Raw genomic sequence first — 121896 nt, 5'->3', positions numbered from 1 at the left:
ATTTTACAGAAAAGCACCATTCAGTTCTATTCAGTATTATACTATGTTACCTCAATGTTCCATAGATTCATTATAGCTCGTTACATGAGTCAAAAGTTTAACATTTTTTTATCTTGATAATAGGTCTAAAAGACAAGTCCTCGGACTCCCCAAAAAGTACTTTCCACCCAAACCTGTGCTAAATAAATTTTAATTTTTTAAAGGTCATTGGTTATAACAGGATTCAAATATAAGCAAATATGTGAGCAAATATGAAAAGTCAGCAAATATGAAAGATTTAATTTTTTTTAGAGTCTGGAATTTGTTAATAAAGAAATTAATCAACAGTTATAGATGTTGTCTCTTCAACGTATCATTGGCATTTGGTACAATGATGTTTTGCTTCGATTGTTTTCCAGGAATGCACGCTAGACATGCACTGATCCAAATACGCTTTGAAGGATCAAGGATCATAGGTATAAAGGACTGTCCGCTTAGCTCATATCGCCAATGAAAGCACTCCACACATAATAGCAATAATTAATTGCATAATTGCGAAATTGCACTTGTTCAAAAATGACAGACTTTGAGTAGCGTGGCGTGATTATAGATATAGTCATTCCTATTCAATTAGTAATTCTGTAATTCAAGCCACTACCGCACTTGTTAAATTTTGTTCTTTGCACCCTTGCATGTTCTTCCGTATCTCATTGAAAATATAATGAACTTATGGAACTATCGTTTATGGATTGTTAACAAGAACATCTTTTGTTCAACGAATGTTGCGATGCACTTCCTCCACCAAGCAAGATTTTCTCTTTCCAGGTTTTCTCGATCGTGTGATACGGTCGCAAGTAAGGTTGTTCTGGAAATAATATCATTTGGAGCAATTCGTTAATGTTTGCGCCAGTCTTTGCGCTTGTTTCGATAAAACTAATGTTCATCATTTCAGCTTTGGTAAGAGCTTCTTCATATTCAACCTATAAAATAGTTAAAACCATTCGGCTAGCAATAAAAATTTACTTCAATTTTCTTTCGAAGTGACATTCACTCAGTATATTGTAAAATCCTTCATCGGATTTGCATAACGATATATAACGAAATATATTGATAAGATATTCCACTTCTTTTAAGGAAAATCATTGCTGCGTCTTATACATATCAATCACAGAATATAAAGATATTGACCACTTTCAGGATCTTTTAGGACCTATAATGAAGCCAAATTCGACTTCAAATGATTTTCAATTGCAACAATGCATATATATATATATAGGCTATGGAAAATGATATTAATGATTAATATTTTCCGAAGTTTTAAAAATGTTCCCGGTTATGATGTAATTTAATTAGAATAACGAGCTATAAGATAAAATGGCGTCTCACTAATTCCAGTCAAGATATTTTAAGAAATTTACCTAAGCAGGATATGCAAAATCGGAAATAAAGATTATATATAGTTTTAGAAGTTTTTTTTAGAGACAAACTAATTCTTAATGCCAATCCTGTCAGTATATAATGGTGTAATAATTGTATAGGTAATTCAAATCGCTATTCCATCATTTCCATGCTTCACCGTACGTTATCGTAGCTCAACTTTCTTTGACCACCATTTCAAAAGAGAAATCAATCTCTTTTACACGTGAAACGTATACTGTACATGCACCATAATAGCACCTAACTGCTATTATCTATTCCCGAAAAATGAAATGCGGAGAGCTGGTTTTCATTTGTCATTTGTCGTATTTTATCGTAAGTCGTAATCTGTCATAATAATTCTGTTTTGAAATGTCAGTTTGCATATTGTAACGAATTATGCCAAGTTATTACACGTGAATGACGACTTATACGATATGAACCCATGCAGTGTTAAAATTCGAATATTCGAATATAGTTCATTGAGTGAGCTCATGCTCAAGAGCAGAACTGAGTCGCCGCCCTTTTAAACAATTACCTGTCTATTCGCATGTGCGTCACTTTTATTGCCTATCAATATAATGACAACGTTATTCCCCCTTTCTGATCGGATCTTCAACATCCAGTTGCTCACATCTGTAAAGCCGAGGAGAATATATGGTTGTTACAAGTCCAAATGTCGGGTGGCTAGCATTTTCCATAAGGTCAGGATTGTCTGAACACTGAATGTACGTAAATTAAATGTTTGCATGGAGCGAGGAACTACCTAACAGTGAATTGGGACGGTAAACAAATCTAAGCGAGGGTTTACGAAATGCATAGACCAAGTCGAGACTGGAAAGTGGAAAACGCTAAAATCACTGCAGTGTTCAAAAAAGGGATTATTAAAAAACCGGAATTCTCCTGGTAATCCACTTTGTTCTCAAAGCACAAGATTCTAAATCCCTGGGAATTTGAAATAGCTTCTAATGGTATTAAAGGGGTATAACTGTCGAATTTACTATAAACACTCAAGTGCATCAAGCAGAAACAACTGCTTTTAGAATACAATTAAAATTCCCAAGAAACTGAACACAATTAAAAATGAATACGATTCCGAGGGTTGCACTCCGTACAAAGTTGGAGCTAATGGTTGAATTATCTATTTGTGGTGAAAACTCTTCACCCAAAATGCATATTTGTATAACGTGTTTCCAAAGAATGTGCTGGCAATATTTGGAAGTAAAATATCTTGAGCTATTTTAACGTTCTCCAGAGTTTGCCACTAATCTGTAATGTTTTTAAGGCCAGTCTTATAGCGTGAGAAAGGCTCATGATCGCTAAGCATTCATGGCCGAGGCTATTATTAAATTAAACCTGCGCTATAGTAACTAATATAACTCACCATCGAAACTTGCTTTTTTAGTGATGTCATAAACAATCAATGCGATGGTAGAGTCCCGGAGGTAGGCAGGTAAAAGACAATGAAATCGTTCTTGTCCTGCGGTATCCCACATTTTAAATCTTATAGGACGATCTTCTGTGAATTTTAATCACAACACGTTATATTAAACAAGGTTCCGGTCAGCGGATAAAAGGGTGGCAATAAACCCACAGGCGTACGGGCCTAATAATTTGGGGTTCAAAATTTAAATTCAGTGCCAGTCATACAGTGCGATAAGGAATGTACGTACTAATGTAATTTTTTTCATAGGTAATGTGATTTCGGAATTCGAACACAAAAAAATTAGCAAAATGCAAATAGTGAGGCTTCTGGCAGGGACATGTCCCAGCTCTCGGAAGCTTTCGTCCAATTGAATAATGCTTTTCTATGCTTAGAGAACGAAGCTATGCTATTGGTTGAAACGGAAATGTATTGTAAAGTTCGGCAAATGAAAATCATTCTTGCCAGGAGCTGCGACACTACCCTTCTGGTTTATAGGGACCAGGGAAATGAAGACAGTAGTAACTTCCGCGTCGTAGATTTGGTGAATCTTGAACTCACTAATGTTTATTCTGTGGCGCCACAGTGCTTGCGTGTGTTCGTAGTCGTTGGGCTTTTGAGTACGAAATTTAGCACGCATTTTCTACCATTATCCCATTCATTATCCGCAAGAATTTACCCGCGTTTTCTACCATTATCCGCAAGAATTTACCCGCGTTTTCTACCATTACCCGCACGAATCTGTCCGCATCCGCCTTATCCGCACCCGCGTTTTCTACCATACTAAAAACTCGTACTCAAAAGCTTGGCGACTACGAGTTTTGGCTGATGGCGTAAGCAAACAACACGCGAGAATGACGAATTCAATGTCGTACTCGTAGTCACTGCTAATAAGGTTTACATTTGACTAAGGCTCCCGCCACCGCTACGAGATTCGTCACATTGACATGATTCGTTATACTTCGTATACTGACGCAATAGACTCTACGCTCTCTTGTCTGTAAATCTAAAGCTCTCTATTCTCGAATCCATTCTGTGACGGTTTCAATTCTTACTCACGCCATCCTGGTGTTTGCAGGAACTTTTTGATAGGAGTAGAGTTCCTGCATACACCAGGATGGCGTAGAAATGACATATGCTCTTCTGAAAAATTTCGGACACAAAAACATTAGCCAAGTACAAAGAGTGAGACTTCTGCTATGTCTATTCTGTGGCCAGTATTGCGTGATTGCTTTCGTGGGCTTGCGTAAGGTGGCGTAACACAAAAATTTGGTTAGCAATCGCGAACGTTTCTAATAGTCTCTTCAATAAATTAAGTTGAAAGTGAAAGATTTACAATGGTCCAAAATGGAAAAAACGTCTATTGTCTTATCAAGCATGCGTGCGGGGGATAAGAAAGTGGTTTTAGTCATAAATAAACCTAAAATGCTGTGAAAAAGTTACATCAACAAAATCTTTTTGGACGAATTAACCCTATTGCAGAAATGATATAATTGAAATTTTCTGTTCAACAGCTTTTATACCTAAGAAAATAGTTTTGGTGAAGAAATCCATCCCAATGGTTGAAGTATTAATATCTTCAAAAACATCATAAACTAATCTTGTTACCAGTGCCGTTTTACCAACTCCTTGATTTCCAAGGACTATTAATTTGTGTTCTACATTTTCAGCTTCCATTGAACTTCTCATGCTAGAGTCGTGTGGAGTTGCGCGTAATAGGGGTTTGTGACGTCACCTTCTATCAAAGTTGAATGACGTAATACAGTAGCCTGAAAGTGGCGCAAGCTCAGCGATCTTGGTTGAACGGTGAACGCTTTTCGTAATTTCCGATTGTTAATATACAAATTATTAAGTTCTGATTTTAAAGTTTAAACATACTAATTAATCAACTTAGGTTTTTAGATTCTGTATCCCAAAACAAAAAAATAAAAAACAAACAACTCCAATAAAAGCATATGAAAACCTTTGAAAACCACGACGCGTGTAATTTGTTGTATTGGTGCAATTTGACAGCACCTTGTCGTGACGATGTCGTTCTCCCAGGTCTTGCCATTAATGCGGCCGCGCGCCATTGTCGCATTAAGCTGTTATTCACGGCTAACAGCGAATGGAAATTTACGCCTCCAGGTGACTCACAGTGGGTGACTTAACCACGAAAAATTCATACAGGCTTTAGAAAATCGTGCACATCTGAAAATTTGTCTCCCCGCAAACAAAAATTGTGTTAGATTCAAATTGTTTTAAACGCGTACTCAATGTTTAATGAATCACATTGACATGGTTTTCGATTTCCAGAGACCGCTAACAAGCTTTTCAAAGAAAAAAACAAAAACACCTTTACTGATGTTTACTTTTAGTATATTAAGATTTACTTAATGTTTTATATATCGGTTATATAATAACCTAAATACTACATATGCGGTCAATAAATTATACACAATTGTTATTTTACAGTTCAAGCAATAACTTAAACATTACATTAATAATTGCTAAGCAAAAATCAAAGCTTCTCTATTCGAATAGGCATACGCGAAACTCGAAAATAGTTGAAAGGGTTGGTACATTTTTTCGTAAAGGTATACTATATATCTTAAAAAATCTTTTGCTTCTATTCAGAAATCTCAAAAATTGAGTTTAAATTTTAATCAGGCAAGTAATGTATCTATTTTCGAATTGCGCAATATAAAGTATTTACATATCGTCAATGTGAACGAACGAAAGTGCTTGCGGTACATAAGAAATTGTACGTACTTAGCTCGCGCTTATCGAAATGGTCGTCAAACCAGCGACATACTGACAAAACACGGGAAGAAACTCAGAGTCTGACACTGATTGTTTGGTTGAACGGAACGCCTCCAGCAGAATGGTGTCGTGTTGTGATACCAGAAATCTCAGCTCCTACGAACAAAAACGCTGTCTGTCAATCTACAGTGTCAGTGGTCAATTACAATACGATTTAAGGATTTCTCACCTTATTTTGGGAGTCACTGATACGCCCATCAATGTGCAGTTGCGCAATGGCTTCCGAAATTTCCTTCCACTCTGTCGAAAAGCAAAAAAAAAGTTCACAGCCGTTGATTTTGCTCAGCATACCGTATGGTTACAAGACCTGGTTTTTTATTAGACTAAACAATAATATCAGTCGACATATCAGCAACCACAAGAAATTCTCGTTTATTGTACACACCTTTGCTCAAGGCATCAATACCCATATCAAGAACATGCGTAGATTCGGGAGACATTTGAGCAATCTCACGAAGTATTTCCGAAAGTTCGAGTGTCTCTTCGAAGACATCGAGTGACATTGTGCCATCCTTCGCTTCTGATGGCTTACCAAGAGGTACGTATGTGAACGATGCCGAATCGCTACTGGTGTAATTGTTTGAGAGGTCCCCACTAATTTCAACGTTGACAGTTAGAGGACTGGTTATGGGGTCTTTGAGAGGGGGTGACTTCACCACACAAGCACCCTAGAAAATGTACAGAAAACACCACACAGGTTGCAATTAAATGCTCACTCTTAAGCTTGAATTATTATATAAATAATAAATTATGTTTGTAAATAATATATATTCTTTATTACGAAGCCTTTTTAAAAATATTTTCTATATGTTGTTTCTAACCGTGTTTGTTTTGCTCCTATCAATCTCCCCATAAGCTTGCCACATCTCACCTAAAACGCAAAAAGACAATGTTCGGTTTGATTCCCGCTAAAGTAAACACACAACAAGGGAGCACCCTTTGGTTGACATATGGGCCTATACGAAAGCGCCGGTCGCTTAGCGACAAAAATTGAAAATAAATGTATTAAATACGTAAATAAAAATAAATACGGAAGCAATTCTCAAGCGATATTTCCGAAAATGTATCCCTGCAATTATCCATCCCCTCCAAGTATTTTAGCGTATACTTGAGAATTACTAGAAACACAAACCATACAACAGATAACGAACACATACATACGTACAAATCAATTACTTAAAACATTAAAACATCTGTCATTCAATCGGGACATGGCCCTAAATGGGTGTTTAACGTGTCAAAATAAACACAAAATTAGGGAAATATCATTGTGCGATTTTCTGTCACATGCAAGCGTGAAACAAGTTTTGTAACATTTAAAAAATAAATTGTACAACAGATGTTCAAAGTTTACGTAATTGAACACCAAGGAACAAACACTTTCAACAACTAACAATAAAACGTTTGCAACTGTTTTTCCCCTGTCCCGCCCTAATCGAAACAAACACAGAGTGGAAAACAGTTGAAAACGCTTGGATGTTTCACCACAACGAAAGAGTGGGAAACAAAAAACGGCATACCCATTCCCCCCGGTGCGCGCGCGAGATTCCTCAAACATCCCCCACGTTTAAATCCTTCCTGGGACACCACCCCCACACACGTTTTTCCACGACAACTAACGTTAAATTTTTTTTGGATTTAGTTCTTACTGTTCCTCTCTTTGAGAATATTTTGTCTTAAAGATCACAATGACTAGCACGAATGCCGCCCAAACTATCACTGTAATCAAAGAGAAAATTTCTCAGGGGACACATTCTACGAATCCAGGCGCCATAATCTGGAACCAAATAGAAGTAAAACACAATAAGCGAAAACAAACAGAAACTGTCGAAATGGTAGAAGTACGTTGGTCAACCAATGTGCGATAGAATTACACACATACATTTGTGAAGACAGCTTTATGTAGCAATATACATGGCTACCATTTTCTGACAAATATTTCCATCAAAATATTGAAACGGATATTTGTTAATGCAACCAGTTCTAGGGGGATTGACCAACGTTTTGTTGTAACACACTTTTTTGTTATCAAACACGTTAACACGCCGCAGTCTTCCAAAAATCGAATGAACCATTTTCTGAAGACAATCATGTATAATTATTTGAAATTTCTCAGGGGATCTCAGGGTAATTATAGTAAATCATGTTAAAGGTCAAGAAAAGGGTTAGTCAACTCGATAAGCAACGTGCACCATAATTGCATGTATCTTGTCACAAACCAAACTTTTGATTAGTAAAAATTCACTTTAACAATCGACTCAATAGTTCTGTAAGCATGCAGCGCATGCGCATAAAGGTTTTTTGGATGCGTCAAAAAAAGTAGCAACAGAAAACGCAACGTGTTAACGTGCTTTAGCTTCTCAAACTCGTTCTGCGTATCAAGGAAAAAGTCGCAGTTCATTGGGAAAATAAGACGGGGGATTTTTACGTAAGACCGCACCAAAATCTGCCACTATTCAAAAAATGGGGACGTTTTTATGAAGTATAGTATTTCATGGTGTATCTAACAACAAACTCGCACAAACGACCTCATTTTTTTATAGCCTCTGATAATGATGCGCTCCTGCGAATTTGGACAAACTCTAAAAAACGCTAGAGGTCTATCGGCGTAATCAAGCATTTAGTTTCGATTTTGCTCAGAGAATGAGAAGCAAACTCTAAACATAGCTGTTCGTGTCGCAACGATTTAAATCTTTCCGCTGCCTCGCAGTGAACAATTTTTTAACAATAGTGTGTCACAACAATATCAGAGATAAAATTTCCTTCACCATTTCTGTAAGTTTCTGTTTTACAACAATACCATTATTTACAATAATATGCTGTTTCTGGGATTTTTAGTTCCCAATATTCGAACAATTTTCCTATGTACACGTGTCTTCTTAGGGGCTGTTTACATGAGCCCGGTTACCCGAGATTCAACGAAGCGTGAGAGGACTTTGAGGTATTGAAATGAGCAGATAACATGATCCTGGCAGTCGTATAATCACCACAACAATAGAATGCGCTTGTTTGGTGTCATAAAGACTTATTTCAATACCTCAAAGTCCTCTCACGCTTCGTTGAATCTCGGGTAACCGGGCTCATGTAAACAGCCCCTTAAAGTGCTATTCCTGTTGAAGGAGACTCGCCTCGTCGAGACTGTTGGAGAACAGTTAGAACTCTTATAAGTTGTATTTAAATAATCGCTTTCGTGAAATAAATTAAGAAAATATTATGGTTGTGTATTTTACAATTAGAGGCTAACAGGTGAAACGTTTTTTACCTCTTTGGTAAGTCTATACCCCATTTTATGGTATATATATTGGTTTATTTGTCAATTATATTAGGGTATTATATAATTTATTCTTTCAAGAATAGTTTAGACTTGTTGATATTAAATATTTTTTATAGATACTCCAATTATTCTTTAGTTCAGTGATTGCATAGCGCGTAATATGCACCGAAGGCTCCGCAAATTTATAAAATTAGCCCAAGCATTGCCATGTCTTAATTTAAATATTATATATTCATTTGTTATTTAATTCGACTATTTACATATGTAATCTTATGTCTTACTTTCTTTTAATTGTGCCTACAAGAAAATTTTAGAGCATTTCATTGGTTTATACGCGGGCATAATTTACAGATTTGGGTGTAAATTTTAATTCGCCTATACTTCTCCCTTGCAAATAGCTTAAAACAACATAGGAATTGTTGCTCGAAACAAAAAAGTAACGTCAGGCTGATCGGTTTGAAAATGAGTATCTTGCTCATTAATTATAGTCGAAATGAAACAGTCGAACTCGCTACCACGTCAATCGAAATTTATTCTTGAAATAGCACTTTTATCATGCTATATCTCAAAAATCGGAAGTTGGATTAGGTGAACCAATTACACAATAGAATGTTATTACAAGGAATTTGAACAAAACCTTGACTTTTTAATCCAGTTTGTCTTCAGCGCTGGCAGGCACTGCACATAGTAAAAGATATAGCCAAGATAAAGGCTTAAGGCAATAAAATTAACAGCTAAAAATATACAAGTACTACACAAGACAATTACGATTACAATAAACATAGAGCAGACAAAATTACCCAACCAAACCGCTGGCATGTGAATAGAAAAGACTTGTTGGTTTTTGCAAAAGATATTCTTAATCACACTTCCATCCTGCCAGTTTATTTTTAAACTTAGTAAAGAAAAATACAGCCATTTTTTATATTATCATTTTTCATTTTTTACAGAAACTAGTATTGTTTTAGAATTTGGAAGGTTTCATAAAAATATCACATGCAAACGTAAGTGTTTTTGTTGAGTGTTTGTGTAATTTCTGAAAAATGAGCTGAGGTGCAAAAATGCTGCAAATGAATCGTGCAATATTCGAGATGTTTTTGAGAAAACCAATGAGTAATGAAGTCATGAATGTGCATAAGCAAGTGCATTGTGAACACATACAGAAAGACAAGCAGAAATTAGAATGAGATGAACGGAAATAATAAATACAACAAGCATGTAACACAAATAACATTTCAAAAAACCTTTTGCTGACATAAAGCAAACAAAGTTGCTCTGTACATTTTAAACAGAGCCAAAACCAAAATATTAGTTTTAATCCTGAAGTCTGAAGCACATGAAATAGTAGCACTTTAACACTATTCTTTAATAGAACATATAACCCTTAAAATGAACTCCCAATTACTTCCTTAGTTGTTACATCTGTTTTCAAAAAATGCTAAAAGCCAGAGAATCCTACATTTCAAATTCAAGTTTTGTCAAGTCACATATACCTATTTCCTATCAAGATGCATTTCCAAACCACAATTTCAATTTTTCACCACTTGTATTTTATATAGATATATAAAACATATGGTGTTTAAAATGAAGATTTAAATTTTTTAAGTTTAAATTTAAATATTGCAATTTTGAAAACAGGTGTTAGGCTATTGAGCAGATTTGTCACTCGATTGTTATTAAAAAACGACAGGAAACAAATAATCTTTGACTTTGGATCACTTTAGTTTCAGCAAAAAGTTTCAAAAAGAAATAAAGACAAAATTTACATACCATTTGGTAATTCTCCATAAAATCTCACTTGGAACCCTGCAAGAAAGAGAAAACTATTGTTGAGAAAAACAATAAGGAAGTTATGCAAAAACCCAACTTAAACACAGCAAATGCACAATAAGAAACGTTTAACAACAAACCTTTTAGGAATTTCTTCCCAATAATGCCAATTTCCTCACCACCTGTCACATAACCTTGAACTGGTCTCATCCACCAGATTTCAGGATTTCCTGGGGGAGCAGCTGTATCAATAGGTTCAATATTAGTTATACACAGACTGATTTAAAAGCATATTTTTACATCAATTTTTGATACAACCTTAGGCTAAGTCAGGGACAATTCTGATTGATAGCGTATAGGGCTATTAATACTTACTACACTGAAAAACTTTTGACTTGCAAGTAATAGTCTGACTGGGATAACCAGGTATTTCTGCAGTCATAACAAAACAGGCTTCTTTCCTTTCTGATTTCCAGTCAACAGGATTTAAACCTCTTCTTCGTAATTCTTTGTCCGCCTCAAAATTCCGCCGTCTCTTCAAACTGATGCAATCTAAGCTGAAAAATAAATATGCACTGCAAATGTGAGTATTTTCAAAGGAAGATCACCTAGAATGTGTCATATCTATCAAGTTCTATTACTATGAATTTTAACAAGACTTTAAATTTTTACTTACACAGCAGTCATTTCAGTTTCTGGTCCTACCAGCACTTGAATAGCACCAACACCATCTAGTAGGGTTGTATTTTGGCAAGGCAATTTAGTGGACCCAGGACCACACAACAGATGGAAATGGGGTGTTCCATTACTTGTTGCAAGATATACAGTGACCCACAATGGTTCATTGTATCCTTTTACCTGATATAAAATACAATTCAAGGGGAATTTAATTATGAAACAAATAAGTGTGTCCATTTCCAAAATGTGCATTTAATGGCACAAGTGAAACAAACTGCAATAGGTTACACAATAATGGAACAAGTGAGTATAAAGAATATTACCTGAAATGTAGGGAATGTCAGCTCAGATGAACCATGAACAGGCCCACGACATCCTTCACTCTCGTACCTGGCTCTGTAGTTCTAAAATATTTAAACAACATTAATATTTTGAGGAATCAAGTGAACATTCACACAAACATTACTATTTTTAACATTACTTTTCTCATTCAACATTGTTTTCACTATTCAGAACATAGATTAAATTCAGTGCATAGAGAATCGGACATGTTTTTTACCTTTACAACTCCATTTGCCCTACAGCATATTGTAATTGTTTTTCTACTGTTTCTATATTTTTAAACCATGTACAGTTTCGGTTACTACAGTCTTCAGCCATTCATTTTTAGAGACAACAAGAATCAATCAGCCTTGTAACATTTGTTGTTGATAATCTACACTTTATATACCATAAATATTACAGTGTATATCAATGAACTACTACAATAGGTAGGTCAACCTACCCAAAAAATAGTCATACAGAGTACACTTAAATGGTTCCAAACTTCAAACAACTCAATGAAGCAAGTGAAATGTTTATTCTTTATTACAGTATTGTAATATTAAATATGGTTAGATTTTTTGTATTGCATAAGATAAAATTTACAGGTATGCATAAAAATTTAAATACACAACACATGGACAAATACTTATGAAATAGAAATGTAAACTTTTATTTAGTATGTACAAACATCTAAATGATACTGTGGATTATAAGCTATTGTTACTTAACACAAACCTGCTCAGGCTGTTCAACCATGACTATAGAAGGCTTAACAGGATCAACCGTTTTCATTACTTTGCAAGGAACTTCATTACTATATGGACTGGATGGTCTTTTTTTCCCCAGAGTAAGCAAAGAAAGTTCATGTTTATTCTTCTTAACATTACCAGGTAAAGTTGAAGGAGTTTCATCTTTCTTTAGCGAATTTGTGACAAGAGTGGTCAAAAGATTGGATAGCAAAGAACGCTCATCTGTCGTCTTGGCAGCAACCAGTAGCTCCAGTAATTTCTTAACAGTCTTCTCAGTAAATCGAGGGGTTTGTGGCTTATCCTGGAGTAATTTGCCATTTTTGACATTACTAGGATGTCTATCATCTTCACTTTCTGTCAAAGGTGCAATGTTTTGGAACTCCTCTTCAGGTATATTTGGTAAATTAGGTGAAGATGGAGAGCTAGGACTTGATGAATCACAAGAAAAAGGTGACCTAGCCATACCAGAATCAACACTAGATGGGCTATCAATGTATGGTAAACCAAACAAGTTTTCACACATGTCAACTAAAACAGAAATAGAAACCTATCAGCATAGGAAGCCCCACTTTACCACCATCAGCAATAATGACATTATGTAGTATAATACATTTTGTAGGATTTAGTGTATGCACTGTTTTGCTGCAGCCCTTGAAATTCCACAACATAGAAACAGGAAACAAATTTCTTCAGGTCTGCCATCAGGACATTGGGACAAAAAATGACAAATCTTCTATTCAACAGGTTTTAACACTTGCTTGGAAGTGGTATAATAGTAAATAAATTGAAATTTAATGTATATATTTTATTTCTCTATGACTTATTTGCATGAAGTGACTAAAGATATGGAACCTCATATCTGTTGTTTATAGATTGTTTATACATTTCAAGTCTGTTGCTTATACATTGACAAAGAATATGGAAATAACCAACAACAATATATTGCAATATAGCAATAACTATGTAAATTAGTAAAACACAGTGTTTCAAAGTAACATTTGAATAGTTTGTTACATTTTTACAATCAGCATTTGCAATGTATTTAAACTTTCCATCTGGGTCCAGTTGTATAAAAGACTAGTTAACTTTAACTGTAGTTAAGGACAGAATTTAACTATGCAAGATGTAGTTTTATACAACCAGCCCCTAAAGGCAAACAAATCCTCCAAAAAAATAATTAGATTTAAAAAAGTCAAAATAGGCAACTTTAACATAGTAAAACACTGTATTGTAATAATTTGAATAACTATACTTAAAAGGTATTAGTTATAAAATATGTACAACCCATGTTAAACTATGGTATTGTTATCATGAATCCAAAGCAATCCCAAAAATAGCTGAATTCATAAAAATTTCTAAAAACATTTCAGTTATCCCAAGTTAAAATTCACGATGACAACCATATAGGCTTAGACTTCACATCCGCCATAACAATTCTCAAAGCAGCATTTTCACGATAAAAAAGCAAAAGTTGACTGGACATGTAGTCTTACTTGCTACTCAATGCAAATTACAAACATGTTGCAGTTGCAACAAATCCATAACAAATAGGTGAAAATCCTTACATTAATCTTTCTGCTGAATGTAAAAGAAGTCAAGACACACACAATGCTTATAATTAGATAAATATATTCAGAGCGAAACCTTACCAATTGTAGTCTACATAACTTCAAAAATAAATTGCTCACGAATAAATTGTATGCCGGGATGACTTTAAAACATAGGATGAAGCGTCGAATTAAATAACTCTACTTAAAAATTAACACATGAATGTTGGAAATTTTATAAAACATGTATTTACTATTCCACTAGGGCAGACTACTATATCCTATATAATTTGTTGTTAACCAGATCATTCCCCAAGAATGTTGCAATTTTAAATATGATTTCCTAACATGATTTTATTTAGGCAACATGTTTTAATCCCTGGTTACTGTTTTTTATACTGAACCAAAGGTGAATTTTCATCTCTATGGTATGCAAGGTATGGAAACATCAATTTTGAGGCAAGCTGGACTAGTAAAGCTCTGAAGAAATATTATGATAGGATTATTAAATACTAATAATGATTTTTAATATATATGGTTAAAATAAATTTTAAATTGTTATAAAATTATACAGTTCCTATGTTATTAATTATCAATAAAACTTATAGCTAAGGATGTATTGTAATTTAAAAAATAGCATCTGAATCCAAATTCTAGGTATTCACATTTTACACATTACATACAGTAAAGTTTTAGCACAAGAGCAAGACAGGATGGAAGACAGATGCATCATGTAAACACAGAGTAGCACATCACATACATATGATGAGCAAACCAATTAATACTTTGAATAATACCACCACAACCTTATATGGCCGGCAACAAAGCCTGGAAATAAATTTCAAGGATTGTCCCTTAAAATTAAATGAAACTCACATGGTTTTGTATCAACATAAAAACCAAAAAATGCAGGTCTGATCGACGCCAGACGTATATCTATGACACTTCTAACAATCAAATGCACCTCAAACATAAACCATATTTTGTCAAAATATAGATACGCTTTTTTGAACAAATTTGCGAGTTTTCCCGCAATTTTGTCCGCGAGGTGTTATTTCCATGCCATTGAGTAGCATTTTAGCAATCGTTTCCATTTGATTGTTTTTAAAATACCATATATAAACGAGCACCAAGTGTTAACTATGACCGGGCCTTGTTTCGACAAATATTTCAGGAATTTCTATTTTTCAGCATAAACAACAATTTTAGACGGGGACATATGAAATGCTACTGCCTTTCTAGAGGGTTTTCACAGGTAAATAATTTAAAAATATCACAAAAGGACACGAGATTCTAAAGCGAAATCTGCCATGCATTTAAACATGCACTACACATACCTTCGTTTTGTGTGCTAAAAGACTCACCAAAACCGGCTTGTTCACTCATATTATGCAGAAACGTTTCTTAAATAGCTTAGATGCAACTTTCTTAATACGCTTTCGAAAAATTATGACAAATAAATTTTCAAAATTGTACAAACACGAACATACAAAACCAAACTCCAACTAAAAATGATGTCAATCCACCTACTAGTGCCAGTTTTTTTGCTCGGTTAGAGCCTAAATTCGCGCCAAAAACTGGGGCCGATTGTCCAAATATGGAAATTTTCCCATCGTTCATAGTACGCTTGCACTGACCTATGAGACTATGAGACTATGACAATTTACAAATGAATCATGTTACAAAAAACTTTGAGAAATTAAATAGCGTAGGCACTAGGCAGTAGCAACAGAACTAAGCGGAACGTTTATATTTCAAAATAGGAGGCGTTATTTTTCTACCTCATAAATAAAAAGAGGAGACCATACAAAGGTGCAACCCGAGATGGACTGAGTAGTAACATTAGTCAACAATCATTCATTATCGAATATTAAATCTGTTCTCATATATTTGTCGTTTACTGTTGGATTTATTTGAAAAAGTGCCATGCATCCTCGAAATTTTTAGAAAAAAACTCCTTTTGTGTTCTTATGATTCTCTTCACAAAGGCATCTAAGCTGTTAAATTTTATCACAAGGCGGAAATAACGTCCAAGCCATTTAGCTTCCTTTTGTCAGTTTTGCGTCATCTACAAAGGGGTTCTTTCCTCGTTCTTTTCAGTGTCACGTTTCTGGTATGCGTAGGCGCACGTACGCGTACAAAGACGAAATTTAGGCCAAAACTTTTTTTTAAATGTAATAGTATGGGTTCGAGTGCATGGCTTCGAGTTTTAAGACTGCAAAAAATACATTATATATAGATGCAAAAAATATAGGCGAGAGGGTATTTCCGCAACTTTAAAACAGGATGTTAAGTGTTTATAATCCAAAAGGCAAATCAAGTCTTAATCAAATTTAGGTTTAAAAGAGAAAGAACACTGGATTGTTTTTAGCTTAAGATACCCTTTTATAATAAGACGAACGGTTAATCTTATTTCCAACAATCACTTGGCAGCTCTTAACTTTTTTTCCCGGAAATTTCCGGGGAAATTACATGAGTCATGATGACCAGTAAACTGTAATAAAACCTGGAACGCTAACTTGGCCGCCATCTTTGTGGAAACGTAGAGAGTAATTATCTGGGAATATCTAGAACTACGTAAAATACAAGGCATTTGCTAAATTTTAAAAAATTGAACGATTTTTGGCTTCAACCTGGTCATGACTTACATGGGGCGAGTTATCCCAGCTAAACGAGGAGAAAGCTTAAGTCTCTGATGTAATAGACTTTTTACCTCGCCTGGCCGGGATAACTCGCTCCATGTAAACAGACCCTTACTGGCTGCTTCGATGTCATTGACTCGCTGTTTTCAACCGTTCTTATAATGACGTTGAAAGCGGAATGTCTGATGCTAAAGTTTGATTGGCTCCACAAAACTATCGAGCCAATCAAACTCCGTGATACATCGGACTTTCCGCGTTTGACTTATGAAAAAGGTTTATTGGACACTGTTGTTCAGTGCATGGCGTAACGGACGAGGTGGGACCCTTGCGTATATTCGGTATTGTTGGAATCCTGCATGCTTGTCAGCAATTATTTTTTACTCATCCCATATTGTTGCTTTATCTATCCTGGTGTAGATTACATTAATGGGGACACTAGTCTCTAGGGCTCCCAGCGGCCGGGAACGCTTCGATTCTCGGCCTAAGCTAATTATATAACCATATGGCCAACCTAACTGGCAAATTTTGCATTACTGCACTCGGAAGTAAACCAACATAGCCTGCACGCAGAGTTAAGCCCTTCGAGTTAAACCCCTCGAGTAAAAGCCTTTTTCGAGTTCAGCCCCGATCATGCCCTTTTCGTGGAAGCCTTAACTCGAAGTACGAAACACGATTTTATCATTCGAATTAAGCCGCGGGTCTTAATTCGTAGTACGAAACATGGCGTTTGTTTACTAAGATTAGTGTTTCTCGAGTTATGCCTGGCCGACTTTTAAAATATGTGAACAAATTAATACGCCTGGAAATACCAGATAATTGGATCATTATGTACGGGGAAAAGTTGTTACGTTATACCAAAATGTAGTAAATGTTTTTGCACAAGCGTTAATTAAGGTATTGCGAATCTGCGATTCATTTATATTACACTTTTTGAATTATTATACAATGTGCCCAAATTTTAATTTTTTCCGGATTTGTAACAATAAACTTCATTTTATTTTCCGGTTTAACAAAGATTACCAGAAAGAATGTGTTGACCTTTGGCAAGAAAACTGGTTTCAAAAACTCTGGCTATGTATCTCTTTTTCAGTAAGCCTGAATTTTCCGGCTGAACGTTGCCCAAATTTCTTGATTCTCGAGATTTCGAATCTGGTCAGTGAATTCCCGAAGGCGGCGGAGAAATGTATATGGATCGTTTTGAATTGGATAAACTTAGACCAAGGAGTTCAAACTCAAACTAGATGTAGCTCGTGAAAGACAAAAATATCTATATTTATTGACATGTGCTCGTGCAAAAATATCACGCCGGGAAGAAATTGAGACGTTTGGTATTTTACTCAAACGTAACAACTTTTCCACGAATAATGATCCAATTATCCCGCATTTTCAGGTGTATTTATAATTTGTTCATATATTTCAAAAGGCGGGGCATAACTCGAGAAACACCATTAATTCTTAGTCCAATAAGTCCTATTTCGTACAACGAGTTATCATTTTTGGTGTACTCTTTATAGGGGATACCGTTTTTGGCCACCCTCATATTAATCAACATTTTGAAAATCGGAGATTGTTCACAGAATGACGTCATTACCGTTCTTATGGTAACAACAATTTTACTGATATCTCGTGAAATTAGTCTTGGGTATCCCTGACTCAAACTTGGTGGGTATGGATGTATCCCCACATGCAGCGGTCATGAATTGTTAACAAGCTACATAGGGCCACTTCTCTGTGTAACGCAATCGCCTAGATGTTCTAATTGGCTGGAAAATGCAATTGACTGGCTGTGAATAGGGTATTTATGGTAATGTACTAATGCTTTGCGTAGTAAGATTGCGATTATTCCCAATTCTGTGCGGTATGCCTCGATTTTCATGCAAACAATGTACACAGGGTCGCTACAAAATTAAACGGTTTAATGAAAAGTTTCGTTTTACATTCACTTCTAACATGAATAACATCACATGCATGATGGACATCGTGCACTATTGTGGTCTATCGCATCCAATATCGCATCTACCCGCAAATATTGTGCCTAATCCTATCGCATATAACCATATATATATTTGATATCCGACATATTGATGCTGTTGCATTTATCCGCCAGTAACGCTAGAAGTAGTGGAATATTGTCTCGGCTTTTAAACATTACTAGGATATTTTCATTTTGGCAATATACGAATATCGACAGTGCACATGCATGCATGTACATGATCACGCATCATGCTACTTACAGCAATTACAAAAACATGGAAGGTTTGGCAATCTCTCTGCTTTTACCATGACTCCTGGGCCAGGCCTTTGCAACGTCATGTGAAACTCTTCCAGTCCTGACACATTAGGAAGTTGAGTCATGATGATTATGTTATTATTAAAATATTTTGGTGCGTTTTATATCCAAAATCACCAGCCAAAAATAATTATATGATATAATTCAAAGTATGCAGTATGATTTCATTTCAGGGAAACTACCAGATGTTTGAGGGTCGTGGGAGTACAACGTCATATCACCATCGATGAAAATTGTTTTAGAGCAATCAGTTTTTGAGTGACTAGAGAATCAGCATGGAAAATATTCAAAATATTTCAATTTCGTTTAGGGAATGTCACTAAGCGATGTGATTTTAAACCAGAGACAGACACATTTCCAATGCCACGTGAGTTACAAAATCCAAAAAAAGACTGAAATTTTAGCGTCGACTTTATATGAATAGGGATCTTTACAATGCCACAAGATTTGACCGCAATTTCGTGTCAAAGAGAATGTGGGAAGTCCCTACAATCCATCATCAGACACTTACTGCCGGAATTACTGCCATTATTGCAATTGGCATGGTGACAATTAATTCCTGCATCGGAAAATTCCGAACTTTGATACAAAGTTACTGATATACGACTACGAGACAGTAAGAGACGAGCATTAACATTGTCATGTATGAAAGACACTTTCAGTTTTTATAGAAAAATATATTACAAGATCCTTAGTTAGATTGCATGTTGTTGTTAAGCCAATTATACAGGAATTTCGAGACAGCAGGTAAGTTAGTAAAAAATTCATATACTTTTGTTGAAAAATTTGGTCGCCATCTCAATTCTACCATTGGAATTTTAAGCTTTGCTCAAAAAAGGAAGAGGCAAGTGTATAGTCATGTACAGTAAACACGCGGTATTATCTCGACAACTCATAAAAATATTACAACCTAGTCATTTTCTATCGACGATGACTCAGCGATATAGGCTATAGATGATTACTCAGCAATACAGGTTGAGAAAAAAACCCCTGACACATTTGAAATTCATATTAGCTGCGAATTTATGGCTGGAATATGACAATTCCCATGTACAATCAACAAAAACGATTTGATAAAACTGTTCTTTTGTATTTACAGAGCTTAGAATGCATTTTAACTCCCAATGGGAACAAACTTTATGCTTCAGGTTAATTGATATGATATGCTTCGTATACCTATGAAATATTCAACTTCTGCCACATTACAGCCGCTATGCGACTAATTTGAATTTCAAAGGTGTCAGTTTTTTTACTCACCCTGTATATCATCGTGATCAGCCCGCTCTCAGCCGTGATCTAAGAATATACTTGTATATATCAGGATTATCAGGAGCGTAATCGCTCCCATAGAAATGATCTTTCACAAAATCCCCTCCACATTCCACTGGTATACCCACAAAAGAAGTATGGGAATTCCCTACTGAAAACTGAGTTATTCTATATTTTTAGATCACGAAATCATACACTATATTGTCTGGACTGAATCATGCATGATGATATGTCATATATTGATTATCTTCTGAATGAATAACTGAAGCCATCAAGTCAGAACCCCAGGCCCAGCTTGTGTATTTGTTATATATCGGAAGGGCTTTCTTCGGTCCGGACCTTCATCAGTGAATTATGGGAAATTCATACATTTTTGTACAAAAATATTTTGAAATATCAATTTGTAAAAAAATCCGATCTATTTAATATAGCACGAAGGAATTTTTTGTGTAGTTTTAGAATGAATTTCAAATTTCAAGTTTAGAATGAATTTCAAACGATTGAGGTAAGTCAAAACTAATCATCACATGCCTATGGCTATGCCGTTTTCGCGATTTAGGCCATTTAGAATATATTATACATACATTTCATTTTTCGAGAGACGAGAGTACATCTAAAAATGACTTGTAACGTTTTACGAACGTCATTTACATCCGAATTTTACATAGGCGAAAATAAATCATTTACAACAAAATGGAAACTAGTTAACCAGGCATCACATGTAGCCTACGCCGTTTTCGAACGCCGTGCTTCTCATATGACAAACGCATTAACACAAGAGAGTCTAAACTCGTACCCAGGGGTTCATAATAAATATCTAACATGCCAGGCCGATAGATGGTACAGATTGTGCTATACTTCTGGTGCCAGTTGTTCAAAAGCCGGTTAGCAGCTAGCTTAACCCTGGGTTAACTCAAATTTTTACGTCAGTAATTTTAATCGCTCGGTTATGCGGTTGAACCTGTTTTCCCATAGATATTTTGTGGATAAATAGAAGTCTTATTTTGCAAGGTCTTGAAACAAACAGCAGTGCAGAACCATATAAACCAAAACAGCTGGGTAAAATTTAACCCAGGGTTGGCGCTAAACTAGCTTTGAACAACCGGCCCCTGGTGTCATGTTGTTTAGTTGTCAGTATATAACAGGGCTGTTATTATTAGTTTATTAGTAATTAGAATATATGATTTGAAATTTGTCACAATAAGGTATTTTTGTGCTCTTTTTGCGGTCATAGGAATTAACGATACCCATCATCATCATGACATCATCATCCGTCGGTTCCGAATGTCAAATAACGTCAAAGCCTTTATTAACAGGAGGAACCGAGGTAGGAGAAATTTAAAGAAATATGCCAATACAGAGATTACTTTTTATCGTGTAAAATATTGATGTCAAATGTCTTGGCCAATGGCCAGTCGTCTTGGCTAGCATTAGTAGCATATTTTTCATCTTTATAAACAATCCCAGAATGTAACGTGGTTCTTGAGAGTTGAGATGGCAATCAAAATTCAATAGTTCTTACATGACGTTTTGCAAATAGATCGACTTACGTGGCATTAGAGAGTGTACAGGAAAAAACACAAATTGATTTAAATTTTTAAATAAATTTTAGACTTATGTGCCACAAAACGTTTGAATATACCATGGATCCTATATAGAATAAAAAATACACACATCACGTTGTCATCACTCGTCACTCGATTAAACTTCTGTTCAGTCATACATGTGTTCAATGGTGGCAATTAGGAATAGCGACCCTAAAATTACTGTTGTTTAACCTATCTAGAGGTTTCTCACGTAACAATAAATTCAAGGAACGGTAGATAAAATCAAATTTGTGAACAGTTACGGCTACGCCTGGCTGTATCTATATTTTTATTTATTTAATTATTTTTATGTGTAAAAATGTCAGCGAGGCAAACCGCGGGCTCAATATATTGCACTGTCATCAATAGTCACATTTGTAAAAATCTCGGCAAGGAAAAATTAGGAAAAATGATGTGTTATTAGAGTTAAAGGTCGTGTCTTCTGAAAGCCTGAAAGAACTGAAGGACTTCGTATTTACAGAAAAGATAATGTTATCGTCCAGTAGCGTCAGTTTTCTCATTTACGCAATCATGCTATGCAATGTAAACACAGTGCTTTGCGAAGATCATAGCTTAACTAGTACAGACTACTCCAAGACGGTACAGGTAAGAAAAAAGACTTGAATGCCCCACTTCAGTGAAAAGTACCATGAATTTTAGCAAACAATGACTAGACTGCCAACCAATTGAGATGATTTATGTTTGTTGTCAAAAATACTACAAAGGTCATAATGATAACACTTGGTCAAAACACATGTCACTGATCTCAAATGCCTCCTCCCTGATCAAATATATACCCAGCCAATTTACTTGTGTAGCATTTGTAACAATTTAAATCCTCGTCCTCATTCAAATGCCCTATGCTACAATTTTAAAAACACAAGTGACTAGGTAGCAAGATGCTAGTGATATTGTCACCCGGAGCTTTCGACATAATAGCACATCACTATCAGTTTTCCAGCCTATGAACAGACCAAATAAATTTAACAAACCAAAAAAGGGTTATGAGTCTAGGCTATGGTTTGTGTGCTGGAAGGTTGCTCGTCATATTTTGTTGAATGTTTTTGGTGGATGTTAATGAAAGGCATTTATTACAATTACAAAGAAATAATACCAAGAAAATAATAATTATTTAAATAATACAGATAAGTGTAATAATATGGCATACTACCGTATATTAACATTGGTAGGTGAGAAGAACATTGTGTTTGTTTGAGAATACAAGTGAAATACACTATGAGGTAAATTGTAAAAAACATAAATATTTTAGAATATGATTTTATAAACTGACAAATTCTCTATAAAGTTAAAGAATAAATGGATAATGCTAACTTTAAAATCAACATAATTTAATATGATTAAACATTAACACATTTAACAGACAACTTTATCTAACCACATGAGGCACAAGAGATGTCGACCATTTTGTAAATTTAGAAACAAAAGAGAATAAACCAAATGCATCTTGGCCACATGTATATTGGCTAGATTCTGTACAGGCACCTCCCTTTTTCTGGATTGACACTCTGAATCATGTCCCTAATTGGAAGTGCCTGCCCCACCACTTTTGGCATACTTGATCCACAGCCTCATGTTCACCTCTTACAACTATTGGTTTCAGCAGTATTCTTCTCTTGCAGACAAGTGATGAGGTGAAATCTAAAGGCAGCCATCCTTTGGGAAAATTTTATGGCTTTGTGCACGGATTTGTTGCGTCGGTGTCCGTTATTATAGTCTCAGAACTCGGTGATAAAACCTTCTTCATTGCAGCCATTATGGCGATGAAGTATCCGCGAATGACGGTGTTTACTGGTGCTCTGGGGGCACTAGGATTTATGACTGTCCTCTCGGCAGCATTAGGCTATGCGACTACCATCATTCCGAGGAAATTCACGTTCTATGTGTCCACCGCACTTTTTGTATATTTTGGTTTGAAAATGTTACACGAGGGTTACAAAATGGATCCAAATGAAGGACAAGAAGAATACGAAGAAGTTCAAGCCGAACTTAAGAAAAAAGAAGAGGAGGTATTCAGAATGATTCATGAAATTGATAGTGCGGTAGCACCCGGAGTTTGAGACTACATATGTCATATACTCGTCTCCAGAGCCTCCTCTTAAGGTCTAAAATCTTTTGTGGAGACTTTAACTTGGAGTATAGACAATCTAGATGACAATATCTTTTAGATAGTCTATGCCAGAAAGTAAATGGTTAAATGCTGTAGTGGCACTATGTTTTTTACAGCTACAAGAAACGTCAAGAACGTCTGTGGTCGAAGATCCTGAATCTGGTATCATCAAAGTGACCAAACAACCGGGCCATTGTTTCGGTTTAGTCTCACCCGTATTTCTGCAATCTTTCACTTTAACGTTCTTAGCGGAATGGGGTGATCGATCTCAGTTAGCAACAATTATTTTGGCCACAAGAGAGGTAATAATTTTAGCGCTCACGAAATATTCTTCTAGATTCAATGAACTCAAATATGGGGGATTGAAGCCGATGTCTTTTAGTGGAAATACTTCACACTAAGATTCAGGCAAAAAGGGATATATAAAAACTATAAGTCTATATGATTAAATATACCACCAGGCAACAATAAGTTGCGCCATCCAATCTGTGCTGATCATACATGCATCGAGATACATACACAAAATTATTATACCACTGAAATAGGAGTAGAGATTCATGATCCTCGTTCTCGCATACCCTCCAGAAACTATATTTGTATATTCTAGGATGTTCTGGGCGTTACTTTGGGTGGCACGTTGGGTCACGCTTTGTGTACGGGATTAGCAGTCATTGGTGGTAGGCTTATTGCACAGAAGATATCTGTAAAAACAGGTACGCAAATTTTTTAAAGCTGCTTCACACGGCTTCGTTTTTCGCTGTACGAAAGTTGAAATCCGTAAACATTTTGAACCTGTACCAATGCCAAATGTCTACCAGGATAAATGGCAGTTTTCTGCTTGTCAATTGTATTTGTACGTTTGCTTATATTGTTTTATATTTCCACGGCCCTTGATATTACGTTAAAAATATGGAGAATATACCATGCGTTTTGCTGTACTTTCACTTCCATTTAATAACAATTTTACTTTTTTTCTTTTCAGTTACCCTCATTGGTGGCGTTGTATTTTTACTGTTCGCAGTTTCATCATTGATAATAGGACCATGATATCGAATTTTAGTCCTGACTATATTTGATTGCCGAACCACATGCATGGATGCTCAGTATATACCACAATATTGGTGTATAAATGATATGTTAATAATTGGAGATTAATAAATGCCAGCATGTTTAAAACTTTTAGCCCCTCGTACACTTTTCAGAACATCACAAATCAGGCCCTCTTAAATTCTCAATGTTCCATGTTTCCTTAAGTTTCCAATTAAGGTACGACTTTTGAATACTTTACCTTTTGTCCCTTTGTCTGATCGATCAATCGGAAAATCTCAATGTTGGCATTCAAATCTTAATAAAAATTATTGAATAAAGGCTATAGCAGCCAATGTAATGGAATTATATTTTAGAAAAGGAATAAAATATAACAGAATAATTCGATGGTCCATGTATTTTAGCTGTATTTAGGCCAAGAACTTAGCTATAGTCGCGCATTTGCCTACTAAATTCAGAGAGGTGGTATTATGGCATTTATGTCTATGATTAAAAGAAAGATAAGTTGGCCCTTAGACTTTCGTATTACTTTTTTGGGCTTGCCCCCTCTTGTGTGTCCGTTGGTAAGACAAGGGCCATCTGGACACCCTGGAGGCCAGTCTCAATTAATAAGGTCAATCCGAGTCAGCATGAAAGATTCTGAGCAGTATGGACAAGAAATGTAGCTGGCGACGAAGACTTGGTAACACTGTTTTTCCTGCATCGATCGCCAGTGTTGTTCAGCTTAAGTGATTCTGTTGACTTCATGGGACTTTGCACCAACGCGAACAGCTGCACGCCATTCAGGCTCGACCAAGGGGTACACGAATACGTGGTGACTTTGGGTCAGATATATATCCAAACATAGCTGGAAATATATACCCAATGATTTATCATACCATAGTGTATGCGACACCTAGCATCCAGAATTGTAGCATAAACATACAGTATATATGAATATCAGAAAGTCGACGTCGAGAACAATTATGTTATGATAGATAATCATAGCTCTTATTCCAAAGGGTAAAACAGCCGGACCACACTTCCTTTTTGCAGTGTTCTGCACTAATGTACTTTTTTCTTAGTCCAACGTTAAATCCTCACAAAATTTCTGTATTGCTGCGACTTCATTTAATTGCTTGTCCTTTTCTTCCTCGTCATTTTCATTCGTCAAAAAATTAATGACTTCGTACTTGTTAGAAGATGTATCTGACAAACCAGCCCTTTTCTTTTCGCTACTACTCCCAACCCTGTTTTTAGCTCGCCACTTTGGCATTCCTGTATCAAGTTGTCTTTTTTCTTTGAAAGAATTGTCAACTCTTTTTCTCCCCATTTTTAATATTGCTTCAGTCATAGCGTCATCGACCTCTTGCCGTTTCTTGTCTTTCTTTTTCACTTTGATTTCTTGTATCTTTTGTGCCTTCCATGTTTCGAAAGTGATCGACTTTTTATAAGGCTTTTTCACGCATTCAGAGTCACCGTGCGACGCCGGTGCAGTTATGGGTCTTTTCCATTTCCGTTCTTTTCGCTTTTGCATGACCCACGCTTCTTGGGTTGCCTCTTTTATCTCTGCATTGCTTGTTGGTCTTCCAGCCGAAGTAGTGGGTCTTTTGAAGCTTTCTTTTTCAAGCCATTTCTCTGGCGTACCCTTTTTTGATAACTTACTACCCATACCGCTTATTGAAAGCAATCTACTGTTAGCTGTTGCAGGTCTTTTATCATAGATCTCACTACTGCCTCTATCCAGGTAGGCCTGATCCACTGAAAGATTTCCCACCACATTACCAATAGAAGGCGGCCCTTGATCATCGGTTTTCGATTGTGCTTCCAGTGATGTACTTGGCTCGGTAATATTGTCATGATATTTATCGGCACCGGTTAAGGTCAGTTTATTATTATTTGTGTTGTTCTTACTCGTATTGGCACTTCTTTTTCCACAACTAAGCGAAACCTCCTCTCCTACAACCCAAGCCTGACTACCTTTAAAAGTGGGTACAACTGTATAGTCTGGAGGTGGATCATTATCCTTTCCAACTGCACAATTTTGTACAATGTCCTCAATTTTCCTAATGCGTTTTTCTCTGCGTGCACGTCTCGCTTCTTTCTTTTTAGCAGTCAACCACTGTGCGAATCGCTTTTCGCTTTCTTCGATACGCTTCTGTTTTTTTTCAGCTTCATCATACGCATTCCGCCTCTTCTCCTTTCTTTCTTTCTTCTTATTCCTTTGCTTTTCGCGTTCTTCAAAATTCTTCAATCTCAACCAAGCTAGCACACTAGGATTTGACGAATGTACGAGGTGATGGTCGCTGTTCGTGTTTCGATTGGTATTCTCGAAACTCACGGGTGAAGCTGTGTTTTTACCTTTCCTGGAGTTTTCGCCCTGTTTGAACGTGCTTCTGTATCTTTTATTTTTTTCATTATTCTCATACCGGGATTTCAAGGTTTCCTCTCCTTCCTTCGACTTATTAGACGTAACGGAAAAACGCAATGACTGGCCATTTTCCCCCAGGTGTTCTTCGTCAAAAGATAATCGCATACTCGTGTCTTGAAACGCACCATCCTCTGGATAATCGGGTACAATGAATATTCTGAATGACGATTTCTTACTTTTACTGCTAGGCCTATTGGAGATATGCTCGCCTATCGCTGGACTGGAGGGCGAAGAATTGTCAGTGCTTCTATTAGTTTGAGTGCTAACATCGCAGTTAACGCCCTCAATAATTGCCTGCAACACAGACATATCCTTCTTTCCTGGTGGACAATTTTCCAACTTTGCATCTCCTTTCAGTTTAGTGTCATCCATGGTTCTTACATCAAAACTATTTCAGAATAGAAATGAAAGAATATATAAGTAGAGTTAATTGTAGAAATATACAAGTCATGATCGATGCATGCCATTTGTAAGTAGATTTCACATTGTTGATAAATACATGTAGCTGCTGTAGCTAAAAATACATTTTCTAGCCCTTCAAATTTGCTAATAAAAAGTGCTAAAATATTTAGGTGTTAAGCAATACTAATCTGACTGACTCACTGCTTTTGATTACTCAGATATCATGGCTTGAAAACTTGCATGAAATAAATGTTATAGCAGTATAAATACTACTTAGCATTAAATGTGGTATAGCAACGGCCTAAAATAGACAAAATACTTCTTGATGTTTCGACCTGAAGGTCTTCATCAGGAGAGTTAGTTAGTAGTATAAACTATATATATAATATACTATATGGAATTAACACATGTAATCCTTGCATGGTTACAAGGCTTTAGAAGCAAGCATTTTCTGTTAAATACTGAGAAAGGGGTGTGAAACTATTTTAGTTGCAATAGAATTCTCATATTTTCATACCAAAATGAAGAATTTAAAACATTACATCAACATTTCGACAATACCAAGTCTAGGGCTGACTCAACCAGATGACATGTCAAAAGTATTAAAGGACAGAATCTCTTCAAGCATAGTTATCAGTATTGACTAACTCAAGGTATCACCAGCACTATTAATATTGTCAGGGCCAGATTAACCATATGGCAGAAGCGGCATTTGCCACTGGCCCCACGGTTTTAGGGGCCCCACGCTTTACTCATTTAAATTTTTTTTTGGTGCGTGGAAGACGGAAAAAGGGCCACAAAGCCGCATAGCCACAAAATAGAATAAAGTGAAAAACCTACAAGAATAAAATTAAACTGCATGTTGTTGGAAATATATAGTCCTCTTTCAGAAAACGTCTTAGGCTATTTCTAGTTTAGGCAATGCAATATTATACCCAATTTTGCAGAAATCTCACCCCCAAAACGCAGGAAATCGCATTTGCTGCGCTCTAAAACACAAAATTTTCTTGGGGGAGGATGCCTCCCCAAGCCCTCCCGACACTGCTATAGCCCCCTTACACCTCTCAATGTTCTGGTCATGCATTATCGCGCTACAGTAGAACAATTTTACCCCGAGCCCCAAAAATTCTGTGGCCGGTGAGTAAAGGCTTTGATGCTTTACGGGATTGAAGGGCCCCGCGCTGAAAAAAAAATCCGGCCCTGAATAATGTATTCATCTCTTGACCCAGATGAGATTCCAATATTGAATATTCCACCCCACTCAAGAAACATGTTACAAAAATAGAAAAACTGTAAACTCACTTCAGTCATGTACAATATATGAGATGAAAAAAGTAAATTCTGGATCAATATGGGAAAAGCAAATGCATTTATCTCTATCCCACATTGTAACACATAAACCCCAAATGTAAAGACCACTATTGCTTTAATATTGCCTCAAATTTATTCATACGACCGTGCTGAGCTGGAGCGTAATTAAAGAATAATATAAAAAATTACCGATCATTTATATTGTGACCATTCCATATCCCGTCGAGTTCTATTGCAGTTTGTTTCGCTAGTTTACTCCACTTGTTTTTAAAGTTTAAATTTAAACAAAATCAACAAGACTAGTAACCATGGCGACTATTAGTCATGCGCGCGGCGGGAACACGGGGACATTGGACGGGAACACTGAGCTATATATATACTAAGCTCAGTGGGCGGGAATTTCTGCCACTGATTTCTGCCCATTGCCTGCGAACAGGATAGGAATCACAGGAATATTATTATTATAGTTCACTGGGATAGAGTCTAGACTACGTTTCTTTGGGTTCGACCCTTACGGTATGTTCAGAGACTGTCAGCAGCGACTTTGACTTAGTATAAAAACTATTTCACACGTTGGTGATGTATTGGCCTGAAGTAGCAACCACAGACAATTTTCACAGCTAGGCCTAGGGCGCAGGAACCCGGACACTTTTCAAAACGCTAGTTCTCCTTTGCACAAGACTTTTAGTGCAAGACTGCAAGATGCACTCTCGGAAAACATCAATTGTACAACTTTGTATCCCTAACTACATAAACTAATCAAGCCAAATCACATACAATCATTTCCGCATTGTCCTACTGAGGACATTCCAATTTCATCCTTCTTTTTTAAACCTTCCTTTTCTAAAACTTCCTTAGTTAAACTGTCAAGCTGCTCTCTCAATGAAGCGTTTTCCACTTCCAGCTCCTTTATTCTGCTTTCAATCCACTCAAAGCGCGCTTTTCTTCCATTACGCGATTTTTTAGCTGCTTCATTATTGCTATTTCGTCGTTTCCGGTATCTCTCATCTTTTCCCTCTTTACTCTTATTTCTAGATTCGCCTCGAGATTCGGAACTCACGTTTCCGACCTCAGCACTGGACTCACTACTACGATGGGCGCAGTCTTTGCCTAGAATGCTATTTGTATTATTCTCAAAGTTTAGAGGTATCATACTGGATTTCTCTGGATCTAGCGTGCTTTTAAGCTTTTTAACAACTTCGCTCTCGTCAAGCGATGTTGCAATAAGAACTAAGTTTACATTTTTATTACACAATTTCTCTAATAGAGGATCCAAGTTTGGATCCACGTTATGCTTGCGAATTTGCTCCATGCCATTGATTGTACCAGAAATACACGCCTCCATGCCTAATTGAGATGAATCCACTTGCTGGTGAGACTGGTGAGAACTTTGGGCGTCGTTACAGTCAGTATGTTGCCTCAAAATACTGTCAAAGTATTCCAGTTCTTCGCCCATATTGCAATCGTTTCCTTTGCCAAATATATCCTGGTTCATAGCTACTGTCGAGGTGGACGATAGAACTTTTCAAACAGTTTTCTAAATTTAAATTGATTAAAGAAATTGCATGATTGTATAGTCCTTCTATCGTAGCATGCATGCATGTTCACTAGCTGACTTATTCATCATTGTAACTATTAAGACAAATTGTTTTCTTGCAATATCAACGTACTATATCACAGGGAAGCATTGTCCGCGTGTAACTTGGTCAAACTGTTTTGCTATTGGTGGAAAAAACAATAAAGTATCAAATTTAAGTAAATTCACCAAATATGCAGCAAGTATACTGGACTATTTTAGAATTTATGGGGAAGCCATACCAAAAATAGGCTGTTTCCAAAGATCTAGAGACTTCTAGTCAAATGTCAACCAACCTATGTTGTTTATGTCACTGGGACCTAATAAGGCTATATGAAAATAAATAGAAATCGGTCAATATCACACTACATCCCCCCTTATTTAGATTGCTGACTCATACGTTGCCGTGATGTGAACGCTTCGACTATGTGGACAAAATGCTTTAAACAAAAAAAATCTATGCAATAAGCGGGGTAGCTTCCGCTGGTTGAAGTAGTATCTATATCAAATACTAATACCATAAACACTGTTGTGTAAATAGTCTAGTAGTACTGTATGACTACGGGATACTTCAAGGCTCAATTCTAGGCCCATTACTATTCCTTACTTACACTGAGCAATTATAACGATTTAACCAAATCCATTTACCCACTCTGATTTACAAATATTCACTACAAAAGATTACATTCACGACCGACACTCTAGTCATCAGGGGTGATCGTTGCCAAGTGTCAGTGATCTTATATATGAAGGCAATGAAGCCATTCACAAGAGTGCAGAAACGTGGGTCGTGAATGCATATAATTTTTTGTATGGTGATTATTTTCCTTATTTTTTTTTATTCGCCCATTTATTGATTACGAATTTTACTTATTATAAATACATGTTTATACCTAGGGCTAGGGGCCTACTAGAAACCATCAAAAGGCTTTTGACTAAAGTTTTTTGGTATAATATTGAGAGTAAGTAGTATGATTCTAATATTTATTAATATACATGTATAGATTATAGATGGTAAAGATAGTATTTTTGATTGATAAAAAAATTTTCCAGATATTTGTGTAATAATTTTTCAATTTTTTTTTGAAAGTATAGTAGATACAATATTTTTTTTAATTTGGGTCAAGATTATTCCAGATATCAACTTCCTTGCTAGCGAGTGAGTGTTTAACATAGTTTGTTCTTTGATAAGACTTATGAAGTTTCACATAATTTCTCGTGTTATGTTTATATATGAATTTCCCTATTTGAGGTATAGTAGTTTGCAAAAAGTAAGTTCTTTAAGTGATGATACCTGAACGTAAACAAACTGGTAAGATAATCATTAAGTTTGTTTAAGTTCAATATATTCAGGTGCTGAAATATGTTTTCAGTGTGATCCAAGTGAGTGCTAAATATCATTAAACGTACAATCTTCTTTTGAATATTTATAAGTTTTTGAATTTGTTTTTTGTATGTATTTCCCCAAAGCAAGTTACCATATATTAGATATGGATAGACCAATGCATAGTAGATTAATTTTAAGGTATTTTGGTTTGTATAATTGCGCAGTTTTGATATTATTCCGCATGACTTCATATTTTTTCAGTTTGGTTATTATATCTATATGATCCTTCCAGGTTAAACACTCATCAATGACTACACCTAAAAATGCAGTGCTTCTGACTTGAAAAATAGTTCGATCATTAATGGAGGTACTTAGAATTCGTGTTTTTTTTATTTGAAGATTTAAATACAATTAATTTTGTTTTTGTTGTATTGATAGACAATTTCTTTAAACTCAGCCATTCAGCAATTTTATTCATTTCGATTTAAAGTGTTTCTTGGAGTGTTTTAATGTTGGAATGACTATGAAGTACACTTGTATCATCCGCAAATAAAAGAATTGAAACAACTTTGCTGCAATTTTTAATATCATTTACATATAAAATGAAAAGTAGTGGTCCAAGTATTGAACCCTGTGTACACCTGTCAGTAAACATTTTTCTGAAGATTGAATTGAATTTAACTACTTGATTCCTCTTTTGCTACACCTCGGATCCCATAATATTCAAGTTTTTCAATCAAAATCCTGTGATCGATAGATCAAGGACCAAAGATGCAATAAGAGCGATCAGCGATGGGTTTATGAGCTTACAATATTCAATTTGACTTATCAAAATGTTTAAAAGTGGGGTAAAACCTGATGATAATTGGTTCAAAGAAAAGGCTTAGTTAAATCATTAGTGATCCATGCATATACCATCAACTTTAATAACCAGGAATCTGTATTAGGAAAGTTCGGGCCACAAAATCACTAGGCTTAATGATAGACAAAGTCTCGGGTATGCACAAATTGCACTTTATTGACAGAAAGTTACCTCATGCACGCCTAGCTATTCAGAGACAACATAGAGATAGATTGGATATACGATTATCGTGCTCAAGTGTTTTGTTGTCTTGAAAAAAGATTGCCAGCAAAAGACATAACAAACGAGCTTTCGGTAATAGTCAATATCAGGTAAAATTTTTAGTTTAAAACAAAATGGATTAAAAATTAAAAACACATATAGTATGATAATGAATGGATTATAGTTCTAGTTTTGAAATATGCTTTGTGAATAATACATTCCTTATTGCTATTCTGTGTTTTTATATTCAGTGCAGATCAGGGGCCTGTTTTATCAAGCCCGCGTTTAGCTCAAAATTCAAAGTTCAAATTTGAAAGTAGGTCTATCGTTTTACTCAACAAACAAACTAAATGTTTTTAACCTTAATACAACGATACTGTTTACAACTACATATCAGTCAGTGCATAATATTCAGGTTCACTCAAACAAGAGAGATGCAAGAATGTTATTTAATTTTGAGTTATCCATCGTTTAACCCAACGACCTTCATACAGATGAGCATTTTGGGGTTAATTAAATACATTGAGCTGAAACTCATTATCAGAGGAGAAGGTAGCATTTCAAGATGTTGGGACAAACAAACTTAAGCCTCCAGGGGCACCTTTTGATAATAAAAAAGGCAGCAAAAATGTGTCATAAGGGTGGTTTGATTGTCAAAGCTGCAGGTTGCCAGTGCAGTTTGTGCTTGTTCTCCAGAAATGTGGGGACAAACAAACTTAAGCCTCCAGGGGAACCTTTTGATAATAAAAAAGGCAGCAAAAATGTGTCATGAGGGTGGTTTGATTGTCAAAGCTGCAGGTTGCCAGTGCAGTTTGTGCTTGTTCTCCAAAAATGTGGGGGCAAACAAACTTAAGCCTCCAGGGGCACCTTCGGATAATAAAAAAAGTAGCAAAAATGTGCCATAAGGGTGGTTTGATTGTCAAAGCTGCAGGTTGCCAGTGCAGTTTGGCCAGTGCATGCGCAGTTTGTGCATGTTCTCCAGAAGACCTCATTCAGAAATTATTCAGAAATTCAGAGTACAGAAATGCAATCTCTTACGCCTTTGATTTTCTAACTCCAGTGAAGACGGACACTTTTTATCCCACGAAAGGCACTTTTGATCCCCTAGTTACCTACGCCCCTGCATATTTATGATCTTTTAGGGAGATCGTTTTTATTTTTGCAACACTTTAAGCGCATGCACTGGCAATGACATTTGAATGATGAGATATTCCAGAGGCTTTCTGATATATTGCCACTTGTACGCGAAAAATTGCATGCTGGTCCAGGGGTGGCGTCAGAAATTCCCCGACACAAGGGGGCTGGGAGGCTGAACTTTTAGTTGTTGTTTAACGTGTAATTGTAGGACTCACACTCGGTTTATTGCTACAGTCTCATGCCTTAGATTTGGAGCCTATGCCGAGAAAATTTTTAAAAAATGATTGCTCTAAATCTTTGGAAATTAATATTTTAGAGTCTTATCACGAACTTTTTATTAAAATCTTTATGCACACAAACCATGTACAATGTAAAATACTATAATGTGAAGTTAAATTTTGAAGAAGTTTATCTGTTTTACTTGGGATAACTAAAAACAATAGAGGGCGACTATATCTCCCGTTCATTCCCCGACGAATTGTAAAATTTTCCCCGACAGGGGGGCTAGAGTTCCCTGACGCCACCCCTTGTTTTAGTCGAAATAGTTTCGAAATTATCAGTACAATCTTAAAAAATTATGAACGGGCTCTTGTGCATTCCGGCCTATTTTCAGCATTTATTAATCGTAATTCATATTTCATAACATTTGTTGCGGTGCGTATTAGAAAGCGGGAATGTTTTTTTTTCTTGGATGAATCGGTAATATAGACTTTCTATATCTGGAATTTGTCAAGCCGTAATCTAGTTTGCTTTGCCCAATGTAGTCTGTTTGGTGACTATTGGTCGCATTAGCCTTTTGCCCTTTTCCTAAGACCAGGGTTAATAATCACAATGCGGTTCCGTAGAATAGTTTAGAGAAGCGGAAAATACGATGCCAGGCGTAAAATACTGTGTGAATAGTTTGGAAAATGAAAAAGTTACTAGTAATGGGGAGGAAATTTAGTAAAGCCAAAGGTAGTAAATCGCACAATCCCGAATCAAGTTCGTGCTTACGAAAATCATTTGAAAACTACCAGTCCAATAACCGGGTAATGCATTGATCGGGTGATATAAATTAGGGATAGTCGTATATTTTGGGCTAATAATGGCGCCTTAAAGGAATACCCCAACACTCTTCAAACATTTTTATTCTGGTTTCAGGAATGGAAGATGTGTTTTGATTTTTGGATGTTTTTTGCTTTGCTTTTGAATATCTAAATGGCCGTCTTTTAGCTTTGAAAAAAATTGTCGAACTTAAGTATTCTTCCTATAATTCTATATAGACATAAATAGGAATGCCGATAAAGCTATAATTTTTTTTGCAATCGAAAACCTTGGGCCATACCTATAGCTTAAAGAAGCTTGGTCACATTATATAATTCACAATTTGTTTTTTGTTAACTTGGTGGTGTAACAGCCTGCATAGCCGCATAAGATATACCACAACTGTCACGTAATGTGAGAAGTAAACGGAGCATATCAGAGGAATAAATAGTGATCAGCTACTCGTGCGTTACTTCAGGTACAGTTCTAATAAACTTAATCAGTAAGTATGTAAAAATTATTAAAAACGTAATTTGTCTTTATCATATTTCTATACCCTTGGTCTTGGAGTTTCATAATCAATATCACTGAACAGTCCATACGGTAGGCATCAACCTGATTCAAACTCTGCGTACCCGTAGACACTATGGTATCCAGTAGACCGGCAGACCTTCCAAGTCCAATGGTATCCAAGAAGTAAAATACGAGACCGAGTAACGGCTAGCCGGCTACAGCGTAAATGATACAAGGATTTAGACAAGAGCTGAATTCAGCTGTTTCAATACATCCTGACAATTCCTTGTTTTCGTCTTGCACGTGGTTTGTACCCATGACTTGTAATAATTCAGGCAAACTCACGTGGCACGGACACGTGTAAAAGTCCCGTTGCAATATAAACTATAAAGAAGGCGATAAAAGCGACCTCATAGGATGCAGTTGCAATATCACGCAATTCTTTTACAAAAAATCTAAAATGGCAGAGTGGATAATAGATGAATGTCCTGTTGAACAATAATAAATTATCACTACGTCAAAAAAACGAAATATTTACAGGACAATGCACGGAATTCGTTGTCTCGAGATTTGTTAAAAACGTTTCTTTACCAATTTAGCTATAGTTTAGCTACATTTCAGTGTTGTTAACAAGGAAGTCGTCTTTGTTTAAGGTGGCTATTACTTGCGGGATTCCTTGGAGGAGTTGGAGGCAATTTTTATCGTGTGATAAGAAAATAGGAGTCGATATTTCTGCTAACTGCTTGGTAATGGTACCCATGCGACTAGAAATTAAAAAATCCTAATTTTTATTACAGCATCGGTCACAATATTTTTATGATAGTTTGGTAAGTTTGTGATGGAATAGTATGGCGATGTTTTAACGGGGATTGAAGAGCAAAACGATTTGTTATAATATGTGTTGTATATATACCAGATCAACATTGCTAACACTAATACTGAGTAAACATATTAGAACAACAAATTTATGAAACGAGATGCGTGCAAAATGTGGAATTTCGTACCTTCTTACATAAGCAGGTACTTTAATATTCTCACGCTTGAATGGGCCAATAATAGCAACGGACGAATTTACGTAAGATGCTCACCAGACCGTGGCGCCTGATCACACTGGCGATTTTTAACTCAAGTTATTCCGCACCGTACATATAGAGATTTTATTCCAAATTTGTTTCTTCAATATATCTTAATCACGAGCACTGAAGACATCTGTGAAATTAGTCAAATTACACATGAAGATCTGGAGTGAAAATGTCACAGCAAGCGTGCTACAGGGGTCAAATATCCTCTCGTTTTATTTACTTCTTGCAAATTGTTTACCCAATTTTCTTATTTATCTGGATCAAGATTTGCGAAAGCTGATAGAGATTTGCGAAATGCGGGCAGAAAGCGCAGTTTTTTTTAATGACAAACCAAGCCCAAATTTTAAGCCTGACGAAACGTGGAGCTTCTGGTTACGAGACTGAACATGGGCCTGTTTTCATCTTCTTCGGCTTCCCAGAGGCGTAGCTAGGATTTTAGGGAGGGAGGCCAGCAAAAACCTAGGTGGGGCCAGGCCGCCATTGCGACTCGAGACATTCTGGGCAGGATTTTGTGACATTAATGATGGGCAAGTTAACATACAAACGTTTTGTGGCATTGACAGCATAAAAAGGATTCACTTCATTTTCTCAGGAGGGGCCCAAAATTTCACCAGGGGGGGCGACACTCTAACCCCTGCCCTAGCTACGCCTCTTCAAGAATTTTCTTCAGTGTAAACACAGTGTATAATATCAAATCATCAATCATACGAGTTTTTGTCGAATAGCTAGATAATATAAAATTTAAAACACCTAAAATATCATCAAACGTAAATAAAATTGCCGAAAAGTAGAATCCTCTGTGTTCGCCAGGGGGGGATTGACTCATGTCTGTGCTCATGTAGTCATTAAGATTTACAAATTACAAACACGAATTAATAAAACTCTGATTAAAATTGAAACACGTAGTTCATGTAGTCTGACAACATTTACAGGCGAATTCAAGGTAAGATCATGTTATAGTTTTATTTAAGAACGTGACATACAAAATAGCACATCCCTTTATTTTAACGTACGGTTCGTGTGCAATCATTGCAAATATATTACACATAAAAGAAGCCTCAATCAGTATATACCTCAATCAGGATTTTGCGTTGTGCCTTTGCGCTTTGTGGAGGTTTTCCCTGGATTTTATGGTACAATTTAATATATTCTAAGATTTACTTTTTACTGTTGTTGATAATAGACCAATCAATATGGTAATATATACTTAAAATTCCCACACAGGCTTCATTTTTATACAAACACCCCACTCAAGCAATGATAGCCTGGATCCACCTTTATATGCTACAAAATAATAAATATACCACATCTTGTATGCAAATTCAATCAAATATATAATTTTTTTTGTGTTACTCAAGTTGTGTTACAACAGTCATTGCTCTGATTTCAAAGTCATGAGAACCATTCTATCCTACCTGAGGCCATAGTTTACTTATTATTATTATTGTTTTGTCTGGTGATGGAATTCTTTCCAATTTTAAAAGCAGAACCTTATGTACCTATATGAGTAAATCATTATTCCGACGATTCCTAGCTGTTTCTAGGCATTTGAATGGCCATGGATATCTGTATATTTTATCAATAATTTCTTAGCTGGGGAACAATCAGACAAACCACTGTTCTTAGAAGATCAATTTTGTTCAGTTGTTTTTTTTCTTATATAGAAAGTATTCAAATAACTATGTTTGCAGAAGTAGTAATATCACTACTCCTAGTTTGGCTTGTTTGGTTCTGTATAACCACCTATCTGGAAAGAAGAACACTCCCACCTGGACCATTCCCATTTCCATGGATTGGGAACCTACCAGTCTTACTAACAAACCCAGTCAATCCAATGAGAATACTGAGGCAGAAGTATGGGGATATTTTTACATTAACATTTGTCACAGGAAATACTGTTTTTTTGAACAACGCCACTCTCATGCAAGAAGCTAGGCTTACAAGAAAAGACGACATATTAGGCATTTTGAGTGAATACTTTTATCCAATAAATATCATTGTGGGTTCAAATGACTTAGTGTATGCTGACTATGGTACAGTATATTTGTTTCGTAGGAAAGTATTCATGTCAGCTATGCATGTGTTCGGAACAGGAATTGAGAAAGCAGAAGAGAAAGTAGGGTTTGCTGTAAGATCTGCTCTTGAAAGAATTGAATCACTGAACGGCCAACCGTTCTCAGCAAAGGACCTTGCAGCATCCGCAATTCTCATTCAGCTTTGGGAATGGATCACGTCCAAAAAAGTATCCTTTGATGATCCAACTATTACATCCTTATTCGAGTTTCGTGATATACTTGTAAAACAAAGCTGGCAAAGTGCCCTGTACGAACTATTGCCATTTCAGTCTTACCTTCCCACAGAGTTTAATCGAAACATAAAACGAGCTCAAAGGATTAAGGACATGATATTTCCTCCGGAGTTTAAAACCCACATGGAGTCATACGTCCCAGGTGTTATACGTGACATGACGGATAGTTTTATTAGTGCGTATGAAAAAGAGATCGCGAAGGAGAATGCCAAGGATATTGGATCTATAAATGATATCCCCGGTTTAATGTTGGACGTTGCTTTGGGTGGTTCGGATACAACATCTGCAACTATTGCATGGTTCATTTTGTACATGGTCTTATATCCAGACATTCAGGCAAAACTCCATGCCGAACTTGATCAAGTGGTGGGTAATGAGCGCTTGCCGTGCTGGGAGGATGCTAAGGACATGCATTATCTCCAGGCGACTTTATGCGAAGTTCTTCGAAGGTCGACCCCGATCCCAGCAGCACGTGCAAATGCTATCCGTGATGTAACACTTGGCGGTTACCGAATTCCCAAGGGAACGTTGGTGGTGTTTAATTTAAGTGAAATTCATCTGGACAAGCGTGAATGGCCTCAGCCTGACGAATTTATTCCAGAACGATTTCTCAATGGTGATGGTAATTTTGTTGGTTGGACCTCATTTCATGCTTTTATGCCATTCAGTCTTGGCCGCAGAAAATGTGCCGGCATGAGATTTGCGAAGATCATGATGTTTACATTTACAGCTGCAATGTTACACCATTTCAAGTTCGAGCTACCCTACGGTGTAGAGAAACCAAGCAGCGAGCCTCCAGGGTTGCAAATAATTACATCCCCAAATGACTTTGAAGTTGTTGCAAAGAAACGGTGTTAATTAGTTACATATAAGTATAAGAGGAATTTTTCAAATATGTATGCTTACATGAGAAATTAAAATTGAATTCTTGCAAAATAATTATAGTGAGTTTGGTGACTATGTTGAGGGGAGTCAAGTGGATATTCAGAATTATTACCCAAGATTATTATAGGCAACCACCAATCTCATAAATGATGTCAAATGCAGAATGCAAATGTCTCATGACATTTGATTGGCTGTGCAAAAATGCAAGTGTACAGTCTATATAGCGTTTTGATGAAGCACATAGTATACAATACAAACACAGGAACTTGCTGGGAAAAATGCAGTGGAAGTTGGTATTATCATGTATACCACTGACTCTGCCAAGCAAGAACAGGTCATATGTCTGTATTTATTAAATTTGCACCATTTCAATTAAGCTGCAAAATATCCAAATTTGCAGTGAGGTTTTGTGAACTTGAAACATGGATATTTCAAATAGGTCCCCAATAGGCCACTATGGATTTGCATCTGAGTAATACAGTATGTTTGCAATCTATTTTTTTCCATCTATTATTAATTTTCTAGAATTGAGCCCTACCATTGTACAATGATGCTATCTTCAACGAGTTCAAACAGTGCCTCCTTTCCCGATCTCTTTGCAAGATCCAAAGCAGTCTCATTCTGACAGTTAACAATTTTAGGATCAAGCTTTTTGTCCGTTAAAAGGACTTGCAATAGCGAGTTATCTCTTGTGTATGTTGCAGCAAGGTGTAGTGGTGTTTGACCTCCTGATGTTTGAGCATTAATATCTGCATGATTTTGTAAAAGGACAGATGCAACTTCAGTTTGATCTAAACAATTTCCAAATTTTTTTATCAGTCTGTTTCTGAATTTGGAAACAAAAATAGAAAATCTTATCAAAATTCAGTCAATATCTCAAATGCTGAAATGTTTTGTGCTAAATGTATGAGAAGGTAAAGAATCTGCATGTAAGACCTGCCTATTCAGTTTGTATGTAATACTCTCATTTTTCAGACTGTTCCAGGATACAGTCCACTGCTATATTCAGATCTAGCTGAGACTAGCTCGAGCACAAAGTCCCTGTCTGGGTGGGGAAAAAGGGAGAGTCATTGAAAATATGGAACAAATCTCATACCAATAGTGCTCCCTAAATTCACTTACCCCAACGACAAGCACAGTGTAATGGTTGCCACATATTTTCAGTCAAACTACAAATATCTGCACCATGGTTTAACAAAACTTTTACCATATCAACATGTCCATTATATGACGCTCTATGCAGTGCAGAATACCCATCAAAATCTTTACAGTTAATCAAACTTTCGTTTTTTTCTAACATCTTTAAAACAGAATCAACTCTGCCTTTTTCTGCTGCTTTCAAGAACACTTTTGAAGTGCATTGATCTTCAGTCAATTCCTCAGTGTCTGAGTTTGTGTCGTTTTCTAAATCCTCCCGTATATATTGATATAAAGATTCACTCCCTTCAGGAAGAAAGCAAGCTGGATCATTGATCTGATCATTATATAAGGCATTGATGTTACCTGCGCTTGCCATGACAGGCGTTTGTTGCAGGTTCAACAAAAATGAGACTATATTTCATTTATTTTGACCGCCATCTTGGAGCCAAATTTTCCGCGAATTATTTCCCGCCAATTTTTTTTGTTTAAATTTTTCGCGGCAAATGTTTCAGACGATGACTTCAAGGGTAAAAAACTGCTATGGTCAGTCTGGGATTAGATTAATTTGGAGCTTTATAAGCGTTTTTCGCTCACTTTTATCGCCACTTTTAACTGCTTTAACTCAAAACTGACTTAATTTGCTTTACACGCTTATTTTTGTAGGGTCTTCTTTTTCCGTGGCAATGTTTAGGACAAGTAAACTCAACTGTTTTATGGTAAGTTGTCAAAGTTGACCATAGCGGTCAACATGGTAACGCAGCCCAAACCAAAATGCAGGGCGAAACATCCGAAACTGATCACACCAAAAAACGGCACTTTTTCTATAGTGCTATCTGCCAAGTAGAAAATACCTGGCACTCATACTTCACAAAAAAATGAGTTAAATCACTATGCAATACTCATGGACAAGTGTCAATCTGTGGCTTACAAATAAACAGCTGAGCAGTGGGCTCAATGCGTCAATTTGCAGGAAGTACATTTCAAATAAATCTTTCAGTTTCGGATGTTTCGCTCTGTTTCCAGCCTCAAGGTCTGTAAAGACTGTATAGCAGGCCGAACACGACAAGCACACGTTTAGAACATGCGAGAGATTCACCTTGCAGACAAGTTTTTCTCGCGTGCCAATTGGTAGCTCATTCCTGCTCACAGGAATTTTATTTACATAGTCTTAGCAGGTGTAAAATATCACAGGGTCAGCGAAATAAAAATGCAATTAATTAAACAATTCACTTCCGCCTACTGAAGTCTTGAACAGCAATGAGTTTTAAACAGTTGGGTGGCTTTCTTTTGCTCGTTGTTCTTTCGCAATCTGAAGCTGTGTGTAATAACTCACTAGATTGCTCTTTGAACGGGGACTGTGTGAAGGGAGTATGCGCATGTGACTATGCATGGACTGGGGAAGAGTGCAATAAAATGGACATTCTTCCGATGAATAAAAATGCTGGTTATCACAATCACACTGCTGGTGCATCTTGGGGTGGACTACCTATTCACGTTGATGGTAAATGGCACTTGTTCGTGTCTCAAATGGTCAATAACTGTTCTTTGGAATATTATGGTACAAACAGCGAAATAATACGCGCAGAGTCCAAATTTCCAGGAGGTCCTTTTGTTTACGCAGAGACCGCGGTGCCCGTGTTTGCTCATAACCCAACAATACGTACCACAAGTGATGCAACATTTCTGCTTTATATGATAGGAAATGGCTTAAGCATAGACGAGCCAGTTAATTGTAGCATGAGAGAGAAAGCTAACACGAGGAAACTTTTTACAAAATACAAGAGAAACTCAGGTGCTGGATCAAGTGACATTCACATTGCATACTCCAGCAGCGTTTACGGACCGTGGAGTATAATCCCTGTGACTTTCACAAACCCGCACGAGTCCGCCGTACTTGATTGTGCTTGGACAAATCCTTCTCCAGTTATCTTCAGAAATAACAGTGTTTTATTGGCATTTACCGCAGGGTATTGCCACGATCGAATCGAGGCCATAGGTATCGCATATGCGTCTCACTGGAAAGGCCCGTATACAATCAAAACGCTTGAACCTATTTTTCCCCAACCTAGTTTCTGTCTCAGTCATCAACAATACGAGGACCCATTCCTCTGGCGGACGTCGCGCGGTTTCCATATCTTGTTGCATGGCATGTGTCCTACAGGTGTATTTAACTCCAAGTACGCATATTCGCCTGATGGCATTCACTGGACTGTTTCGCCGATAGACCCTTATATCTATTTTGTACAATACGAAGACGGATCTGAAGCAGTGTTCCTGCGATGCGAAAGACCACAGCTGTTGTTTAACGACGAAGGTCAAGCGATCTATCTATTCACTGGAGTAAAACCTCTGTTAGGGCACGAGTATACGATTGCGCGACCATTAGTATAAAGTAACTTCTGATGACCCATAGCATGCAGATGATTAATAGGGAATATCTTATCTATCGAACACCTACTCGTAATAATGGCTGTTCTAAACGGTTTAATAATTAGCTACTATGGTTTAATAAACTTTTTGACAAATTGTGGTTACCACGTAGATTGTAAATAAAATTACGGACGTCGACGATTTCAATAGATTCAACCTCTATAGCCCAAAAATTAACAAGGGTTTTCATCTCGTTTTGACGACTTGCGTAACAAATAAAACGGTCGTTTTCTAATTTTAAAATTTCATGCAAAGCCTTTATAGGTATCAGTGCTAACACATCCTTTGGAATACTTATAAATGGTCGGTAATTTGGTCGGGGAAATAAATAATGATCTAAATATTCTACACTGATTAGTTCGTTTCTACGGTTGCTTCGTTAATATCTTGGCTAAGATTAACTTCAGCTTGCTCGTTAACTTCGTTAATTGTCGGCTGTGCATTTGAAGGATTGTCTAGTAAACGAATCCTTTCATTCTGGTTCTGTGTTTTACGCGGCATAGTACGCAATACGGTGTCTTTAACGCTTCTCCCAACAACACGAACATGGTTGGTCATGTCTTGTCTGACATCAGACATGTCAAACATCGAACGAAACGAAGCCCAGCATGGGTATGATGGTGCGTTTGGATCCACGAATGGTGTGTGAGAGAACACGTAATAATGAGCGACGGCAGCAATGAACATTTCCACACAGATGCAAAAATTCTGCAACAACAAAAAACAACCACCAAACTTATCGCTCTTGCGATATGCCGTATAACAATAAAAGTAGTCCGCCATACTGGGTGGCAAAAGATTTTTCAAGCGATTGCTACAGAGCCTGGGAACTTTATGACCGGTCTGAAGTAGCTGACATGCATACAACATGCATACAGCATGTATCCCAGTGCTACGATCTCAGTTGAATTCTACATATTCGTTTGCCCCTAAATAACTGTACATTGCAAGGCTTGCTGTTTTATAGAACTAGGGATAGATTATGCTGTTGAATTCGACAAACAGGTAACTACCGTTCGCACTTTATGCACTTAAATAGAAAAATGGTTAGAAGTTTATTAAATTGCAATATAGCTGAAGAAAGAGCTTGGTAGTCACACATTTGACTTATTTTCACCCTCAGGAGCAAGCCCTACTAAACGAGTTGTGAATGAGATGCCATTACCTGAATGCCTGTTGAAACATCTTCAACATCTTTAAATTCCCAAGTTTTTTCTCCAGAAATTACACCAGCCTATATACGAAGAAAATTCCATGTAAATGGCTCATCATTATTCTCTCCTTATTTTATACATGCAAGTATCTTTATTTACACTTTCACTGAGTAATGAAGACTATAAAGTGAGGGGCGGGGGTAATGATATGTAATCATAGCGATGGAATTGCCGGGAGGAATGTAGTAAAGATGCCAATTTCATTTTGCGTCTCGCTATGTTAGCGCTGATATTTATATATAGAGGTCATCATCGCTGAATCATGTCTCGTGTCGCAGAAATATTAAAAAGTTGTTTATACCACGCATGTCTACCGTGCAGACCGTATTGGATTGAAAAACGTTCCAGAGACAAAAAAATGATCTCATGCAGGACACAAATCCGGTGTTTATTTATCCGAATTTAGCATACCCACCTTAACTAAGATTCCAATAAGGGCCGCCTGCCTGTAATTAAAAAAAGCGCATCAATTACAAACCAAAAATGACGGAAAGGAAAAAGACAATATTTTGACATACCAAAAAGTGGCAAACACAACCATTTTTATACACAAGAACTTTCCAAATGGTTTTATTGGTTGAAGTTCTTTGTGAGTCGCTTTGTAAAATAATACTAGACAATAAAGGGCCCACTATAGAAAAAATAAAACAGGACATAAATTGCAGAGAATACGATAGGGAAATGGCTTTGTGATTAGTGGTTCTAAGGGTCCATTTAGGCATTAAAATCGGCATTTTACGATATAAACAAGATTGTGGCGTCAGCACTCGTTTTCATTTGTCAGAATGATAATCGCATACGCCTTGTTTTCATTTGTCAGAATGATAATCGCATACAACTAATCGTATAGTGTAAATAGGCCTTAACAGTAAGGCAATAAAAAACATGTAAAAATGTGTTCCTGAAGAATGAAACTACACTAATCTCTTTGTACAGCCTAGACATCCTCCAATAGGAAAGTTGTCAAATTACCACTATACTGTACAATGACGAAAATTCTTAAAGTGGAGAAAGTGGGAAAGGGGGGTTGTCGGGATTCTTTTGAACGACTCTAATCGAGAAGTGTATATACGATTATTTATATGAAATTGTTAGCTACATCTGATCTTTAAGACTACGTATACTACAGTATACCCTTGCTGGCCTAGAAAGAATGGATTACTGTTTTTTCTGACTACGGTGTTATATCTATGAAACGTTCAACATACCATTTGTGAGAAATTTGTTATAACAACTATATATGACCAAGCAGACTTAAAGTCAAAATTTCCCTCATTGTAATGACCTGATAGTTCAGTAACGCTGGGAAACGTAAATTATAGAGCAATTAGAGCAACAACGCACAACGAAAAGACGTTTAAATTCAGGTAAATTCTTTCAAGGGTGTACTTACAAGGCAACAAATGTTGAGAGGAGTCTAACTACAGTATACGAGATTACACCATGCTTACAATTCTCGATAAACTCTCTATGAAGGAAAATATATCGAACATATAATAAAATATTTTATAAGAGAAACCAACGGCGTCCGGGGAGTCTGTCTAATCTGGTCTGTCAAAACCAGGTTTGTATGAATTTTTGGGAGTCATATAAGAAGTACAGTAATCCCGAAAGACACTAGATTCTAATGAATAGGTCAATTCGGTCACTTTCTAAGCTACACACGCGACTCTCCTCTTAATAAAAAAACATTTGTAACCTACTTTCCCATTTGCCAATCGGGCAGGCAACAAACGGGAAACAGATGATGAACTTGTGGCTTTGCTTCCATAACACGGTCAAAGTCCGCGTACTCAGCATAGAGATAACTGAGCAAATATGCCAGAAATGACAAAATAACGAACGCCTCGTAACATTCACGAATACTGTCCAAGTAAATAGCTCCTGAAGGAAATCTGAGGGCTAACCACTAAATAAAAATATGAAAAAATATGAAGAGAACTCCGGAATGTATAAAAAAGAAATTTAGTAATGTAACACTTTTTTAATATTTATATTTTGCAAACTTAATTTTTTGCACTAAAAGGTTCATGCATAATACAAGATTCCGGCTGCAATAAAAAAGTCTATTTGTCACACTTTAAACTAGGAGAGCATAACTGAGCACTGGACTAGAAAAGTATTATTGGACCAGAGCAATTAAGTCTTGAACAATGCCATTGGGCCGAACAAATTGAGATTTCCCTCGAGTGTTCATGCAGCCACTCGTAAGTGCGTATCAATTCCAAATAACAAAACTAACATCTGGTACTTTTTGTGGTTTTGTGAACATAATCGATCTTAACAATTACGGCTGCTATAAATGTAAAAACAAACACGAATCTGTCCAATGACGTTCAGACAATGTAATTTCAGCATGCCAACAGATGTAACTAATTTTGTGGCGGGAGTCAACCCGTTGAAAATTTATTTTATCACACTGTTAGCTGTATGTGAATAGATATTGCTCATGATGTAGAATGATATATAATAAACATATTGTAACCTAATTAACATACAGATGCAAATAAACTTGTGAGTTAAATCATATTGATTGTAGGCAAAACATTGTTGTATTTGTGAATGAGTCCTTTTTGGGAGATTTCTGTAATACAGTAAATTGTAACAATGCATCTTCCAGCAGAAACGCTAGGTTGTCATGAAAAATGTGGTAACTCCCTATAGGAGTTAATACTAGAAGATTTATATTATATCTTGCTGTGTCAGATTTTAATCTGAACTTTATTTTTCATATCTTTGAGAATGTTTCTGTCGATCTCTATATATGTATTCTTTTCTATAGGTAATATGCCTATGGCATTGAGACGGTTAGTGGAGTTTCCATGCATATACATGTACTAGTATTGGTACTACTAAATTGCAAATCCACCCTCCCCCAAATCAACACTATCAAAACATTTATTCAGAACAACATGTTTGCCTCACATGACTATCAGCAAACAGAAAACCAAAAAATCACACTCCATGCCCACAAAAGTCACATCTTCAAAATTTAGATGTTTCAAAATTTAGTAGAAATTTAGAGGTATTAAATATAAATATTTAGGGTGTGATGTGCATCCCCCAGAAAAAATTCTAGCAGAGAAACTCATTTCCTCCATTTATTATACAAACAACGTACTATAATATAAACAATAATCATGCTAACTTAACCTTAACTGATGTTGCTAGTTTATTTTTATTGGTTTGGGCCGTTGAAATTCATCTGAAATGAAAATCAAATACTTACACTGGAAATAGAATATATTGGTACCATCCAAAGGATTCTAATGAAATCAACAAAGAATTAGAATGTTAAAAGCATATTTGTAAGAAAATCTTATCAATTAGCACATTACAAATTACTTAAAAAGTAATGAACCTTGTACGGCCAAGATAGTAAGTACAAAACTACAAATTGACAAATTCAGTGGGATACTAAAAGTACTGAGCATTAAAACTCAAAGATTTAGGTGTGGCATATATTAAGCTATTTTGTGCGATCTTAAGGGAGGTGCGCACCAATTTCAAACAGAGGGACTTTCAAACAGAGGGAGGAGGATCCCCTTACATAATTTCCAAAATTTCAATACTTGAACTTCCACCCTTCCAGTAACCCCTCTGTAAATCATTAAAAATGTTATTACATACCTGAAAAGCTTTTATTTTGGGGGATGGCAAGGTAAACATTAGTAATGTGAGAGGTTTTTAGATAAGGAAGTATAAATTGACCCAAAATATACATCATCAGATATCTACTTGGAAAATTCATACAAGAAAAAAAATTGCACAGATGGGTGCAAATAAGCCTTTTAGGGCTTTTTTGTATTGGCCTTTGGATCTCATATCCTGCACTGCTTACGACTAAAAGTAGGGAGTGCACATCTGCAACCTTTAGTCAATAATTTATGGGGAGTTAATCTGAACATCAAATTTACACTCATAATAATTAGTAACAAAATAATTTCACAGATTTTTCAGCCACTGCCAAGATATATATTGTAGGCCAATTTCCATGACACGCAAAAACGTTTTTGACCTGTACCCATGCTCATAATATAAATTGACCTTGCCAGTCAGTATAAGCGTTTCAGGAGTGTCATAATAATCCTCGGATGTATATTTTATATAAAGTGCGTCAATAAAATTCGAAACTGCTCAGCAAAAGTGTTGAACCAGACGGAATCTAACCATTTATTCATTCCAAAAACGTTTGAGATATATCGAAGCAAGTTGATGTACTTAAAATTATTCAAGGAAACGTTTTATATAGATCACGGGCTGGGCGGAGAGGGTTTTGTACAGACTGTATTTATGTTTTAATATCACTTTCAAAATTAAATACGTAATAATAAAAACAAAACTTGAATACGTATTGACAGAGCAATTCACATCACAAGGGCTTGATAAGCATGATCTTTGATCTAGTCTAGCTCTAAAATCGAGATTACAGTATTATATTTTTATATTGTATTTTTATACAAAAAAACACAGTCAACTTTTAACATTCGACAACATAAATGTAGTTGTTTTCACATTACCTAAGAATATATCTTTGCAGATGAGGTTTTGTGTAGTTGAGCAGATGTTGTATTATACCGGCGAATGCAAACCCGATTGTGAAGAACACAAATATAGCGCCAATAAACCAAGCTTGTGTATGAGTTTGTGCTCTTCTGTTGTGCAGCTCCCAAATACATAGCGGAACTGAAATACACAACAATAAAATGTAAACAACGACGGCCAGTGGCTTCAGCCAAACTCGCCAGTTACTACAGCAAGGGGGTAACGCCATATCATCTTCCCAATCTGACAATCTTGCCAAACAACTTTAAAAGCTGGTTAAAAATTTATTTATTTTTATCTCAAGACCGCCATATTTAATTGGAATAGATCAGTGAATCAGAGATCACTTAAGGTGGCTCCCTGCAATTTTGGAAATATGGAAAATTCGCATTGGCGCTAGGTGAGCTAGGTGAATCATTTAAAGTTTTCCGACGTACACGCGCCAGCACGTGAATCCTAAAAGCTTAAAACCTTCTAAGTTGTTGTAGAATTGATACAAAAATAAAACCTCAATTTTGTGCACTAAATGACAACAACAAATCGACTGCAAAAATTGCAGAGGTCTATAAGTCCCAACGTATGTATTCCAATACTCTGCATGGGACCTATATTGCAGGAAGAAATTTTACATGCCATGCTGGCCCATGCATGTCAGAGAACGAATCATAAGTCCAAATGCATATGCCCATATTCCGGTACATTCGACCATGGACAATTTCAGACTGCTAGAATGTTGGTTAATAATTATATTGTTCTATATTATATGCTGTTCCTTTTCTATTTAGCAAGAAATCCTCTGCCTAAAACGTATAAACTTACAATTTTCCATATTTCACAAATTCAAATTGTAGGGAGCCACCTTAATGATCCGCCGAAAATCACAGATCGCGGGCACGCAAAAATTTCGTTGTGTTGTTCATAGAGATTATAAATATGGTGTACATGTTATTGATGTCGATTTCAGTACTTCATGGAAAAACAGCTTAAAAATTGAAAAAAATCATCGAATTTGAACTCTGCCATGTTAAGAAGAAATTTTATAAAAGGTGCGTGGATAGCGTGTCCTATATGACTTCATTTTTTAATGTTATATTTGAGAAATTTTTGTCATTTTGTATCGTAGTTTGTCGCTGGCATCGAAAGAAATGTGCATCGGTCAAAGGTCATCCAAAAATTACAACTCATTACACTATTGTTCCACGAGAATCAGATCCCAGATGGAAAGGTATATTTAATTATCTAATGTTCTTCTTAGTCTTTGGAAAAGGCCAAGTCGAAGCCTGTGCAGTTCATGAGTCGCATTATAATTTTGATGTATCTGATGTAATTTTCCACGTAAGTGACATAACTGACATATTATGTAATACAGTATAGTACATACTGTTATCTTACATAACAATATAGACATAGCATGTTAATCTACAACAATTAGGCTATGAGGCAGAGTACAAGCAAATACCAAATAGACACTATTGACAAACTGTTCTCACATTTCATATGTACATTCCTTCAATGGTACACATTACCATAACTGTGATATTGCATATACCGATAACTCAATTTCCATGTACATAATATTAATTGGAGAGTTTTTTATGATTTTCTAAAGATGTGGATATGGAAAGGTTTGCGGATCAGACAGATGTTGTGATTGTTGGTGGAGGGCCAGCAGGTTTATCTGCAGCAATCAAGTTAAAACAATTGGCAAATGATAGTGGCAAGGAAATTAGAGTCTGTCTGCTAGAGAAAGCACCTGAAATTGGTATTAAAAATATGTTTTATTACTATAGACATTTACTATAGATATCTATAGATTACTCTGTTCAAAAAATTGTCAGAATTTCCTTCCTATGTATGTATGTAAATATGAAGTAAATAGAATCTTGATTTTGTGTGGGAGTGGTTTTTTTGAAATCATATACATTCTCTTAATATTCCACTCACTCACTCACACATTTGTTTATTCTGTAGGTGCTCACACCCTTTCTGGGGCATGTATAGAACCAAGAGCTTTGAATGAACTCATTCCTGATTGGGAAGAGAAAGGAGTAAGTTAGTTATGTTTAAAACAATTTGTTCTGCTGTCATGCATGTTAAAATATGACTTCCACTAGAATTGAAGGAAAAATTAGTAAACAGTAGTATGTGTCTGTGTTTTAAGTTAGTTCGGTGTCAACTAGTTTAATTTAATGTCTTGTCGTATAGTATATGGAATTTGATTTCCCCCTAGGCTCCATTAAAGACTAAAGTCACCAAAGACAAATTTTCATTTCTCACAAAAAATAACAGAATACCATTGCCAATTCTACCAGGTAAAATGTGGTAAAAAAGTGTAAGTGATTCAGTGAAGTTGTTCTATGTAGAATTTAGTTGCAGACTCTAGAGATTTTTATGGACTGTAGTAGACCAGTTTTTTTTAAATGTAGGAATGCCAATGAACAATCATGGCAATTATGTTGTTCGCCTTGGGCATTTGGTAAGCTGGTTAGGTGAACAAGCTGAAGAATTAGGTGTTGAAGTTTATCCAGGCTTTGCTGCAAGTGAGGTGTGTTCAAGTTACAATGACAAGGTTTGCAACAGTGGTGTGTTATTTATGCCTGATATTCTACAATCTCTAGGTTTTGTATCATGAAGATGGAAGTGTAAAAGGTGTTGCCACAAATGATGTTGGAATTCATAAAGATGGGGCCCCAAAGGTGTAGTTGAGTAACATTTTCTCAATCACAACAGACAACTTTTAACTCTTTCCCAGTTTCCCTTAATATACTGTAGGTTATATCCTATTAATCCTAGTTACATGCCTTGTACCAAGGCACTAAAGATATCCTAAAACTAGTCACCCTACAGTTGGTCAAAGAACAGTGGCTACATGCTGAATGACTGTGCAGGAGTCCACTTATAAATGTTCTATTTACTGTAGCTTACAACTCCCTAGTAAATACAGCCAAAATGACTTTACAGAATTACAGCCTTGTTAAATTCGCTGAGCTTAATGTACTCATGCCTAATGAGCTAATTTTACTATTTAAGGGCAATTTCGAGCGTGGAATGGAGTTTCATGCGAAATTGACGTTATTTGGCGAAGGTTGTCATGGCCATCTCGCTAAGACATTGTTCTCAAAATTTGATCTGCGTAAAAACTGCCAACATCAGACGTACGGAATTGGATTGAAAGAGGTATATTTTTACCGTATCATACTGCTTCTCACACAGGCTGTCCGCGAAATTCAAATTATGGTGATGGTACATAATGTATCTCGTGCTTCCTCATAGTTACTTTGTTACAAGTTACTTTGTTTTTAGCTTTGGGAAATTGATCCCGCAAATCACCAACCAGGTTTGGTAGAGCACACTTGTGGCTGGCCTGCGGTATGTCATCCACGTTCATCCTCTTTCGACCACCAGTTTTTTATTACAATTCTGGTAGGGTGGATACTAAATATAGCAAAGGAAAAGCAACATGTTTCGATTTTACTTTTAGGATAAAAACACATACGCTGGTTCGTTTATTTACCATTTGGATGAAGGACCGCTCGTCTCCATTGGATATGTTGTAAGGCCTCTTTGAAAACTTTCGTATGCTGATACATAAATAATCATTTAAGCGTCTCAGTTTGCATACGTTTGGACTTTGGACTGATTAGCCCTAGTAAATAAAAGAAATGATTTTGTGATTTATGATCTATGTATGGTGGAAATGGACTTGTGAAATTTAGCTGAGAAAGATTTTTGAAACTGAATAGTTTTTATCACATTTCACATACACACGTGTAGTGTTACTGGGTCAGATCTAAAAACATGCTAAGTAATGCAAAACTTACCCCGTTTCACTCCTTTTGTTCTAGGTCGGCTTGGACTACTCCAATCCATACATTAGCCCATTTAAAGAATTTCAGGTTTACCAAAAATGTTACAATTTTGTTTTCTTTCGAGTAATACTTTGACTCGGTAATTTCTGTAAAATTGGAGACAATCCAATTTGGCGTAATGGCGGAACCATTTGTTGAAAGAAGATTCATCATAGTCTGTGTTTTGTCTATTTCAGCGCCTAAAAACACACCCGTATGTTCAAAAGACCTTCGAAGGCGGGAAAAGGATAGGTTACGGAGCACGTGCTTTGAACGAAGGTGGACTGCAGGTTTGTAGAAATGTCGCTGATGCGTAAAAAATCATTGAAAGTAACATGCTTTTACACCCCACCATTATTTACCACCCGTCAGGGGCCGATGGTATGAAAGCCGGATAGAGCTATCTACCGGATAGTGGCTCAATCGCTTAAAAATTGCTAAACTTTTAATAAATCTTATTCTATCCTAAATGGAAGAAACCCCTTTAATCGCTTTTCGAGCATTTTTAGAACGGTTGTAAAAACGCTATCCGGTGGATTAGCGCTGACCAGCTTTCATACAACTGGCCCCAGAATAAAAATAACTTAGCCGGTCACCTCGAGGACCAAGCACGGAATTGATGCTGGCTGCTGTTGCACATAGCCGTAATGCGATATGACATGCATACAACATACATGTTGTGGTTTTCTTCATTGTAGAGTATCCCTGAACTGGCATTCCCAGGTGGGGCTTTGATTGGTTGTAGTCCTGGTTTTATGAACGTGCCTAAAGTCAAAGGTACTCACAATGCAATGAAAAGTGGAATTATTGCTGCGGAGAGTGCTTTTGAGGCGCTTACAGATGATAATTATCAATGTGATACTGAAGGTACAAGTGCATGTTACTTACGGTTCAAATCTCTTCATTTTCGCATCAGTGAGTAGTGCATAGTGGGCCACATCCACGCAATTCATCTCAATTCATTAATTTCTTCTTTGAGACCAGTGGAGGTAACTATATGTAGCCAGTGCACCAACTACCCGCGTTTGACCAACGACGTTGGTCGCTAACTAAATTCACTACTTTCATTTACACAGGATTGTACTTGAAGAACTACGAAGAGGCGTTACGCGATAGCTGGGTATACCAGGAGTTGCATGCAATCCGCAACGTACGGCCCTCGTTTAGCACCGCACTTGGAATATACGGTGGCATTCTGTACACAGGAGTTGTGAACTATCTGTTACGTGGTAAAGAACCATGGACATTGAAACACAAACATACCGATCATAACTCATTGAAGCCGGCGAAAGATTGCAATGTCATTGAGTACCCCAAGCCTGATGACAAACTGACATTCGACCTGTTATCATCGGTAGCATTGACAGGAACGAACCACGAGGGCGATCAGCCAGCTCATCTCACCTTACGCGACGACAGCGTGCCCGTTGACCGTAACCTGGCTATTTTTGATGGCCCAGAGCAACGATTCTGCCCCGCTGGTGTGTATGAATATGTACCGGAGGAAGAAGGGGATGGCATGAGGTTGCAGATCAATGCTCAAAACTGCATACATTGTAAAACATGTGACATTAAAGATCCTAGTCAGAATATTAACTGGGTTGTACCCGAGGGTGGAGAGGGACCTGCATATAATGGAATGTAGAGAACATTTCTTCAGTGGTTCGGTAGTTTGCGAAGATTTTTCATATCTTTAGCGAGAACAGCAATTTATTAATATATCTTATAAAATTTTCTGTTTTCCCAAATATTTCCTTGTGTATTGTCCACTGTAGTTTATGTGTTGCTTGAGATAGCAGCATAAATACATTTTGTTAGAATTTAGAAATATGTGTTTATATAGGACTACGGCGGGTGTTATACATTATGTAACAAAAGATTTTCCTTTCCTTTACAAATTACGTGACTGAATATTATTTTTTGCTAAACGTAATTCCATTCACATTTTTTGTCACCAAATGTTCATCGTGTGGGTCATTTTCGGTGCATCATTGTATGGCTCAATTCAAGCGGAATGGTCCCAAACTAAATTCTTGCATATGCACACATATGCAAGAATTGAATTGAATGCACACATATGCAAGAAGAACATATGCACATCATTTTCGCAGACAAATATAAAATAAGAGGGCTTCTTCCAGTAATAAGCACGAGTCCGTTTCGTGATGCACAACAAGGGTAGTAGCTCGCACACTATCCTACACCTCCTGTAGGAGTGTTTTTCTTACACCGCGGAAAAATCGTTCAAACGCGATCTTCTATATCAGACTACAACAAGAGTTGCGAAACTGGTAAATGGAATTAGGCCAAATGAAAGAACATTCTTCAGACTCTACCTTGTATCCTTCAACTCGCATCAATGAGCTCGAAGTTCGAGTTCTCAGTTGTGGGTTGTTATTTCCCAGCTTTATTTGAAATCAACTTGGAATCCCAAAGCTAACTTTACTTTTTCTGTATTTTTTGTGTCCAGTCAAATGGTTTCCACCACTCAGCAAACTGTAAAACCTTCTTCTTTTGAGTTTGAAAATTCTCTTTTCTTGGTTTCTTCCAAATGAACGGTTCTAATTCCAACATACCACCAACAATTTCCTAAAATGTCAAGTTGCTGATTTACGAAGTTGAAAACATCAAATATAGTAAGTAAGACTTAAATGCATGTCTTCAAAAATACACAAGCATATCTCATACGGTACAGTACCTTGCCAAAATAAGGAGGTATCAATTCTTCATTTTCTATCACGTGCGCAAACCCTCCGTCCAGTCCAAATTCAACAGCAAAATACGGCAGGCCTTTTGGAATCTGAGTACGACAAGAAATACAGAACTGAAAAAAAACCTACAAATGGCTAAAATAGATCACTGTGGATCGATAAGCTTACCGACGAACGGAAACTCTTCTTTCTTGTATCAATCAGTTTTTTGTTTTGCGCCCACTCCGAATCTGATTCCTGTATCGCTTTCTAAATAAAAATTTTCGAATCTTTTAGCTATGAATGCTAGTGAAGATCATGCAGTTAGATTCCTTTTTCCAGTGGTTAAAACAAAAATTGAAGCCGCTAAAATATGGCTCTGGTCGGATCCGCGAACTCGGGCCTCACGTTAGCAGACAGAATCAGACTTTATAACTAGGAGTTCATGTGCTGTGTGGCAGCAGGAAAATCATGTGATGTATTTCACCGTACTTTGAAATAAATCGGTGCCATATCACCAACTTCTTTATCAACTGGAACACACTCAATCATCATGTGACGTTTTCTGTGCAAACTTCTGTTCATCTCCATAAATACTACATCTTTTCCCTAAACGTAAAAGCAGCTCAACTTAGAGCTATAGGTATGGGTCATTCTAAATCAAATCGACTGTAAAAAACAGCACTCGACAGCAAAACTGTCCAAATGCCTGAATAGATCACGAAATTTTCGGCGTTTCGGTTCAAGTAAAGCCGGTTTTCCACTAGGCGATATTTTTCGCTCGATTTTCTTTTCAGTTGTGACCGGTCAAGGGCATCTGCCACGGTCGATTTCTCACAATTGAAAAGAAGATCGAGCGAAAAATTTCGTTCGATCGAAAACTTTTCGCCTAGTGGAAAACCGCGGCATTAGTATTATATACCAGTCTAACTCTCCAGACGAAAGGCTCTTAGACTCGGAGAGTTCATACTTACCATTTCTTCAAACATTTTTGTCAAGCCTTTCTTAAAAATCTATAAAACAGAAAAGTTAAATTACTCAGCGGATCATGGAATACTAAAATCCATTTGCTGATGATAATATTTTGTTTACTCATAATTTAATTAATTAGTTCCCAAGTTCCACATATAGATACATAATATGGTATAAATTCTGTAAACCAAATATGAGCATAACTTCGAACCTGAATTTCACTCCAGATATCTTCATCCACCATCGTACCAGCGGTATGGTGCATGATGGGAGCTATTAAACAGTGACCGTCGGTCAATGATTGATTCACAGGTAGAGTAAGGTACACCTAGGGTGGAGATAAGTTGGTTTGTATATATTTAATGCTGTATTACAGTATTACATCTACTAGAGAATATATATATAGAGAATATTAGAACATACTTTCAATCCAATAGCGATGATAAGATGTTTCGCCAACTCTCGACTATCCAGGCAAAACTTGCAATTCTCCATTTGGGCAGCGAGTCGCTGATGCTCTGTTTTAATAATAAAATAGTCAGATGTTAATGATTCTGGGTAATCTAGACATGCCCTGCAGTAGGTTACTACGTCGTCGGACGTTGGTGCACGAGTATAAATAGGTTACCTAACGTGGTTACAGATTAACAAACACGATTTAACTGGTAAAACGGTGAGCTCTGCACTTCATGAGTAAAAAGAAAGAAAAGCAAAGAAAGACAAAAAATAGAGATCCAGTGCAAATTCCTTGGTTATCCATCGCACGATTTTATCAACTTGTAAGCTCATTCTTACGATTCTGTGATATTACAGTACAAAACCTCACCATCAATAAAGGTTCACTGTGACTGACACTGAGGTCTCATTTGACAAGATTGTCATGACTAACTTCTATTGCAAATGCACACTTTCCGAACAAACCTCTTATAGCCTTCTGTTTAGACTTCTCTTCAAGCTCCTCAGAAGTGTACTTGCTCGCAGCGGCTGATTCAAACTTGTCATCCAAATCAAACTGTCCTCCCAACTATTATGTGCAAATAATTCAGCAAAAGGGAAGGGGGCATTAGATTGAAAAGGCAATCGCTTGGAAAATACGTACGCTTCATCCTGCATGGTCGGGATTTCATGAACTCTGAGAGGTCGATAATAAGAGTGCTGTAGCCAAAGACAACAAATGAAAACGACAATATTTACCTTATGGGCAAGTCTAGCATACGTAGCATTCTGGTCTTCGGCGGTACTCGTCCTTTCTTTGGCAACCTAATATTCCAACAGGAAAGAACTATTACACACACGGAAATTACAAGCACCTCATCCGACCATACTTCACTCCCCCCCCCCTTCACCCCCGGCGGTATGTGGCTATAAAAACGTTCAATTCAACAGAAAAATTACCCACCAGAGATTTGAGATCATGATCATCATCGTCACAAAAGTAGCGACTGCGCTTTCCTTCCTCGTCATGAGTAGACACCTGAAAACATGTCACGAAGTCTTATGAACTAAATGATTTGACTACTGAATGGTATGGTGGCATTACACATAGCTCAGGCCTTCCTAAGAGAGACCAAGCAAGCAATAACTCACTCAAAGGAATGTTTGTCGGAATTTTTGTGAGTGTTACTGTCGAGCGGAGACCTGGGCCTAATATTAAGAAAATACTCTTTTCTGCCATTTAACCTCGGCAAGCTGTATATGTTGGAACACAAAATAACAGATTTACCATCTTGTGGCGCTTTCTTCGTTTTCCTTTTCCCTCTGTTCTCGAACGAGATTCATGTAACGGAACAACGTTTCCACCACGATCTGTTCTTGTCAAAACAACAACATTATCACCCTCGTCATTTTTCTCGATTTTCGAACTTGATTGTTCTTGTTTTTCCTTTACTTTTCTTAACCTCTCTAATTTCTCATCAAGCTCTTTTGCAAGTTCCTATAGATGTTAGCAAAGAAATGTCGTTAATAGTGATTCAATCAAGCTATTTCTGGCAACAATGCGTTAACATATATATACCCCGTATGCACGCAGGCATGTGCATAATGTCAGACTGGGCGCCGGCCCATATATAATTTCAAAATAGCGTTGACCTTCAATTTGATGGTTTATCTGGTAAAAACCACATTATTTCCACTCTATTGCCAGTTTTAGCCATAGTTGGTTTTCGTATATTTGCAAGTTTTGACCACAGACTGCGATTATTCACGTTTTCGCTTGGTTGTCATGCATCTCGAGTAATTACCTATCATACAGATTAGAGATTTCTACCATACCTCGTTTCCCATGAGTTCAGCTTTTAAACGTTTCGCTCCGAGAGCATTGAGATCAGCCTCAGTTACACGTTTCGACATCGCCTCTTTTTCTTCGTTCTCTACTTCTTTCTCTTCTTTTTTGTCTTCTTTGCCATCGTTTTCGTCTGAGGACGATTCTGAACTCGGACTGCTTCGTTTAGAACTTGTTTTCATGTCTCTTTCTTCCCTCAAATGTTCCCTGTGACTTGTTTCCTTCTCTTTATCATCTCCCAGGTTTTTCCTCCATTTTCCTATCAACACAATACCAGCTTTATTTTACAGGTAAACAATATTCGACTAATTTGGGTTAACCAAACAGATTAATTTGGACCAAACAGATTAATAAGATACATAACCTTGTCTAAATATTTTTCTATTTTCTGTATTTAAATGGCCCGTTGGTGACTGCACACTTCCGATAATCTAACACATTAACACCCAAGACACAGGGCCGTCGCTAGAAGCTTAACTGAAGGGGGGGGGGTGTTTATTCATATATTCATGTTCGTACAACCGTAGAAACAATAGCTAACAAAAGAAATTAGTCAGGCATAAGACGAATATACAAATGAATCATGCCCCTACACTTACAATTAAGCTTCTAGCGACAACTACGACTAAATGCAACTGCGGTAGGAAATGAAATCAGAAAAAGGAAAATGTTATGATTGAATCAATAACCTGATGGCTTGGTAGTTCTCTCCTCTCTGTACGCTTCATATTTCCGGTCACGTGATCTCGAAGTATGGCTGTCATCATCCGCGGGTGCTCGCATTAACTTCATCAAGGACGATCTGAACAAAAGAGTATTAAGAAGAAAACTACGATTAAATGAAGATTTTAGGATAAGGGAATGAAGAAAAAATTAAAGACGTGTTTGACATAAAAAAATCTGTTCACCTCTGTTCATCCATCGGTTTCCTGAACATATCCTTACTGTTATCACGTGAACTGGAACTTCTTGAATCCTTTTTAACGTCTTCACGTAATTCATCTCTGTTATCTTTCCGATGTCTTTGTGCCTGTCGTTCATGATTTTCATTCGACTTGCGTTCTCGGCTAAATAACCCCCCAAACATGGTTAAACTTTTGAAACTGTGTTTTGCAGTGGTGCAAAATTTAGTTTGTAAGGTCATATCTTAACGTTGAGGAGTCTGTTTATACACGAACTACAAATGTAAAGGGTAAGTGTTATGACGTTATCAAAAATTGTAAGATATGAGAATATATGTCACCTGTTTACAACTTCGCCATTCGCCAGGGATTTCAACTTCTCCAAAGACTGTGGACAAATACATACAAAATATATTTTTTATGGTCATTATGATCGAAAACAGAATTTGACGTCGTACATCATACTAATATATTAGAGACGGATTATCCGTTTGGACCAGTGGCGTACGAGAGACAATAATTAGGGGGGGGATTGATTTCTTTCCAAATATATTGTTTTTACAGGTTTGTTAACATGAATATATGAATATGTGCCCCCCCTCTTCAACTATCGTGTCTCGTACGCCACTGGTTTGGATGAATGATACGTAATCCGGCGTATAGAAAGTGCACGGGAATTGGGAAATTATTTAGACGAATTTATGAGAGTTTTGATTATATATACAGTAATAAACTTGTAAAATTGAAAAGCTCAAATTCTGTGAATTCGGTTGTTGTGTTTCCAGTTTTCTTGTAATAATAATTCAATATGTACCCCCCATCTTTCTGCAGCAACATCCTCCAATGATCTACCTTCGTCTTCAGCCTGTTGTTTGGCTCGCTCGTACGCTCTTTTGAACCAAGCTCTGTTACCACCAGTGGAAACCACTATATTTCAAATAAATTAGTCTAATACTTCAATAATAAAACGCACGGCGAATTTTCTCAACTTATATCCAGCAACAATATAAGTATTGCGGATATACGTTACATATAAAAATACAAAAAATCACCTACGAAATACCGATCCTTATTTTGTACAGTATCGCATTATTTTGTAAGCTCCAAAAGGATTAAGGGCAAATTCACCAACGTGATTGGTTGGTGAATAATAACTAGCAAGCAATCACAAACCCGAAATGAAATAGGCAATAGGCACAACTGTGCGCTTTGCATTGAAGACTAATTATCAAAAATATTTTGCCTTCCCTTCACGTATGTACATTCTACCTTTTTCAGTATTTTTTTCTGATGGCAAGCCTCCTCCTCCTTTCTTCCAGTATGGATTTAGCTCTTTTGGATGTTGCCCGAGCTAAAAAATAAATTCCAGTGAAAAATGAATATCAGTGCAATATCTCGTAATTCCCCAAATTAAACTTAATCAAGTGTTGTACCTCCGAATTGTTGGACGAAAGTTTCAATGATGAATCATTATCTTCAGTCTTCTCTTTTCTTTCTACTGTGTTTACTCTCATGTTTGTTTCTGATGGAATAGGAAACATCATCCAAGAATCACGCTAGAAATATTGAAATCAATTTTCAACATACAACCCTAAGTAGCCCGGACTTGCAGACCATATTGCAGTCTGTGTCGCACATATGATACTAGTACTACAGTTTGGGGTGATATTTTCTACTGGGCAGAATTTTGAAAGTGCTGTGCGAAGCGGAATTTAATTCCTTTTTGTTTTTGAAAAATTAGTTATGCACAAAAGATCACAATTTAACTAAAACAATTCTGTTCCAAGCAAAGCATTTCAGCATGTATAAATTTGGATGTCACAGACTATAATTATGTGTAACTTGACACAAACACTTCCAATGACATAACTGACAAACTTACAACTGGAAATGTTGTATACCATACCTGAGGAGTATTTTTTGCATTTTTCTCTAATGTTGCATCATCTGAGGAATTATTTCTCTCCACCCATTCATCCTCCTCTGAACTACTCTAAAATATAACAGTTACTTCAGAACAAATACCCCAGATCAGCCACATTATGAAGTAGGACACAAATCTACAGCAATTTAACAAAAATTTATTACTTACACCCATTTTTGTCATCCTTTTTTATTCTTAGGTAAAACCTGCTATAAATTTGTGTCATAATTCTTACCTATCCACCCTAAAGTGCTGTACTCTACTAACCCTTTTGTGCCCATATCGTATTATAGGCTTTTATTCACATTGTAACTGTAATTATTATATGCATTTTTATTGGCCAATAATAGAAAATAGACAGTAGAAAACTCATATATACATAGTATTTGATAATACTTTTTGTCGTTTTTTCTTTTTCTTTTTCTTCTTATCTTGCTTGTGTTTCTTCTTTTTTACATGCTAGTTAGGAATTCATAATGATATATTGTGATATGAATTGATTGATAACTACAATAGCTACAACTTTCTCATTAACTCATAAGGATGTTAAATTGTTAAATCTGTAAATCCTGATGCTACAAAAAGTCTAATCAAACTTTGTGTAATATCAGACTTTTCATGTTTGTCATCATTATGAGAAAGATCTATTCTACCGTATTCTCTCAATTTTGCTCCAGAAAGCTTATTTGTTTAAGACTCCATTGAGTCGAAGGCTGTTTATTGGAGAGAGGTATATATGATGTGCATGAAATGAAAAAATGTCAATGACATTTAATACATGAGCTTTTTCATGTAGAAGAAGAAGAAAATATACAGTAGTTCCATCATTCTTTGCAGTTGGTAGTTATGGGTAGTTATTTGGTAGTTATGTTAATGCCTGCACTACCTCATCCTCGTCACTGTTTTTGGGAGAAAGTCGACTATCAACTGATGGTAACATCCAGACATCTTCACCCTTCTTCTTTCTTTCCTCCAAATCTCGTTCTCTTCTTTCATACTGCTCCTTTGCCTTTATAAAGGTGATACAACCTAAGTATGCAGAGCCTAAGTAGTAAATCGCAAATTATAGGGTCCTGTAAAGCAAAGTAACTTACTTTAAGAAGCACTGCTTTTCTTTCTTCGCGACGCTGCGCTTTTCTTGCGTCCAAGTCCGACTTAGAAACAAAATTTACCAAATCCGCCATATTTGTTTTGATGTTTCCACTTTCATCAAAGTAAATTTTATTTCAAACACTTGAAATTAATGCAAATACTTTGATTACTCTTGTCAGTCTTGTGCTGAATGCTAATGTCAGTAATGCTGATCGGATCATATGGTAAATCATCATTATTTCATAATAGAACCAACCTAGGTTGTCACTTGTTTCGAATTCTGTCTCAACTCTCTTGAAAACTTGTCACACATTCTCACGAGCTAAACAAGTGCATTGCATTCTCACGAGCTAAACAAAAATTAATGCATTGCATTCTCACGAGCTAAACAAATCCGATAGTAATCTGGTATAAACGGGTAAACACGACCTAAATGTTTGCCATTCACAAAGAATGCTTCTTATTGCTTTTGATTGGATGGAAATTAGAACTATTTGCATGCTTAAAACAAAAAGTTCAAAAGAAAGAATTTAAGGCTAGTTCCTAGTTGTTGCGTAAGTTAACGAGTTATATGCATACGCTTTATAAATGTGTCAAATTCAAAACAAGTAAAATTGCTTTTGAATTAGACTTTCATATGTCATACAGACAGTCGGCGACGGCGATGCATTCATCGCTGACCGTCATGAGAACCAGGCTTTAACTAACTTCAAATCTAGGTGTGTAAACTTTTTTATCTGTCTATGAGAAATATAAGGTGCTGTCGATCCCTGATCCGTAATCAAAATTAAGTAACTACGCTATCTTAGGATGTGCAATAATTTCTTTCAATTATAGATTTAGAATGTACCATTGTTATGCCCACATTCCAACTCTGGGGTGTTCATAATGATAAAAATCTGGAATTTTTATTCGTTCGAATTCCAATCCGACATTATATGCTCGTTCTACAAGATCCCAGTCTTCTCCACCCCACCGTGTGGTAAACTTCACCTCATCAAATCCATCAAAGGTCTTCCAATCTGTCTTGTATGCACCAAACATTCCGTATCCCCAGGGATCCCAAGCTCCATGCAAGTATCGTGGTGAAGCACCACATGACAGCCTTGCTAGGATGGGGGTGAAAACCATTTTACCTTTAATGCAATGCTGAAATAAATTAGTTGTGTCAGATTGCGTGAACACTGAACATTAAACATTGATTAATAGGTGGCTATCACAAACTATTTCTAGCATGATACAAAGGCTCGTACGGATAAACCAACAGTTTCTAGAAGCGTTGGTATGAACAGAAAGTCATCGTTGCAACGGTAGCATAGCTAATTTTAAGATGACTGCAGATATCATCATAATAGTATAGTGGAGAGGGGCATGACTAAAATGGTCCTAACTGAAAATTGGTAATTTAAAGATAGGGGAACTGTAGGGGGTCCACAGGACCTCTTGCAGAAAATTTTCTGTATTTTTGAGTTCCTATGACTTGATTTCCAGCATTTTGGGGAACAACTACTTATGAATCAACCTCGGCAGAGTGAGATCTGTTGAGAAAATACCATTTCTCACTGCACATTTCTCATTTTGTCACTGCACATTCTACTTTTATCACTGCACAAATTGGTTATCACTGCATGCACACTAAAATTAGGTATGCACCGTAGCGGGGATGGTATTGAAGGGGGTTAATCTCCAAACTTCTAAGAAATTACCTTATACGTTCAAAAATTAAAAAAAAATGAAAAAAAAATCTGCAGAGCAATTGATGTATTTGGGCTCGATTTTACTTAACGTGTCTATAGGCCAGCTACATAGAGGTGCAGTATAAATAAAAAGAGAGATTATTGAGACTTCTTTTTGGGTGAAGTTGTATCAATTGTCTTAACAGCTTTCGCGGTTCACCTAACGACTCCTAACGTTCTCCTAACGACTGTACTTGTCGATTTAATTTGAAAGGGTCGAGGTTCAATCTGGGCACTATGTTGAGAATGTCTGAGGCACTCTTGGAGAGGTAAAGACACCACGGTTCCGGTCAAAGGATAGACCTGCATGCTCAATTAGATAATCTTTGCTCATTTGAATGAAAAATTTTGTTCGCTCGCAAAGACTACTTGTAGTCTGCTTGAAAAGAATTTTCAGCTAAAATAAAAAAATTAGGCACACGTCGAAGCTTTCTCTGGCGTTCATGCATGATAAATGATTGACATTCGATGATAAATAACTGGATACTTACTTTGCGGATACTGTTTGCAAATGACGGTGGAATTTCCAGATGTAGATCCACTGTGAAAACAATTGCATTCGGATCTGTCACTGCATCTGCTGCTCTATTCAAGGCATATGTCTTATGAAACCTGCTGTTCGAACACTTTAAAACCTTATAGTTTTTGAATGAGCTCTTTTGAAATAGAGTTTCACTGTCAATACTTGTACTGTTGAAATCAAATACAATTACGTGTAGGTTTTCATCGGCAGTACTCTGATAAAGACGCTCCATATTCTTTATAAAATGCCACACCCACGGTGCCTGTTTTCGGACAGAAATCAATAAATACACTGGCACAGTTTTGTTCCATTGCATGCCTTCAGGGTAACACAGTGTTTTGTTATTCTTAAATTCGTACACATACTCTGATAAGATAACCTCTTTATCATTTGTGTTATCCCACAACAATAGTTCTAGAAAAAATCTATCTCCATGTCTTAATGTTCCTTTGTAAAACTCTCGGTTCTCTTTATGCCAATCTGGTTTCTTCTCCACACTCAAAATCTTTTTCAACTTGTATTTTCTACAAAGTATTCGTTGCACAGTATGATGAATTAATTTGTTAATCTCCCTTACCATGGTTTCGTCTTTGATCGAGTTGTTTATTGAGAAACCCGTCTGATTTATCCGTCTTGATTTAAATTTAGAATGAGTTTCTCATCCAGGGGCCAGTTGTATAAAAGATTAGTAAACATGTAACTGTCAAGATCGGCCAATCAGGGTCGTGTATGTATGAGTTAACTAGGAATTAACTGTATGCAAAATGTAGTTAAAGAGTTTTATACAACGGCCTCAGAAGGGATTTCCGAGTTCCAACCGGTCTGCATATATAGTTAGACGGGAAAGTTAGACAATAAAGTTCGGACGAAAACCTATCTGTGATCGGATTCACATCAGACGAGTTTCCCATCTTGACCGAGTTTCCGTCTCTATACTCTCTAATATGAACTTACCCGGGATATGAATCTCCAAGTTTCTTCAGATATTTTGCAACAATACCAAATGCGTCTTTTTTCTCAAGTGGAAACCATGGGTCCCACTTTCCTTCCTTCAGCATGGCATGTTTAATTTCTGGATACATGTATGATGGGTTAACAAAATGCATTAAAATATCGTACTGATTCACGACTTTTTTACCAACATAACCTGGGCGATAGGGACAAACCGGTAGAGCTGAGCTAACATCATTCCACTCAAGATATTTAATGCCTGAATGAAATTTTTCAGTCGTGGATAAAATTGATTGTTTGGGATGACCAGTTATGTAATTTTGTGTTGCTCGAGTGAATGGCACATGCTCTATTAATTCCTCAAATCCGTGAGATTCTGCTAAGAAAGAATAGAGATATTTGTGAGATATTACTTCAAAGTTCTTAGAATTTGGAATTTTCCACCTGAGATGAAAAGAACTTTGAGGAATATGTGTAATTAAAACTTCTATGAAGTAGAAGTTGCTCTGTCTCAAATGTATTTCTGATGAGTAAACCTCACTCGAATTTCTTTTCACAGAAACCAAGTTTTGGTCTGTATTAGAATCTTCACTTTTGCATAAAAGTTGGCTATTTCGCCAATGATGATCGCGGCTCAACCATAGTTCAGCGCCGCAATTTGATGACATCGAGAACTGAAAATTACCCGTGTATGGCACGAGTAAATAACCTAATATTCTTCGTCCAAATTTCTTCACATTGTTTCTGCTGCCTTTAATCCATTTTATTTCCAAATTATCCACAAAAAATTGTGTATTGGGATAGATTGGAAACCGTGGGCTCTGTACAAGGTTCTGCAATCCGAGTTCACAAGAAAATTCCCATGTGTGGACATTTAGAAAGCCACGATTGCCCAATTTTCCAAACCGTTTACTAAAAACATCTTGATTATACTCAGGTTCCGATATGCTATTCCATACGACGGCATTTGATTTTGAGGTCTGCTTGAAAGGTAATATGTTTGCTCTTTTGGTATAATTCACTGGCACCTGACTGGAAACTTTCCTGTTTAGTATAAAATATATAATAAGTACATACAATCCGACCAAAAATAAAGGTAGTGAGTAGATGATATGTTTGATTGCACACCGAGAAATACGCCATTTTAACGACCACATGCATGCTCGAAACATCTTTAGGTTTAGCATTGCTTGTCGTTATCGACATATCGTTAGACGTTACATTATTATTATAACTTATAAGTGATTGGAAATTGAAGAAAAATGGAATAAAATTTGTTTCTCGTGGTCTTGGAAACAGTAAATACCTTAAAAATATCTTTTTTTTGTTCGGAAATGTTTCTACGCAACTATATATAGTTAGTGTTGACAATAGGGAATTTAGGATGACAACTTCAACAAGCCGCGCTCGATCATTCTTACTGAATTGTTTTAACCGAACCATTAAAAGTTTGCCGCATATTCCGAAGAGTATAATGCTTTTCGCCACGTGTATGGAGGAGGGGAACTTGACAACGGTGTTATTTTCTATGTGGCGAAAAATTTGTTAAAAGCGATGCCTTGTATATTCGATCTTATGTGATTTTGTTGCGTTGTTTGTACAGGATGGCGCTTGATCGCCAAATCAAATTAGCCATGTCAAAGCGCGTTTTACTCCATGCATGTTTCCGCGCATCCGGCATGTATTATCCTCTATAAAAAATTATGTACATCATAACAAGTACCTTTTAAAAAAATATTAATCCTGCAAAAACAGCATGCATTTATAAGTCGGATTTGTTAAATCATCGAAATATTATCAGTTTTATTATATATACCATAAGCCCTATATGAGCTAACTGATAGGGCCCTGGAGCAAATTTCTCTCAAAGGGGCGCCACTGGTATCCATATAAAAATTGATATATGATAAAAAAAATCGAGTTTAGTGTGTTTAGAACTACAACACAATGAGAGTTAATTGATTAATAATTATATACCTTCCACAATCAGGGGCAAATACTGCAATTTCATTGGTTAAGAGGATCGAGTGCGATTAATCATTAATCGCGCCCTTTCGTGAGCTTAAATTGTGTTTTAGTACTTTTCCTTAAAACAAGTTGATTACAAAGGGAAATATAATGAATAAGTATAATAGAACGAATTAAGTCGTGCAATTAATCGCAAAATATTTTGTAATCACTCGTATGATTTTGCCATTAATTGTTAGCAGTCAAGAAAATGGGTTCGTAATTATTTGACATCAGATGTTCACTCCGACATTGTGTGGCCGGGAGTTCTTCGTAAATACTAGTTATACCACAACGTTTTTTGCAACTTCCTACAGTTGAAGCAAAGCTGCTCCTTTTTTACAAACCAAAGCAACCGCACCATTACGATGAGAAACTAGCTGAACATATCCAATCCATACGCTATGACCAAAACACAAGCTGTTTATAAGTTCTCCAGTTTCAGAGTAGCTAAAAAGATTGTAGCGGTCTGCGACGCGCGACGTTAAGATTATTACACGTTTGTTTTTGTGATTAATCGCAACCGAAGCAATGAATCCGTGTCCTTCCGGAATAACAATTTTGCGCTGTAACACCCCGTTTTCTGTATAAATATAAGCAGCCGTTCTGTCTGCTGAGATTATTCTGTTTGTTCCATCGGATTCCATGAAGCGAATATTCCCAAGGCCTTCGTGAGACAGCTCGTTGTCGACTTTAAATGAATTAAATTGAGTGGATATTTTACCAACATACAGGCTTTTCGGCTCGTCGTAATTTAAGATTGCTATCTTTCCATCATTTCTAACTGCCATGCGTACTTTTTTCCAAGAGGTGTTTTGAAGAAAAGGTAACAGACACTCGACATTTTTCTTCCCGTTTTGATCAAAGATAAAAATCGTGAAACTGCTCGATTCATCGTCACCGCCTACTTGAAATGCCGCGATCACATATACATTGTCCTCGGCATCGATGTCGATCGCAATGATGCGGTTCTCTGACGTCGGCCTGTCCCTGAAAACTTTACACAGTGTACGGCTCTCTTTGGAGCTTGGTTTGAAAGCTTTGATGGTATTATTTCCAAACATCTTTGCAACAATCTCTGTGCTACTGTTAACAGTACATAATCCAGGGGAAATATTATCGTCAAATGAATAATTTGGGAACAAGGGCATAACTTTCACACCAAACACCTCAAGCTTTTCAATAAGGTTATACTCTCCAAAGACGGGCTGGTAAATCCCCTTGGTAAGCTGGATTTCGGGCCAGTCAAAAATTGCTAGTTGCAAATTTGTGAACTTCATGGCGAAATCAAACAGTACTTGATTCAGTATGTGAACAGACGCAGCGTTGGCAAGTCGCTTTTTCTGATTAAACCGAGACTTCATTCCACCGTCAACCAGAACGGAAAAAGTCTCTTGAATTGCTCCGACGCCATGCAGCTGTTTAAGGTACAAGAGACAGTTGCTTACGCTTGCTTCTGGGTCTTCCATTTTTTCTAAAATCCGGGCAAGTATACGAACCTGCGAGGCTTGAATTCGATCCTCCGTCAATAACGCTTCGTTGCAGAATGCCTCGGTGGCTTTTTCTCGCGCGAGTTTAAATGACTCGATGGCCGATTTGAATCGTTGATTAGAATGTATGTTCACCGAATTGATTGCATTCAGCAAAGCAATGGCCTGGTTGATGGAAGGATTTCTGACTTCTGTTACGTTATCATGTTTGGTCAGCTCTGCAATTTCCTCACTTGATTTCAACGAGAGTAGAGACTGGTATAAACCGTCGACCCCTTCTTGTAGAAAGCAAAGGCTACTCAATAAATCCTTTCTAGCCAAACCATCCAGCTTGCTTTTTATGTCATCGAGTTCTTTCACAATCAAGCGACGACATTCCTCGTCTGTAACGTCGCCATCCTGCAAACGTTCGATAACTTCCTCGCGAATCCTGTCGGCCAAAAGTCCAATCGTGAACTTTAAAACACCGCACACAACGTCAACCATGTTGCATTTGATTCTGAAGTTTTTTTTAACCAAATAATCCGCTGTTTAGGCACAGATCAAACAACAATAATACGTACGTGACACATGTATGCAACGCCTTACAGTGACGCAGCCTTGCTTCTGAATTTAAATAATTCGCTGCGCATGAATGTTAATGCATGCACCCCCAATTGCTATCTTAATTGTAATTGTGCGATAGGAAATATAGTTCAAACCAACTCTTGGCCGCAATGAGATAATTCTGATACACAGTTGAACTGCTCTTGTTCTGTCGCCTTCAAAAACTTTACCAGGTGAACGTACTTTCCTAAAATAATTTTATTTGCCTCGTTTCTACAATTCAACATATCAGGTATGCATGTCTGGTATGCAAGTTCACCATTATCTATTATACGGCTTATCAGAAATATTTTCCTTGGTTCTTTGTTCTTCGCTTTTAAATTTGTATGTTGTGTGGGTGCAAAAACAATAATGATTTATTTTTAGATCGCTTCACCAAATTTAGGCTTTTTAGCTATAATTTGGTAACAATTTCACAATTTTTTTCAAAAAAAATTTTTCCCACCCAGTATTCTCGGCGACGTTGTGGTGATTACTAATATGCCCTCTCAAAAAATATAAACGCTGAACCACACAACTGCTTGATCTTTCCTGAGAAGCACAAATTTTGTGAAAACATTTAAAACTATATATAAACGGAATCTATAGTCGGTTTGGTGGCCCGCCGACTAATAAATTGTACTTCTATACGACCCTGGCATTCTGTAACCCCACCGCACCAGAAACGTTTGTGCCCAATTTTTTCTAATCCAATTTTTTCCCGTTACACTTGTTCAAGACGCCACGAAAAAGATCAATTTTCATGCTATACTTCGCTATGATCATAAGGTCCAAATTTACAAAAAAATATTATAATTTATAGAAAGTATTTAGCAATAAAACTTTTCAAACAGCTTTCCATCTTCCGCGAAAAAATCTCTAAGCAACGCGTTCGTACGTTTGAAATAGAAAGAGCCCCTTCTACATTCCACGCTGTCCGATATTCTTCAAGCTTGTGGATATTCTTGATGCAGGATACACTACCGGTACCTCTGTCTTCTACTTCATTGCCATTTCCATTCTTTGCTTGATTACGCGTTGTTCGTAATCATTGGAACTTTTACTGGAAGAGAGTCAGATGAATTAATAAACCCCCGTCTTTATAAGACCACTCATAATCATACGCTTTTTGCATGACAAGTGTCGACTTGGCTTTATTGACCTAGGCGACGACATTTTCACCAATTAAAGCCATTCCAATTTCCAAATTGTTTTCTGTGGGTGTTATCGGGATAAAATATCCCCCACGTACTTTATCATATTAATAATATATCGTTTCATAATTAAAAAAATACGGATACGTACAAGTACACAGCAGGCGCCTCAGCCTGCGCAGGTTTGTCAAAATTTGGATCACTTAGAAGTAGTTGAATTCCAACAAGAACCTATGTAAAATAAAATAAGATATGGCAAGATGTTTTCTTCAGCAAGCCGTAAAGACTAAATTATGGTACGAAACGACCAGGGGTATGGGTACGAAATGACGAGAGTACGAAAAGACTTGACACCTAAGTTTTTCATGACTCGGAATTCTTGAAATATACCCGCAAACAATCGCTTCACCTCTTTAAATGTTGTCTGTGGTTTCCAACCGTGATTTCTGTCAATGAGGGACAAACTGACCGTTCCGGAAGGAAATACGTTTGGATGAAATATTGGCGGGGTAAACTGACCTGAAAATGAATAAACAAGTAATCAATAAATGACTTGCATATTCTAATACTAGTCATAATGACTTTTTGTATAAAAACTAATGAAGCAGCTACCTATACTTGCTATACTTGCACAGGATTTGTGCCCTTTTCCAAAAAAAGTTCTACAAAAGATCTTATTCACATTTTTCACTGAATCCCTCAATTGATCTACCCACTCTGTGTTGCAAACATAGATGATTTCTCAAATGTACTAAATAAAATCATTTCCTTGTTTTTTCAACTAATTTGGAAAAAAATGCAACCTGTTGCAAAAATTTGGCTAAAAAAACTGATTGTCCTGTCATTGTCATTTCACTGAACCAGCCTCCTTTTTTGCAGCTCCTTTTTTGACAAGATATTACCCTTACATTTCGGTGGTGAATAAGGATAATCTTCAGGAAACTCTACACTCAAGTTGTATGATGCTCCAGCCCAATGTGTCTATAACAAATACAGTAAATGTAAAAATTTTAAAAACATGCCATTCATGAAAACTAAATTGAAACAAATTGCTGCAATTTTGCTGTACCATAATGATTGATTACACACCTTCGGCATTCCAGGAATAGCTGAAAAATTTTGAAAAATCATCAAGCTATACATTCAAATTACATCATAATTTCACTTTTCTAAACTCCCAAGTTATTCAGGATGAAAATATTGATGTTTTAGAGGCACACTTCCTTACATACTGAATGCAGTATATGCAAGTTGTTCCCAGTGGAGTAAAACAGGATTGATCAATTGTTGTGTGGCACTTCTGAAAAATTGTTATTATGTATTCACTCCTACCAATGCCTTCTTATGCAACTGTAAAACTTGATTTGAAATCTCTTGCTTGAGATGGCACACAGATTATTATAATAAAAATTCGATAACATTTTGCATAAAACTACAATATATTGGGAGAAATACAAATATATTAGTTTGATTGAACAATACTATTCCTGCTTACCACATTTCCAGTTTAACATATCCAGTGTTCCATCTTCAGTTTTGCATGGCTCGGCAATGAAGTCCTTTATATTTACAAAACAAATTACCATAGATATCAATGGGTAGTGCATTTTTAAACTGATCAACTACAGGGGTATTTAACCTAATAGACCCTGTGTGGTTGGTAGGAAGCTCAAGCTATATATTCCCAAGAGATTAGGGAGAGGGGGTGGTGCCCATGGTGGTCCTCTTTATATTTCCCATTGATATAGGAAATACCCTATACGGCTACACCATATGCAGTATCTACTATCTAGAGAAATGATTGAAATTCCCGCCTCATATGCTCTAAAGAATCATCACTCACTTTAGGATGGTTTGCTTTCCATGCTTTAAATTCCTCTTTCAGTCTTTCTGTAGCATCAACTCTGAATTCTTTTGACGCCATTTTTATAAAAAAAAACAAACACTAAACCAACAAATTAGATTGATTCGAAAATCTTTTGCGTGCACCGCAATGACCGCATGCAGTTCCAAGAACTTCCAATCTTACAATCTTCAATCTTGTTCTTGTCTTGTTCATGGTCTTGTTCGTTTTAGACAGTACTTAGAGTAACAAAAATAAAATGTAGCGGCGCCAATGCGCGGCGCTGACCCAGGCATGCGAGCGAGGTGTTTATATAACCCACTGATATAAGTCATATAACCCTGTCTGTGAACTTTTGACCTGTGATATTGAACTTTTAGAATTAAAAATGTCAACTTTTCTATCCGCATACGGGGATTACATTTTTGGCGAAAATTTTAATACAGCTTTACTTCCACCTCGATTTTCATTTATTTAGATAATAACCTGATGTCCTGATCAATATAAATAATAAGGCTCTAGTGACATTCAAATAACCACACTACACGTTGGATAACATTGGACGAGGCTTATATTGAAAGAATTTGCAAATTTCAAATCTCCAGAAACAGCCATTTACTGACTGTGATGAGTTATATATATTGAGGAGTAATGCTTTTTTTACTGAATTGTGTCTGTTAAATCACTTAAATGTCTTAAATCCCACTCTGCTATGAATAGTGACCTGGATATCAATTATTTCGTTCAAACAAACCACTTAGACTGCTTTCTCTATAGAGGCTCTACTTAAAAGTTAAAACTCATAGCAGCCACAAATGAACAAGTTAAAAGTGTGAAGCCTATGAATATAGTTGAATGTTATAATTGACACCCTGTTTTTAAGTGTCAGTATGATGAATGCGCCACCTTTTATAAAAAATTTACGATTTGCATTTGACGAGACAATCCCTTCATGGTGCATGCAGGCGGAGATCTTCATTGTACGTGGCAAACAAGAAAAATTGCAATAACCGACCCGTCGATACCGAGACGAAAACCGAATTTCCCGCAAATTTAAGGCGTATATGATTCGAGGTTAACCCAGCGCTGGACAAAAGCTCCATCAACTCGAAACAAACAAGAATTATGTACAAACGTTTTATTCCATGGCATGATTTTTTTACATGCCGTTCGGCTATATTTCATGAGTTTTAATGGTATTACAAATAATCATAGGGCGAGGAACTGAGCTAGCGCTTGTATGAAATCAGAGATATATGCATGGTAGTAGTATGTTCCTTCTTCAGTAATATAGTAGGGATCTTGCTCGTTGTCAACCGCAACGGCGACGGCTGGTACACTATATACATCACAAAAATTCATCACAAAAGAAATGAATACTTAAAGAGCACACCGCTGAAAAGAGTGACTTTGCTACGCTCTGTCTACGTGCTGACACACAAACTGAACCCTTTAAATTTGAGGTCTCTCGAAACGCCAACGTGTGATTGTTTTACAGCAACGCTAACTCAGAAAAGTCCATTGCTACTGAATAATAATTTAGTATGACCTTATGAATTCAAAATCTTCATTCTTCTCAAAATAAGTGTAACTTGAACAGGGTTAGAATATGTCTTCAAAATATGAACGGGAGGGAGGTGTCGGGGATGTGACACCTGCCTCCCACAAATAGTTCACAATGATAAGAGTTTGGTTGGCAGACGAGTGTTTCAGAAGAAAATGCCGGACACTGAATATAAATTTCCCGATTTATCAAGTTGTCCAAGTTTTCAACCGAGTCGCGCAAAAATATGGGAAAGAGAAAAAAGTTAGCTTAAAACTTATAGACATAACTCAAGATCAAATTAAGATTTGAGTTTGATAAAAGTATTCTACTATATATAAATATAGTACATTTGTGTTTATTATGATGTGCATGTATATGTATATATATAATCCTTTATTCGTTTACAGACATGCAGGTCAGTGATTTTGTAATACACGCCGGCGTTTGATCATGCGAGTTGCCTCGAATTCCTAATTTATTCTGCATCAGCTAACTTTTTTAACTTCCCTAATCTCTACCCCACATTTTTGCCCGACTTGATTGTGAATTTGCACAATTTGTCGCCGTTGTTGATTTTTCTCTCATCCGTCAGTGATAGCCGGCAGGTACAAAAATCCACTGCGATACTTTGGGCAATTTGTACCCCAGAGTCAGGCTATTTTTCAAACCCACTACATGTTTTTTGACAAACAAATATATATAAACATACACACCAATCACTACAATATATATATATATATATATACATATATATATACTGATGATCGCTTCATAGCGTGAAACTCCGAGTAGCTAAGCCAGTCTTACAATAAATAAATATATTTTCGCTCTGCCGGTAATGATATTGACCGCTCTTCAACAATTGTCAAGTTCTGTGAAGTCTTTGTTACAGTCAATTCTTTGGCGCAAAGGTGACTCATTCATATAATTTTAGACACGGGGTGTCAATTTTAACAGACTTCCCACTATATATATTTACAGGCTTCATGCACTTAACCTTTTGTTATTTCGTCCTAGCTTTGCACGCAGAAGAGCCTCTATAGAAAACAGCTTAAGGTATTTTCTAACGAACGAAAGAATTGATTCATAGGTAAGAGACTGACTGCATGCATGGTCATGATCATTGATATCTTATAGCGCAGATTGGGGCATGCATGATAGCTGCGATGAATACAAAATCATAAAAAAAAACATAAAGCGTATATAGGGGCCTAAGAATTTTTTTGACGGGGGGCAGACGAATAACTCAACAAGGAGCGTGGGGAAATTAAAAAGTTAATACATATATAAATGTAGCTAAGTTATGTTATTAAATTCATTTTGAAAATATTGAAGATGAAATTTATTATACGAGGAATAAAAAAGGAAATAAAAATGTTCATGCATGGTATTAATAACTTTATAATAGAGCTCTTTGGACCAATAGCGTGTCGAGATGGGGTAAATAATTGTAACTGCATGTACTTATAACTATATATTAACTGGCAGGCTGTAGCTACTAGAAAAAGTTTACTGGGAAGGGAGGGTTGAAAGTGTGTCCACACCTTCTGTTGTTAATTTCTGTAAATTAGAATGGATTCCAATTCATAATCTCATAAAATTTCGTAAGATTTTACTTGTTGTTGAAAGTTTGCGTGGCGAAGGTCCCATCGAACTTATTACATTTGGCCTACCTTTATTACCCTGATATAGTGTGTGAGGGCCATTAGGAAGAATACCGTTTCGGTAATAATGCTGGGTTTTTTTCAACCCTCTGTAAATATTGATTTAATAATAATAATGATAATAATAATAATAATAATAATATTCGTAACGGACTGATTGCTATTGAAGTCAAACCCGTGTAAAATTTCAGTTTCAAACAGTCATATCATGTACATTATTTGAAACCATAATCAGTATGTTCGTTTGGCACTTGGCCTAAAATGTTACATTTGCGTCTTTTTGGACCATGAACTGGTCCCTAACCGCTGCTAATCTTGTTGTTGTTGTTGTTGTTGTTGTTGTTGTTAGGGGGCGACGCTCTTTAAAAAAACCCTAAGGCTCTATCATTACTTGTTTGATCGGAATGAAACTTGGCACAATTATTCTAAGCATTATTCCGCATCGATTGACGGAGTTCGAATTTTTACTTTTTACCTTTGAAGCAAGTTACAAGCAATTCTTGATATATTTGCAGCAAATAATATATACATATCATTAATATTCAGCCTATATATAAGTAAACGGAAACGATTAGAAATACATTGTCCTCTCCATTGTTATAAATACAATGCAGTTCAGAAATTAAACTCGGTTACGCAGTTCCTGGTCCCTATAGTACGATCGTACTTGTTTTAACAAGTTGTATTATAATATAACATTTAATTTATAGTACGGGCGTGTTGCTTGTTAAGAAGCGTGTTGCTATAACTGTATAGAAACACGGGAATTTTCCCGCCGAACTTGACAAGCGATGTAATGAGAATTTGTAATGATCGAATTATAATATAGTTTACATATTATAAAAGAGATAGAAAACATTTTCTGCTGTGTTTCTATACAGTTATATAAACACTTGTGGGAGTTTGGGAGAACTCGAAATAACGTGGAAAAACTCGCCCTACGGGCTCCAACTGATTGTTTCTCGTCAGTCTCCCAAACTCTCAGGTGTGTTTCTATAACTGTATAGAAACACCTAATATGTTTTCTATTTCTTATTTTTTTTGCAGCAAAGGTGTTTTAGCCAGAAACATGACATCCCTAAACTGCTTGTTGGCACTCACAATATGTCTCTTCATGTTATGTGAAGCTTATGGAGGTCAGTGAATAGACACAGTTTATATATATAGAAAAGACGTATTGTCAAATTCAAAACATATAGTTATATCATGAATTCATACATCAGAGAGGCGCGACTTTCTCGTGCACCGTTTGTAAATTGATGAACTCCTTATATGCCTTTCTAAATAATTTATTTACAATAAGGCCTGTTTTAAACGTCGTATTGTATGAATGTGCTGACTGCACATAGTTACAAAAAACCACCCAATGATGGAAAATGGACGATTTTTGTAAACACGATAACTAACCAAGTTTTAACGCTTAGTCGATTACCAGGGCCAACTCGGCTTGCTGAAAATATCATACTGAAATCACTCATGGGCTAGCTTTTCCCAGAGCTTTTCCTAAGAGGGAAAACCCTGGGTACGTGGTTGCAGGGCTAGCTCAGCAAACTGGGCTAGCCCAGTCGATCACGATGTAATCGGCCTCTAAACAATTCAATTACACAATTAAGCTAATGAAGGCCTGTCATTACTCCAGCAGCGAATACTGTGATTTAACTTTTCATGCATGTACATACATTTACGAAATTTCCACGCCACTTTAATTTGCGCTCTCCCCTATCCTTGAAATCCGTACAATGATCGCGCACATGCAGGTCTGAAAATGCATGTCTTTTTAAATCCGATAAGCTTTGTACAGGTCAGGACAATACTATAATATATGACATTATTCTTAGTTGATAAAAAAGGCTTAGAAGCATTCTGCATTCTTAGAAGCAAGCTAGTTGCACTGCAACGCCGCGTACTAAGAAAATACTTGCATTTCAGCTAAATCGAAATACAGCGCCAGCGTGAATATTAAACAAAAGAGGCCAATGAAACGGTACGAAAAAAACCCCAAGAAACATGATGGTAAAAATAGGGTAAAAATCAACAAAAGAGACGACGTTACATTGTTGAAAGGTAAATATATATATATACCTTGTGTGTCTTTGGTGTACCATAAAACTGCGCTGCATGCATGAGTGCATGAAGTAGTCTCAAGTACTTAAATATATAGTCAAGTACTCAAGTACTTAACTAGTACTTAACTTCTCAGTACTTAAATTCAGTAATGTTGTCCGATTTTCATAATCTTAACAGCATTTTTTGTACCTCCATGCAATTCCACCTTTTGGTTGGAATTTTCTTGTAGATTTCCTGATCTTGTAACAATGTCGTTACGACCTTTAAATCCTTCATTGCCTTTCTCTCCCATGTATATATATAAGTTCTGAGTAGTTGGCGGAATCACGCGTTATAATGTACCGTGGGTTTCTCCTCTGATTTCAATCATTTAATCTTTGTCCTTCTCAGCTAGATTGCTCAGTAATACCTACTTGAACCGAGGCAATAATTTCTTTTACCGGAACGTTCCTGGTGCATGTAATTGCAAAATTTAAACCCTAGCTTTCGAAGTAAAAATTTAGGCATATTTTATGTAATCGTATATATAAAACTATACTCCTTCAGATCATACTACGACAGGATCAAAACGCACTCCAGCAGCTGTTGCTGCAGTTCTTGGTAATGAAAAGGTCCAAGAGGCCGTCATCGAAAAAGGTGTTGAAGTTGTTGGAGACGCGATCGATCAGCAATTAGCAAATATCCAGGGAGCGCATAATAAATCGGAAGCATTTTTAAATAAAAGGGTAATTAAATGGCTCTGCATGTTTCTTTCTTATATACAGTGCAGCGGATTGGCCTCACACATGATAAAATCGAGGCATTTTTAAATGAAAGGGTAATAAAATGGCTGTGTTTTGTGCGTATACAACGGAGTGCATTGGCATACTTTCTTTCTTTAGGTAGCAAACACTCGCTGTCTCACATGCAGGATAGTCAACTTTCAAAATTGTCTAATCGTAGTGTAAATTGTATTGTAGGCTATATAATTATATATATTCCTTAATTTTTTAAGATAAAATTGAATGTCTTCCCTGAGAAAGGCTGGAGAAATGAGGATATGTTTTTACCACCTGGATATCATATGGACGCAGAAATAGAAAGCGATAGTTCCCCAGCGAGCAGCAAGGAAGTTGGTGATCCTGTGTACACATATCCTGCAGGAATAGGAACTATGATAATGAATGGATGCTGGGGGACTGGATACCAACCTGGTGATCCTTGCTATCAATCTCTAGAAGTCCTAACTGCTTGTCAGGTGTGTTTGTGATTACCTTTTACTGTTTCTGGAGATATTTTGAAACACTAGGATGTTATTGCATAAAATTAATATACATGCATGCAAAAATGAAATTTATTTTATGATATTCGATATGCCGCAGAATATGATTGATGGAGCGGCATTTATTGGTGTTGGCTTTGATGGTCGTGGTAAATACAGTCCAGAGTCGAGAAAAATGAGTATCATACAACGTTCTTGTGGTGGACGTCTTTAGTAAGTAATCTATATATATTTTGCAAATTATTTTTATATGAATTGGCAGTGAAAATTTGCTGAAGAACTGTTTTTAGAATCTTGGGACACAATTTCTTAAATCCCCTTTACTCAGATTTTGTTTGATTTATAGTGGACTAAGCGCTAAAGAGCATCACAAATAGTTCAGTTTTTTGTTTAATTTTTGTAGCTATGACGACTTCCAAGTGCCTGACACAATGAGCGTTCATGGCATATACGAAACAAGCTCACACATGAAAATCTTCTCTTCGCGAAAAGAATACCAAACGTATCTGCAAACAGAAGCTGGCATCTCAGGGTCGTTTTTTGGGTTATACGCTGGAGCTAAAGCTGCTTATGGTGCATCATCCAGTTCGAATAGTCAAAATAATCTTGCAATTTTTGACATTGATGTGGACAGGTAATGGTATATGCTGCATGTAATCCGCACAAAATGTCAATTGCATGCGGCTTTTGCAAAATAATAGTTTTTCATTGTTTTAAATAATTTATGACTTTCTTCCATGTTATACAATTTTAAGTATCATTCAAAATTAACAACTAGAAATACATGCATGCAGCAACCCCTCGCCATTTCAAACGAAGCAAAATATTTCCTGAGCTAGCCAGACCTAACCTTCAATATTATGAAATGTCCTAAATGTAAAGCCGATAGCTGATGTTTCAAATTTTTTGGAAACAAATACATTCGTAAAGGTGAAGTGAAATCACCCGTTTTCCTGCTGCTTTCCGTTGCATTAAGTTATAGACTTTCACAGTTTAAGTGAGAGTTAATACTTTATATTAATAGAGAGTTAATACATTATAGCTAAACCTTCAAAACATCAAAACAGCACAAATAATCCCCGAGCCGGCGCGAAGCGCCGTGCGAGGGTACTAATTCCGCTGGGAGATTTATTACACCCGGGTATTGTGACAGAACATAGCGGAATCCAAAGTTGCTCAAATTCTATGTCGTGGACCGTGGACCGTGGACGTTCAATGGTCATGGTACTTATGCGCATGCGTGAAATGCGAACGAGTGTAGACTGCACTGGTAATCAACGAACGTTCTGATTGGCTAAGACAGAAAGTTTGTAATTCAATGAGAACGTCAGCAATTTAACTGTCATTTCGTAAACATTTTTGTAAAAGCGTTTCATAAACTTTGTGCAAAGAAAGTAAAACGAGAAGAAACAAGATATATGAAGCATGACAGATAGCAAAGATGAACGTGGATACAGTCAAAACAAAGCCGTGTAAGAGGAATAATTCATAATCTGCAAGCTTATAAATGTTTTCAAAGACAAAGGGTACGTGTTTACTTTGTTTATCTCGTACTTGTTTCGCGGTAAGAATGAGCCGTATTTGTATACTTTTCAGCTTTGTATGCCGTTCAATCGTTCATTTGTTAAATTTTCAGCTTTTTCTGCAAACGCATAAACCTGTGAAGGGCTATTACACCTTTGCTTTAACTTCAAAAAGTGTTTTTGAAAGTGTAATTTGAATTTTGGTATCAAAAATACACACTATATTTATAAAGTATACTGAAACTTTTAGCCGCCGGCGTTGACTGCAATTACAGAATAAAATAACATTTGAAGTTTTTTCTTTGTCTGTGAAGATTTTGTACTGTTTTAATCGTTTGAAACTTCGATTTTAAACCGTTACTTAATTGCTGGCATGGTATAATGCAGCAAAATTGAACGGGCAATGTTTACACTAGCTTTGTGATTATTTTTGTATTGAATGATGGAAACTTTAAGACTGATTTGAGTTTTGTGTCATTTCATAATATAAGTTTAGGTCAGGTTAACTCAGGAAATTGTGTACTTGGTTTGAAATAGCGAGGGGTTGCTGCATGCATGTATTTCTAGTATAAATCACCAAACAGTGAACTTCGAATGTTGTTTTTTGATTATTAAATTCATGCAGTGATTACAGTCGACTCTATAAACCTTTAAAGTGATATTTGTTGTATTAAAACTCCAAAATACACTTTTAAGAACTCTTTTTGAAGTTAATACGATGATGTAAAGCCTTAAATAGTCGGTCACGTCTTCGCAAAACCGAGCAAAACGACACACTGTACAAGCTCATAAAATGTATTCGTACAGCAAACACGAAAGAAACCTCGAAATAAACAAAATAGACTCCTACCATTTCAAGGATTATAAACCAGTTGTTCCTTTTCGCCGCTAATTCTTCCAGTTCTGATAATATTTTAAACTCTTCCCAGTGTTTTATCTGTTATTTGATTCCACATTTCATATTGTGTTTTCGAAACATTTTTTAAAAAAAATATTTTGCAAAATGACAGTTAAATTGCTGACGTTTTTCACTGAAACACGAACGTTTCGTCCTAGCCAATTAGCAAGTTGCTAATTGCCAGTCGTCACTCGTTCAAATTTTGCGCGTGCGCACAAGTACCATGACCATTGAACGTCCATGACATTTGGGCGACTTTGGATTCCGCTATGTTCTCCCGGGTTCCGGGTGTAATTCCTAATCTTCGGGCGGAATTAGTACCCTCGCACGGTGCTCCGCACCGGCTCGGGGATTAATATTTATTAATAACATTTAAGATATGAAATATTCAAAGATGAAGTGAAACCTCAAGATCTCTCGCGTGCATTTCTTCACGAGTTCATGAATCTACCACCATCCTTCATTCAACCTGGTGCGCCAGCTAAATTCAGTAAGTATCAACGAAATATTGATTGACATTAATAAAAAAATCGAAGATGTACAAAAAGACTGTTTGTAAGCATCTTTTAATTTAATTTGAACTAAGAAGAATATACCGCAACAGAAACTTCCGCTCCTACATTTACATTACTAATTTTATGTAATCTCCTAGAGATTATTTAGAAAAAACTAGAAGCTTCTCTCAAATTGACATAATACTTGTGGCCAGGGCGGGGACTTAGCTTTACCCCTAGATGCACAACCGGCATTTACTAAAGTGTCGCATTCTACAGGTGACTTCATATCTCGATGGGGGACTCATTATATAAAATCGGCAAAATTCGGCGGACAGTTGGAAATACGAAAGCTGCAAAGTGGCCTGTCGAGATCATCCAAACAGGAGTTTGCTGTTGAAGCTGAAGTAGAATATAAAGGTCTTTTTGCCAGTGCTGGTGCGTATAGCAGCACTCGTATTGGGGCCGAAGCAAAAACAGAAGAAAAATTCATGTCAACTTCAGTCCAAGCGCTTGGGGGATCTCAAAAGATAGCAGCAGCAGTCGCAGACGTGTACTCTCCAACATTCAAAAATACACTTGTTGTAAGTATTTTCCTATTGTTTTCACGTTTAGACAGTTGAAAATAAGAAACTGAGAAGAAGCGATGGAAGTTTTTCGTAGTAGCAAACTATCATCATTATTCACTGATTATCAATAAATAATTCACTTGTATATATAACTGTTCCCTGAAGTGATTATACGCCCTATAATGGACACATTTTGGAAATGCTTTCACATGCAGGGAGAGCAGCTGCATGTTGGGATGTTGGAGTAAGGTCCAGAGGATCTCCTTGTTTCTGAGCTCCCGTTGATTGAAGGAAAATTATGGGCGGAGAGGGAAAATAGATGTAGTTGTGGCAGAGATTTGCCTCAGCTTCCATCTCTAATTATGATTTTAGGAATGGCTTGACAGCATTAATAGTTACCCCAAGGCATTCAAGTTCATTATGGGATCAATCACTGACCTTGTTGACTTTCGCGCAGCTGATCTATTTCCAGATGCAACAGTCAATTGGGGTTGTGAAGCAAATAGCGCAGCACTTGGAAGAGAAAGAAACACAGGAAGATATTACTATAACAGAACGGTTGACAATGCTATCATCAAGGCTTATTGCGAGTACGAAAGCAGAGAAGATCTGGAAAATAAATTGAAACAACGTCGAACAAGTTTAAAAGCTGCTATAGAATCGTACATGGAAGAGGTGTGATAAGCAAGCTCATTATTCAGCGAGAGTTGGCGATGTAATTTTGGTGGTCGCTGAAGAAAATATTTATACGAAAAACAACTAAACAAAACACTTTATTCTTCAGTGATCATCACCATCGCTGACAGGCGGTGCATGACTTAAGCGAAGCGATATCTAAAATCCGGTTTGCGAAAACTTGACTCACCGTGAAAAAGTAGAATCTACTTGGAATCCAAATCTTTTTCAGTTCGCGAATAAACTGGCCTAGCGGAAAACCTGGCTGGCTTTATGCCAAGCTGTTGCAGGCAAGCTAATTACAAGGCCCAACATGCATGCGTGCAAAATTTGTCCGCACCTGTTTGATAGTGTTATCCGCACTTTTTGATGGATTGTGGTCAGTTATTTGAAGAAATCGATTGACTATTAAGAATGCCGGGTTCGCTCACCTAAAAATTATTTAAATTTCGCATATTTCTTGACACGAAGCCATATTCTTTATTTCAGACCCATACCGAACTAAAATTGTGATATAGTGTTGCAAAGATTATACACATGCAGCAGCTCAAAATGTAAACAAACTCAAAGCGTTTGTTCGCATTACGGCTAAACATCGATCACCTTTAAATCAGAAGTTTTTTATCTTGTATTTTTTTGGTTGTGATTGGCTAAAAGGGTGCTTATATGTTGCTATGTATTTAGGTACTTACAGGAGCGCCTAGGTTTATTGCTTGGGCTTTAATTTAGGAATAGAATTACACCTTTTTTGGACGTATATACAGTCCGTTTTTCGTCAAAAATAGAATTACACTTTCTCGTTTTTTCATACTGAATTGAGGTAATGCACATAAATACACATTAGTAATTTAATTCGGTAAATCAATAGCTTCGTCCGTAGCTTAATATTCTCACGTACTGCTTTCGACTCCGCAGTAAGACCATGTATTTATGAATAATGTATTTTTCCTCTTAGGGACCAGTTTCAGCAACTGAAAGAAATCTTCCAGCCGGTGATGGAGGATGTGAAACACTGAATCTCGAAGATTCACTGGCCATTCCAACTTGGGACGAAATCTCCAATGATAGTCATGTATTTCGCGTTATTTTTGACATGGATGTTGATCTCTGGGGAAATTCAAGCAACATTCCTAAGACCATGTCAAGATTGATGAAACGAATGTAAGAATTAAAACAAGATGTCGTTACTAATTTCCGTACCAATCAAGATTATTATTGCTTACTTTACAGTTTACTACTCATAATTCGTATACCACTCATACAACAATTTATTAAAAAAACTTTAAAAGAGTCTACTCATAGTTCTCCGATAGCTTACTGCATGGCGACGATGGGAGGGCCCTCGAAATTCGAGTCGGGAATTTTCCGAGACGAAAGATAAATTTACATATTTAAATTCACGTTATCTTCAATTAGTCGCAATAGATGGATTACAGGAGATGAGAATGGCGAATTTCATTTGTTCAATGCATTCTCCAATGGTGGAAGTGGTACTTTATCCAACAGTAAAATCTCCATATTTGGACTCGTTCTAACATACTCGGACGGAGTTCTTACTTTGGCAGAGGAAGACTACAGTGAATCAGGGGAGTATTTTTCAAATCTCGACGAGCGTTTGCAAGGTAAAATATAGCCTTTATACGACGCTATACCAGGAAAACACGCAGCATGTTATAAAGTTTATCATTTTGTTGCCACTGGGAATTCTAATCGCGGTACTAATCTTGCAAGAGATCACTTATTACTGTAGTTAACTGCATCGTGTTGTGGATAGTCGATTTTACACCTTCGGAAATGGGGAAGACGATGTAGCAATCGTGGATATAAAAGTTACCCCACGTTCTGGTTTTGTGCAAGAATGCAAGGGAGGTACTGAGTTAGACGCCGAGGGATTACTGTGTGTCAAAAAGCCATGCCACGAAGCTTGCGATGCAATTGAAGGTAAAATCTTTGTTTTTACTGTACGATTTGGTGATTCAGTACAAGACAAATAAGTAGTAGAATGTTAAACAACAGTCTACAGATCGAAAAATGTCCCCCTATATATAGCTAAACAATTTTTTCATCTCTAAAATGCGATTTTATATGCCTCTGACAGGGTTGTAATAACGTAGTCGTTATTTCAACGAAGAACGATTCCTTCCTTTGGAGTTGGGAACCCTAAAACGAGGTCATTCAACCTTTAGTGTCTGAAAATGTCACATTCACGGATCTTATTCTTCACTCTCCTGGCATTGTAACAAAATTATTTGCAAAGAATGCATGCGGCCCATGGTGCCTACCTATATTGGTACTACATTATTTTTTGCAGGATGGGAGTTCCACCCCTAGTGCTGCCGTAATTTCTCTGAGCATGTATTATCCATGCAATGGGCCCCCGATTCCTAGGAGCTAGTGTGAATCAGGCCAAAAATCGGCCGACTAAAATCGAACGACAAAAATCGCGTCGTATGCGCCGGCTTCACTCGCTTTCCCCTTTAGGTTGTCGTCAATCAACAGGGGATACACCACTTCCGTCGGAGTGTTTTTCTTGCAAATATGCACAAGATGGCGATAATTGTATCCTGACTTGCCCGTCTGGTATGTCACCAAATAAGAACAAAAGATGCACGGGTTTGTAAATTTATATTTTTATATTTATATTTATATTTATATATTTATGTTTATTTTTATATTTATTTATATTTTATATTTTTATATTTTTTATTATATATTTATAATTTCCAATGGCCAATCTTTTTAGAAATGCTTTCCACATGTCGCACCTATACGAGATTTCCCATGCGAGATAATGTCACAAAAGTCTAGAAAACCGTACTTCAATTTAAATGAAAGTGGGTTTTTTTCTCCGTTTACACACTAAACATGGGCGAACGCAAAAACCTGTATCTGATATGTACGACCAAACTCGTGTGCAACCGTACTCGGCATCAAATTAGATTAGCGTAACAATTTAACCGTGCCAGAAAAACCAATTGAGTGTCAACGTATCAACAGTCAACGTTGCAGTTTTTTCCGCGATAATAATAAAACTACTGGTCATCCCATAGTCTTCGTTCATTAAACCCTTACGGGTTCACCTTTAATTAAACTATAGTTATAGTCTACGTTAACTATACCAATCACAGTTAATAGAATATACATGGTTTGGAAACAAAAAACTCCAACTACAATACAACTCATTAACTATGTTGAGGTAGATTTATGCAAAAAATTGTTTCTTTTACATCACATGTCATATTGTATTTTGCACAGATAAACCATTAGTAAGCTTTTAATTAACATATTTTTCAAGTCAAGGTTGAGGAGCTTAGCAAGACGAATGCCATTGGTAGGTTTGGCTTTTAGAATACAATTAACAAGTCAAGAGCTAAAAGGAACCTGCATAAACCAGGGCAAGAACATCGTTAATGAGTTGTATTGTACTTCTATTAAGTCTCCAAACTATGTATATTCTATTAACTGTGTACAAATCAATTTAGAAAGTCTAAATTTAGCAGTTGCGTCTTCTCATATATATGTGTCATTTTTGTTTATCTTTAATGGTACGATAATATGCTTGTCTTTAGATTCTTATGACTTGACGTACAAAGGATCCTCCTTCGATGATTTGGATAGGTCATTTCCTTTGCCATATACATTCCCCTCCTTCACAATTAGTGTTTGGCTAAAATTACCTGTTTACCAAGAAAAGTATTTGAACCACCTATTTAAAGTCTTCGGATATACCTACCTGACATCGCAACTTGACGCTTACTACGTGTTAGAATTATCTGTACGTTACAAAACAGCAGAACAACCTTCGATAATGGCTGACTTTTATGACTGGTAAGTTGAGCTAAATAACGGTCCAATTAAGCACAGTTAATAGAATATATGTACATGGTTTCGAGACTAAATAAAAGTACAATACAACTCATTAACTATGTTATTGTCCACGTTTATGCAAAAAATGGTTCCTTTCTCGTCACATGTCTATTGTATTTTAGCCAAACGTACCAATGGCATTCGTCTTGCTAAGCTCATCAACCTTGACTTGAAAAATATGTTAATTATAAGATTGTTATTAGTTTATCTGTGCAAAATACAATAGACATGTAATGAGAAAGGAACAATTTTTTGCATAAATGTACCTCAACATAGTTAATGAGTTGTATTGTAGTATTATATGGTCTCCAAACCATGTATATTCTATTAACTGTGAATTAAGGAACAGCCTACTTAGCCGGTGGACGTCAGCCTGCTCTGAACTGTGAGAAAGCCGCTATTATTGCAACGTTCTCGGGTAGAGCTTGATCTGACAATTTTTTCACTGATACTAAAACCTGAATCGGCGTTAGTACGATTTGATTATTCAAACGATTTTCTTATACATGGTCGCAGAGTTTCAGTGCGCATGCGTCATATTAATGCGCATGCGTCATATTAAGAAAATATCTATAGTGATGTCTCTATAGTTTTTAAGATTTGATTCCGAAACGTTGAAATCTTCATACAAGAGTGCAATATCCATTTTCTCTACATATAAAGGCACAAATATTCATATATTCACGTTCAGCATTATTAGTTTCTTTTGAAATTAATAGTTTTTTCGGTTTGCTAACATGAATATATGAATACTCCACGCCTCCTCACTTAACGATCTCCCCCAACCCTGCATAAAATTGACTCGTGTAACCGTTGCGGTTGTCACAAATCGCACTTTCTTATGATTTTCAGGGTCTTGGGATCAATATCTCCAAGTAATCGCATTGAGTTACAACCTTTGGAAGCGCCCGAAAATACCGGCTGGATTTACTTAAGTATTGCGCGTGATAGCAGTTCTGGAAACATGCAGCTTTTAAAGTATGGAAGAACGCTCGTTTCAGCCAGCAAGATCATTCTTCCAGGTCAGACAATGATGAAAACTGGACTGTTCATTCTAGGAGGTATTTCTTCGCAAGTGAGTTGGAGTGGTGGGGCACCTAACTATAACCTACCTATGACTGTTAGTCAGCTGAATATTTGGAATCACGTACTCACAAATGAAAAGATGGTCGCTATGGCTAGGCGAAACCTGTGTGATGGTCCTGCTGGGAATTCGATTGATTGGCAAGATTTCAAAGCCGCTCTGAATCTCACTAGGTTCACCATGAATGAACCTTCTGAATGTTCAACCATTTCTGGGTAATTCATAAAGATATTAGTAAAGACCTTTTCCATGTAAAGTTATTATAATTTGCAGAGTTAATTTGTGCAATCATATACGTCTCAGTTATGACTGACTTTATTTAATCACCCTGAATAAATACATCAGAAATTGTCGAATGATTTAATTGTTTGTGTCATTTACAATTACAGAGACAGAGTTAATGAAAAATCACGTCAGATGACTAAAACCATTTTTGCAAGTCTTTAAAATCATAAAAACGACTTATTGATAATTTGATATATCATGTTGCACAAAAACATATACAAAGCGATCTGCTATTTATTCCCACATAAAAAGGTAATCAGAGACCACAATTACACACGCACGTACATTAGCATTTAACTTTAGTCATCACGCCTTTCAAGTTTATTCTTTTGGCTGCAATACAATACCAATGCGATACAAATTCGAAATCTTATGACATTTGTGCACACTTGAGAATCGTGTAAGACACGGCCACGTCTCGACATCCCCTGGTCCTTCATCACACAGGTATGTTCTTGAATTGAACGTAAAGTTGGATCTCACATGAGGTTGAAGAATGGAACGTAAAGTTGGATGTCACAAAAGCTTGGATGGAACATAAGGTAATTAGGTTGGAAGTATAACATATGACTGGATGTCATACGAAGTTGGAAGGGACATAAGATTGAATGTCACACGAGCTAGGTTGGAAGGGACATAAGGTGGATGTCATAGAATGTTGGATGTCACGTAAGGTTGGATGTCACATATAAATGTTGGATGCCAGTCATGCCACAAAAAGTCGGTTGTCAAAAGCGTAAACGCCACAAAAGGATGGGTGTAAAAAATACGGCTGGCAGCATGGGAAAACACGTCACTTTGATTAACATACCATAGTAAAGCATTACCATCCTGTTGCTCTCGATACGAACTTTACGTTCGTACGGTTCGATGTCACGCAGGTTATATTGACCTCGATGTCACGTAGGTTATATTGACCTCGAGGGCTGTCAGTCAGTGATGACATGCAGATATTCCAGTGGAGTATTTTTATGCAGATTTATTGCACTTTTTGCCATACTGAATAATAATCGGTCTTCCATATAGCTCGTATCCATTAACCAGATTGAATGCTTGAATTGCAACGTCTTTATCTTAAAATATAGAGAAAAACTACAGTTCTTTTGAATAAAATTCATCACTGATTTTACGGACAAGGAAAGGAATAAGCACGTTCTTTGTGTTCGGACATACGGTAGTATAGCAGTTTTCCCAATTGAAAGTTAAATGTATTTATCGATATGACTTATAGAACACGAGTGGGTTTCCAATCATGTATTTTAGAACTATTTCACGAACTTCAAACTTCTATGAAGAATGAGCATGCATTTGATAAAAGGGAAACCTGCATGTAAATAATATACTGCTGTCATTCTAAAAAGAAAATAGAATTAAAATCTTTCTTTTCGGTGAGATTTTCGTCTCTGGATATGGTTGTAAACGAGTGACTAAATTATGGATGGATATTCAGATTTCAGATAGATGAAATTCTAGGATAGAAATAACACTTTATAATATTAATTAGTACTTTATAATATTAATGTTTCCATGTTTATAAAAGCACAATTCAGAGCAGAAAACGGTTACAGCTAGAATGTATAATGCATATGATTCTAACCTCCAAATGTGACAAAAGCTTGGCCTTTCATGCGTCCTGTCATGAACCGAATATGAAACTTTTGGACACCATCTTCATATCTGTTGAACAGCGCATGGAGGTCAGCTTCTGATACCTTTTTGCTCAGGTTCTTTATGTATAAAACCTATAAAAGTTAAAGGATACATTTAATTTAGATAGGACAGACAAAGGTTGCGTGGGATAATTGGGAAGAATTCGAGAAGTCTTCTATTACACTGACCCAAGTGACTATTGTCTTTATCAGTAAGACCGCGGTTCTATTCACGAGGGATTTCTTTATTGGTAAAAAAATATTGCTTTGCTTGTTGTATGACATACTCACAGATTACTGTAGTACAATTATTGTATCATATATTAGTATGTTCTATTTCGAGATCAATACCAATGAATCTTTGTTGTTTTCCTTCGTACTATACCCTCATTAGTGGGCTCGGTGTGGTATATACAGAACACATTTATTTTAGGTCCACATAGTGAAGAATATAGACCACTGAAATACATGCAATGTGATTGGCCGTGTGCATACATGGATTAACCATGATTTAATAACTACGTTGATTTACTTCTGTTTGTAAAACGTTTTCAATAACGGAACTGGATATACCTTGCAAGGTGTAGCCAACAAAATTCTAAACCAAGATATTAAGTCGAAAATTCCTTCACAGCGTTACATCACAGTGTTATAAACCGAAAAGATGCATGAAATATCAACTTCCTGCCGCGTCGCACGTGCGCAAGAATGGTTCATACTTTGGTTGCCAAGCTTTACCTCATTTGGAGAACCGGGCTGATAATCCTTAAAACGTGGAATCGCGCGAATATCATCCAACGTCAGCCGATGTCTCTTTATAACTTCCTCGTCTAAAGGAAGAATACGTTCACTGCAGGAATCGGTTGTACATTCATCATCTGGTTCGTCATCGGGTTGGTCAGAAAGACAAATAACGTTCTCCTGGACACCGAGAGTTTTTCTTTCAACATTGGAATTCATGGAATTGTTTTTTTCATTATATTCCTTTAAAACTTCGTCAAGGGCAGGATCAACTAAAATTCAGAAAAAAAATGCATAAACATCTTATTAATATTGCTCAATGTTTTATAGTTGCATAATTGTTTATTAATAAATCGACTAAAATATTTTATTCATCAGTATTGTCTCAGTATTAATTGTCTTAGCGTCCCAACGCAATCGTCCCAACGTTGCGCACCCATTTTTTTGCGCATCAATTCAACCCGAAAAAATGGGAGAATTTACATTACATATTGTATATTAGGGATGATTTTTGCATTTTCCATATGAAAATGGGATGCTTTAATGTGTAAAAAAACAAAACAATAATATGGACGAACGACTTACACTTTTGCTCGGAATGAAGAAGATGCGAAAATGCATTCGACTTTTCTGTTCCTCTGTTCAAGGATTTCTCTACTTCCATAGCATGCCGACTCATTTTTCGTACATTTGAGAATGAGATCTCTTGAGAAAGTTTTTGTTCTTTGCTTTTTATCTTGTCCTGAATGGCTTTGCGTCTGTCGTGCTCTACTTCAGGATTAACCCCATAATTACTTCGTGTGGAATCCTATACAAAGGGGATAAAGGGGAGTGTTTAGATACATGAATGTACTCTCTTTAAAGGATATGTTTCAATTTTTGGGTAATATAATAAATTTATTTTTGGATAAAAGTATGTTTTAGGAACAATATTAACCTGCTTTTGACAATACCTTTCTCAACAGACCATAGTCTGCCATCTTTAATTTAACTTCATCACCTGTCAAACCTAGTTGAGTGAATTCTGCTTCTTTCTGTTGATATGTATCAAACTTGTTGTAGTCACTCAATGTCATCACACCACTTGCTTTCTCTTGAGAGGTATCGTGTATGATAGGCTCTGTGAATGCCTTTCTTTTTCTTGAAGCTCTTAAAAATAAGCAATTCGAGTTTGTTATCATTACAAAGTCTGTTTTAATTGAGACATCATCTTATATAGGCCAGTGGATGCAATCTAGCACCAATAAGTTATTTATGACTTCTTTTTTTAAATCTGTGAATTTAGGTGTATTTAAACAATGCACTTAATATAAACACACTGTCACACACTACAGTATGTTCGTACACTATGTTTGTGATTTAAAAAGAAATAACCATATACCACCAAAGAAGAAAGGAACACATAACATACAATAATATATACATAGGTAATTGTGTGATTAAAAGGATTATGAGTGAATTAAATACCTTGTTTACTGAACTAAATGGTTTGTACAAAATGCATTATATATTTAGAAAAAAAAGTTGCATCTTGCACATCTCACCCGTGAAATGTAACATTTGTATCGAGCTGTGTCTTTAACATTTCTTGTAAATGATCCTCAGCCTCTGACTTTGTTCCCTTCCCTGGTAAACCAAGTTGTTGGTTTTCACATGGAACCTCTTTATTTGGTACCATTCGCATAACTGACCGATTCTTATACCGCTGTGGATTTCCACTTTAGAAAGAAATGTGCAAATTAGCAAAATAAACATGTCTCACTTTACAAAAAATTCCAATTGCCATAGAGAACACACAGTTTATACATTGCAATTTATAAAACAAAATTTCATCAAAGAACTCAAATATCATTTTCTCATGTACTAGCTGATTGGAATCTTACCATGGGATACCTGTGGCTTCATATGAAGAAGGATCTGGCTTGAATGTTTTTCCACTGACTAAAGAGAACATTAAACAGTTTCCAGCTCATAGTTTGAGCAGTTGTAAAATGAAGGTTATTCAAATTTAAAGGTGTCAGGTCGTTTCGTACTCTTGTCATTTCGTACCCATATCCCTGGTCGTTTCGTACTCTAATTGATGGTCGTTTCGTACCCCGATTTTAGTCGTTTCGTACTCAAACGCTATATGACTGCTTTTATTGCAATCAGTTCAGTTTTTATTAAAAGCGTTGATAAAAACCACTTTCTTTGTTGACTTGAAACTCTGTATTGCAACATTTAAGTTCTTCATTCGGCAGTTCAAATTTATCGTTTTGAAAATGGTCCGAAAGTCTACACGCACACTTAAGCACAAATGGCCATGTGGTACTTGCAGTCTGCAATGCAATGACAATTCGACTGATCTTTTGCGAAGGATGCCGAATGCATGTGGTACCATTCTTGTTGTGAGAACCTGTCTCCGAGAGATTTAAAAATTTTACAAGACCTAACCGAAGATTATCTGTGTTCGTCTTGTACGCGTGTTGGACTGTTGGCGATGTCTTTGATTTCCAAAACGCGCTCCAAAGTGCGACACGTGTTGGGAGGCTAGAAAGTGCTGCTAAAGTTGAATGTTATTATTATTATTATTATTATTATTATTATTATTATTATTATTATTGTTAGTTAGTGTTCAGTTGTATAAGTAAAAAATAAACGGACAGATCACGGATATATTTTTCGGCAGTTGAAATGAGCTTAAATAAAATATATTCGTCTTCTTGTTTTTGCAAAGCTAGCTCATTAAGTCCCTCATGTGTAAAGTTCGAAACGACCTTGTCTGGGTACGAAACGACCATGTCTGGGTACGAAACGACCATGTCTAAGTACAAAACGACCATGTCTGGGTACGAAACGACCAGGCCTGGGTACGAAACGGCAGAAGTACGAAATGACAAGAGTACGAAACGACCATAAACCAATTTGAATATTCTTCAGGCAATAAAGCTTAACAAGAATGAAGATATTTATTTAGAGTTTTCATATTGTAAAGTTTTATATTCTGAAAATGATTCAGTTTGAATCAAAATATGGTTTAAATTTGATGGTGTGTTTGTTAATATTTTTATCTAGACAATGAATCTATTCGGAATAAACTTTAATATTTTATAGCTATACATATTACATAAAGTATTACATATATATAAAGCAGAACATCGATAGTAAAAATATTATTCTTTCTTCCATGCAAATCCTTAATTACTTTTAACTGTAATTTCCATACCTGAACCTCCAACCATGTCTTCGTATAAAAATTGCTTTTCTTTCGTAGTAAATTCGGAACGTTTCTCTTCCAGCAATTTTAAAATTCAACGACACTTTTAAACTTTTATATTTTTTTGGTAAAATTTAGTTTGATTACCGCTAGTAAATAACACTGCATGCTCAATTGATCGTTTTAAAATTCAAGTTTCAAAATGGCGGCTTGGAAGGTTCGATTTTCATTAAAATGTACAGTATTTCGTGGTCTAAAATTCCTTACCCGCCCGACATACATCTATAATTCAGTTTCACCTAAGATTACAGCTAGCCAGTTGTTTTTAAACAAATATAGGTATATATCAACCAGGTTGTATTTGAGCAAAGACCAGGTCGATTCGATCAGCGGAAATGGAAGCAAGGAAGAAGTTGACAAAAGAACTGACATAGAAAGGTTGAAAGAATTGTTGTTTCGGGATAAAACATCGCCTAAAAAGAGTAATATAGGTGAAGAAGAGCTGGTGAAACAGAATACTAAAACAGGGAAATCTATTAAAGTGACCCAAATAGCAGATGTACTTTCTACTATGAGAACTTCCAAAGATCACCCCACAGAAGTTCCTGTTCATGAGGAAAAAGTCATTGAAACAACTGAACAGAATATTGATCATGATGGAAACTTGATGCAATCAGTTGATGTAAACAAGTTGAAAGATGCACTGTCTATTCTTGAACAAGACAGATCTGCTGCAAATGAAGTAATGGTAGGCCAACAGATCTCACCTGAAAGCAGGTCTGCCATCCAAGGAGCATACAACATAGAGCAGCAACAGTTTCGTGATAGAGACAAACGCAAGAAAATACCTCGAAGTTCACTTAAAAGTGGGCCTCGATTTCACATGTTTGCAAAGGTACAAGGAAACTGGCCACATGAAGATGTTACTCTGTACAAGACCATTTTCCAAGAAATGGCTGAGAAGGAAGTCAAAGACCTAGGCATGTCTGTAACAGTTCAAAGTGGTTTCCATGACTTGATGGATAACATTAATAGACAATGGTCATTTCCTATTGATAATGAAGTTTGTAAAACAGAGGAAGAAGGCATTAGTTTTGATAAACATGTATTTCTTGAACATCTCTTGCGTGACTTCCCAAAGACTGGCCACATTCGGCAGTTTATGGAACTGGTTGTAACCGGTCTTCAGCAGAATCCTCATTTGGGTGTTCAGGAAAAGTATGAACATATTGAATGGTTTAGAGACTATTTTGAGAACATGCCTGATGAACAGGGCCAACTATAATTGCACAGAGTAAATGTTGTCTGTAGTATGTATCCAGTAACTATTTTTCTCTGAACATAGTGGTTCAATTGAATTTTGCACAAATATTATTAAACTGAAACAAAAGTATAATCCGACTTAGTTAACAAAGAAGAATTTTATAATTTGTTATATACATTACGTATTTTAAGCCCAATAAGTAACAAAAAGAGAAATGTATGAGAAAACTAATTTGAAGATTCTATAAAAAATTTACATTTCGTTACATATGTTATATTTTAAGATTAAAAAGAAAACACAAAAGCAACTTTACAACAAAACGTTTTCGCTGATTTTTTCGAGCTAAAATTTATAGCACCTAATAATACTCGAACACATAGAAAACGTTTTTAAACTTGTTTAGCTTGTAAACATCGAATAGCCGTAGTTTGAAAACAAACATGGCATTGAAAAAGTAACAAAAAATTTACAACAAAAAATAAAACAAAACTATACGGAACTCCTTCTGTCCAGGTTCCTTGTAAAAAAGTAAGTTTACGCAACGTTGACACTGTTCAGCGAAGGTAGGTACGTAAAAACAAGCGAACAATCCTACTTTGCCTCAGGATTCCATCGTTTCTTCTCCTGATGAAGTTGTTGTCTTCCCTGGCTCGAGTACGTGTGCCAAGTTCGTAAGCACACATACACTCTTGCCGTCTGGGCGTAAAAAGCGCTCTATTTCAAACACTATGCGATATTCTTTCAAAATCAAGAATTTCAAAATGCGCGATACAATCGTTTGAACGTTTTCGTCTGTAAGTAACTTCGGCGGGTCGACCACATCGGGAAACATCTTTCTGACGACCAATGGCGACGATATCGCGTCCACGAAACTTGTTTCGTCGCGCAAGATGAGCGAGAACTCTATAATAAGACTCAAAGAAGCGGTGCAATTGGGATTGATACATTTCACGGTTGCACTAAAATCTGGATTATCGACAATATTTACGACATCACGTACTTCGTATCGCTTTTGACACGACACGCAAACATATTTTACGAATCGCTTAGGTTCGTCTGGCATGACAAAACTCACTGTGGCAGAGCAACAAAATTTCACAGGCACGCTTCCATCCTTTATATCTCGAATTTTGAACAAGCGATTCGCAAAGGTTATCTCTGTACGCAGTGAGTCTTCTATACGCAGTCTTTTCGTCTGGTTGGTACCTTCAGGGGATTCTACTCTGAATTTTCGTTTTAAAACCGCCTGGTTTGCAACTGATAAACAGGTTTGATCGACTATATGCGGTGAAACATCAGCATGCGATTGCGTTGTCTGTTTTGAAACACCAGATGGAACATCGACACTCTGTGCTTCCGGCGTTATCAGAAAAGTTTTAATTACTGTACATGATTTCGTTGTCGGGTTGGTACAAGCATTACCTAAAATATCGGCGAGTCGAACTTTCAAACCAAGAACAGTGCCTTTAACGGAAGAATCGGCACTTGCATCGTTCGAAATTTGTTCTCTCGTTTCATTGGGAACTGTTTCATTTATCTTTCCTTGATATGGCCCATCAGACTTATCAGCACGTGATTCCAATGCCTGGTTGCCACCTAAATCACGTGAGACACCAGCCAGCGGTGATCGCGACTTGTTGTTACTACATTTGATCTTTGCAGAGTTTGAAATATTAGATCCATTAGCACATGACACCTTTGTCTGTTCAACATGTGGAATACTTGCAGGCAGTGGTGTAGTTTCTATCACAATATTTTTTACTATCACCCGTTTCGATGCGCCAGGCCTAACAACACGCGATTTCCCATTAGCTGTAGTTTCAATTTTCTGAACGGTTGCTTTCGCCTCACGATCGTCAATTTCAGTTTTCTTTGAATTACCCCCTTCTGCTTTTCCTCGATCAGGCAAGTGTCTTCCCTAAATGCAAAATATATTTGTACAAAACAAGCTGACATCTTTATCAGTTATTGAATATTTTAGCCAGCTCAAAATAACGGCGGAGGTATAACTTCGTTAAAGGGACTGGTCAATTTCATTATTGCTCGGCTTTTGACCACTAATATACAAGAATACCCAGGATCAAATCGTATGTTTTCCGATACATTGTGTGCCGCTACAATTGTTCTAGCGTTTGCGTGTATCATTTCGAAATTGTCGTATGTTATCAGTGATGTTTTCAAATAGAAATGAAAATAGAAAATAGAAAAAAAAATTTAGGTATCATTTTGAGTCCTGTGAACCTAATTTGATTTAACAAAGTCGTAATGAGCATGACTCGTCATTTCCACATTTCGCATGCAATAGTACGGCGCATATATTATCAACATTATACAGGGTGTGGTGTCCCAAAAACCCAAAACTATTGAAATGACCCAAAACAATGCAATAGTTTTGGGACACCCTGTATATTACAACACACAAACCAAAACTGATTTGAAATATGTACAAACATTGCTAACACGGCTTACCAGTACCTTCGGTGGGGCAGTCCCTGCGTCAGGATGCTTTTGGTTAGTAACAGCGACATTAGGAGAGTCATTAGACTCTGGGGTGGGTGATGCAGGCAATGCTTTCATTCGCCGTTCTAGGATCTTGACGACATCTTCTTCATCGTCATTTAGTATCTTTACTCCCCCCTTGGATAACATTCTATCATGAAGCGCAAGGAAAGGAACCTACAATGAAGAGAATATGGGTTTGGAAACTCGATCACTCATTTCATCAAAAAGTGCCCATATTTTTTTGTAGATTTCAAAAAATATTTCCCTAAATGTCCCTAATTGACACCTCTGTACTCTAAGCCAGTTTCTACTGAATTTACCCAGAGTGTTTTTAGGCGTGTTAGAGAGTGTTAGAGAGAAGGTAATAACCAAATATTTAATTTATACCTTTTCAACAACGTCATCTTGCCTGTAGTCTTTAAGAAAAAAATGTAAGCCATGTATCAATATGTACTGTCCATTTTTACAAGTAGATTCCAGATCACAGCCAAATATATGGATCTTCACACATCGTCCTATGATTTTCCTACCCCATTTCGTTGTTTCGACAAACGCGTTGCAGCGATCGCTTAATAGACCTGCAATTAATAGTATAATATACGGTGTTGGGGTTGATACACCCAAATTCCGATGGCAAATGTACTACGGGTAAATAACCCACGAATGCGAACTGCTAATGCGGGTAAACAATGCTACAATGCAGGAAAGCGGGTAAGAATGTGGGCAATGAGTTGTACCGGGAGTGTGATTTCACCTTTGGGATCCTACTCCACACGGAGACAGTCAACTTTCTTTTTTTATCTATTTTACCCGGGGTAACCACTGCCCCACTGAGAGGTCCGGCAGGGGTTGATAAACAACAAAAAATCGAAAAAAATTAGCATAATGACAACAGCTATACCAGTAAATGTGGTTTCTCAAACCATGCGGGACCATGCATCTCCTACGCTTTATTCGCAATGAAAGAGATGGTGCAGATAAAGACCTACCATTAAAAGAAGGTTCAGTTCCGTCCCAAACGTGCAACACATTATCTGTACTATCAACGTGAATGACTTGACAGATGTAATCAAAGTATAAATCTTCAGTTAGACTAGAAACGGTAACATATTTTTTTGAATCAGCAATGCCAACTGATACAGCCCACGATCTAAGTTCTTCGACTTTTTTCTTGTCTGCCCTTGTGAATATGGGTTTAGATGAAGGTGAATATCGTGGGACAACGGGCTGGTCAGGTTGACCATCAAAAGTCATCCTGTAATAAATAATACAATCATCAGAAGATGTTTGCGAAGTTATCTATTAACAAAGACGGGCAATAAAACATCAAAATTTTACTACAGACTATATCAAGAGTGAAAAAGTAATGATAAGTTCTTGTTCCCATGTCAGGAAGATATTCGATTTTAAGTTCCCATTTGGATGCTTTATGCCTGTCGTCCAACCACCCTCGACTCCCCCCTAGGGGAGCCTAGGAACAGTCCAGTCAGCAATGTTGTGTACACTATTTCTACTGTATGTTAGAATGAAAATGTACTCACCAAGGAGAATGGTCATCATACGTTTGTCCTTGAATACAGCCTTTATACAACTTTATTCTGATTGGTAACTTGATAATATCGCCAACTTCTAAAATCAGCGGTATATGGCGTGCAGATTGTTGAAAACACATGCATCGTAGGTAGCTATCGTTACCATACAGTGTTTGGTCAACCAACTCAAAACGACAATACCAGTCAGTGCCCCTTGATTGCTTCGGTGGCGTGAAATTTTTCACAACGGCGAACACGGTGACACGACGATCAGATTTCGTGATACTCCCTAATTGTCGAGGAACTTGTCTTTCCCAATTCTCCGGCGTTAGAAAAAGTTTCTTAGAGTATGTTTTTTTACGAATGGGTTGCCTTTGTACTGGAGGTAATGCTACGGCAGCTTGACGTGATAAATGATTGGACTGTAAAGCTCCAGGAAGTGTTGTAGTTTTACTGTTTGTCTTTTCTAATTCGACTTGAGATGTTTTGGACGGTTGTGGTCTTTCTTGCGCAAATACCTCAACAGTTTTGTGGCCATCTGGCTTAGGTGTTGACTGTAATTGAGGTTCAACTTGTGAATTCGCCCTGAAGAAATTAGAATTTAACTCTTTTTAATAACTACTTTTGTTGAGAAAAATACGTGTTGCGGAATTTAGGTTAACGTATGGTTGAGTACACCAACCGTAAGTAAACAGTCATTTACATAGTATGCGCAAATATATAGTGTTATGGTCGTAAATTTTAAAGGAATTGTTATGTAAATGTTAATAGTACGTGTAGTATCATATAGCATAAGAAATGGAGGTTTTGAGGTAGCACGTAGTAGCAAAACCTATAATGTCTAACACAATAACGTAAACGGGCGCAAATGTGATTTGTAGCGGAGCGAAAACTACAGAAAAACAAGAAATGCTAAATTCTGTGAATATGATCGACTACATGTTAGGATCCCAAGAATTGTTGCCAAAATTCATCGATGCCTTAAAGGAAAAATGGAGCATGGGGCAATCCGGTCAAATCGCGTACATCACAAGCATTTCCGATTTACTTGCCTATTGCAAATTCAATCGTCCTCTTAGTGTTCTTCAAAACTTCGCAGTTACTGAAGTCTATGTAAAAAGAGCAAGGAAGTGCTTAGCGAAAGATATGAGAGCTAACTGGAAGACCTCGTTAGACGTGGAAACCCAGGAATCGCGTAGAAGCTGGGCTACCCTTTCTGAGGTTCAATGCGTTATTCCATTCCACCAACAGCGTTACGAGTCCGTTTTAGAGAAGTGTATATGTCGTGTTTTGCCTCGGTCAAACCTGCTGAGTTAACCTTCGCCACCCGACTCGTTGCATCCTACTTATTTCTAAAAGTAAAAGGTTGCTGCCCAATGACATACCAGCATCTAACTGGCTTGCTTGTTTGGAAGTGCTAGAAGCCTAGAAGAAAGGAGACTGCGAAGAGGTATGGATTTGATAGTGTCAATTTGGATGGCAAAAGTATTGAGCTTTTAGACTGAAAGTACATAACTTACGTCAGACCACTTTTTCAACCATCTTGCGATTATGTTCTTGTCAAAAGAAATGGGAAACAATTTCAACAGCTGACGAAGCTTTTGAGCGTTTCAGTTTTCGAAGTAATTGGAAAGTACATTCATCCGACGCGATACAGACAAATTATCGAGACCCACAGTTGCAAGACTCTCCTTCCCAACGAACAGAAATGGATATCAGAAGACCAAAAGCACAGCTCAAACGTTGCACGCGTGTATTATCAGAAGAAACGGTCGCGAGAAATAGCGATTAGAGGACGTGGCTGCATGCAAAAGTTGATGGAAGCAGAATGCGAAGATGACGGCAGCAAGAAGCGTGCTGACACTGTTAGTAATGGCAAGGAACTAACTGGCAGGTATCACCTCAAGTAAGCGATCTACGGCAATCTACCTCGGTAAAGTGTAATGAGAAGTTAACGAAACGACGGTTTGTTATATGTCTAGTTCATAAAATTGATAAAACTTTGCAACAGCCTTCACATAAAAATTTCTCGAGTGTCAACTTGAATTGTCTTGAAGGGCCCAGTTGACTCACGGTCTGCAGAAAATCACGGGCTACGCATACTTCTTGTACGGCCACGCCTTAACACGTTTTTGCTGTAAAATGATGTGTCATGTTCTATGCTAGGCACTTAGAGGTCATCGTAAAAACAAGTGACAAATATTTGACCGATTACGTTGTCTGGACTGAAGCTACATAAATAGCCATAAGCGCATAGCACACGTGTTTGCATTTTACTCGAAGCCAACGATTTTCGGGGTCTTGCAGTCATGTTTGTAAAACGATGTAACGTAACCACAGGCTGATAGCAAATGCGCTAACTAAGGCGAAAGGCGTTTTCCAATCGTTTCAATAATTAATGCATGAAAGGGACAATATTTTCGATTATAATCATCCTCATCCATTTTTATTATTATTATTAATAGAAGCTAGTGCATAATTAACATTTGGGTTTTCATAAAACTGCAATAAATTAAGACAAAGTTTTTTTGGACCAGCTTTGTATGACATGCTATTTGCAATTGCTCCAAGTCTTAAATTGAATTTTAATAGATCTATCCACCTTGTATAGGACAATGGATCTATTGACCAGTCACAAGATTAAGTATGAACAGCCAGAACAGGTCTATTACTACCTGGCTAAACTAATCAAAATTCAAGCAAGACTTTACTCATCAAGCTCTTAACCCCAGCCTCAACAGTTAATCAATGCTACTTAAAGGGCATACTAAGGGCTGTTAACATGATCCCAATTAACGGGGATTCAACAAAGTGCAAGATGACTTTGAGGTAATTGGAATGAGCATATATCATGATCCTGGAAATCATGTAATCACCCCAACAATAGCATGTGCATGTCATAAAGACTTATTTGTACTTCAAAGTCATCTCAAGCTTCATTGAATCTCAGCTAACCAGGATCATGTAAACAGTCTTTAAAAGTGAATAATGCTTAGGTAGGCAACTTTAGCTAAAGGTTATAAAGTAGCTACATAAACAAATGCAAAAATGACCTGGAAATCCGAAAAACATGGTTACTTAATTTGCTAGCAGAATTTGCCTACCTTAGCATTATTTATATGCCCAGGATGATAAACGGTGATGGCACCACAGTCACTGGTAACTCGTTTTTTTAGCCAGTAAATGACATTTTCACCATTGCATATATCAGCATAGCAAAATGATTTCTAGCAGCCAGTGTGGAAAGTTTGTGTTGTACAACTTAGATATCAGGCATGCAATTTTCATGTCTGCTATATATTTACTAGTAGCTATTTTAAATCTGGGTTGCGTCAGTCAGGTTTCCAGGGGGGCCCGTTGTTGACACTATTTAATTTCTGGAGATCAAGAAGTTAGAAACTAAGCATATGCAATATTGAAACATAATGAAATATGCTTTGGCATTAGCAATAAATATAAAATAAACTCCAAGCACACTTTTTAAACAAACTGTATAAATTATAAAGTGATAAAGTCAGAATACCTCCGCAGCAAATCCAGGTCGAAGTCGTCAAATGAACACTGCGCACAGTCAGCCATTAATACACCATAAAGCCGGATTAGAATCCCAATTTTTTAAAACACGAAAATAATATGATTGTCAACGATTTCTTACACTTAAACATACATATATATGATATGATATATACTACCAATCATGCTGCCATTTCGTCGGCCATATTGGAATGTAAAAAATGACTGCTCGGGAACACTGAGCTTTAAAATTCTGGACAAACATAATTATCTTGACCTCTGGCATAAATATATAAATATTCACTCTCTGAGTCTCCTACAGCGGTCTAGCTAGCTAAGGTCTACCGGGCTCATGTGAACATCCCCTAATTTTCCATTATTCGCCCTGAGCAGTGGCGTAGCCCTAGGAAGCACAATAATTGGAGGAGGGGCATATATGAAATTCAGGTTTACACCATTGGGGACAGATACAGCTGGCAGACATCCATGTGTCTACATTCAATAAGATTACCTTCAATAGCCAATGGGGCATCTATGTTTAGAAGCAACTAGTCAATTTTGGTCAAATACACAATAAAACAGTACTTTAGGGATAACTAGTGTCCCCAGTTGAGATTTTCTGTCAAAGAATCACGAAAACGAACCACGATCAAAAACATATTTGGAAAACGAATAAAATTTTAAATATTTCACTATTCAATTAGCCAGATAGTTGTATTGATTGTATTGATTTCGTATATTGCAAACTCAAGCAACATCAGGCCAAAAATTATTATTACGAACACGCTTGCGTTCTTCTGAGGCATTATTCCCCCAATAGACCTCTCTTTACTTTGCAATACTTTGTACCACTTTTTTCCTGGAAACCTCTGTTTTTGAAAATCGTTGTGTACAAATATGTACACTGAATAACTTTTATTAAATATAGTTCATCATCAGTTTCGGCTTTTTGAGGACCTATAAAGACAATAGCAAAAAAAACTTTAGAGCTATCCTCTTCTCTACATGTCAATTTTGCATGTGTTTTACCTATCGATCATATAACCTTCCATCATCACTAACATTCCCCACCTTACAACCCCTTATTTGCATAGCAAGATGCCTTTTGAATGTGTATATTGGAATAAAATAAACTGTCCATTAATTGGATGCTACCATTAAAGTAATGAATGTTAATAAAATAGTAGGAACATGGGCTTATTTTATAGCACTTTGAACACAAATATTTATTTGTATTATTTGGATTATTTATTTGTGGGTGTTCTCTCTCTAGCAAGTGTTGATAAAGTGCCAGGAAGGGTAAAGTAGAGGGGGGGGGGGGTTGTGATATGATCCAAGTGTTTTGGGTCATTATTGGTGCAAATGTTTTATTAATATGCCCAGAATTGGAGTGCTGTATCATTAGCTCAAAATAGTCTTCCATAAGTAAACCACTTCATTGATTGGATAGAGGGTGGATTGGATTAAGGCAATCTATATACTGTTTTACCTATAAAAAATGATGTAACTGTATTCAATAAGTCACATACCAAAATGAATATATTCGACCAGGCAATCTAATACAGTATTTTGCCATGTTTTGTCTTCTCTGGATTATTTGCTTGTTGTCAGTAACTCTTTTATTAAATTCACAAAATCTTCTGTACACTCTTGGAAACCCGTAATACTAGAAATAAAATTGGAAGTCCCTAATTTTTATGGACTAGTACTATGTTGGCATTGTGGCAAGTTGTTACCTCAAACTAAACCTTTAAAGCTTGGCATTCACTTTTCGACTCGACATGATTACAAAAAGACATGACATACAACAAGACACAAACACTTAACAACAATTGGAAAGAAAAACATTGCCAATATCCCCTTACTTTCAGTGCTGATCTACATTAGCACGTATTGCACTTAAACAATATCAAACCATTTTGGACCTATGTAACTGGTTGCAATGCTTTTCTTCACTCTCACTCTTACCAACACCAACATAGGCCACTTGTTAACATGCAGAAAGCCGACAATTTGTAATAAATGTGAGACTGTGAGTTCATTCAAATTTTTGAATAGGCATCAAATCATCAAACGTTTTTAAGCTCTACTAGGGTCCACGTTTCTGTAGAATATTACCTGTGATTGCATAACCACTTGACGATACAAAAATTTAGCAAGTGAGGCAATTTAGAAGAATGCATGCATGATTAATTAACTTGCGTAAAATAAACAATGAAAATAAAACAAAATAACATTGCCTGGCTTAATTTGGACATATTTAACTGTTGTGCTAACTCTTTAAATGCCATAAGGTAATATGACAACATAAAACTTTAAGCTGATATTGAAATACGGCATTTTAACATATCGAATCATTAGGTAAACGTGTTGTTCTTTATAGAACAAGATGTACTTCACTTACCCGAACTACGGCATATGCCGAAGCTTTCTTTGCTACCGCTAATGCAATGAGAGCAACGACCTTATCCATTACAAGCATTGTTACTGAACTGTCCTCGACTTAAACATGAATATTTGAGAAAATTTTACAAGAATTTAAATGAAAACAAGAGTTTATACAAAACTATCCACTCGGCGACTTCAAGCATGGTTTTAAATCAGTAAGTTGAGACCGCGATGTAAGTAGAAAATTTACCCGTGCAGTACTTCACGTAAGCATAAGTCAGAGTATGTAAATTAAGTGTACCAGGCACTGATCTGGTACCAGGAGATTTGATGCATTTTTTCCCTTTTAGCATTTTTTTCCGCCCTGCGTTTGCCGTTTTATTTATAACTCTCTTATAAACTATGATCGCCATCTACGGCTTTGTGACACGACGTAAGTCGTAACTTACCCACAAAACCGGTATGTTCGACCTTCACTACTTTTTTATCGAGTTAGTTTGACTGATCCATTCGTGCAAGTCGCATCAGTCTGGATACGCCCCTACTACAAAGCACACTGTCCTTCGAAAATCTAAAATCTGAAAAACAGCATTGAACACGACTTGCAGCTCTTTCCGTACCAAACACTCCTGACTCTCCAGTCTCCTGTTGCTGTTGATTTGCAAATGCGAAGAAACTATCGATGGTACTTGACTGGAAGTCAAATCGTCGAACCAACCGGTTTATTCGTTTTTAGCAAGTTTAAATGTTATAATCTCTATTTGGAAGGCTTTTTTATCAGACGCGTAACTCGAAATAGCACGTCTGCTACATCTTGAATTTCAGCAATGCTGATGGCAGAGGACCATTTAGGCATTATGTAAACTACTGGTACGCCAGTAGCCCAGAAATCAATGTTACTCTCTTAAAATAAAGCATGTAGATAGCAGACGTGCAAATTCGAGACATGCGACTGATTACGAAGACTGATTCGAGATATATGCGAAGTATCACCACATGATAGTACATTTCCGTTATCGGCGCTATGGAGCGTGACGTCTTTGGGAGGGGGGTGGGTGATGAGTAAGAGACTTTTTGGCAGAATTCCCAAACAAAAAATAACAATGGCTCTCACAGTTTTGGGTTTGATTTCCTGCTTCTTTGCTACAATTTTCGTCGGCTGTTTTGGATTGGTTTTTGCCTTTATGATATATTTGTATTATATTCACAAAATCAACGATCATTTACCTGGACCACCGCGTTCGAGTTTCATATGGGGTCATCTGCCTGATTTGTGGAAGTACAAACAAGAAACAGGTAGAACGAGGGGCGAATTTCTACTTCAAAAGCGTCTGGAATACGGCCCATTATTCGTTTTATTCTTTTTCATACGCCGATTGTATACCTGGGTGACTCAAACTATTTGCGACATGTTTTTATCAGCAACCATAAGAGCCTGTGTAAATCGTCGGCTTTCTATCATAAAATGGGTTTTATTTTTGGCGAGAGGGGTGCTGGTTATGGACTAGTAACCAATACGGACGAAGCTTCATGGCGAAAACGACGGCAAATTATGAACCCAGCTTTCCATCGGAGTTGCCTAAAAGATTTCATAAGCAAGTTTAATGATGTTTGTGATAGGTTTTTGTCGCACATGAACAAAATTGTTGATAGTGCTAAGCCAACCAGTATGGTTCAGGAATTTGCAAATGTTACATTGGAAGTTATCAGCCAAGTGTCATTTAATTTTAATACTCATGCTATTGAAGACCCAGAATCACCATTTGCAGAAGCAATTCGGCACTACCTTAGAGGAGTGCAGGCCAATGCAGAGATTCCCCTCAACCCTACCATGTTGGCAATATTTCAGTTCAAGCCATTTCAAAATGCTACCAAAAGAATGCAAATTAAAGTAGCACAGTTTCTTAGAAGATTTGCCTTAGATTGTGTCACAACTCGAATGAGAGACATTGCAAATAACAGCATAGTCCCTAATGATTTGTTAAGCATTTTGATTAAAGATGGTAGTTTGTCACTGGATGAAGTAATTGATGAATTCTTGACTGTATTTATTGCTGGACAGGAAACAACAGCAAACTCATTGTCATTCACCCTGTATGAAATCATTAGAAATCCACATGTTGAGGCAAAGCTTCTAAATGAGATTAACAAAGTGTTGGATGGGCGAGATAATGTTGAGTTTGATGATTTGGCCAAACTAAAGTATCTTGGTCAAGTTTTAAATGAAGGTTTAAGAAAGTATCCTGTAGCACCAGCACCTTCAAGAACTTTAGTAAAAGATATTACAGTTGGAGGGTATCATATTCCCAAAAGGAAATGGAATTCATAGTCATCAATATTTTTTCTCAATGAATCCTAAAATATGCAGAATCCAGAAGTTTTCGACCCAGAACGTTTTTCCAATGACAATATAGAAAGCATTCCAAATTTTAGCCTCACATTTTTCCCTTTTTCTTTTGGACCTCATAGTTGCATTGGACAGACCTTTGCAAAGTTTGAGTCAAAAGTTATCCTTGTAAAATTGTTGCAAAAGTTTAAATTCAGACTAATGCCTGATCAGACTGGTAGGATGTTGGCCAGACTGACCTACACTCCTCGAGATGGTGTTATATGTGAGGTCAGCCGGCGTGAATAGGGAAAGAATAGTTTTTTATGTAATTAATATTTTTTTATGTTGTTTGTGACAAAATAATTATGTATTGTTTTTGAATGAATTTATTTAAATGTGTCCAGTCAAAAACTGACTGTTGGGCTAGACAGGGCTACTATGACCCAGGCTCTGTGTCCAATGTCCATGAGGAAATGTTCCCAAGCCCCAAGAACTGCCAATTTGATATTAAAAGAAAATCTGATACGGCAATTTTGTTCCCCGAGCAATAGCAATTTTAATAATGGCAAAATTCTGACATGGCAATCAAATTAGGGGAACGAGATTGCCTGGATCCTTTTTTAAAATTTCTTGGTTCCTTCTCCGTTCCGCGATTCCCCTGTTCCTCCCTTTATGATACACAGTTCCCCCTAATTTCCCTATATGCCTAATGCCCTTAGTACTCCGTTATACCCCGACTTATTCCGTAATGATATCAATCTTCCCGGAAAAGATTGCTTAGGAGATTATCTCGTTTTATCGTAAACAAATTATAGTAAGTTTTAGTGAAAAGTTTTTGATCAAAAGATATTTTCCTATAATCTATTAATTTGCGACCAATCACAAACGAGATTCAGGCCGCAGCCAAAATTTGGCGCCGTCGTCTTTTGGCTCATTCTGAAGATGTCGTCTTGCTGCGTGAATTCCGGTCGCTAAAAAAACGTTAAAAAGGAAACAAGAAGTGAAAACATCGTTCCCTCGTCACAGAAATAACTTCAACTAACAAGGGCAAGTATAGGTTTGTGTTTTTATATTTTTTCGACGATATTTCCCACTTTTAAGGCGAGAAATACGGGCTGAAGTCGGTTGTTTTCGCGACCAAACCAAGGATTTACCCTCGGTTTTGGCGGCTTTTTTTTGCTTTTTTCGTTCTCCTTGTATCACGACGGAACAGGAGAAAGCCTGAAGAGACTTTGGAAAAAATTTTGGGGAGTTTTTTCTGCCAATTTTCGAAATGGAAATGAATATTTTTCAAGCGCTGTTCAAGCGGTGAATATTTTCGCAGACTTGCTTTTACTGGCTTTTACTTTTGGCGGCTTTTACGGAAATAAAATAACATAAGTCGAAAATAAAACTGAATGGCGGTCTTGCATAGTTTTAGGTGGGGGTTTTCGTAAAATTTTAGTCAGGAAATTTACTGGGGATATTTTAAACACTGCGCGCGACAAATGCTTTCGCTATATACTTTTTGAGCAGCTTTTTAACTTTAGACAAATTAATTTTACAATTAGAAGGGCAATTATTTTATTATTACCAATATTCAATAATTAAAGTATTTATGGTCAATTTATTTGTCCTGAAAACGACTTTGTATTCTATTCCAGATGGAAAATGAAAAGGTCGGGTCTAAATGTACAAATACTTTCGAAAATCTTTCAGAATTTAATTACAAATTCGACTTTTAACAAAGAGTCGAACAGCTTTAGCGGGAAAAAATCAGTATTTCAGTGTCTTTTGATAGCTGTCAGTCTATAAGCACAGGTTGTATTGCTGTACACTTCAGCTAAAAAAAACTTGGTGCGTATTTTCATTAAAAGCTAAAGTTGTTTCTATAAGGGCAACAAAGTTCCTATTGCTACATGCTTAAACAGGATTGGGATTTTTGCTGCTAGCTTCAAAAAACAATAGTTACTAGGATATACTGCCCAATAATTGTCATTTCTATATGGATGGCATCTTCAAGACATTTGCATGGAAAATTGTTCATTTCAAGGCTGTCAGTAGTATCAATGTTTTCACGGCTTTTAGGCTTTAAGGGCAGAAATTTGTGCTATTGCTATAAGCCTTAGCAACAAAACCTTGGAATGTTTTGTTTCGAATTCCATCAAATTAAAATGAAAGTTTTCTTGCTTCTATAAGGACCACTAAGTTGCTATTGCTATATATAGCAATGTTACTAGGATGTATATTGCCCAAGGATGTCATTTCTATATGGATGGCATATTTAAGCTAGTACCAAATATATTTAGCTCAAAATATGATGCATGAATTACGGTATTTGTACATTTGAATAAGCTCGAGCCTGTTTGGAACGTACCCAGTGTGGTTTGAGATATGTACGTCGTGGACTCGTGGATAAAGCGTATGTCCAGGGTATAGCATGGACATTATACGAAAGTTCAGACCGTCAGAGTACTGGTATGATGTCATGGAACGCGTATGGTTTGTGACAATTGTGATGTTTTTGTTGTGCTAATCTGACTGACCCACTAGTGCATGCAAGTAGGGCTTGGTGGTCAATAGGTTTTATTTACACAATCAAAAAAGTTTCAAAAGATGTAATGTATTTATTTGGCTAACGTGTGCAAATATAACCTATTGTGAATAATAAGATGCTATAGGTTTAAATTAGCTTAGCACAAGCATTGAGACTTTGTCAGACCCGAGCATATTTTATGCATGTTATTGTTAATCGTTTTGGCTATACATCTGACAACGTTTTGCTTGGATTATCAGCTAGGAGGTACAAATGGTACCATAGGAAATATTCAGCCAGATAACGTGCATGATAATTAATGTAAATGCCACCAAGCATTATTATGCCATAGGTTAAGCCCCCATGCAATCAACCTCGTTCTCAGAGCCCGGGGAACAAGGCTGTCGTTTCCAAACAGTTCCTCACGGTATAACTTGCATGATTGCATGATCCGGTATGGTGAATGTTACAAAAATGAAACTCAACCATGCATGAAGAATTAAAATAAGTCAAGACATTTTGGCCGTTTTGCTCATAAAGTAAATGAGAATAACGTTGCATGCTAATAAATTAGAATAGCAAACATTGCCGCGAATGCGTACACTGAACTATAATGTTGGTATTGAATACCGAGACGGTATTGAACGCCGAACATCGTGCGCGAGATGAATAATATATATTGTGACGTTAATCATAGGAAATGTCTTCATTCGTCTTGTGCACACCCTAAAAATAGCGGAAATGGTGTCAATTAAAAGCCGGTAAAATAGCAGAAAGGTTTTTCCCAAAATGGCATGACTTTGAGTTTTTTCTTCAATAAACAATGTGGCGATAACGGAAGAATACATGAAAGAATTTTTTACCATAATTCATGGCGATAAAGGTATTAATTTTAAATAAATAAGTGAGTAATGATTAATGAATCCGGCTTCGGCTAGGAATGGTAGAGCCGTGAAAATGGTTGAATTCATATTCAGATTCGGAATCACTTTTTTCTCGAGATTCATTCTCGGAAGGATTCACTTTTTTCTCGAGATTCATTTTTGGATTCACTTTTTTCTCGAGATTCATTTTTGGATTCACTTTTTTCTCGAGATTCATTTTTGGATTCACTTTTTTCTCCAGATTCAAATTGGGATTGGAAATTTTTCTCGAGATTCATTTTGGATTCAGTTATTTTCTCCACATTCAGATTCGGAATCACTTTTTTCTCGAGATTCATTCTCGGAAGGATTCACTTTTTTCTCGAGATTCATTTTTGGATTAACTTTTTTCTCCAGATTCAAATTGGGATTGGAAATTTTTCTCGAGATTCATTTTAGATTCAGTTATTTTCTCCACATTCAGATTCGGAATCACTTTTTTCTCGAGATTCATTCTCGGAAGGATTCACTTTTTTCTCGAGATTCATTTTTGGAAGGATTCACTTTTTTCTCGAGATTCATTTTTGGATTCACTTTTTTCTCCAGATTCAAATTGGGATTGGAAATTTTTCTCGAGATTCATTTTGGATTCAGTTATTTTCTCCACATTCAGATTCGGAATCACTTTTTTCTCGAGATTCATTCTCGGAAGGATTCACTTTTTTCTCGAGATTCATTTTTGGATTCACTTTTTTCTCCAGATTCAAATTGGGATTGGAAATTTTCTCGAGATTCATTTTGGATTCAGTTATTTTCTCCACATTCAGATTCGGAATCACTTTTTTCTCGAGATTCATTCTCGGAAGGATTCACTTTTTTCTCGAGATTCATTTTTGGATTAACTTTTTTCTCCAGATTCAAATTGGGATTGGAAATTTTTCTCGAGATTCATTTTGGATTCAGTTATTTTCTCCACATTCAGATTCGGAATCACTTTTTTCTCGAGATTCATTCTCGGAAGGATTCACTTTTTTCTCGAGATTCATTTTTGGAAGGATTCACTTTTTTCTCGAGATTCATTTTAGATTCACTTTTTCTCCAGATTCAAATTGGGATTGGAAATTTTTCTCGAGATTCATTTTGGATTCAGTTATTTTCTCCACATTCAGATTCGGAATCACTTTTTTCTCGAGATTCATTCTCGGAAGGATTCACTTTTTTCTCGAGATTCATTTTTGGAAGGATTCACTTTTTTCTCCAGATTCAAATTGGGATTGGAAATTTTTCTCGAGATTCATTTTGGATTCAGTTATTTTCTCCACATTCAGATTCGGAATCACTTTTTTCTCGAGATTCATTCTCGGAAGGATTCACTTTTTTCTCGAGATTCATTTTTGGAAGGATTCACTTTTTTCTCCAGATTCAAATTGGGATTGGAAATTTTTCTCGAGATTCATTTTGGATTCAGTTATTTTCTCCACATTCAGATTCGGAATCACTTTTTTCTCGAGATTCATTCTCGGAAGGATTCACTTTTTTCTCGAGATTCATTTTTGGAAGGATTCACTTTTTTCTCCAGATTCAAATTGGGATTGGAAATTTTTCTCGAGATTCATTTTGGATTCAGTTATTTTCTCCACATTCAGATTCGGAATCACTTTTTTCTCGAGATTCATTCTCGGAAGGATTCACTTTTTTCTCGAGATTCATTTTGGAAGGATTCACTTTTTCTCGAGATTCATTTTTGGATTCACTTTTTTCTCCAGATTCAAATTGGGATTGGAAATTTTTCTCGAGATTCATTTTGGATTCAGTTATTTTCTCCACATTCAGATTCGGAATCACTTTTTTCTCGAGATTCATTCTCGGAAGGATTCACTTTTTCTCGAGGTTCATTTTGGATTCACTTTTTTCTCCACATTTAGATTCGGAATTACTTTTTATCGAGATTCATGCTCGGAAGGATTTAATTTTTTCTCGAGATTCATTTTCTTTCACTTTTTTCTCCAGATTCATTTTCAAATTCGAATTTTTCTCGAGATTCATTTTGGATTCAGTTTTTTCTCCACATTTAGATTCCGAATCACTTTTTTCTCGAGATTCATTCTCGGAAGGATTCACTTTTTTCTCGAGATTCATTTTTGGATTCACTTTTTTCTCCACATTTAGATTCGGAATTACTTTTTTATCGAGATTCATGCTCGGAAGGATTTAATTTTTTCTCGAGATTCATTTTCGGTTTCACTTTTTTCTCCAGATTCATTTTCAAATTCGAATTTTTTCTCGAGATTCATTTTGGATTCAGTTTTTTCTCCACATTTAGATTCCGAATCACTTTTTTCTCGAGATTCATTCTCGGAAGGATTCACTTTTTTCTCGAGATTCATTTTTGGATTCACTTTTTTTCTCCACATTCAGATTCGGAAAAATTTTTTTCCCGAGATTCATTCTTGGAAGGATTCATTTTTTTCTCGAGATTCATTTTTGTATTCACTTTTTTTTCCGATTGAAATTGGGATTCACTTTTTCTCGAGATTCATTTTGGATTCAGTTTTTTCTCCACATTCAGATTCCGAATCACTTTTTTCTCGAGATTCATTCTCGGAAGGGCGAGATTCATTTTTGGATTCACTTTTTTTCTCCACATTCAGATTCGGAAAAAATTTTTTCCCGAGATTCATTCTTGGAAGGATTAATTTTTTTCTCGAGATTTCATTTTCAGATTCGAATTTTTTCTCCAGATTCATTTTTTTCTCCAGAGAAATAAGCATATATTTATAGGACCTCGCCACAGAAGTAAGCTATTGACTTTATATATACTTTATATATTTTTATATTATTGTTTTATGTATTATTAATATGGGTAATTTATATCACACGTTTGTGTTAATTTGTGAGTCTATTTAGATCGAATTGTTTATATATTTTAAATAACGATTTGCGAGTCTTCCTTGGGTATTTGTTTACGTTAAAATATTTGCTACCCGGTTCCGGCGAAACAATATGCAACGATGAACATGATTCGGCGGAGATTAGACCAATCAGAGAGGACATAAAGAAAACAAGTAACATGTGTTTGAGGGATTATTATAGGAGCGGGCATGTTGATTCGTGAGGGAAATAACTTAGAGAGTAAACACTTGTATAAATAGATGTTAAAAGAAAGAGAAACTTTTACACACTATTCGATTTCTTGCTAACCGCCGTTCGAGGGAATTTGAGACGCACTTATATATTGACATTGTGCACAGACGACAGTTCATATGTCGAAGGAAACAGCGACGACTAAATTAAAAAGGCTAAAATCAAACGAAGAAACGGGCAAAGCATAAGTCATAACGGTTCAATTCGCAGGAAAACGCTCAATTGATGAGATTCGAAAGGCGCTTGATAATGATAAAGATGCGTTCGCGGATTTAGAAGCCAAACACGAGGCAGTGACAATGTCAATCGAAGACGACAAACACAACAGTTCGAAGATTAAGAGCGGTATATTGAACAATGTCAGAAAACCTTTTTGCGTTTAAAATTGATGCGCAAGATAATATCCGAAATAATGTCCGAAAAGCAATACGATTCTGTCGAAGTCGAAGAACTCGTTCCGCGGAAAAATGTCAATCAAAGTAGCGAAATTCCGGTCGGTGAAAATGATCATAGCCTACATCGGCATCACTTGAGGAAAATCAACCCGAAACAACGACACGGATAACCATAGAAACCCTATAAGCCATGTTGTACCACCCAGTATATCCATTAACGACTCATTCATCACAACTGAGAACAGTGCGAATGGGGAGACAGCAACTCATGTAAACCAAGGTGCAACCTTAGAATTAAAAAGCCGAAGATGCCAAGTTTTGTTGGTGACGTTAGAGAATTTGGAACCTTTAGAGCTGACTTTAAGCACTTGGTTGAAACCATATACAGTAAACGAGATGCGATGACCGTCTTGTGATCTAGTTGCAATGAAAATCAGTGGGTATGATAAAGGGAATTGGCCCAAGACTATGACGCGGAATGGGACTATCTTAACTCTGTGTAGCGCTAGGACCCGAGATTTGTTGCGGATATCATCACACAAAATATCTCAAAGTTCAAACCAATGAAGGACGGCGAGGATGTTCGGTTTTGTGACTCGGTTCATCTGGTGAAGCGAAGTTTCAACACTCTGAGAGAAGTAGGATGAGAGAATGATATGAATAACAATCACATGCTGCCATCATTGAACAGAAAATGTTTTAGGATGATCCAAAAGTCTGGTCACGCTATCTAGAGAGCACGAAGAGTGAAGCCACATTGGAGGCGTTAATTTCCTGGATGACAAGTGAGATGAAGTCCAGAATGAGAGCTACCGCTCCACTGAGGAGTTCATGGCAGTCGCCAAAACATGTAGGACATGTAGCCGGAAAAGAAGGTGGCAAGCCAACAAACCATAAATGCTGGCTATGCAAGATCTCAGAACACTGGAATGACCAATTCCAAAAATTCCTCGCCTTGGGTGCCAGCGAACGCTGTAAAGTTGTCAAAGAAAATCATGCTTGTTATATAGATGTCTAAAACGAGCTGGTCGTGGCCACAACATGTCAACTTGTTCTCGAGGACGTCAGTGCAGTGAGATTGTCAGTGGAATCCAGTGCAAGCATTACCATCATCCACTATTGCACAATGAAAACGTGTCGGTCGTCTTATCGGTTGCAACATATGGAGAGAATATGTTACCTACTGTTCGGGCAGAGATCCTGGAGCAAAGAACGTCAAGAAAAAAAAAGACATGCATGCACTGGTACTCAAACCAGCATGATACGGAGTTGCTGAGGGGCTTGGACTCAAAGGGAAGAAAGTCAACATAACAATAGCAAATATCGATGGTAGAAAAAACGAGAGGACAACAAAGATGTATCGATTTCCAATTCGGTCCCTAGAAAACCATTCGATCCATTCAATCACATGCAGCCGTAGGAATCCCGAATATCAGCAGTGATATGTCTCTAACGAAGATCGACAACGTAGCTAGAGCCCTTGGTATTGGAAAGGAGGAAATATGGAGAGGTAGTGGTCCATTTGATGTTCTGTTAGGAATTGACTATCCAAAATTAAACACTGGTGAAACAAGAGAAGCTAGCAATCTTGTTGCAAGACATTCACCATTGGGACGGGTTGTCTTTGGAGCAACGTCGGAAAGGAGCGACAACGTCAGCCAAGTCTTTCATGTCAAGTGTTCATACCCGGTCGATTTTGTGTGACTTTGCCTTGGGAAAGCATGAAGTGACATGCGAAATCAAAACTTTAAGCCCACTTGAAGCTTACGAAGCCAAAGTTATAGAAAAATCTGTGAAAAGATCAATGGTTAATTTCATTCTTTCCTTATGGATGGCGTATGCATTAACATAAATATTAATGAATTAAACAATTTTAAACTTCTTGAGAATCTTAATTGCTGTGATCATCACGAACTTTTGTGGCTCAGTATCAGACCGCACAGTCTCCATCGGGGTGTTTCATATATAGTTGTCGGCGTAAAACAGTAAAACAATTTGCGACCATTTGTTCCAAACACTTACCTTAATTGAATCAAAATATCTTAAGCATTGAAATTACCTGCATTAAATTATTTCCGATCAGATTAACTGCGAAGAAATTTGAAATACTTTTGACAACGTGGTTTTTCACGGCCTTGAACTTTTGATGCCAAGTAAAGAAATTAAGGTCTCCACTACAGATGCAGGGACATCTCGCAGTGCTCGGAAGCTTTCGTCCAATTGGATAATGCTTTTCTTTGCTTTCTAAAGAACAAAGCTATGCTATTGGTTGAAACAGGAATGTATTGTAAAGTTCAGCCAATGAAAATCATTCTTGCGATGAGCTGCAACCCTACCCCAGATGCACCATGGATGAATAATAAATTGAAATCGCTTATTAACAAAAGACAGCAGGGTTTTGTCACTCATGGAATGAAATCGGCGATAAGTACAGGAATTTAGTTAACAGGGAGCTAAAATCATGTAGAGCGAAGTATTGTCACTTAATATTCATAAGTTGAAAGAAAAAAACCGAAGAAATGGTGGGGTGAAATTAAACGTGTCTGCAACTTTAATACTAAATGAGAACCAATAGGTTTAGCCAAGGTGGAAACGTTTTCTAACCTTACGCCAAAAGAACGAGCAAATGAAATCAATAAAGCATTTCTAGAATATCTTGAGGAGTACAGATTACAATGTCCGTCACCAAATTTTCTGTTGGAGGAAACGCCAATCTTTCCAAATGTATCAAAAATAAGAATGCAAAAAGTTTTATCGAAATTCCTAACAAACAGAGCATGCGGGCCCGATAAGTTACCTTATATAGTTTTAAAGGAATACTCGTACATCCTGGCCCAATTATCCTTAACACCTCGTACAGAGAGCAAAATAAATTATTCCAATCTGCTGTGCTTGACTCACACAGTAAAATGTATAATTTGTTACCAGAAAAGAATGAATTACCGTAATTACTCGAATAAACGCCTCCCTCGAATAAACGCCGCCCTCGAATAAACGCCGCAGGTACAAGCAAAAATATCATTAAACGCCGCCCTCAAATAAACGCCGCAACCTTTTCGTCATTGCGGCGTTTATTCGAAGTATTTATTTATAACCACGGTTCAATTTTCATATATAATTATATAAATAGAAAAGACACATAACTTTTATACTTAGTTTTTTTGGGGATTGATTGTATTGGTTGAATTGGCGTTTAAATTACACAATAAATTCAGAGTTGTTACGAGTTTGCAATAAACGCCTCCCTTGAATAAACGCCGCCCTCGAATAAACGCCGCATCTTAATTGCTAAAAATTTAATAAACGCCGCAGCGTTTATTCGAATAATTACGGTAAGTAACAATCTAAGACATGAAAGAACTTTCAATATTCTTATGAGCCATACAAATAGGGTAGCAAACTCTTCATAATTATTATATGCAATGTGTAATAAGGTCAAAAATAGTTAACTTCCTCGCTCGATTTTAAATACTTAATATCAATTATTTTACTTAATTTATATAAATAATTTAATGTTTTAGTATAATTATTACGTGATAGTTTTAACTCTAATAATGACGTAATTCAGTCTTAAGGCTGCAAGGTAATTTTATTAAATACATGCATACATACATACATACCCCTGGACCAAAGATGCAGAAGAATTACCGGATAACCGAACCCAAACGGAAAAGAAATTGGAAAGTACTGAATGTCGAATAGCCAAAAATTTCTTTCAATTCCTCAGCATCATATATACAAAGGACACTGCTTGAACGACTATTGGATGAAAGGAACAGATTTTCTGAACAATCTGTTAAGAGATTTTCTACGATTCCGAGAAAACAAAGTGGCTATCAACGCAGATACATGCAAGATGTATCACAGAGAAAGAGATCAAACCTGCACCAGCCATGGCACAGACCGCTCTGCAGAAGACCGCTGAAGAAGGACAGAAACGCTATTCCGAAGCAGCTGAAGTCATAAAGAAAAACACCTACATGGACGACAAATGTGATTCCGTGCATTCAGAAGAAGAAGCTAAGATAGTTACGGCAGAAATTGACGAAATCCTTCGCAACGGTGGTTTTAATGTCAAGTGCTGGATCTCAAAGCGATCATTGAAGAAGGATGAAGAAAGAACTGTTGAAATAAGTGAATCGGACTTAAAGTTTCTACAAGATCCAGGTGAAGAGAAGGTCTTGGGAACGGTTTGGAATCACCACAACGACGCATTTTGTTTCAAAGTAAATCCTCCTGAACTGACCAAATTTACGAAGAGAGCAATTTTAAGTCATGTAGCTCGAATCTACGATCCCCTTGGAGCAGCTGTAGCTTTCCTAATTCGTGCGAAAATGGAAATGCAAAAACTGTGGTTAGAAGAATTGCAATTGGATGACGAACTACCGAAAAGACTCCAAACAGCGTGGACTCGATTCTTCCAAGAGATTAACGACCTAAACAGCGGCACCTTCGAAAGATCTCTGACACCAGAAACAATGATTGGAGCCCCTGCACTGTGCATCTTCTCTGATGTATCGATTGAAGCCTTTGGAGCGTGCGCCTATATCAGATAGGAGATAGAAACCAACACCTTGGCAACCAGATTCAACGCAGCTAAGTCAAGAGTAGCCGAGCCCCATTGAAGTCGCTGACTATACCTCGCTTGGAGCTACAAGCAGCAGTCCTGGCAGTATAATTATGTTGTTCCATTCTCGAAGAGTTTTGGCTGCTTTTTTTAGAGATAATATTCCTCTCAGACAGCCACATCGTCCTTTCTAGATCCGAAAGCAATCCAGAGAATTTAAACCGTGCATTTCAGCTCGAATCGCGGAAATCCAGAGCAGCGAAGGCATGTCCCTGGGGAGAAAAATGTCGCCGATGATGTATGGCGAGGAATACCTGCTCAATCGGAACGCGGGAAAACCTAAGCTGCACCTGTATCGTACTCGTACTCAACCGTCAGAAGTCATTCCATGTAAGAAGTTTGAACTTGGAAAAAACGTATTCCAGTCACGCCTATCGCCGACGTCGAACCAAAGAGAACACAGAAACAACCCAGTACAACCCACCAGTCAGAAAATAATTCAGAAGAAAGTTCAATATCAGCAAAGGAATTAGAAGACGCCAAGTTATATTGGATAAAGCAAAGCCATAAGACACTCCATAATTGCATTAAAAAGGGAGAACTGAAGGGACTAACCCCATTTAACGATGACAACGGAACGATCAGAGTCGGAGGACGGTAAACAAAGCCACGATATCGTACGATGCCAGACACCCAGTTTTACTCCCACGTGAACACTGGATATCGCTACTGATTACTCGAGAATTGCACTAAAACGGCCACTCAGGAGTTGCAAAGATAAGGAAAGTATTGGATCATTCGATGCCATTACCTCACCAAGTCTATGAAATTTAAGTGCGTATGTTACTGTCAAATGCAAGCAAAAGCCGAGGAGCAATTCATGTAAGACCTGCCAACAACCTGTCTCAACGACATTCTGCTTGGTCGAGCGTCAACGATGGTACCACAAGAACCATTCAGAGAAACGAAGAATCTTCGTCATGGCGTCGACTTCGTCCAGAGGATAGCTAGTCGACAGTTTTTGGAAACATTGGAGTAGAGATGTATTTCCCATTTTAGTTGATGAGGAGAGCCCTCATCGGAAGGGTAGGGGGGGAGTGGATTAACAGCTTCCCTATAGGTCTGATTGACACGTGCGTAGACGCTTGTTGAACTTTGAGCATGACGTCAGAGATCACATACAACTGAGATGAATAGCGAGACGCAGAAGATGTAAATATAGAATGTTTGTTTAAAAGACAACGACGGGCTAACCTGAGAGATAAAGCATATATTATAGGACCTCGCCACAGAAGTACGCTATTGACTTTATATATATACTTTATTTTTATATTATTGTTTTATGTATATTAATATAGGTAATTTATATCACACGTGCGAACTTTATTGGGATTATATATGCATGCTTTCTTTAATATCAGTGGTGTATGCTATAGTCTATAGAAGTTAGTATAAAACTATATAGCCTTAAATCATGTGACATAATATGTAGCACATGCTGTGTGCTAATATATACCCTTCCATCACATGTCCTAATAATTAAGTAGTGCTTGCTTTAGAAATTAGTATTTAACAGTATAGCTTTGATCATATAATAAGTAGTACATGATGTAGGAATTAGTAAAGCAGCCTTTCTATAAGGAAACTTATTTAAGACAGCTAGTGATTGCTATTGCTATAAGCTCTATGTGCCTTTTTATGCATTACTTTCAGTCTATAAGGACAGCTAGCGATTATTAATTTATTTTTACTTCAAGTCTATTACAAACTTCTCATTTAGTCCCGCAGTTGCATTCATATCCAGACTCTTTGGAAGTGAGCTGTACGGGGAACGGCAGGAAAACCTTCCTTTCCAGTTGTTAATATGAGTTCGGAGTATTTTTTCCTCAATAGTGTCAACACCATTGGGCTTATAAGTTATTCCTCTTTATGGTGAACTGATGGATTATCCCATAATTGATCGACACATGATTGATGCAATATTTCAGAGCGTATCATCAGATTATGTTATATTCTGGCCATATCCATTTGTTGAAAAGTTTTTTCCACTACGAATTACAATGCGATTTCAAATCAA

General features: G+C 36.8%; 15 protein-coding genes and 3 long non-coding RNA genes across 29 annotated transcripts in view; 5 read left to right on the top strand and 13 right to left on the bottom strand.

Moving 5' to 3' along the window:
- Nucleotides 1–298: 298 nt before the first annotated feature.
- LOC114523323 (ras-related protein RABH1b-like) lies at nt 299–5061 on the bottom strand. The gene is made up of 4 exons (XM_028544208.1): nt 4342–5061; nt 2780–2914; nt 1934–2031; nt 299–959 (listed from the first exon to the last, which is right to left on the bottom strand). The coding sequence occupies exons 1-4, from the start codon at nt 4505–4507 to the stop codon at nt 732–734; spliced, it is 627 nt and encodes a 208-aa protein (XP_028400009.1). The 5' UTR covers nt 4508–5061; the 3' UTR covers nt 299–731.
- Nucleotides 5062–5159: 98 nt separating this feature from the next.
- LOC114523322 lies at nt 5160–15502 on the bottom strand. Its single transcript, XM_028544207.1, has 11 exons — nt 15300–15502; nt 12402–12943; nt 11666–11746; nt 11341–11522; nt 11040–11221; nt 10805–10906; nt 10665–10700; nt 6442–6491; nt 6006–6288; nt 5790–5860; nt 5160–5716 (listed from the first exon to the last, which is right to left on the bottom strand). The coding sequence occupies exons 1-11, from the start codon at nt 15346–15348 to the stop codon at nt 5570–5572; spliced, it is 1725 nt and encodes a 574-aa protein (XP_028400008.1). The 5' UTR covers nt 15349–15502; the 3' UTR covers nt 5160–5569.
- Nucleotides 15503–20157: 4655 nt separating this feature from the next.
- On the top strand, nt 20158–24951 carry LOC114523334 (transmembrane protein 165-like). 3 transcript variants are annotated; one of them, XM_028544226.1, is made up of 6 exons: nt 20158–20668; nt 21398–21490; nt 23390–23776; nt 23994–24179; nt 24485–24590; nt 24860–24951. In XM_028544226.1, the coding sequence occupies exons 2-6, from the start codon at nt 21422–21424 to the stop codon at nt 24922–24924; spliced, it is 813 nt and encodes a 270-aa protein (XP_028400027.1). In that variant the 5' UTR covers nt 20158–20668; nt 21398–21421; the 3' UTR covers nt 24925–24951. The 3 variants fall into 3 exon arrangements, with proteins under 3 accessions (XP_028400027.1, XP_028400025.1, XP_028400026.1); XM_028544224.1 differs by lacking the exons at nt 20158–20668; nt 21398–21490 and adding exons at nt 21870–22355; nt 22940–22990; XM_028544225.1 differs by lacking the exons at nt 20158–20668; nt 21398–21490 and adding an exon at nt 21873–22355.
- A 181-nt stretch (nt 24952–25132) lies between these two features.
- LOC114523329 (DNA ligase 1-like) lies at nt 25133–29811 on the bottom strand. 2 transcript variants are annotated; one of them, XR_003687003.1, is made up of 3 exons: nt 29237–29811; nt 25454–27722; nt 25133–25221 (listed from the first exon to the last, which is right to left on the bottom strand). XR_003687003.1 is itself a non-coding variant. In XM_028544216.1 (2 exons), exon 2 carries the CDS (start codon nt 27704–27706, stop codon nt 25985–25987), a length of 1722 nt encoding a protein of 573 aa, XP_028400017.1. In that variant the 5' UTR covers nt 27707–27722; nt 29237–29811; the 3' UTR covers nt 25418–25984. The 2 variants fall into 2 exon arrangements, 1 of the variants encoding a protein (XP_028400017.1); XM_028544216.1 differs by lacking the exon at nt 25133–25221 and having other exon boundaries at nt 25418–27722.
- Nucleotides 29812–30296: 485 nt separating this feature from the next.
- On the bottom strand, nt 30297–35959 carry LOC114523339. Its single transcript, XR_003687008.1, has 4 exons — nt 35730–35959; nt 30866–30952; nt 30718–30766; nt 30297–30584 (listed from the first exon to the last, which is right to left on the bottom strand). It is a non-coding gene; the product is annotated as an uncharacterized LOC114523339 (long non-coding RNA).
- A 126-nt stretch (nt 35960–36085) lies between these two features.
- On the bottom strand, nt 36086–41547 carry LOC114523337 (ankyrin repeat domain-containing protein 49-like). 2 transcript variants are annotated; one of them, XM_028544229.1, is made up of 3 exons: nt 41084–41547; nt 40500–40752; nt 36086–36141 (listed from the first exon to the last, which is right to left on the bottom strand). In XM_028544229.1, coding segments are annotated over exons 1-3 (648 nt in total). In that variant the 5' UTR covers nt 41478–41547; the 3' UTR covers nt 36086–36140. The 2 variants fall into 2 exon arrangements, with proteins under 2 accessions (XP_028400030.1, XP_028400029.1); XM_028544228.1 differs by lacking the exon at nt 36086–36141 and having other exon boundaries at nt 40004–40752.
- Nucleotides 37625–40012, top strand: LOC114523330 (cytochrome P450 2C31-like). The gene is made up of 2 exons (XM_028544218.1): nt 37625–37711; nt 38433–40012. The coding sequence occupies exon 2, from the start codon at nt 38450–38452 to the stop codon at nt 39932–39934; it is 1485 nt and encodes a 494-aa protein (XP_028400019.1). The 5' UTR covers nt 37625–37711; nt 38433–38449; the 3' UTR covers nt 39935–40012.
- A 2020-nt stretch (nt 41548–43567) lies between the features above and the next one.
- LOC114523331 (transmembrane protein 184C-like) lies at nt 43568–49603 on the bottom strand. The gene is made up of 9 exons (XM_028544219.1): nt 49266–49603; nt 47975–48011; nt 46449–46654; nt 46139–46213; nt 45954–46047; nt 45264–45376; nt 45161–45191; nt 44697–44765; nt 43568–44239 (listed from the first exon to the last, which is right to left on the bottom strand). Exons 1-9 carry the CDS (start codon nt 49517–49519, stop codon nt 43886–43888), a joined length of 1233 nt encoding a protein of 410 aa, XP_028400020.1. The 5' UTR covers nt 49520–49603; the 3' UTR covers nt 43568–43885.
- Nucleotides 49604–50239: 636 nt separating this feature from the next.
- Nucleotides 50240–54800, top strand: LOC114523328 (electron transfer flavoprotein-ubiquinone oxidoreductase, mitochondrial-like). The gene is made up of 14 exons (XM_028544215.1): nt 50240–50336; nt 50414–50515; nt 50900–51052; nt 51262–51338; nt 51521–51602; nt 51717–51835; nt 51909–51986; nt 52321–52467; nt 52594–52659; nt 52772–52843; nt 53136–53186; nt 53336–53428; nt 53837–54005; nt 54215–54800. Exons 1-14 carry the CDS (start codon nt 50312–50314, stop codon nt 54781–54783), a joined length of 1803 nt encoding a protein of 600 aa, XP_028400016.1. The 5' UTR covers nt 50240–50311; the 3' UTR covers nt 54784–54800.
- Nucleotides 52252–54219, bottom strand: LOC114523340. Its single transcript, XR_003687009.1, has 4 exons — nt 53735–54219; nt 53112–53338; nt 52805–52871; nt 52252–52725 (listed from the first exon to the last, which is right to left on the bottom strand). It is a non-coding gene; the product is annotated as an uncharacterized LOC114523340 (long non-coding RNA).
- A 209-nt stretch (nt 54801–55009) lies between the features above and the next one.
- LOC114523327 (CWF19-like protein 2) lies at nt 55010–61970 on the bottom strand. Its single transcript, XM_028544214.1, has 19 exons — nt 61890–61970; nt 61417–61539; nt 61253–61334; nt 60798–60910; nt 60325–60371; nt 59990–60148; nt 59771–59883; nt 59072–59340; nt 58524–58733; nt 58200–58274; nt 57995–58060; nt 57722–57824; nt 57224–57318; nt 57012–57128; nt 56803–56841; nt 56321–56437; nt 56018–56098; nt 55837–55938; nt 55010–55727 (listed from the first exon to the last, which is right to left on the bottom strand). Exons 2-19 carry the CDS (start codon nt 61525–61527, stop codon nt 55581–55583), a joined length of 2046 nt encoding a protein of 681 aa, XP_028400015.1. The 5' UTR covers nt 61528–61539; nt 61890–61970; the 3' UTR covers nt 55010–55580.
- Nucleotides 61911–66759, bottom strand: LOC114523333 (CWF19-like protein 2). 2 transcript variants are annotated; one of them, XR_003687006.1, is made up of 5 exons: nt 66213–66759; nt 65227–65782; nt 63002–64148; nt 62794–62916; nt 61975–62366 (listed from the first exon to the last, which is right to left on the bottom strand). XR_003687006.1 is itself a non-coding variant. In XM_028544222.1 (3 exons), the coding sequence occupies exons 1-3, from the start codon at nt 63089–63091 to the stop codon at nt 62277–62279; spliced, it is 303 nt and encodes a 100-aa protein (XP_028400023.1). In that variant the 5' UTR covers nt 63092–63856; the 3' UTR covers nt 61911–62276. The 2 variants fall into 2 exon arrangements, 1 of the variants encoding a protein (XP_028400023.1); XM_028544222.1 differs by lacking the exons at nt 65227–65782; nt 66213–66759 and having other exon boundaries at nt 61911–62366; nt 63002–63856.
- Nucleotides 66760–70602: 3843 nt separating this feature from the next.
- On the bottom strand, nt 70603–73511 carry LOC114523338 (SUMO-conjugating enzyme ubc9-like). The gene is made up of 7 exons (XM_028544230.1): nt 73289–73511; nt 72941–73004; nt 72535–72554; nt 72354–72426; nt 71855–71964; nt 71597–71676; nt 70603–71354 (listed from the first exon to the last, which is right to left on the bottom strand). The coding sequence occupies exons 1-7, from the start codon at nt 73367–73369 to the stop codon at nt 71291–71293; spliced, it is 492 nt and encodes a 163-aa protein (XP_028400031.1). The 5' UTR covers nt 73370–73511; the 3' UTR covers nt 70603–71290.
- Nucleotides 73512–78444: 4933 nt separating this feature from the next.
- Nucleotides 78445–89219, top strand: LOC114523277. Its single transcript, XM_028544153.1, has 14 exons — nt 78445–78562; nt 79112–79290; nt 79560–79802; nt 79927–80039; nt 80230–80460; nt 82625–82737; nt 83021–83325; nt 83683–83985; nt 84941–85146; nt 85402–85602; nt 85760–85926; nt 86467–86598; nt 87555–87813; nt 88705–89219. Exons 1-14 carry the CDS (start codon nt 78475–78477, stop codon nt 89153–89155), a joined length of 2991 nt encoding a protein of 996 aa, XP_028399954.1. The 5' UTR covers nt 78445–78474; the 3' UTR covers nt 89156–89219.
- Nucleotides 89220–89310: 91 nt separating this feature from the next.
- On the bottom strand, nt 89311–94912 carry LOC114523332 (RNA-binding protein 41-like). 4 transcript variants are annotated; one of them, XR_003687004.1, is made up of 9 exons: nt 94817–94912; nt 93495–93552; nt 93156–93329; nt 92565–92760; nt 92197–92419; nt 91609–91883; nt 90819–90963; nt 90033–90294; nt 89311–89746 (listed from the first exon to the last, which is right to left on the bottom strand). XR_003687004.1 is itself a non-coding variant. In XM_028544220.1 (8 exons), the coding sequence occupies exons 1-8, from the start codon at nt 94830–94832 to the stop codon at nt 90191–90193; spliced, it is 1191 nt and encodes a 396-aa protein (XP_028400021.1). In that variant the 5' UTR covers nt 94833–94912; the 3' UTR covers nt 89311–90190. The 4 variants fall into 4 exon arrangements, 2 of the variants coding, with proteins under 2 accessions (XP_028400021.1, XP_028400022.1); XR_003687005.1 differs by having other exon boundaries at nt 89311–89675; XM_028544220.1 differs by having other exon boundaries at nt 89311–90294.
- Nucleotides 94913–95009: 97 nt separating this feature from the next.
- Nucleotides 95010–96254, top strand: LOC114523336 (28S ribosomal protein S31, mitochondrial-like). Its single transcript, XM_028544227.1, has one exon. It carries the CDS (start codon nt 95010–95012, stop codon nt 96090–96092), a length of 1083 nt encoding a protein of 360 aa, XP_028400028.1. The 3' UTR covers nt 96093–96254.
- A 36-nt stretch (nt 96255–96290) lies between these two features.
- LOC114523325 lies at nt 96291–103808 on the bottom strand. 4 transcript variants are annotated; one of them, XM_028544213.1, is made up of 7 exons: nt 103629–103808; nt 100115–100690; nt 99563–99828; nt 98961–99151; nt 98541–98747; nt 97184–97989; nt 97012–97140 (listed from the first exon to the last, which is right to left on the bottom strand). In XM_028544213.1, the coding sequence occupies exons 1-7, from the start codon at nt 103682–103684 to the stop codon at nt 97107–97109; spliced, it is 2136 nt and encodes a 711-aa protein (XP_028400014.1). In that variant the 5' UTR covers nt 103685–103808; the 3' UTR covers nt 97012–97106. The 4 variants fall into 4 exon arrangements, with proteins under 4 accessions (XP_028400011.1, XP_028400012.1, XP_028400013.1 ...); XM_028544210.1 differs by having other exon boundaries at nt 96291–97989; XM_028544211.1 differs by having other exon boundaries at nt 96291–97989; nt 98547–98747.
- Nucleotides 103809–121717: 17909 nt separating this feature from the next.
- LOC114523413 overlaps nt 121718–121896 on the bottom strand; it is a 14856-nt gene continuing 14677 nt past the window's right edge. Inside the window, exon 3 of the long non-coding RNA XR_003687020.1 lies at nt 121718–121896. This exon is cut by the window's right edge and continues 96 nt beyond it. This is a non-coding gene — a long non-coding RNA (uncharacterized LOC114523413).

This window comes from Dendronephthya gigantea, unplaced genomic scaffold (genome assembly GCF_004324835.1).
Source record: "Dendronephthya gigantea isolate DGI-Jeju-01 unplaced genomic scaffold, DenGig_1.0 000027F, whole genome shotgun sequence".
NCBI lineage: Eukaryota > Metazoa > Cnidaria > Anthozoa > Malacalcyonacea > Nephtheidae > Dendronephthya > Dendronephthya gigantea.
Note: the sequence above shows the minus strand (reverse complement) of the source record. Positions and strands in the feature narration are given on the sequence as shown.

Bases quoted from the DNA above. Each gene is read 5' to 3' on its own strand.
- LOC114523322 (XM_028544207.1), bottom strand. From the start codon at position 15,348: ATGAGTGAACAAGCCGGTTTTGGTGAGTCTTTTAGCACACAAAACGAA. The intron at 11,523-11,665 runs GTAATATTCTTT...ATTTTATATCAG, and splicing joins TGACATTCCCTACATTTCAG to GTAAAAGGATACAATGAACC. The intron at 5,717-5,789 runs GTGAGAAATCCT...TTTTGTTCGTAG, and splicing joins TCAGTGACTCCCAAAATAAG to GAGCTGAGATTTCTGGTATC.
- LOC114523333 (XM_028544222.1), bottom strand. From the start codon at position 63,091: ATGGCGGATTTGGTAAATTTTGTTTCTAAGTCGGACTTGGACGCAAGA. The intron at 62,917-63,001 runs GTAAGTTACTTT...ACCTTTATAAAG, and splicing joins GAAAAGCAGTGCTTCTTAAA to GCAAAGGAGCAGTATGAAAG. The intron at 62,367-62,793 runs GTAGTGCAGGCA...ATTCCTAACTAG, and splicing joins AAAACAGTGACGAGGATGAG to CATGTAAAAAAGAAGAAACA.
- LOC114523336 (XM_028544227.1), top strand. From the start codon at position 95,010: ATGGCGGCTTGGAAGGTTCGATTTTCATTAAAATGTACAGTATTTCGT.
- LOC114523334 (XM_028544224.1), top strand. From the start codon at position 22,239: ATGTTATCGTCCAGTAGCGTCAGTTTTCTCATTTACGCAATCATGCTA. The intron at 22,991-23,389 runs GTAAATTGTAAA...CTTCTCTTGCAG, and splicing joins CAAGTGAAATACACTATGAG to ACAAGTGATGAGGTGAAATC. The intron at 24,180-24,484 runs GTAATAATTTTA...TGTATATTCTAG, and splicing joins TTATTTTGGCCACAAGAGAG to GATGTTCTGGGCGTTACTTT.
- LOC114523325 (XM_028544210.1), bottom strand. From the start codon at position 103,684: ATGGCTGACTGTGCGCAGTGTTCATTTGACGACTTCGACCTGGATTTG. The intron at 99,829-100,114 runs GTGAGTACATTT...TATTTATTACAG, and splicing joins TATGATGACCATTCTCCTTG to GATGACTTTTGATGGTCAAC. The intron at 99,152-99,562 runs GTAGGTCTTTAT...TATTAATTGCAG, and splicing joins AACTGAACCTTCTTTTAATG to GTCTATTAAGCGATCGCTGC.
- LOC114523331 (XM_028544219.1), bottom strand. From the start codon at position 49,519: ATGGCGTTACCCCCTTGCTGTAGTAACTGGCGAGTTTGGCTGAAGCCA. The intron at 46,655-47,974 runs GTAAGTATTTGA...ATTTTTATTTAG, and splicing joins CAATATATTCTATTTCCAGT to TGGTTAGCCCTCAGATTTCC. The intron at 46,048-46,138 runs GTAAGTACACCC...TACGTTTCCCAG, and splicing joins CTCTCAACATTTGTTGCCTT to CGTTACTGAACTATCAGGTC.
- LOC114523328 (XM_028544215.1), top strand. From the start codon at position 50,312: ATGTTAAGAAGAAATTTTATAAAAG. The intron at 51,053-51,261 runs GTATTAAAAATA...TTTATTCTGTAG, and splicing joins AGAGAAAGCACCTGAAATTG to GTGCTCACACCCTTTCTGGG. The intron at 54,006-54,214 runs GTACAAGTGCAT...TCATTTACACAG, and splicing joins TTATCAATGTGATACTGAAG to GATTGTACTTGAAGAACTAC.
- LOC114523337 (XM_028544228.1), bottom strand. From the start codon at position 41,477: ATGGCAAGCGCAGGTAACATCAATGCCTTATATAATGATCAGATCAAT. The intron at 40,753-41,083 runs GTAAGTGAATTT...GAAATTGTTTAG, and splicing joins ACACTGTGCTTGTCGTTGGG to ATCAAACTGAAGTTGCATCT.
- LOC114523332 (XM_028544220.1), bottom strand. The intron at 92,420-92,564 runs GTATTGTCAAAA...CCCTTTGTATAG, and splicing joins ACTATGGTCTGTTGAGAAAG to GATTCCACACGAAGTAATTA. The intron at 91,884-92,196 runs GTAAGTCGTTCG...TCTGAATTTTAG, and splicing joins TCTTCATTCCGAGCAAAAGT to TTGATCCTGCCCTTGACGAA.
- LOC114523329 (XM_028544216.1), bottom strand. From the start codon at position 27,706: ATGGATGACACTAAACTGAAAGGAGATGCAAAGTTGGAAAATTGTCCA.
- LOC114523323 (XM_028544208.1), bottom strand. From the start codon at position 4,507: ATGAGAAGTTCAATGGAAGCTGAAAATGTAGAACACAAATTAATAGTC. The intron at 2,915-4,341 runs GTATAAAAGCTG...TAAAATTCACAG, and splicing joins CACCAAAACTATTTTCTTAG to AAGATCGTCCTATAAGATTT. The intron at 2,032-2,779 runs GTGAGTTATATT...TCGGCTTTACAG, and splicing joins TAAAAAAGCAAGTTTCGATG to ATGTGAGCAACTGGATGTTG.
- LOC114523330 (XM_028544218.1), top strand. From the start codon at position 38,450: ATGTTTGCAGAAGTAGTAATATCACTACTCCTAGTTTGGCTTGTTTGG.
- LOC114523277 (XM_028544153.1), top strand. From the start codon at position 78,475: ATGAAACGGTACGAAAAAAACCCCAAGAAACATGATGGTAAAAATAGG. The intron at 80,040-80,229 runs GTAAGTAATCTA...TAATTTTTGTAG, and splicing joins TCTTGTGGTGGACGTCTTTA to CTATGACGACTTCCAAGTGC. The intron at 83,326-83,682 runs GTAAGTATTTTC...TTATGATTTTAG, and splicing joins CATTCAAAAATACACTTGTT to GAATGGCTTGACAGCATTAA.
- LOC114523338 (XM_028544230.1), bottom strand. From the start codon at position 73,369: ATGGCGTCAAAAGAATTCAGAGTTGATGCTACAGAAAGACTGAAAGAG. The intron at 71,965-72,353 runs GTAAGGGTAATA...ATTCATTTTCAG, and splicing joins TCCTTATTCACCACCGAAAT to GTCAGTTTACCCCGCCAATA. The intron at 71,355-71,596 runs GTACGTATCCGT...ACTCTCTTCCAG, and splicing joins GAGGCGCCTGCTGTGTACTT to TAAAAGTTCCAATGATTACG.
- LOC114523327 (XM_028544214.1), bottom strand. From the start codon at position 61,527: ATGATGTTTCCTATTCCATCAGAAACAAACATGAGAGTAAACACAGTA. The intron at 56,842-57,011 runs GTTCGAAGTTAT...TCTGTTTTATAG, and splicing joins ATATCTGGAGTGAAATTCAG to ATTTTTAAGAAAGGCTTGAC. The intron at 55,728-55,836 runs GTACTGTACCGT...TTGACATTTTAG, and splicing joins TACCTCCTTATTTTGGCAAG to GAAATTGTTGGTGGTATGTT.